Source organism: Pan paniscus, chromosome 2 (assembly GCF_029289425.2).
Source record: "Pan paniscus chromosome 2, NHGRI_mPanPan1-v2.0_pri, whole genome shotgun sequence".
Lineage (NCBI taxonomy): Eukaryota > Metazoa > Chordata > Mammalia > Primates > Hominidae > Pan > Pan paniscus.
Genome location: NC_085926.1, coordinates 131,515,363 through 131,659,541, shown reverse-complemented (window position 1 = coordinate 131,659,541; position 144,179 = coordinate 131,515,363). Strand labels below are relative to the sequence as shown.

The 144,179-nt window shown below is 40.8% G+C and overlaps 2 protein-coding genes and 1 non-coding gene across 10 annotated transcripts; 1 reads left to right on the top strand and 2 right to left on the bottom strand.

Moving 5' to 3' along the window:
• Positions 1-47,995: 47,995 nt before the first annotated feature.
• Positions 47,996-48,097, bottom strand: LOC112439414 (U6 spliceosomal RNA). The gene has a single exon (XR_003027700.1). It is a non-coding gene; the product is annotated as a U6 spliceosomal RNA (small nuclear RNA).
• A 3,032-nt stretch (positions 48,098-51,129) lies between these two features.
• TOPBP1 (DNA topoisomerase II binding protein 1) lies at positions 51,130-113,160 on the top strand. Of its 4 annotated transcripts, none has more exons than XM_055110477.2 (28): positions 51,130-51,268; positions 51,908-51,993; positions 53,879-54,013; positions 55,090-55,233; positions 56,164-56,345; positions 57,535-57,731; positions 60,150-60,329; positions 61,058-61,209; positions 63,724-63,887; positions 64,034-64,284; positions 69,319-69,662; positions 70,308-70,480; positions 73,496-73,707; positions 75,504-75,790; positions 84,944-85,117; positions 85,206-85,315; positions 89,507-89,630; positions 90,227-90,373; positions 90,491-90,593; positions 93,335-93,527; positions 95,244-95,464; positions 96,356-96,522; positions 96,757-96,868; positions 101,159-101,322; positions 102,673-102,810; positions 104,852-104,941; positions 105,117-105,278; positions 112,417-113,160. In XM_055110477.2, exons 2-28 carry the CDS (start codon positions 51,910-51,912, stop codon positions 112,558-112,560), a joined length of 4,554 nt encoding a protein of 1,517 aa, XP_054966452.1. In that variant the 5' UTR covers positions 51,130-51,268; positions 51,908-51,909; the 3' UTR covers positions 112,561-113,160. The 4 variants fall into 4 exon arrangements, with proteins under 4 accessions (XP_054966452.1, XP_034813313.1, XP_034813314.1 ...); XM_034957422.3 differs by having other exon boundaries at positions 61,043-61,209; XM_034957423.3 differs by having other exon boundaries at positions 51,136-51,268; positions 51,903-51,993.
• A 10,345-nt stretch (positions 113,161-123,505) lies between these two features.
• On the bottom strand, positions 123,506-142,422 carry CDV3 (CDV3 homolog). Of its 5 annotated transcripts, none has more exons than XM_055110474.2 (5): positions 139,766-142,422; positions 138,935-139,011; positions 129,625-129,770; positions 127,053-127,212; positions 123,506-126,616 (listed from the first exon to the last, which is right to left on the bottom strand). In XM_055110474.2, exons 1-5 carry the CDS (start codon positions 140,003-140,005, stop codon positions 126,601-126,603), a joined length of 639 nt encoding a protein of 212 aa, XP_054966449.1. In that variant the 5' UTR covers positions 140,006-142,422; the 3' UTR covers positions 123,506-126,600. The 5 variants fall into 5 exon arrangements, with proteins under 5 accessions (XP_054966449.1, XP_034813309.1, XP_034813308.1 ...); XM_034957418.3 differs by having other exon boundaries at positions 123,506-126,613; XM_034957417.3 differs by having other exon boundaries at positions 123,506-125,880.
• Between the last annotated feature and the right edge of the window lie 1,757 nt (positions 142,423-144,179).

The window sequence follows — 144,179 nt, the reverse complement described above, 5'->3', positions numbered from 1 at the left end:
TGAGAGATTTTGTCACCACCAGGCCTGCCCTAAAAGAGTTCCTGAAGGAAGCCCTAAACAAGGAAAGGAACAACCGGTACCAGCCACTGCAAAATCATGCCAAAATGTAAAGACCATCGAGACTAGGAAGAAACTGCATCAACTAACAAGCAAAATAACCAGCAAACATCATAATGACAAATTCACACATAACAATATTAACTTTAAATGTAAATGGACTAAATGCTCCAATTAAAAGACAGACTGGCAAATTGGATAGTCAAGACCCATCAGTGTGCTGTATTCAGGAAACCCATTTCACGTGCAGAGACACACATAGGCTCAAAATAAAAGGATGGAGGAAGATCTACCAAGCAAATGGAAAACAAAAAAAGGCAGGGGTTGCAATCCTAGTCTCTGATAAAACAGACTTTAAACCAACAAAGATCAAAAGAGACCAAGAAGGCCATTACATAATGGTAAAGGGATCAATTCAACAAGAAGAGCTAACTATCCTAAATATATATGCACCCAATACAGGAGGACCCAGATTCATAAAGCAAGTCCTGAGTGACCTACAAAGAAACTTAGACTCCCACACAATAATAATGGGAGACTTTAACACCCCACTATCAATATTAGACAGATCAATGAGACAGAAAGTTAACAAGGATACCCAGGAATTGAACTCAGCTCTACACCAAGCTGATCTAATAGACATCTACAGAACTCTCCACCCCAAATCAACAGAATATACATTTTTTTCATCACCACACCACACCTATTCCAAAATTGACCACATAGTTGCAAGTAAAGTTCTCCTCAGCAAATGTAAAAGAACAGAAATTATAACAAACTGTCTCTCAGACCACAGCGCAATCAAACTAGAACTCAGGATTAAGAAAGTCACTCAAAACCGCTCAACTACATGGAAACTGAACAACCTGCTCCTGAATGACTACTGGGTACATAACAAAATGAAGGCAGAAATAAAGATGTTCTTTGAAACCAACGAGAACAAAGATACAACATACCAGAATCTCTGGGACACATTCAAAGCAGTGTGTAGAGGGAAATTTATAGCACTAAATGCCCACAAGAGAAAGCAGGAAAGATCCAAAATTGACACCCTAACATCACAATTAAAACAACTAGAAACGCAAGAGCAAACACATTCACAAGCTAGCAGAAGGCAAGAAATAACTAAAATCAGAGCAGAACTGAAGGAAATAGAGACACAAAAAACCCTTCAAAAAATTAATGAATCCAGAAGCTGGTTTTTTGAAAGGATCAACAAAATTGATAGAGCACTAGCAAGACTAATAAAGAAAAAAAGAGAGAAGAATCAAATAGATGCAATATAAAATGATAAAGGGGATATCACCACCAATCCCACAGAAATACAAACTACCATCAGACAATACTATAAACACCTCTACGCAAATAAACTAGAAAATCTAGCAGAAATGGATAAATTCCTCGACACATACACTCTCCCAAGACTAAACCAGGAAGAAGTTGAATCTCTGAATAGACCAATAACAGGATCTGAAATTGTGGCAATAATCAATAGCTTACCAACAAAAAAAAGTCCAGGACCAGATGGATTCACAGCCGAATTCTACCAGAGGTACAAGGAGGAACTGGTACCATTCCTTCTGAAACTATTCCAATCAATAGAAAAAGAGGGAATCCTCCCTTACTCATTTTATGAGGCCAGCATCATCCTGATACCAAAGCCAGGCAGAGACACAATCAAAAAAGAGAATTTTAGACCAATATCCTTGATGAACATTGATGCAAAAATCCTCAATAAAATACTGGCAAACCGAATCCAGCAGCACATCAAAAAGCTTATCCACCATGATCAAGTGGGCTTCATCCCTGGGATGCAAGGCTGGTTCAATATACGCAAATCGATAAATGTAATCCAGCATATAAACAGAACCAAAGACAAAAACCACATGATTATCTCAATAGATGTAGAAAAGGCATTTGACAAAATTCAACAACCCTTCATGCTAAAAACTCTCAATAAATTAGGTATTGATGGGATGTATCTCAAAATAATAAGAGCTATCTATGACAAACCCACAGCCAATATCATACTGAATGGGCAAAAACTGGAAGCATTCCTTTTGAAAACTGGCACAAGACAGGGATGCCCTCTCTCACCACTCCTATTCAACATAGTGTTGGAAGTTCTGGCCAGGGCAATTAGGCAGGAGAAGGAAATAAAGGGTATTCAATTAGGAAAAGAGGAAGTCAAATTGTCCCTGTTTGCAGACGACATGATTGTATAGCTAGAAAACCCCATTGTCTCAGCCCAAAATCTCCTTAAGCTGATAAGCAACTTCAGCAAAGTCTCAGGATACAAAATCAATGTACAAAAATCACAAGCATTCTTATACACCAATAACAGACAAACAGAGAGCCAAATCATGAGTGAACTCCCATTCACAATTGCTTCAAAGAGAATAAAATACCTAGGAATCCAACTTACAAGGGATGTGAAGCACCTCTTCAAGGAGAACTACAAACCACTGCTCAAGGAAATAAAAGAGGATACAAACAAATGGAAGAACATTCCTTGCTAATGGGTAGGAAGAATCAATATCGTGAAAATGGCCATACTGCCCAAGGTAATTTACAGATTCAATGCCATCCCCATCAAGCTACCAATGACTTTCTTCACAGAATTGGAAAAAACTACTTTAAAGTTCATATGGAACCAAAAGAGAGCCCGCATCGCCAAGTCAATCCTAAGCCAAAAGAACAAAGCTGGAGGCATCACACTACCTGACTTCAAACTATACTACAAGGCTACAGTAACCAAAACAGCATGGTACTGGTACCAAAACAGAAATATAGATCAATGGAACAGAACAGAGCCCTCAGAAATAACGCCACTTACCTACAACTATCTGATCTTTGACAAACCTGAGAAAAACAAGCAATGGGGAAAGGATTCCCTATTTAATAAATGGTGCTGGGAAAACTGGCTAGCCATATGTAGAAAGCTGAAACTGGATCCCTTCCTTACACCTTATACAAAAATCAATTCAAGATGGATTAAAGATTTAAACGTTAGACCTAAAACCATAAAAACCCTAGAAGAAAACCTAGGCATTACCATTCAGGACATAGGCGTGGGCAAGGACTTCATGTCCAAAACACCAAAAGCAATGGCAACAAAAGCCAAAATTGACAAATGGGATCTAATTAAACTAAAGAGCTTCTGCACAGCAAAAGAAACTACCATCAGAGTGAATAGGCAACCTACAACATGGGAGACAATTTTCGCAACCTACTCATCTGACAAAGGGCTAATATCCAGAATCTACAGTGAACTCAAACAAATTTACAAGAAAAAAACAAACAACCCCATCAAAAAGTGGGCGAAGGACATGAACAGGCACTTCTCAAAAGAAGACATTTATGCAGCCAAAAAACACATGAAAAAATGCTCATCATCACTGGCCATCAGAGAAATGCAAATCAAAACCACTATGAGATATCATCTCACACCAGTTAGAATGGCAATCATTAAAAAGTCAGGAAACAACAGGTGCTGGAGAGGATGTGGAGAAATAGGAACACTTTTACACTGTTGGTGGGACTGTAAACTAGTTCAACCATTGTGGAAGTCAGTGTGGCGATTCCTCAGGGATCTAGAACTAGAAATACCATTTGACCCAGCCATCCCATTACTGGGTATATACCCAAATGACTATAAATCATGCTGCTATAAAGACACATGCACACGTATGTTTATTGCGGCATTATTCACAATAGCAAAGACTTGGAACCAACCCAAATGTCCAACAATGATAGACTGGATTAAGAAAATGTGGCACATATACACCATGGAATACTATGCAGCCATAAAAAATGATGAGTTGATATCCTTTGTAGGGACATGGATGAAATTGGAAACCATCATTCTCAGTAAACTATCACAAGAACAAAAAACCAAACACCGCATATTCTCACTCATAGGTGGGAATTGAACAATGAGATCACATGGACACAGGAAGGGGAATATCATACTCTGGGGACTGTGGTGGGGAGGGGGGAGGGGGGAGGGATAGCATTGGGAGATATACCTAATGCTGGATGACGAGTTGGTGGGTGCAGCGCACCAGCATGGCACATGTATACATATGTAACTAACCTGCACAATGTGCACATGTACCCTAAAACTTAAAGTATAATAAAATAAATAAATAAATAAATAAATAAATATATACACATAGTATTTACTTATATACTATGTATTTATACATATATACATATAAATATACATATTTATAAATACATACATTATAAATTATATATATATATATGTTTGCACACACATATTTACATATATATATTAGTGGAAGGGGTGCCAAGATACTATTATCAGACCTCCAGGGCACTCTGAAAATATATTTTAGAGCTACTGCTGCTAGCCCCTGCCTGTCACTCTCCCTGGGGAGAGGGAATATCTTGAACCCCTCATGTTACTCTAGTAGAGGACCCTCCCAATAGCTACCATTATTAGGAACTGAGCCAAACAAACTAACACTACTGCTCCCTAGCTATGTCTACATACATGCACCCACATATATTTACATACACTGTACTTTTTCAATAGAATCTTGCTATGTATTATTTTCTCTTTTTTTGAGACGGAGTCTTGCTGCATTATTTTCTGTGAGTTGCTTTATTCCCCCTCAATAATATATTGTGGACACTTCTTTGATTCAGTAGTGATAGATATGGCTACATCATTCTTTTATTTGGCTGAATCTAAGTTATATCTTATTATATATGGATGTATCATATCTATACTAGTAGGTATTTTTATTGTGGCCCATTTCCCCCTATTAAAACCCATTTATTTCTATAAATGTTTGTAATTATGAGTATGCACTTAAGTTTTTCTGTTGAATATAAGTTCAAAAGAAAGCTTTAATGAGTTATTTTTTAATGTTAAGTCTCTGATTTTCTGGGTTTACAATAATATTTTCTAATAATGACAATTTAATCTCTTTTCTCTTTCCCAATATTTAAAAACCCAACTCTTTTTCTTATCTTACTGCATTTACTTCCAATATAATGCTGAATGTCTTTGGTGGGAGTGGGCATTCTTGCCTTGCCCCTGATTCTAATGAGAATATCATGAATATTTCATTTATTCCAGTGCCAATACTATATAACTGAATTGTGCTTGTTGAGTAAGGTTGAACTGCAAACTGAAAAGAATAATAAGATTTGAATCATAAATTCTTAGAATTAGAAGATAATGTGGCTCACCACTCCCTGCTTTCCCCACATACACACCTTTTCTCTGTGTTGTAGATCAGGTCTCTACAAATTCAAACTTGGAGAAGTTGGGAGTCAACATGGCAGGTGGAAGGTCTGTCTTGTCCTTCTTAGGTGACCTCAGACACGTCCTTATCATCTAGGAGTCTAAATTTTTCTTCAGTTAAATGGTGGCAGTGGAACCCCTCCTGGAGTGACTGATGGGGATCAGAGGTGCAGATATGAGCATAGGCAAATCAGGAATGGGAAGAGCAGGTTAGGGAGGTGGCTTTCCAGCAGTAGTGCAGAAGCAGGACTGGAGGCCCCTCCCAGTGAAGCAGGTTCTCCTGAGGCCATGGCAAGCCCTTGCCTACCACACTGCGGTCCATGACACCGGTCTGGTAGCCAAATGCTGTCATAGTGCCTTCCTTCAATGCCACTATTTCTGTACCTATGGCATTCATTATTGTCATCCATCTTTCCATGCGTGTGTGTGTGTGTGTGTGTGTGTGTGTGTGTGTGTGTGACTCTGAGGTTAACTCTCCCCCTCTCTACTCAGATGGCACCTTCTCCATCACAGTCAGTCACTCTGCTGGTGACTAAACCATCCTCTAAGCATGCTTGCTGATCTACATTTGTGTATCATTGCAGTTTCTGAATATGTCAACTACTCTTGAAGCAGTTAGGGTTGTTTCTGATTGTAAATGATCAGAATAGAATACATAGCAGATAGAAGATTGTTTGCTGGACTTCAGGATTAGGGAAGAAGACACAATTTAAAGAAGGCTTCTTAGACATGACAGCAGAGAGGGATGAGGTACAGCATATCCCCGGGCTGGGGTCCTGCCACACAGGAAGGGGAGCTGCTGCAGGTGAGCAGGGAAATGATGCCTCAACTTTGCACTCCAGTGGCCTTTGTGAAGGGTGGGCCGTGCAGGGTCCTATGACCCAGTGCTCAGCAGGGGACAGAGACCACAGCTCCTTGTGCTGTGATGCTCCAAATCCCTCAACTTCCCCAGCCCTCCTGCCTCAGAAGAAACTCTAAATCCAAGTATGCACTTGGTTTTCACCTCAGGATTCTCTATCACAGCAGTTTTCAAACCATAATGCGCATTAAATTTGTTAAAACATAGATTGCTAGCCCCAGCCTCAGAGCTTCTGACTCAGATCTAGGATGGAGCCCCAGAATTTTTGTTCCCAACAAACTCCCAGGGGATGCTGAGGCTGCTGGTCCAGAGACCACACCTGAGAACCACTGTTCTATCCATTTTCCAGGAGTAGGTATCAGAGACAGACCCTCTCTGGTTATCTGGAGGCACAAAACAGAGGAACTTGCCCCCTAGTGGTGGTCTTCTTCTCTAAAGACTGATAAACTCCCCTGCCATCAAGCTCCAGCTGGCTAAAAGCTGAAAGGTGGATTTTATTTTCCTCCTTATCTTCATTATCAGCATCTATGAATCTCCTTCTCTCGTGAGGTCTCTACTTAGCCCAGAAATGCCAGGAATGGGCCCCAGTGTGGACCTTCACACAGAGATGGGCAGGCAGCATGTGCTCAGGCGCAGTGTGGTTCCAGGAAGGGCCTGGGGTTTCCAGCCATTCCTCCTCTTCTGAAACCCAGGTGCAGCCGCCTCCTGGCGGTGTGGCCCTGGGCAAGTCACACAGTCCCTGAGTCTCAGACTCCAGCTCCATAACATGAGACAACCATGCCCACATACTCCAGGGTTGCTGAGAAGAGGGAACAGGAATAGTGCAAACAGGAGTCCTTTGCCAACTATAAAGTACCCTGCAAATAGTATTATTACACCCCAGGATAGGTTTGCATCTTAACAATTAACTGTGAACTTTTTTCCACCTCCAGTCATTTTTATTTGTTTTTAAGCTTTCCTCTCCCCAACAATGGGCCTTTACCTTTGAGCCAGTGTTACTGATTCTAACTTACCTTCCATGGGTAAATTCACACACTTAGACCTAAACTGCTCTAAAAAGAAAAAGAAAAACAATCAAGGTACATGACATTAAACCCTCACATTACTCCATCCAAAGTCAGGAGCTTCTCAATCTCAATAGTCAATAATAATATGAGCAAGGTATCATTGGGTATCAGTGGGTTAAGGTTCTGCAAGCCCATTTTACCCTCTTCTGCTCTTTCCTATTTGAAGATAGGTTCCATCCCAAAATCTCCCCAGTACTCTAGCAGATGCAGGCAAAGAAAGTGGAGGTGCTCATTGAAGGGGAAGAGAGGGAGAGGTCATATCCCTTTGCATTAGCTGTGTAATAAGTCATCCTGATATCTTTCTTCCCTTCAGAGTCTTAGATTGTGGTAGGCAATCATTATTTTTGCTATACGGGAGGGAAAGAACCCAGTCCAGGGAGTCAGAAAACTCTGGATTCAGTCTTTATTCTACAATGGAAACATCACTTATCCTTTTTTTTTTGAGATGGAGTTTTGCTGTTGTTGCCCAGGCTGGAGTGCAATGGCACGATCTCAGCTCACTGCAACCTCCGCCTCCCAGGTTCAAGCGATTCTCCTGCCTCAGCCTCCCTGTAGCTGGGATTACAGGCACCTGCTGCCATGCCCCGCTAATTTTTGTATTTTTAGTAGAGACAGGGTTTCGCCATGTTGGCCAGGCTGGTCTCGAACTCCTGACCTCACGTGATCCACCCACCTCAGTGTCCCAAAGTGCTGGGATTACAGGTGTGAGCCACCACACCCGACCCATCACTTATCTTTTCTAAGCCTCAGTTTTTACAGCTATAAAATGGAGATACCACTATTTACCTCACAGAGTCGTTTTGTTTTGAAAGATAATGTAGCAGATGAGGTGTAATCAATGATATTAGGGAAGCCCTCTTTTACACCAGCTTCATTTTTCCATGTGGATGGATCCCCACTAAAGAACATGACCTTGCAGCCCCACCTTCTCAACCAGCCAGTGCATCTGGGTGAAGGATCATGAGCACGTGTGGCTCAGCCCCTCTTTCTTTCTTGAAGACAATGGGGAGAGAGTTGTTTGGGTCTTCTCACCTATGATAAAATGTGTTTCCCTTTGCCCTTAGTCTTGGCATAAGCCATCAGACCCGTTTTCCTGAACTAGTGGGCAACTTTAAGGTAAGGGTGACTTGCAGCCCCGTGCCAGCTCTACATCACACACTCCAGTATCACAATCTCAGAAGTAAAGGTGTTATTTTGATCTCTTTCTGCCTGATTCCTTTGTCTATATCTTAATTGTTTCTGGCTCCAGGAGAGGCAGACTTTTTTTTTTCTACTAGCTCCATACACTCCAACAGTAGTTATTATCTCAACACTAAACTAAGTTATTTCCTCATCTTTCTATGCCCACAGCCCAGGGGAACTGTGGACAGAAAAAATGGAGAAGGATACTCCCCTCCACTTACTGTAGTTCTCTGCCAGGACAGGCACCAGACCACATTTCCCTGCTATGTAGATGAATCCTGCATCCAAGCTCATGGCATCAGCTTCCCCTTTCTGAAGTTAAGAAACAAATCAATAGCACCAATAGCACAATAGCTGTCTCCTGGGCCTCTGACCCTCAGAGGTTCTCATTTCACTGGCTTCATGTAAACATCCTTGTGATTAACCAATTGTGGATCACTCAAAGCTTATGCCATGTAAACACAGGGTTTAGAAAACTGGACATGCTCTTGGCCTGTTGACCTGGGAACAAGTTCCAACCCAGGTCATGCCCCCTGGACATCTCTGTGTCCTCTGATGAGACCCATGCTGCGTCCTGGATATGACCTCACCACCCCTTCTTTGTGGCTGTAGTCACTCAACCCAACGATTAACATGGCCAGACTCAGGAAATGCATTTAACCTGTTTCTATGGGATATGTTTCTTGCAGATAATGGTGTTCAAATCTGTTCCCATAATCCCACTAGCACTGTACTCAGTGCCTGGCACAACAAAGATTTTCAATAAATAATTCATTTCTCTAGATAATACACTAATAATTCACTTATTATTTTAATCAATTAATTTTTCTAATAGAGTAAAAAATGTATACTTATAGATAAGGTCACCAAGATAAAAACATGCACATACATGCTCTTTGTTTTTGACCTTTTCACTACCCTTCTAGAAATCTAAAAACAGTGACTACAGCAGCAAAAACTTACCAAGCCTTATTATGTGCCAGGCTCCTTTCTAAACACTTCACAGTGATTACCTCATATATTCCTCACAAACTTCAATAAGCTAGATACTAGAATTTCCCCTCTTTTATAAATGAAAGCAGAGAGGTTAAATTTGTCCAATCAACAGCCGCTAAGACTTAAACCTAGGCAATTTAATTCCTTGTAACCACTATTCCAGATGGCCTCCAAGATCTGTCTACCCTAAAGCGCGTTTCCCTCAATACTATGCTATTTACATTTTTTCATCCATAAGTTGGGTAAAAATTATACCTCATAGGTTTATCATGAAGACTAAATGAGTAATACAGTTTAAGAGCTCATAAACATGCTTGGCACACAGTAACTCCAGAAAAATTAGTTACCATTAATATTAAAGATATACTCAGAAATACAGGCATTTATAGATACAAAGATTTTTTCAATCCCACATTGTCTATAATAGCAAAGGATTTGGAAATAACTCAAATATAAACACTGAGAAATTGGTTAAATGGAGGCCAACATACTTGGTGGAATATTACATAGCCATTATTTAAATGAGTGTTTCATTATTTAAGAAAATATACCAACTGTCCCTGGGATTTTGAATAATAATAACAGCTAACACTTACTTACTGCTAACTATATGCCAGGCAATGTTATACGTACTGAGATTTACTTAATCCTTACAATTGACACATTTAGGAGACTACATAACCATCAAGATCTTAATCTTAGGAATTGGTGCTAGGAAAGTTTACCAAGATGAGGGTCTTCTCAAGTTAAACAAAACAAAATGAAATGGTTGCATAGCCTTCTAAGTTTGTCAAATTTTCATTCTTTATTTATAAGTTTATTTTTTCCTAATCACAAAAATAGTTCTGCTCATAAAGTTAATAACAACACAATTTCATCGCTCAGAGATCATAATAAATAAAATAAATAAAATCATTCACAACTTCGTCACTCAGAGATCATCATCACATGATCTCTGAGTGATGAAGTTGTGAATGATTTTATTTTTACTTTCTGATTTTTTTAGAGACGGGGTCTTGCTCTGTCACCCAGGCTAGAGTGCAATGGTGTGACCATGGCTCACTGCAGCCATATTTTTATTTATTTATTGTAATATTTTATAACCAGAAAAAATAAACTTACAATTAAAGGATTGAAAAGGTTGATCTGCTTTCACAATTCACAGTAGCCCTGACCATAGCCCGGAATGTCACCCTACTTCCTGGGACTCCTAGGCAAGACACTCCCCTGAGCTAACTGGACTCCAGAGCTGAGCCCCCCAGGAGTCCAGCTCTTGGATTGGCTCTGTGTTTCTGCCCTGCCCAGAGCTGGAGGGGCCTGTGAGGTGGGTGGGAGGCAGCACACAACAGGTGTCCTTATCCTGGAGGCTGAGGAAGAGGCATTTGGGAAGGAGATCTTCAATGCCAGATTTGGCAGAAGAGCTGTGTGTCTGAGTGTCTGAGCCCAGCCTTAAAAGCAGGGCCCTCCAACTGTGATGGCAGTGATGCAGTCCTCTGGGGTCTCCTCCATGGTGCACGCCAAGGCACCACCACTCACAGCACTCCACTCATCACACTTGGCCCTCTCATGGTGGCCCACTGCGCACCACCGCACCCCGGGGAGTCTTCCACATCTAGGCCGGGTGGAGGGATCCAAAGGAAGCCCCAGGTAGGTCTGGGAGCTTAGCGCTGCAGAGTGGCTGTCCAACAAGGCCTTCACTGGCAGCAGCAGAGCTGACATGTCTCATTCCCATGACACTGCTAATTCCTACCTGTCACCCTCCAGGAGAAATGGGGAACTCACTTCTCAGAAAAATCAATCAGTGAAGACAGAGCTTCCCCCTGCTCCTGACCTCAGCTCCTCAGGCATCACCTCCCCAGGGAGGCCTCTCTGAGCACCAGCCCAGCTCAGGGTCTTCTGGGGTTTTCTCTTGCAAGACTGGGCTCCCCATCCAGGAAGCATGCCCCACTTGGCAGTCACGAGTTCTGTTCTGGGTGGGCCTGCTTGCTCTCCCCTCACCCAGTGTCTTTGCTCACCACCATATGCCCACGTCTAACGCAGTGGCTGCCCTTCTGTAGATGCAAATACCTACTGGTTGACTAAATGGAGGGCAAAGCTAGAAGAAGGAAAGAAGGAAGAAATAAACCATAGAGATCCAGTAGATGGCCAGACCAGAAACCTCTGGATGGTGGTAGTGGCCACGTTCCCACTTCAGTTTAAGATGGACTATTTTTATACTCCATGTCGAATAGACTCACCCTGGGTGGGATGACCCCATCTAATAAAAAGGAGCCAGGGCCATCATGACTTCAAGTTTTCTAGAATATGAAGGCCTTTAAAGCCCCTTTCTAATCACAGAAAACCCCCTCATTAACCCAATGCAGTTAGTAGCTCCCTTGGGCTCTGCAGGCCAATAAACTTTGGGTGAAGCTTGCAGGCACCTGGAAAGCCTCCCATGATGGCCCCACCCCACCCTGCTGCCCAAGCTGGCCAGGTCCCTCCCGGGACCTTACATACCTCTTTTTGGATCCTGAGTCGCGGAAAAATACTCATATCCCAGGTACAGCTTGGCATCCATCTTAGGTGGGACCATTAAAAACCCATGGGCAGCATCAGTAAACAGCAGATCTGTCTCATGAGGAGAGCCAAAGAGCTGAAATTCTGGCGACTTGTCTTTTCCAAAATGTTCCTGTTCAAAGGACAAAAGAGATGGTGAAGGAAGGAGGATGGCATAGAGGTAAAGGTAAAACAAACCCCAAAACACACAAGGGAAACAGAAAGCAAGATATGAGTGTCTGAGGGTGAAGATGGTGGCCAAGCTCCCCAGCATCCCTGGCTCATGGTGAGGGAAAGCTCTCCTCAGATCCCAGCTTGTCTGCCTGGTGTGGCCTCAGGGAAACTGCCAGGGGCCACCCCCCAGATCCATCCCTTTCCACTGTGGGCTGAGGCTCTGTGTTCCCATGGGGCAGTTCAGCAAAGGCTGCCTCACCCTCAGGCCATCTGATCACCCTAAGCACCCGTGGCGGTCTCCATCCTGAAGAGGCTGGTGATCCAGCACCATGGGCTGCGATCAGACTTCCTGAGCTCCTCTTCTCCCCACGCCAAGCCTGCCACTGAAGGACCAGCTGTGGGACACCAAACGGTTCCTTCCCCTTTCTGGCCTCCAAAAACCAAAGGGCTCTTTGCCTATGACTCCGGTTGACTGGCCCAAAGCCACTCCTGACATAGCTCACAGCAGCACCTACCGACGTGCTCTTTCAAATGGCTGGCTGGTGTTTGCTTTTGCAGCGACTCTACATGAAATGTCACCTGCTGCCCTCCCTGACAACCCCCACCCCCCACCTCCTTAGGATGCACATAGTTACTCCCCAGGGCCCAGGAACTTTCCCAGATACACCCTGCAAATCAGTCCCTTTGTCCTCCACAAAGGACGCCATCCATGTCCATGAGGTAGTCCAATTCCATCGGGTAAGAATCCATACTCGTGTGCCTCCCACACTTGTGTCTGTGAATGACTCAAGACAAGTCTTTGCCTAGTTCATCTCTGAATCCCCCAGTGCTAAGGAGAGAGCGTTGGCAGAGTTGTCAGGAGGGCAGGATCACATGCCATGGGATGACAGGGGAGGACTTTGTGGAGGAAGAGGGGCATGTGAGCTCATCCTGAGGACCTGTTGAGAACGAAAAATAATTAAATGGGACAAGAAGAACTTCTGCAGAGAGTCTTTAGTCCACCGGGTTCGTGGTTCCAGACGAGGTTTCATTCCTCTGCTGTATATAACACATATAGACTGAGCGGCTTGTCAGTGAAGAGGATCACATGTGGCAATGGCTCCCACTGTACCCTGAACATACCAGGACTTCCATAATGACAAGAAGGCAAGGAAGTTAACCTCCCTCCAAATCCAAGCAGGGAGCACTAAGCCAGAGGGGAAGATGGCAGGTGGGGATACCTGGACCTGGTTGAGAAGCTTCTAGATCAAGTCCTCCTTGCCACCCACACTTCAGGCCATGACAGTATGAGAAAGGACCCAGGCCAAATGGCAGTCCTTGTATCCAACTACCAGCTTCCGGGTGTTGTTCAGGCAAAGCAGCTCATACTGGTCCTTGTCAGCCTTGTTTGCCAGGTTCTCTGGGGAGGGAAAGCCCAGGTGAGCCTAATGCAGGAGAGCCATGAGCCATAGTTAGGATGACCCATGCCCCTCACCGAACCATCAAATATGTGGCCTGAAGAGGACTGAGAGAGAATTTTTTTCCAAAAACATTTTATACAGATAAGGACTAGAGGCCTCAGGAGTGAAACAGCTGGTTCACAATCTCACTGCAGGTAGACACAGGGCTGGGCAGTGTGCCTGGCCCAGGGCCCTCCAACTGCCTGGCTCTGCTAATAGGAATGGTGACAGCAAATGTGTAATGTGCACTCACAGCTCATCAAAGACTTGCTGAAGGCTCTCCTGGCTCTGTTGCATTTAATCCTCACAACAACTTGGAGAGGCCAGTAATATGATTATCTCATTCTAGAGATGAGGAAACTGAGACTCAGAGACTTAAGGTAACTAGTCTGGGGCTGATGCATTACCATGCCAAGATGGCCCAGGTCCCCCACTAAAGGGGCCACATTCCCTTTGATGCAGAGCCTGCTGGGAAAAGGTAAGAGGGTTGAGAGATGGAAGGAGGTCTAGGGGCCCAGTCAGGGTAACCTGCAGGTACAAAGATGAACCAGAAAGACCCTATGAGTAAAACAGCCTCTTTGATTCCATTGTCTAGGTATTGAAAAGTGTTGTGGGTTCAATAAATTCATATATTGAAGTCCTAATCCACATTACCTCAGAATGTGACCTTATTTGGAAATAGGGACCTTGAAAATGTAATTAGTTAAGATGCGGTCACACTGGGATAGGGTGGACCCCTAATCCAAAAAGACTGGTGTCCTCATGAAAAGGGGGAGTTTGGACACAGAAGACATGCACACAGGCCATGTGAACATAAAGGCAGAGATTGGAGTGATGTGTCTGTGAGTCAAGCAACACCAAAGATCAGCAGCAAACCACCAGAAGCGAGGACAGTGGCCTGGAACAGATTCTCCTCACAGCTCTCAGGAGGACCCAACCCTGCCAACATCATGATCTTGGAATTCTAGCCTCCAGAGGTACCAGACAAGATATTTATGTTGCTTAAACCACCCAGTTCATGGTACTTTGCTACAGCAGTCCTAGAAAACGAATACAGATGTGTTACTGGATGGAAAGTCTTGACTGTGAGTTGTCCAGGTTCTTGGCACATTGAACAAAGAATTGAAGAAAATGCACAAACAAAGCAACAACAGAATGAAGCAATGAAAGAAGCAATGAAAGCGCAGATTGATTGAAGTGAAAGTACACTCCACAGAGTGGGAGCAGGCTCCAGCGAGCAGCTCAAGAGCCTTGATCACAGTGTTCTTTAGGGTTTTTATTAAGCAAAAAGAATTTGGTAACACCCCAGGTGCCGTTTAGAGGCCTCCAGCTGGTTATACCCTATGAAGGACTGGCCCATGGCCAATTAGAGGCTGAAGTGGAGACAGTCTTGTTATCACAGGAGTGAGGATGTGGCCTATATGCTGCCTAATCTTGCCTAGAACTAACTGACTACACCTGCTGCCCTATTGCTTATGCCTTAACTCTTGATTACCCTATATCCCTATTCTCCTGCATCAGATGGTCTTTGGGGTTGATAAAATCTCAAACTGAAAGAGAAAGAGTGTTATCAGGGTTGCTGTGAGTGGTTACAATTTTAATTTAGTATTTTCTCTAGAAAATACGTTTTAAATCTTTACATTAAAAGAAAAATTTCAAAATGATTTAGTAATGTTAGAATTAAATTTAGAGAATCAATATGACCTAATGGCCTCAGAAATAAATCACTTTTCCACCTAGGCCACTCAAAGGCCCAGGGGGGCAGCAGCAGCCCAGGGCTCTCCACCCCCACTCATTGTCATAGTCTCATGACATTCTCCTACCAGGCAAGAAGAGATCTTACAAAATAGCACACAAGTGACTTTGGGCAAAGGTAAATCAAGATGGTCTGGGACAATCTGTTGTTTCCATAAAGTGAGGATGTTTTCAAATACTTCAGGGGGAGATAGAAGATGCTGCCACTATCATTAAGTGTGGTAATCTGAGCATCCAAAGGACATAATAATTATTTGAAACAACTTGATGAGACCCATAGATGACCCCACTAATTAAAATTGTGGATAATAAGACATGCATCAATTGCCAAAATGCTAACAAACCAGTGTAATAATGAGTAATAATTGTAGTCAATGTGTAATAATAATAATTTGATGAGACCCATAGATGACCCCACTAATTAAAATTGTGGATAATAAGACATGCATCAATTGCCAAAATGCTAACAAACCAGTGCAATAATGAGTAATAATTATAGTCAATGTGTAATAATGAGGAGACAGTGAATTGTGAATAACTGAACAAGGGAACAAAGGACACTGAAGTCAATTTCATGTTAGGAAAGACATTAAGTTGTAAGGAACTGGGACCCATGTAAAAAGTGACGATCTAAAATTCTCCTCAAGTAGCAGACATTATAAAAATGAGCTTAGCACAGTGAATATATACATGTATTTCAAATGTTTTGAATGTTCTGTATCTGATAGAAATTTAATTTGTTATAAGACCCAGAATCTGGAAACTCAATTAGTCTGAAATATTTTGTTTGTTTGTGGTAAACTGTCCAAAATTCTGAAAAAGTTTGGGTTTTTTTCATAAATGTAAAAAAAAAAAAGAAGAAGAAGTACATTTTTGTCCATGGCAATAATGCTTTTGAAACAGATTTAATTGCAGATGTGCTAATAAGTTCTGAAATATTTACAATAATTTGTATGTTTTGCTTAAGGTGCCTGAAGCAGTTGAGAGACATTTATAATGAAATGTTCAGGAGAATGTTATTAAATTTGAAATTTCAATGACTAAGAGAATTGATTATTACAACTTGTTTTATTAGATGGTAAGTATTGTTTAAATGTTCATAAAATTTGTTTAGTAGATTTATAGATGAATCAAACAGCACTAAAGAAAGAACAAATACAGCAGAGTCCCACCTTATTCAAGGGGGATATGTTCTAAGACCCACAGTGGATGCCGGAAATCACGGATAGTACCAAACCCTAATATAGTATTTTTTTTCTATACATACATACTTATGATAAAGTCTGATTTATAAATTAGGCACAGTAAGAGATTAACAACAATAATTAATAAAAAAAAGAACCATTTTTTTTTTTGAGACAGGGTCTTGCTCTGTCGCCCAGGCTGGAGGGCAGTGGCGTGATCATAGCTCACTGTAGCCTCCAACTCCTGGTTGGAGGCTTAAGCGATTCTCCTGCCTCACCCTCCCAAAGTGCTGAGATTACAGGCATGAGTCACTCTGCCCAGCCAAAATTGAACAATTATAACAATATGCGGTAATAAAAGTTAAGTGAATATGGCCTCTCTCTCTCTCAAAATATCTTCTTATACCATACTCACCCTTCTTGTGAAGGCACTGCTACATAAACGGGAAGTGCCAGGAATAAGCAATTCACAAGTGTTACATTGCCTGCTGTTCTGATAGTGTGATAGAATTTCGCACTGTTCTGCTCTGTCCCTCCCAGGTTGTGAATCCTCCCTTTGTCAATGCTGTATCCACTCTGTCTACGTTACCTGCCTGTTAGTTACTTAGTAGCCTTCTCAGTGATCAGATCCACAGCTGTGGTATCAAAGGGCTTGTGTTCCAGTAACTCTTATTTTACTTAGTAATGGCCCCAAGGTGCAAGAGTAGTGATGTAATATTTTTGCACCTTGGTTGGCCACAAGTCCAACTGTGTTGAAGTGATACTGTGGATAAGGGGGAATTACTGTAAAAGAAATGCTTACATAGAAACTCTCCTGTGGCATTAATGAGCTTCACCCATCTCTAGATATAAGGCAACTTGAGTTTCCAGATTCTGGGTCTTATAACAAATTAAATTTCTATCAGATATAAGGCAACTTATATCTAGAGATGGTGGCTCACGCCTGTAATCCCAGCACTTCGGGAGACAAAAGTGGGTGGATCACGAGGTCAAGAGATCAAGACCATTCTGGGCAACATGGTGAAACCCTCTCTCTGCTAAAAATACAAAAATTAGCTGGGTGTGCTGGCATGTGCCTGTAGTCCCAGCTATTCGGGAGGCTAAGGCAGGAGAATCGCTTGAACCCAGGAGGCGGAGGTTGCCGTAAGCCGAGATCATGCCACTGCACTCCAGCCTGGTGACAGAGGGAGACTCCATCTCAAAAAAAAAAAAAAAAAAAAAAGAACCAGCTCCTCTGGCTAGGGTGGGGTCCACACCATCCTTCAGACACATGACAGGAGAGCCACAGTCAGGCACAGGCCTCACTTCTCCCCCATGCAGCCCCTCTGAGGGTCAGCCCGGACTGCTGGCTAACAGGGCTTTGCCCAGAGTTCCTGAGTATCAGTCTTTCCTCACAGAGGTGACGGCTTTGTCTGAAGGGCCTTTGAACCCCACAGCCAAGCCCAGGCCAAAAGCAGCCAGGAGCCCTGGCAGTCACCAAACCAGACAACTCTGAGGAGGCAGGATGGGAAAGAAGGATCCTCATTTTCCTCTTAGAAAGCAGCCAAAAGCAACAGGTTTAAATGAAAATAATAATAATAATAATTAATAAATAAATAAAACTAAAGGCTTAAAGCCTTTACATGGAGACTAATAACTTTGGATAGCCTTGGAGTAGTAGCTATTTCTCTTATGGAGCATGGAGTGTGCAGAGGTGCCTGCAAAGGGGCTGAGAGGGAGATGGGGCGAGGCACGCACAAGAAGCAGCTCAGCAGAAAGTTGTGAGCTGGGAGGTCCTGGCCTTTGGCCCTGCCAAAAGCCCAGACCTGTGTCTGTAGATCTCAGAGTCCTAGACATGAGTCTGTCTCCCTAGCATTCCCTTGTCTAGGAGGGTAACATGGGCAAACCCCAAGCTCTGGGGAGGCCAGGGCTCCCACACAGAAGAGTGCTCTGTGGATGGTTAGGAGCAAGGCTTGGCCATGGGAGGCACCTGGGACCCCAGATTTCTCACTGATGCTCTAGGTGGCCTGGGGTGGGCCCTGTTCGCTCTCTGTGCCTTTGTCTCCCCAACATCAGGCTGAGGAGGAGGAGCAGTGGGGTCTCACTCACTTAAGGCTCCCGCGTAGCCAAAGTACGATTCTTGGGAGGAGCAGGCACACTTGTCTGTCCCTTTCCCTGCACACAGTTGACACAGGCGAGGGAAATTCTTCATGTCCTCACAGGGGACGCAGCTGCTGGAGAAGAACTTGGCCACTGCTGCTCAACACAGAGACATGGACCCCAGGGCATGAGCTGGCTGGGACCTCCAGGTCGTACATGTGTGCGAGAGAGTGGCCCTCACTGAGAGCCCATGCATCTGCACACACCTCCCAGGACTGGCTGAGGAAGTGGGTGTGCAGGGGCCAGCCAGTGCAGCCTGCTGGAGGTGGCTGGCAATGCCTATGCCGGAGGGAGTGTGTGGCCCAGGGTCCCTGCGGGTTTAGGCATCACACTGATGGGGTGATGGAACCCACAGGAATGTTCCCCAGCTTGTCCGCTGCAGGGTGTGAGAGCCACTGACCTACACTGAACCAAGACTTCAGTCCCAGTGGCACGCAGCTCTGCTAATTCACCCACACGGAGGCTGGAAGGGGCCAGGCTGAACTCTAAACACAGCAGGAACACTTGCACATCAGCCAAACCCAAATAGTCCTTCTTTACCTCAGGAAACGCCTCCCCCTCAACCTCCCCTTGTGTATCCAGAGGCTGTGGTAGCTCATGGGATATGCCTTCTGGAAAAGTTGGGACAGCATGTCGAGGAGGGAGTAGGAGGTGGGCTACCAGCCACTGCACAGCTGCCCAGATGGGTGTCCAGTAGCACCTGACACTGAGGCAAGTGATCACTCCCAGAAAGGGCAAAGCATGGCCAGAGCTGCGATCCAGGCTGTAGCCCTTCTCAGGTCCCTGCAGTCACTTGTCCCTGTCACAGTCAGACATCAACACTGCAGAGGTTGGCCGGACTCAAAAAGATGTACTTTTGCAGAGTTCAAAAAGATCTGGCCATCATTATTCAAGGGCTGAAAAATCACCCTAGCCTTACTGTGCCTCAACATAACTAAACAGGGAGCCTGGAGAACACAAAAAATCCTAGTTCCAGCCCAGTCACCCTTTCCTTGCCCATGTCCCAAGCCCTCACCTAAGGTATGTAGGCCTGGGTGCCAGTAGTGTGTCTAGAATCCCCAGTGAGCCTTTCTGGGAAGCTGGGAGGGAGGTGGCTTTTCTTAGTGGGCCTCACTGATGGCCCTTGTCAAGCCAAGCGACTAGGGATAAGGAGGAAGGTGGGACTGACACCTTTCCTCAGAGAAGACTCAGCTGCCAGCTCCCAGGAGTTGCTGGTGCACACACCCAGCCAGTACATATTTAAAGCAGGTTACCCTCACTCCATCTTGGAGGCCGTGGAAACATACACTTCACAGTGACAGTGTGACTCCAGCACAGCCCATGCGGGTGACCAGTGCAGGAGCCCTGCCTGGGCACACCCAGCCCCAGCTGGCTCATCGGTTTCAAGGGAGCTAGGGGGAAGCAGTGTCCTGATGGGGATGTTCTATCCAGCAGACCAGCCCAGGCCCATGTGGCAGGACTTCTTGCCTTGGAGCTGGCTCAGCTGGAAGTTGGTGCTCTCTTCACCATGGCAATGACATAATGGTGGGTTTGTGGATCTGCAAAGGAGCAGAGAGGAATAAGGGCCAAAGGAAGATGCCATATTGTCACTGATCTTCTGGAGCACATACCATGCAGAACTCTGGGGATGCTAGGACCTCACCACCCCCCTGCAAGTGGGTAGAAAAAGAAAAAAAAAGCCCTTAATTGACAGGAGAGAGAACACCATCCCTTTTCAAGGCAATAAACACTAGTTCTTTTTTCTGCTAGTCCCTCCAAGCCAGTGGAGACAGGATCCTCAAGGGCACCAGCTATTAGGGCCTACTGAGTGGAGCGCACTTAGGGAGCGCTTCAGCACCCAGCCATCGTGATGTCACTGCTCCTTCCTGAGGGCTTTTCTCCTTTTCCCCCTTTTCCCAACAGCAGTTCTCCCTGCAGCTCAAACATGAAGTAAAGGTGTGAGAGGAGTCCCAGGAATATGCCAGGGCCCTGCAAGAGTCAGACTGAGGCCAGCTGTGCTCACACACACTGATGACACGATGACACTAATGGGCAAGTATGGGAAAGAGGCAAAGCCTCATTCTTAGACTCCCCCAAACCTCTCCTCACCATAAACCCAGGCCCGTGTTCTGTTGCCCAGGCAGGGTTAGCACAAGGAAGAAGCAGTCAGGTCCTGTGTGTCTCCAGAGAGGGGCCTCCCATGGGTGAGACCCCACTGGGTGAGCAATGGACTCTGGATAGCACTCCCCTCTCAGGCTGGAGATACCCTACAGCCAGCAGCACCAGCGGAGTTTCTATCAAAATGTGCAAAGTTTGCAGTCGCCCAGGAAGAGCCACTTTCCCAGCCCTCAGGAGTTAGCATCAGAGACAGCCTCCTTCAATCCAAAGAGCTCCAGCAACTTTGTTCCCTACTAAGTGTAATGCTGACAGGGCCCCTGCCACCCACACCCATCATTGCTGCAGTGTCAGACCAGAGACACCAGTCGCCAGGGAGAACACACCATCTTTTGACCCATAGATTTCTACCATGATGGGCTTAAGGCTGTAAGGGGCCAGGACTGCCTCAAACACTAAACCTCCATCAATGGTCACAGCATCTGCTTCATTTGCCTGAAAGAGAAGGGATCAAACCATGCATGATGCCCATCACTTCTGGGAAAGACTCCTCTAACCCTCTGCCAGAGACACTTGCTCAATAGACACTTGCATGACTCAAGCCTCCTTCACCTCCATTACATCACTGCTCAAATGTCGTCTCCTCAGTGAGGCATTCCCTGACCACAGTCTTCAAACTACCATCTCGTGTATGCTGGATGCCACTTTGTTTTCCTTCTGAGCCTTATCAACCATGTGACAAACTCTGTTTATTGTTTGTCCTCCCCTTTGGAATGTAAGCTCCATGAAGGTGGAGGCATGTTTGTCTGTTCTATTCCCTACTCAATCCCAGCACCTAGAGGAGCACCTAGCACAGGTAGGTGTTCAATAAACATTTCTTGGGTACGTGAGTGAATGCATTGTAGAATATTTCCATCCATAAGAAGTCAGGTTTGGCACTCTCAAATGTGGATTCCCTTGGCAGGGATCTGTCAGCCAAAAGTTCCTTCCTTCAAGAAGCAAGCAACTTCACAGCCTCTTCTCCACAATGAGGTTGGATCATTTCCCTACCCATCATGGAAACCATTCTTTTTATTCATTTATTAACTGACATTTAAAGCAACTTGAGTTTTTCTGAATTTACTATTATGTTTCTGTATGCCTCCCTTTTCCTCCATCCCACTTTTTCTTATAAATATTTTACAATATATATTCATATATATGTATGTATATTTGTACCTATGTGTGTGTGTATAAAGTTAGGACTCTAATTAAATGCATGCATCAGAAACTGACATAAATAACCTTAAGAAAAGGAGAGATTTAGTATACAGGTAAAAGGGCAAGAAGGCCGCTGGGCCTTGTGAACACCATCAAGATGAGAAGCAGCGAGAATTGACATGGGTTTCAGTCCGTCCCGTGGGCTCCAGCTCATGATTATGGCCTCCAGGTAGTTCTTGCCTTTTCCCACTTTACGTACAGCTTTCTTTCCTGATTGACTCCTCTGCAAACCCCAATAACAGATGCAAAAAGACAACAGTCTTATAGAGACTGCTTAACTAGCACCCACAACTGTATAAGGTCAAACTCCTCTAACATATCTCTCCCTCTCTCTTCCCATAAACACACACACACATACACACATTACAAAAATAGATGAAAATTTATGCACATCTTTATGACCCTTACTGAATATTTCTAAGTTGGTTTCCAGAAATGATATAGAAATGTATGATTTATAATGCCAATAGCAATGCGTACCAATTTCACTGCAAACCTACCAGTGAGAAGTGTTATCACTTTAGAAATGCCATTACATTACTAAATATAAACTGTTATTTTTAGAATGGTTTTATTTGAATTTCTTTATTAAAAGGGATGAACATTTTTCCTTTATTGTTAATATTCTTAGTTGTAATGTCTTTTCTGCAAATGGCTTGTTTATAGTTTTTTTATTCTTCAGCATTTCTTATAAGTTTAAATGACATCTTTATATAGTTTGTGGTTTTGTTATAGCTGATGTGATTTTTTTTTGGCATGCTTAGGGCTTTTTAAAAACATTTCTTTGTCATGGTTTAAAATTTTTTACATTTCCAAATTTGTCTACTTTTGTAATTTATCTAGTTATGTCTATGTCTTTTAATCAAGTTGAGTCAAGCTGGGAATTTATTTTGGTGAATGGATTAAGAAGCTTACTTGATTATTTTTTCTGAATGGCTACCTAGTTGTCCAACTAAAGACTCCTTTCTCAGCCATTTGTTTGGCTAGTTTGCCTTATTATACTTATCTAAATCTAGTATACATGTATCAAAACACTACATTTACCCCATAAATATGTACAATTATTATTTGTCAAATAAAAATTCAATTTAATTTGATTTAAAGAACAAATCTACTTGTATCTTACCTAAATTTATTAAGCCTAGGACCCTCGTGCCCTAATGTCTATCACAGTTTGCATCTATATCATATCATGTAGATAATTAGGTAGTTGAATGGATATACAGAAAGCTGAGAATGAATCTGAATTTTGTTCTCTTCTGGGTCTTCTATATATGTGCCAGTACCCTGTCCTGTGTATCACTGTTATTTAAATATGGTATAGTTTTAGGTAGGACTCAGCCACTCCCCTGCTACTTTTCTTTTTCATAATACAACTTTAAAATTTCATGCATGTACTTTTTCTCAAGAATTTTATAAATATTTTATTGATTCTTTTAAAAAGGCTGTATTTTGATTAAACTTTTACTAAATTTATGAGTTAACTTTGGGAGGGTATGCAAGTATGTGATATTTAGTCTTTCCATCTGGGAATACAGCATATGTTTTCATTTGTTAATAAATATTATTCACTTGTTACAGACTTTTATATTTTATTTATTTATTTATTATTTTATTTATTTGTTTATTTTGAGACAGAGTCTTGCTCCGTTGCCCAGGCTGGAGTGTAGTGGCACAATCTTGGCTCACTGCAACCTCTGCCTCCTGGGTTCTCCTACCTCAGACTCCCAAGTAGCTGGGACTACAGGTGTGTGCCACCATGCCCGGCTAATTTTTGTATTTTTCTAAATGGCTAGAGATGGGGTGTCACCATGTTGGACAGGCTGGTCTTGAGCGCCTGACCTCAAGTGATCCACCCGTCTTGGCCTCCCAAAGTGCTGGGATTACAGGTGTGAGCCACCACACCCAGCCTATATTATACAGGTAAAAGCCTTGCAGATCTCTCATATAATATTTTTCCAGAAATAATTTTCTTTTTATTATTTTAAATGTAAATGAGATAACAATTTGGGGATTTTTTTCACAATTAACAATTGTTGGTATATGAAAATGACTTTGTGATACATTTATCTTTTGCCAAACTAATGTATTCATTAATAAATAATTATAGCAACATTTCTCTTGATTCTACTGTATTTTCTAGGCATTCCACCATCTGAAAATATTGGTGTTTTTGTTTGTTTCTTCTATCTTATATGCATTTTTTATCTTATTGCACTACCATAACTTCCAAAAACATTTAGTAATAATACTGACACTAGAGCTTCTTGTTTATTTCTGAGTCTTTATAGATTCTCTTTCAATGTAATGCTAGCTTTGCTTGACATAGGTATTTTACTGAGATTGAATCCTTCTCTATTAGTTGTTTAATTATGATCAGGATTATGATTTTTGCTATCAATGAATGTTGAGCAGCTACATTTTTCTCTACCCACAGTCCTTGCATTTTCAGATCTTTGGCTTGTTTCTTTCTCCTCTAAAGCATGGTCTGGTTCCTGTGGGGAGAAAGCAATAAACAACAGCAAGTGCAGAAAAACAAAACGAAAGTATAGGCTTTCTTCCACTGTGTTTTAGGCAGCAGTGACTTAACTGTGATGGCCTTAATGTACTCAAGGGAAGACGCTCTCTCCACGCAGGTGACAAGGGGACCATCTGCTGGAAACACTTTTTTCGTATTGTCTCGGAAACTGGTGCACTTCGTGGCCTCGTGATCTGACATGGCACACCATCTTCCAGTTTTCTCAGGAGCAGCCAGGCACAGCCCTAGGAGAGACAGGCCAGAGGTGTAAGGGACCCACAGCACTCACTCTTCTGTGCAGGCAGAAGAGGTTAAAGACAAGATAAACGGTCAGCTGAGAAGGGTACACACAAATTCCATAGGCTTCCTGGCTCACATGAATTCTCTGGCCCATTTCTTTGATTCTACCCCACCCCTCAGCTAAAAAAGCCAAAAGATTCCACCAAAAGTTAAACATAGAATTAGCATATAGTACAGCAATTTCACTTTTAGGTATATATCCAAAAGAATTGACAACAGGGATTCAAAGAAACACATGCACACGAATGCTCACAGCAGCACTATTCACAATAGCTGAACAGTGGAAACAGCCCAAATGTGCATCAACAGATGAATGCATGAACAAAATGGGGAATAGCCAGATGATGGAATATTATTCCGTCATGAAAAGAATGACGTACTGCTACATGCTGCAGTGTAAATAAACTTCGAAAACTCCAACTTGAGTGAAAGGAGCCAGACACAAAAGGCTACCCATGATATTATTCCATTTATATGAATATTTAGACTAGGTACATCTATAGAGACAGGAAGGAAATTAATTGGTGGTTGCCATGTGGTAGGGGGTGACAAAAATGGGTACTGACTGTTTAATGGGTATGTGGTTTTCTTTTAGGGTGGTGAAAATGTTTTGGAACTAGATAGAGATGGTGGTTGTACAACATTTCCAATGCCCTAAATACCACTGATTTGTACACTTTTGAATGGTTAAATTGTGTTATGTGAATCTCATCTCAAAAACGAAGAAAAAAAGAAAGCTTCCTACCCTCGTAGATAGGGCCTAGTGATTTAGTCAGTATCTTTTTTTTTTTTAATTATACTTTAAGTTCTAGGGTACATGTGCACAACGTGCAGGTTTGTTACATATGTATACATGTGCCATGTTGATGTGCTGCACCCACTAACTCGTCAATTACATTAGGTATATCTCCTAATGCTATCCCTCTCCCCTCCCCCCACTCCAAAACAGGCCTCAATGTGTGATGTTTCCCATCCTGTGTCCAAGTGTTCTCATTGTTCAATTCCCACCTATGAGTGAGAACATACGGTGTTTGGCTTTCTGTCCTTGTGATAGTTTGCTCAGAATGATGGTTTCCAGCTTCAACCATGTCCCTACAAAGGACACGAACTCATCCTTTTTTATGGCTGCATAGTATTCCATGGTGTATATGTGCCACATTTTCTTAATCCAGTCTATTGTTGATGGACATTTGGGTTGGTTCCAAGTCTTTGCTATTGTGAATAGTGCCACAATAAACATACGTGTGCATGTGTCTTTATAGCAGCATGATTTACAGTCCTTTGGGTATATATCCAGTAATGGGATGGTTGGGTCAAATGGTATTTCTAGTTCTAGATCCTTGAGGAATTGCCACACTGTCTTCCACAATGGTTGAACTAACTGACACTCCCACCAACAGTGTAAAAGCATTCCTATTTTTCCACATCCTCTCCAGCACCTGTTGTTTCCTGACTTTTTAATGATCACCATTCTAACTGGTGTGAGATGGTATCTCATTATGGTTTTGATTTGCATTTCTCTGATGGCCATTGATGACAAGCATTTTTTCATGTGTCTGTTGGCTGCATGAATGTCTTCTTTTGAGACGTGTCTGTTCATATCCTCTGCCCACATTTTGATGGGGTTGTTTGATTTTTTTCTTGTAAATTTGTCTAACTTCTTTGAAGAATCTGGATATTAGCCCTTTGTCAGATGGGTAGATTGCAAAAATTTTCTCCCATTCTGTAGGTTGCCTGTTCACTCTCATGGTAGTTTCTTTTGCTGTGCAGAAGTTCTTTAGTTTAATTAGATCCCATTTGTCAATTTTGGCTTTTGTTGCCATTGCTTTTGGTGTTTTAGACATGAAGTCCTTGCCCATGCCTATGTCCTGAATGGTATTGCCTAGGTTTTCTTCTAGGGTTTTTATGGTTTTAGGTCTAACATTTAAGTCTTTAATCCATCTCGAATTAATGTTTTTATAAGGTGTAAGGAAGGGATCCAGTTTCAACTTTCTACATATGGCTACCCAGTTTTCCCAGCACCATTTATTAAACAGGGAATCCTTTCCCCATTTCTTGTTTTTGTCAGGTTTGTCAAAGATCAAATGGTTGTAGATGTGTGGTATTATTTATGAGGACTCTGTTCTGTTCCATTGGTCTATATCTCTCTTTTGGTACCAGTACCATGCTGTTTTGGTTACTGTAGCCATGTAGTATAGTTTGAAGTCAGGTAGCGTGATGCCTCCAGCTTTGTTCTTTTGGCTTAGGATTGTCTTGGCAATACGGGCTTTTTTGGTTCCATATGAACTTTAAAGTAGCTTTTTCCAATTCTGTGAAGCAAGTCATTAGTAGCTTGATGGGGATAGCATTGAATCTATAAATTACCTTGGGCAGTATGGCCATTTTCACGAAATTGATTCTTCCTATCCAAGAGCGTGGAATGTTCTTCCATTTGTTTGTGTCCTCTTTTATTTCATTGAGTAGTGGTTTGTAGTTCTTGAAGAGGTCTTTCACATCCCTTGTAAGTTGGATTCCTAGGTATTTTATTCTCTTTGAAGCAATTGTGAATGGGAGTTCACTCATGATTTGGCTCTCTGTTTGTCTGTTATTGGTGTATAGGAATGCTTATGATTTTTGCACATTGATTTTGTATCCTGAGACTTTGCTGAAGTTGCTTATCAGCTTAAGGAGATTTGGGGCTGAAACAATGGGGTTTTCTAAATATACAATCATGTCATCTGCCAACAGGGAGAATTTGACTTCCTCTTTTCCTAATCGAATACCCTTTATTTCTTTCTCCTGCCTGATTGCCCTGGCCAGAACTTCCAACACTATGTTGAATAGGAGTGGTGAGAGAGCATCCCTGTCTTGTGCCAGTTTTCAAAGGGAATACTTCTAGTTTTTGCCCATTCAGTATGATATTGGCTGTGGGTTTGTCATAAACAGCTCTTATTATTTTGAGATACGTCCCATTAATACCTAATTTATTGACAGTTTTTAGCATGAAGGGCTGTTGAATTTTGTCAAAGGCCTTTTCTGCATCTATTGAGATAATCATGTGGTTTTTGTCTTTGGTTCTGTTTATATGATGGATTAGTTTATTGATTTGCATATATTGAACCAGCCTTGCATCCCAGGGATGAAGCCCACCTGATCCTGGTGGATAAGCTTTTTGATGTGCTGCTGGATTCGGTTTGCCAGTATTTTACTGAGGATTTTTGCATCGATGTTCATCAGGGATATTGGTCTAAAATTCTCTTTTTTTGTTGTGTCTTTTCCAGACTTTGGTATCAGGATGATGCTGGCCTCATAAAATAAGTTACAGAGGACTCCCTGTTTTTCTATTGATTGGAATAGTTACAGAAGGAATGGTACCAGCTCCTCTTCGTACCTCTGGTAGAATTCGGCTGTGAATCCGTCTGGTCCTGGACTTTTTTTGGTTGGTAGGCTATTAATTATTGCCTCAATTTCAGAGCCTGTTATTGGTCTATTCAGGGATTCAACTTCTTCCTGGTTTAGTCTTGGGAGGGGGTATGTGTCCAGGAATTTATCAATTTCTTCTAGATTTTCTAGTTTATTTGTGTAGAGGTGTTTATAGTATTCTCTGATGGTAGTTTGTATTTCTGTGGGATTGGTGGTGATATCCCCTTTATCATTTTTTATTACATCTATTTGATTCTTCTCTCTTTTCTTCTTTATTAGTCTTGCCAGTGGTCTATCAATTTTTTTGAACTTTTCAAAAAACCAGCTCCTGGATTCATTGATTTTTTGAAGGGTTTTTTTGTGTCTCTATCTCCTTCAGTTCTGCTCTGATCTTAGTTATTTCTTGCCTTCTGCTAGCTTTTGAATGTGTTTTCTCTTGCTTCTCTAGTTCTTTTAATTGTGATGTTAGGGTGTCAATTTTAGATCTTTCCTGCTTTCTCTTGTGGGCATTTCGTGCTACAAATTTCCCTCTACGCACTGCTTTAAATGGGTCCCAGAGATTCTGGTATATTGTGTCTTTGTTCTCATTGGTTTCAAAGAACATCTTTATTTCTGCCTTCATTTCATTATGTACCCAGTAGTCAGTCAGGAGCAGGTTGTTCAGTTTCCATGTAGTTGAGCAGTTTTGAGTGAGTTTCTTAATCCTGAGTTCTAGTTTGATTGCACTGTGGTCTGAGAGACAGTTTGTTATAATTTCTGTTCTTTTACATTTGCTGAGGATTGCTTTACTTCCAACTATGTGGTCAGTTTTGGAATAAGAGCGATGTGGTGCTGAGAAGAATGTATATTCTGTTGATTTGGGGTGGAGAGTTCTGTAGATGTCTATTAGGTCTGCTTGGTGCAGACCTGAATTCAAGTCCTGGATATCCTTGTTAACTTTCTGTCTCGTTGATCTGTCTAATGTTGACAGTGGGGTGTTAAAGTTTCCCATTATTATTGTGTGGGAGTCTAAGTCTCTTTGTAGGTCTCTAAGGATTTGCTTTACGAATCTGGGTGCTCTTGTATTGGGGGGTGTGTATATTTAGGATAGTTAGCTCTTCTTGTTAAATTGATCCCTTTACCATTATGTAATGGCCTTCTTTGTCTCTTCTGATCTTTGTTGGTTTAAAGTCTGTTTTATCAGAGACTAGGATTGCAACCACTGCTTTTTTTGTTTGTTTCCCATTTGCTTGGTAGATCTTCCTCCAGCCTTTTATTTTAAGCCTATGTGTGTCTCTGCATGTGAGATGGGTCTTCTGAATACAGCACACTGATGGGTCTTGACTCTTTATCCAATTTGCCAGTCTGTGTCTTTTAATTGGAGCATTTGGCCCATTTACATTTAAGGTTCATATTGTTATGTGTGAATTTGATCCTGTCATTATGATGTTACCTGGTTATTTTGCTCGTTAGTTGATGCAGTTTCTTCCTAGCTTCGATGGTCTTTACAATTTGGCATGTTTTTGCAGTGGCTGGTACCGGTTTTTCCTTTCCATGTTTAGTGCTTCCTTCAGGAGCTCTTATAAGGCAGGCCTGGTGTTGACAAAACCTCTCAGCATTTGCTTGTCTGTAAAGGATTTTATTTCTCCTTCACTTAGGAACCTTAGTTTGGCTGGATATGAAATTCTGGGTTGAAAATTCTTTTCTTTAAAAATGTTGAATATTGGCCCCCACTCTCTTCTGGCTTGTAGAGTTTCTGCCGCGAGATCAGCTGTTAGCCTGATGAGCTTCCCTTTGTGGGTAACCCAACCTTTCTCTCTGGCTGCCCTCAACATTTTTTCCCTCATTTCAACTTGAATCTGACAATTATGTGTCTTGGAGATGCTTTTCTTGAGAAGTATCCTTGTGGAATTCTCTGTATTTCCTGAATTTGAATGTTGGCCTGCCTTGCTAGGTTGGGGAAGTTCTTCTGAATAATATCCTGAAGAGTGTTTTCCAACTTGGTTCCATTCTCCCCGTCACTTTCAGGTACACCAATCAGACGTAGATTTGGTCTTTTCACATAGTCCCATATTTCTTGGAGGATTTGTTCGTTTCTTTTTACTCTTTTTTCTCTAAACTTCTGTTCTCACTTCATTTCATTCATTTGATCTTCAATCACTGATACCCTTTCTTCCACTTGATCGAATTGGCTACTGAAGCTTGTGCATGCGTCACGTAGTTCTCGTGCCATGGTTTTCAGCTCCATCAGGTCATTTAAGGTCTTCTCTATGCTGTTTATTCTAGTTAGCCATTCATCTAACCTTTTTTCAAGGTTTTTAGCTTCTTTGCAATGGGTTTGAACATCCTTCTTTAGCTCGGAGAAGTTTATTATTACCGATTGTCTGAAGCCTTCTTCTCTCAACTCGTCAAAGTCATTCTCTGTCCAGCTTTATTCCGTTGCTGGTGGGGAGCTGCATTCCTTTGGAGGGGAAAGGGTGCTCTGGTTTTTAGAATTTTCAGCTTTTCTGCTCTGGTTTCTCTCCATCTTTGTGGTTTTATCTACCTTTGGTCTTTGATGATGGTGACGTACAGATGGGGTTTTGGTGTTGATGTCTTTTCTGTTTGGTAATTTTCCTTCTAACAGTCAGGACCCTCAGCTGCAGATCCATTGGAGTTTGCTGGAGGTCCACTCCAGACCCTGTTTGCCTGGGTATCACCAATGGAGCCTGCAGAACAGCAAATATTGCAGAACGGCAAATGTTGCTGCCTGATCATTCCTCTGGAAGCTTCATCTCAGATGGGCACCTGGCCATATGAGGTGTCAGTCGGCCCCTACTGGGAGGTGCCTCCCAGTTAGGCTACTCGGGGGTCAGGGACCCACTTGAGGAGGCAGTCTGTCCATTCTCAGATCTCAAACTCCATGCTGGGAGAACCACTACTCTCTTCAAAGCTGTCAGACAGGGATGTTTAAGTCTGCAGAAGTTTCTTTTGTCTTTTGTTCAGCTGTGCCCTGCCCCCAGAGGTGGAGTCTACAGAGACAGGCAGGCCTCCTTGAGCTGCAGTGGGCTCCACCCAGTTCGAGCTTCCGGGCCACTTTGTTTACCTACTCAAGCCTCAGCAATGAGGGGCGCCCCTCCCCCAGCCTCACTTCTGCCTTGCAGTTCGATCTCAGACTGTTGTGCTAGCACTGAGCGAGGCTCCGTGGGTGTAGGACCCTCTGAGCCAGGTGTGGGATATAATCTCCTGGTGTGCTGTTTGCTAAGACCTTTGGAAAAGCTCAGTATTAGGGTGGGAGTGACCCAATTTTCCAGGTGCCATCTGTCACGGCTTCCCTTGGCTAGGAAAAGGAATTCCCCAACCCCTTGCACTTCCCAGGTGAGGTGATGTCTCGCCCTGCTTCGGCTCATGCTCCGTGGGCTGCACCGACTGTCCTGCACCCACTGTCCAACAAGACCCAGTGAGATGAACCTGGTACCTCAGTTGGAAATGCAGAAATCACCTGTCTTCTGTGTAGCTCACACTGGGAGCTGTAGACTGGAGCTGTTCCTATTTGGCCATCTTGGAACCTCAGATCCTAGTCAGTATCCTAACTTCGGCGACTCAAAGCTTACATGGTACTAATTGCGGGGGCATTAAAATCAGTGACTTTAGTTCACTGGCATTGGAAACTGCAATAATTAGTGTAGAGAGCACTAGAAAGGCAAAATGCTGTTTACAAATCTGTAGTAGTTAGGCAGAACGTTATTTAAATGAACTCTAGAAGGTGAAGTTTACAATAATAACAGCTACCATTTTTGGCTGAGCCCCCATATGTCAGGCAGTGTGCCAAGCATGTTTCTTTCCTCTAATTTTCACAGTTATTATCGTACCCTGTTTTAGAGATGAAATTTTTTTTAAAAACTGTCAGGGAATTAAATAACTGGAGTTCAACTTAATATTTGAACCATCTGGGTCTGTTTGACTCCGAAACCTATACTGCCTTTTAACTGTCTATAGGTAGGAAATATTAAAAGAAATAGTACAGAAGATGCCAAATTACCTTACACAGAATCCCATGCCAGTGATGAAAGGGACAAATAGAGCCCTTCAAATTTACTTGAAAACATCTTCAGTAGTAGCAAGACAGGGTAAGAGGCACAACCAAGGGAGTGGAATTATGCAGGCCATGTGCCTTTGTGTGGAATGTCAAGATAAGGCCTTTTTTAGAAGTCAGCATTTTCAGTCACCATTGTAATTATGTCAAAAAAAAAAAAAAGAAAAGAAAAAGAAAAGAAAAGAAATAAAAGGTGGAGAGTAGCTGGATGCCATACTGTGTGCCTACAATCCCAGCTGCTAGGGAGGTTGAGGCTGAAGGATTGTTTGAGCCCAAGGAGTCTGAGACCAGCCTGGGCAACATAGTGAGACTTGTCTCTACAAAAAATACAAAATTAGCTAGGTGTGGTGGCATGTGCCTGTAGTTCCAGCTACTCAGGAGGCTGAGGTGGGAGGATCTCTTGAGCCCAGGAGGTCGAGACTGCAGTGAGCCATGATTGTGCCACTGCTCTCCAGCCTGGGCAACAGAGTGAGAACCTATAACTCCAAAAAAGAAAGAAAAAAAAGAAAAGGAAAAAAAGTGTGAGTAAAAGCCAGGAAGCCTCCCATCATTTAAAAAAAATGGAGAAAATTTTCACATAGAAACATCATAAAAGACTGTATATGGATACAGGAATGGCCAATAAGAACATGAAAGATCCTCACATCATGAGTCCCCAGAGAAATGTAATTAAAATCACATAGAGATTGATTTCACTACATACCTATTAGAATGCATACCTATTAGAATGGCTAACTGTGAAAAGACTGACACCACCAAGCACTGGCAGGCCATGGTGCAGCTGAAATTCTTATATGCTGCTGGTGGGAATGTAAAATGGCACAACTACTCAAAGTCAAGTTGAACACACACTTACCAGTATGACCCAGTAATTCTAGATATTTAACCAAAAGAAATGAAAATACATGTCCTCCCAAAGACTTGTCCACTAATGTTCATGGCAGCTTTATTCATAATAGCCCCAAATGGGAGACAATCTAAACATCCATCAACAAGTGAATGGGTGAATAAGCTGTGGTAAAGCCATTCAATAGAGTACTACCCAATAATAAAAAGCAATGAAGCATGCTACACACAAGAACATGGATGAATCTCAATACAATTATGCTGAGTAAAAAAAAAAAAAGCCAAACAAAGCGCAATATACTGTATGATTCCACTTAGGTGAAATCCTAGAAAAGACGAAACTTATCTATAGTGGCAGAAAGTAGGAATGACTGGGGGCATTTTGCAGGTGATGAAAATGTCATTTATCTTGGTGATAATTACGTGGATAGTTATATTTGCGAAGATTCACTGAACTATATGTATACTTTAACTGAGTGCATGGTATTATACTACAGGTAAATCATACATCAATAAAAATGACTTAAAGGCCAGGTGCAGTGGCTACCACCTATAATCCCAACACTTTGGGAGGCTGAGGAAGAAGAATCACTTGAGCCCAGGAGTTTGAGACTAGCCTGGGCAAGATGGTGAGACTCCATCTCTACAAAAATTTAAAAAATTAAAAGTTAGCTGGGCTGGCCAGGTGTGGTGGCTCATGTCTGTAATCCCAGCACTTTGGGAGGCTGAGGCGAGTGGATCATGAGGTCAGGAGATCGAGACCAGCCTGACCAACATGGTGAAACCCCATCTCTACTAAAAACACAAAAATTAGCCAGGTGTGGTGGTGTCCACCTGTAATCCCAGCTACTCAGGAGGCTGAAGCAGGAGAATCGCTTGAACCCGGGAGGTGGAGGTTGCAGTGAGCCGAGATCATGTCACTGCACTCCAGCCTGGGTAACAGAGTGAGATTCCATCTCAAAACAAAACAAAACAAAACAAAACAAAAAATAGCTGGGCCAAAGGAAACTATCATCAGAGTGAACAGGCAACCTACAGAATAGGAGAAAATTTTTGCAACCTATCCATCTGACAAAGGGCTAATATCCAGAATCTACAAGGAACTTAAACAAATTTACAAGAAAAAGCAAACAACCCCATCAAAAAGTGGGCAAAGGATATGAACAGACACTTCTTAAAAGAAGACATTTATGCGGCCAACAAACTTAAGAAAAAAAGCTCAACATCACTGGTCATTAGAGAAATGCAAATCAAAACCACAATGAGATACCATCTCACGCCAGTTAGAACGGCAATCATTAAAAAGTCAGGAAACAACAGATGCTGGAGAGGATGTGGAAAAATAGGAATGCTTTTACACTGTTGGTGGGAGTGTCAGTTAGTTCAACCATTGTGGAAGACAGTGTGGTGATTCCTCAAGGTTCTAGAACCAGAAATACCATTTGACCCAGCAATCCCATTACTGGGTATATACCCAAAGGAATATAAATCATTCTACTATAAAGACACATGCACACGTATATTTATTGCAGCACTATTCACAAGAGCAAAGACTTGGAACCAACCCAAATGCCCATCAATGATAGACTGGATTAAGAAAATGTGGCACATATATACCATGGAATACTATGCACCCATAAAAAAGGATGAGTTCATGTTCTTTGCAGGGACATGGATGAAGCTGGAAACCATCATTCTCAGCAAAATAACACAGGAACAGAAAACCAAATACCACATGTTCTCACTCATAAATGGGAGTTGAACAATGAGAATGCATGGACACAGGGAGGGGAAGAGCACACACCGGAGCCTGTTGGGAGGTGGGGGACTAGGGGAGGGATAGCATTAGGAGAAAAACCTAATGTAGATGACGGGTTGATGGGTGCAGCAAACCACCATGGCATGTGTATACCTATGTAACAAACCTGCACATTCCGCACTTGTATCCCAGAACTTAAAGTATTATAATAAAAAAAAATTAAAAAAAAATTAGCTGGGCATGGTGATGCACACCTGTAGTCCCAGCTACTGAGGAGGGTGAGATAGGAGGATCGCTTGAGCCTAGGTGTTTGGGGTTGCAGTGAGCTATGATCACACCACTGCACTCCAGCCTGGGTGACAGAGACAGATCCTGTCTCTATAAAAAAGAAAAAAAAAAAGAAATGATTTTTGTTGTTGTTGTGTTTTGTTTGTTTATTGTTTTTTGTTTTTGAGACAGAGTCTTGCTCTGTTGCCCAGGCTGGAGTGCAGTGGCGCGATCTTGACTCACTGAAACCTCCGCCTCCCGGGTTCAAGTGATTCTCCTGCCTCAGCCTCCCGAGTAGCTGGGATTGCAGGTGCCCGCCACCACGTCTGACTAATTTTTGTGTTTTTAGTAGAGACAGGGTTTCACCATCTTGGCCGGGCTGGTCTTGAACTCCTGACCTCGTGATCCACCCACCTCGGCTTCCCAAAGTGCGAGGATTACAGGCATGAACCACCATGCCCGGCCAATAAATGATTTTCAAAAGAAAGAGAAAGTGTGGGCAAGCAAGCTAAGCCAGAGTCAAGTAACCTAGACTAGGTCACTCACTAAAAGCACTGACCATATGACAATTTAAAGCAGAGGTAATCAGAGCCCACTGTGAATATTTCAGACTGATCCTGAAACGGGAAAGCTGCTGATGCTCACCGAATAGAGAAAGTTCTTAAGCAAGGGCAAGAAGCTGAGAAAGGAGGTGGAGGCCAAGGTGGAGGTACAGGCTGTCTGAGCCCTTGGCTCCTGGCTCTTGCAGGGCATACCAATAACTGCCCCTTTCCCTTTGGTCTTTTTTATTCAAGCTACTTTGCATTTTCTGTCATTTGCCACCAGAATAGTTCTTGTTTGACTAGAACACTGAGCTTTGAAGAAAGCATATCCCAGACTCTGGCCTGGTCCAGCAGCCAAGAAGGAGGGAAGGTGAATGAGGAGGCTGAAATGGGCAGCTCTTGTCTCTGGTTTATAAACACAGGGTGAATTGGGAAAATGAACTTTTGGTCAGAGCCTGACATTGCCAGGACAAGAGACAGAGGAAGAACAACAGAAGCCCTATTCAAGAAGAATTTAGGAACGATCCCAGCGGGGCTGCACTCTGGATTTCCTTGTGACTGCAGTTCAACTACTACTGTGCTCTGCCTTCCAGCCTTCCCTAGCCCCAGCAGAGCTCCCTGTGTGGCCCCACGTGGCCGTGCTGAGCCAGGGAGGGGCCACCACAGCATCCCCTTCCCTTCCTGCCTTCCTCTTGCTCTGACCTTCACCCCACACCCCACATAAGATACCCTACTCCAGAAATTATTTACAACAGCCTCAGACGTGACAGAACCAGGGCTGGACAGAACCAACAGTTGCTGAGCCAGGGAGGGCTCTTCACATGGATGAGTTCATTGACTTTGCATCACTCCCTTCCTCAAATCACCCCGCCAAGAGCCCTGGAGGAGCCCACCCTCGCAAAACAGGAAGGGGCCCCTTGCATTTATGTGCAGATTTTTACCGGTGTAACTCACCTGTGCCTAGAGCTCTGCATGCCACTAGACACAGTATCTCATTTTCACAGCAATTGTGTTTGTTGTGAAAACGCAATTATTAGTGAATGAAACCAGCTCAGAGATGTCAAGGGAGAGCTCAGAGTCACACAGCAGTGAGTGACAGGTGGATCTCATTCTATGGTGATAGTTTTTTCCCTATATCTCTCTACCTCTCTGTTGTATGGTAAAAGTACTGGAAGCACTGTCCAGTTTGAGGCGAGAAAAACCCTTCTGGTTAGATGTTAGGCACACCTGACATGTGTCCTGCCTGCTCCTCCCCCTCACTTAATAATAACCCTTAAGCCCCAGGGGGAAAAAATCCCTTCTCTCCTCTAACCCCATTTCTTTCACTGTAAACGAGATCAACAGCCTCTAGTTCAGGGGTCATGAACTTATTCTGTCACGGGCTAAAGAGTAAATACTTTAGTCTCTGTGGCAACTACTCAACTCTGACCTTGAAGCCTGTGAAAGTTGATCATACAGAAGTGGGTTATTTTTGTCATACCCAACTAAAACACAGTGAGAAGTCAGGGGCAAAAAAGCACTCAGGGCACATAGCATTGCTCCACATGTGAGATTCTTCGCAAGCCTGGCTGCTGAAACTGCCTGTTGTAAACTGAGACCAGGTGTAGTTAACAGCTGCTGAAACCTGCTGTGACTCCAAGGCTAATTTTACCTGTTATAGTCCCTCACTAGTCAGGACCTGCCAGTTCCCCAAAATTTTACTTTTGCCAATGAACTTTCTAGAAGAACATTTCTCCTTTTCTATGAAACCTCCAATCTTCTCTTTGTCCTTTGGACGTATAGAAGACCACCCAGTCTGTGTGTATGCTCAGAATTTCAATTCTTGCTTCCCAAATAAAATGTTTTAAACATAGGGATATTTGACTTGGACAAGCCTGAAAGCTGTCATATAGACAATATTTAACCGAATGATCATGATTGCATTCTAATAAAATTTTATTTATGGACACTGAAATTGGAATTTTATATAATTTTCATGTCACATAATATTGCTCTTTTGATTTCCCCTTCAATCTTTTTTTTTTTTTTTTTTTGACAGAGTCTCACTCTGTCGGCCAGGCTGGAATGCAGTGGCGTGATCTCGGCTCACTGCAACCTCCGTCTCCTGGGTTCAAGAGATTCTCATGCCTCAGCCTCCGGAGTAGCTGGGACTACAGTCTCCCACCACCACACCTAGCTAATTTTTGTATTTTTAGTAGAGACGGGGTTTCATCATGTTGGCCAGGCTGGTGTGGAACTCCTGACATCAGGTGATAACACCGCCTCGGCCTCCCAAAGTGTTGGGATTACAGACCTGAGCCACCGCGTCTGGCCTTTCCCTTTCAACCATTTAAAGATGTGAAAAGCATTCTCGGCTCATCTGGGTGTATACAACATCAAGCCGCAGACAGGATTTGGCCAGCTAGTCATAGTCTGTAATCCTCTCCCTAGTCAATGGGGTTTCTGCGAGGACCTAAGTGTCAGGTACGCCGGCGTGGAGAAAGCACTTTCAGGGGTGCATCGCAGCCCCGCAGGCCCGCTGGCTGTCCGGTTGTCGCGCAGGGTCCCGCTGTGACCGACCCGCTGCTTGCACCCAGTGCCTCCCCGAGCACCTTGCAGCGCCGGCCCCCACCTCGACTCCCAGCGCTCACTCACTCAGGGCCCCGGCGCACAGCAGGGCGCAGATAGCGAGCCTCAGTCTCTGTGGCTGGCGCGCGTCACCCACCCCACTCTCGCGCCTCGTCTGGCTTTACCCCGCCGGAGCAAGCAGCGCCTCTTGGGAAAGTTTCGCCCACCAGAGCTGATAGCCCTCGCCACTCCTCGCACTCCTCCCTTGGGGCAGCCAGCGAGCAGCTTGTGCCCTCCGTGGGACCGGAGGGCTGCAAGATGCGAGCCTCTCTCCCGCCCCCTGCCCAGCCCCGGGGTCTGCGAGGCTGCACTTCGGGGAAGGGGGCAGCACCCCGGAGCCTGAGCAGCTTCGGAGCGCACTAGTCTGGCCGCTTTACAACCCAGAGAGAGATCCGCGGGGGGTCCCAGGTGAGTTGCTATACGCAGGTTTCTGACCCCTGGACCCTCATCTAGCCCAGCAGCTCCTAAACGTCTCAAAAACACAAAAGCTTAGGGATTCGGGGGCTGTCCATAGGGTGAAAACTGTGGGCTCTTCCCCTGGAAAGCACGCGCTCTCATATACCCAACGTTTTGAACACAATTCTCAAGGATTCTCAGATTCTTCCTCCCAAATGGGTCTCCATCGAGAGAATGGACCACTCCTGGGTCCTCTCGGAAACTCTACCCAAATGACACTGTCCCCAGCAGCCCTCTGCTCTGGGAGGCCAAGGTCAGGTGAAGCGCTGAACCCAGAGAGGGCGGCGTCTCCTCGCCCGTGCAGCCCGATCCTGCTCAGGTCTGTGACTTCTGCCTGGGGAAAATCTGAATTTAAATACAATTTTAAGAACTTTTAATTAAAGTATAATAAATATGCATAGAACGTCACATGTTCTAAATAAATGTACGGCTTAATTATCAATTATCATCAAATGAACACACCCACATAACCAGCACCCACATCAAGAAACAAAACGTTAACAAAGCTTGCACAACCCCCTCCCACAAAGGTACCCATTATCTTGACTTCTAACACATAGACTAATTCTGCTGATTTTTGAGCTTTATGCAGATGGAATCATACCATACGTACAATTTTGTGTTTGACCTCTTTCACTGGAGATGCTATGTGTGAGATTCACCTACGTTGTGTATAGTTGCCCTTTATTCATTCTCAGCGTTGCACATTCTACACTGTGTATGCAGCACATTTTGTCTTTCCTCTTGATCGTTGCAGTCTTCAGTTGGGCTCTTAAGGATAGTGCTGCTGTGGATATAATTTTAACTTTATTTTCTATCTGTTGCTGGTATCTGAAAAAAACAATTGGTTTTTGTATATTGACCTTGAATCCAGTGATCTTGCTGAGTTGTCTTATTAGTTGGAATTGCTTCCTTCCTATGCACATCCTTATATCTTATATGAATAACGTCAGTTTTGTTTTTTCCTTTCAGATCCTTAGGAATCTCTTTCCTCTTGACTTACTGCACTGGCTAGAACTCACATTACATTCTACTACATGTCTTTTCATGCACTTAGGGATGCATCACTGCAGGGTTTCCCCATACATCATGAAGTAGATGTATGTTCAGCTTTAATAGTTACTGCTGAACTATTAATACAATATTGAGTAGAAGGGTGTTAGGGAAAGTCTTCAATAATTCTCCATTATGCAAAATGTTTGCTGGTGTTTTGTTTTGTTTTAAATATTATTAACCATATTAAGGAACTTTCCTTCCTTCCTGGGTTGCCTAAATTTTTTAAAAATCATGAATGGGTGTTGCATTTTGTCAAGTATTTTTTCTGCACCTAAGATACTCATATGATTCCCTTTTCTTTTATATTAATGTGGTAAACTCCTCTTATTCCTTCTCTTTCTTTCTTTTTTCTTTCTTTCTTTTTCTTTCTCTTTCCCTCTTCTTTCCTTTTTCTGTCCCCCCCTTCCCTCCCCTCCCCTCCCCTTCCTTTCCCTCCCCTCCCCTTCCCTTCCCTTCCCTCTTGCTTGGGTCCTGCCCTATTGCCCAGGCTGCAGTGCAGCTGTGGGATCATAGTTCAGTGAAGGCTCCACCTCCTAGGCTCAAGTGATCCTCCCTCCTCAGCCTCCCAAGTAGCTGGGGCTACAGCAGTGCACCACCACGCTGGACTCCTTTAATTGATTTTTAAATGTTAAACTACTCTTACATTCCTGGAATAAACCCCACTTGGCTATTACGTATAACATTTTTTTACATATTGCCGAACTTGATTACTTTTTTTTTTTTTTAGGATTTTTTGCATTTGTGTTCGTGAGGGCAATCATTCTGCAGTTTTATCTTAATGTCACTAAAAGTTTGGTTTCAAGGTTTTAATTGCTCATAAAATGAATTGGAATATGCTACTTCTTTTCTTATTCTTTGGAAGATACTGTGTAAGAATAGCATTCTTTATTTCTTAAATGTTTGGAAGGCCTCACCAGTGAAGCCACCTGTGTTTAGAGTTTTACTTGTGGAAAAGTTTTTGATAACAGATTGAGTTTCTTAAATAGCTAGAGAAATATCCAGATTTTATGATCCTTCAAGTTTCAATATTGGTAAGTTTTTTGTTAAAGAAATTTGTCCATTTTATCTAATTTTCAAATTTATTGATATAAAATCATTCATGATCTTATCCTTTGACATTTTTAGTACATGGTATTTAGTATTTTCATTGCTGATATTAGTGATTTATGTTTACTACTTTCCTTGATTAGTATTGCCAGGATTTTACCTATTTCATTAATCTTTTCAGAGAATCAACCTTGGCTTTGCTGTTTTTCTCTATGGTACATTCATTTATTGTTTCATTGATTTCTGCTCTGTTGACTTTCTTTGAGTTTTGGTCTTTCTCTAGCTTCTTTATTCTTTCTTTCTTTCTTTCTTCTCCTTCTCCTTTTTCTTCTTCTTCTTTTTTTTTTTTTTTCTTTTGACAGAGTCTCGCTCTATCGCCCAGGCTGGAGTGAAGTGGCACGATTGCGGCTCATTGTAACCTCCGCCTCCTGGGTTCAAGTGATTCTCCTGCCTCAGCCTCCTGAGTAGCTGGGATTACAGGCATTAGACAGAGCACCTGGCTAATTTTTTTATTATTATTATTTTTTAGTGGAGATGGAGTTTCACCATGTTGTTCAGGCCAGTCTCGAACTCCTGGCCTCAAGTGATCTGCCTGCCTTGGCCTCCCAAAGTGCTGAGATTACAGCTGTGAGCCACCATGCCTGGCCTCTCTTGCTTTTTTTTTTTCTTTTAAGGCAGTTAAGGTCACTGATTTTTCAGCCTCTCTTCTCTATTACATGTGATAAAGGCTATAAATTTGCCTATAAGCATTCCTTTTCTTGATATATTATAACTTCATGGTTATTCAGTTCAAAATATATTCTAATTTTATTGTGATTTCTTATTCAACTCACGGTTTATTGAGAAATGTATTGCTTGATTATCCAGGTGGGCCAATATCCTCACAAGGGTTCTTTAAATGTAGAAGCAGAGCCTCCAGAAAGGAACTCAGCCCTGCTGACATCTTGATTTAAGCCCAGTGAGATCCACTTCAGACTTCTGACCTCCAAAACTGTAAGATATTAAGTTTTGTTACAGTAGTAACAGGAACCTCATATACTTGATATATTTATTGGAGCCTTTTCAAGGTGTGGCATTATCTTTTTATCTCCCATTCCATGGAACTTCAAATTGTGCCAAGTATCTTAAGGAGAAAACTGGCCCTTTGTCAAGCTTAGTTCTCCGCTCCTCCCTTCTCAATGGGATCTTGCCTCCACTTCTGTTTTTCCAGCCCTGAGACTGGCATCAGCTCGGCTGGCTTCTCTGTAAGCCAGCAGTGACCCTCTGCTCAGGCAAAGCCAGATTCCCCCTGGCCATGTGCCGAGTGGTTCATCTTTAACTGTCCTGGCTCTCCCTTCACTTACTCATACATTTGAAAGGAAATAGGGTCTATGAGGGCAGAGATCACTTTTTTCTTGTCCAACATTCTAATACAAGGTTGGAAAATAGTGTCTGCTATAGTATTGGGCTCAAAAAATCAAACAGATCAATAAATGCACACAAATGTCTCAAAAGTGGGTTGAGCAATCTCCTATGCAGGCCTATGGACAAAAACCAAATAAAGTCCAGAGGTGATCATTCCTTCTAAGGTTAATTATTCACCTAAAACTAACACAGCCTAAATCCAATAGCAGCCACTGTGCCCCCGACCCTAGATTAGATCAAACTCTGAAAACTTAGTGTGTACGGGGACAAAGTCATATTGCAAAGATAGGACATCCAAAGTGCTAAAGTCATTTCTGTGCTTTGGTACAGGCTCTCATAAATAGCAAAGCAGAAGGTTAGATGCTTGTATGGTGGAAAACAGTTTAAAAACTTCACGGCAAAGATAGTCTTTGGAAAACTTGGGATTTATAGATTTATTAGTGTGTACCAGGCACCGTACTAAGTGCTTCCCAAATGTTAAATGATAGTAACCCCACAAGGCTATTGCCATCCCCTTTTTGTACAGAGAGACAGTGAAGCACAGAGAGGTTAACCAGTGACTTGCCCAAGGTCAGGTAGCTAGTAGGTGTCCAAGCTGGCATTCAAACTAGGCAGCCTGCTTCCATAGTCCATGCTGTTTCTCATGTGGCCTCTGACATTTGTCTCTGGAGCAATTTCACACTTTCCCCTTTCCAAGGCATCTTGAAGTAATAACGGCATGGGGCACCATGTTTGTTTAAACTGTTTCCAAGTTCAGAATTGGTTGGATTGAACTGTCCTGGCTCTCCCTTCACTTATTCATACATTTGAAAGGAAATAGGGTCTATGAGGGCAGAGATCACCTTTTCTTGTCCAACATTCTAACATAAGGTTGGAAAATAGTGTCTCACAAATAGCACTAACTGCTATAATAGCAAAGCTCCAAAATCTTAATGGTTTAACACAATAGGAGTTGACCTCTTAGTAACATAAAGCCCATCTGGCAGCAATCGTGGTGATTTGTTAGGGTGGGAGTGGGGAGTTCACTTTCATAGCTCCATTCAGTCATTCAGAGATCCAGGCTGAGAGAGGTTCTGCCATTTTCAACACATGGCTTCCAAGATTGCTCTGTGTGTTGATATTCAAATGACAGAATAAGGAAGAGCGTGGAAGGTAGTGCAAGAAATTTCCTTGGATTAAGCTCGGATGTGACAAACATCACTTCTATCTATATTCTATTGGCCATAACTCAGTCCCATGACCCCACCAATTGTAAAGAGGATGGGAACCGTAGTCTCTGGCTAGGAAACTACTTCTCAGCAACAGCAAAACACTATGAAAGGGGAGCACATGTCTGGGGTCTTTTGTCTTAGTTTGAGCAGACCCAGAAAACAGACTTTTAGACAAGACTTCTCAGATGTTTTATTTGACAAGTAAAGAAACACAGGCAAGACAGTAGAGATGTGGCTGGGCACGGTGGCTCATGCTTGCAATCCCAGCACTTTGGGAGGCCAAGTGGGTGGATCGCCTGAGGTCAGGAGTTTGAGACCAGCCTGGCCAATATAGTGAAACCCCGTCTCTACTAAAATTATAAAAAATTAGCCAGGTGTGGTCGCAGGCACCTGTAATCCCAGCTACTCGGGAGGTCAAGGCAAGAGAATCGCTTGAACCCAGGAGGCGGAGGTTGCAGTGAACTGAGATCGCGCCATTGCACTCCACCCTGGACAATAGAGCAAAACTCCGTCTCAGAAAAAAAAAAAAAAAGAAAATAGAGATGTGAGACAGGGAGAAAGGCATCCAAAGAATGTGTTAACAAGTCAGTTGCCACTGTGGACACTGGGGCTTAATTCCCCTGAGGAAACTATGAGAGTCAGAGTAGATGTCCCATCCACGGGACATGCAAACAAGGGTTTTTGTGCACCAACTCCTGTCAGCCATCATTTAAGGGTATTTTTTCCCTATAGGTCATAAATCCTCTAGCCCTCTGGCCTACTGTGCAGGTGGCAGAGCAGATTCCTGGTGCCAGAGAATGCCTTCATGCAATGAACACAGATGCTGGCAGCTGGAAGTTTCCTAATGTGCATGAGTGCTAAGGGTGAGGGGGTATGGGTGGGACACTAAGAGTTTCTACATGGTCTCTGCCAGAATCCAGACATGTTTTTTTCCCTCCCTGCCCAAGCACACATCTGCTACACAGTGGGGAATGGGGAGGCACAAACAGAATAACAACAATAAAACTCCCTTTCAGAAAAGGGAGGAGTGGAGACCCATAGCCATCATTGGTCAGTATCAATTTTGAAGTTGGGCAGGCACTAGGAGGCTCTCAATTGGGGGTTCTGATTAGATCAGATTCTGTTCTGTGACAGGAGCTCCTTTGCTCATTGCTCTCCAGGATCCCTGGTACCTCCTTCTGGGAGGATTTTCATTTTCTATTACCCTCTCTATCCATATCTGAATACTGAGGAGTTTGTGCTCCTTGAGGCTGTATGACTTTCCACCTACTTGTGCTGCGAAAATTTGAGGATTAAATCAGAGTCTGAATACTCCAGGTTTCTGGTTGGGTTCAGAAAGCAATTATCTCAAAACGTTCGTAACCTTCAGATCTATTTGGTTCCAGTCAGTTTCACGTGGTAGTTGTCAACCTCACACATACAAAACAAGGTCAAGGGTAAGGCCTGATTCCACCAGTGAACATACTTGAGACATTTTTAGATTTAGATGGTTTATTACTTCCATAGATAGCAACAGAGAAGAATAAGTGAAAGATGTCATCTCCTTGGGTCTGATGATTGCAATGCGAGTTGTAGGATACTCTATTACTAAGGAGTCAAATCTAGATGGCAGCTAGTGCTTTTATATTCTGCAGGCCTATCATGAGGGGAGTGGGGCAGAAAGCCCCATATCTCATCAAAACCTGGGAGGTGATGAGAAACTATGTCATGACAGCCTCTTAGGAGAGATAGAAAGGCGAGTGAGAGATGCCTTTCTAGTAGCTCCTTAGACACCTCCCTTAAGGATGACAAGGTGTTGTGCCAGGGCTCAGATAAGTTGCAATTCAAGCCTTTGCCTCTATTGATATGTGTAAGCTTATCAATAGAGGAAGTCATGGCAGAGCTGTTCTTCTACAGAAGTAGTCCCCTCCCTAGTTCTTTCCTAGACATAATTTTCAAACCTGATTGCTATCTTTGGCCCCATACCTCTCTCTCTCTCTCTCTCAGTTGATGGTGCCTACCTAGCTTGGGTGAGAGGACCATATTCTTTAACTAGATCTTTTCCACATGGTCGGGTTGTAATGGACATTTGTTGCTCAAAACCTTTCTCAGGTTTATCTCTTGTTTTTGGGACACAGATGAAGTCAGCTTTTCCAACCTTGCAAAATCTCACATACTTGGATTTTTTTTTTTTTTTTTTTTTTTTGAGTCAGAGTCTTGCTCTGTCACTCAGGCTAGAGTGCAATAGTGAGATCATAGCTCACTGTAACCTCAAACTCCTGGGCTCAAGCAATCCTCCCACCTCAGCCTCCCAGTACCTAGGACTACAGGTGTGTGTCCTCCACACTCAGTTAATTTAAAAAAAACAACAAAACTTTTTTTTAGAGACAAGATCTGGCTGTGTTGCCCAAGCTGGTCTTGAATTCTTGGCCTCAAGCAATTCTCCTGCCTCAGCCTTCCAAAGTGCTAGGATTACAGGTGTGAGCCACTGCACCCGGCCTGGATTTTTTTTTTTTTTTCTTTTTCTGAGACAGTGTCTCGCTCTGCTGCCCAGGTTGGAGTGCAATGGCACGATCTCAGCTCACTGCAAGCTCCACCTTCCAGTTTCACGCCATTCCCCTGCCTCAGCCTCCCAAGTAGCTGGGACTACAGGCGCCCGCCACCACGCCTGGCTAATTTTTTGTATTTTTAGTAGAGACGAGGTTTCACTGTGTTAGCCAGGATGGTCTCGATCTCCTGACCTCATGATCTACCTGCCTCAGCCTCCCAAAATGCTGGGATTACAGGCATGAGCCACCATGCCCGGCCAGGCCTGAATTTTTAAATTCTCTTTATTTTTGTTGCAAACAGGCCAATTCCCTGAGCTTGTCTTTTGCTTATCTAATTAAATGCAGCCAGTAGCAACCAACATAGAATAGAATGTGCTAATGACATTCTATTTTACCTCCTCTTTGCTAGAGCTCAGCAGACTTAGTAGGCCTATGTTCTATCTTCCAAGTTACTGAAGACAATAGTTTAAACAAATGTTTTGCTAATCAGACTATTTCTGTAGCGATAATATCATTTACTAATTTCACTTCTAAATTGTACATTCAAGGCCGGGTGTGGTGGCTCATACCTGTAATCCCAGCACTTTGGGAGGTCGAGGTGGGTGAATCACAAGATCAGGAGTTCAAGACCAGCCTGGCCAATATGGTGAAACCCCATCTCTACTAAAAATACAAAAATTAGCCAGGCATGGTGGCACATGCCTGTAGTCCCAGCCACTCAAGAGGCTGAGGCAGAAGAATCGCTTGAACCCAGGAGGCGGAGGTTGCAGTGAGCCGAGATCATGCCACTGCACTCCAACCTGGGCGACAGAGCAAGACTCCATCTCAAAACAAAAACCAAAGCAAATTGTACATTCATTTATTTATATGTATTTATTCATTTACAGCATTGGAAACAAACATAAAACTCTATAACTCAAAAAACCTATTTTTAGTTTGGCTTTAATTTTGAGAAATATTATCTATGTAGTAAAATATAATAATAAATATTCATATTCCCACCACCCATATTGTAAAAGTAACTATTTTGTCATATTTGTTTCCTGTGTTTTCTTTCCCATTCTTTTTTTTTTTTTTTTTTTGAGATGGAGTTTCGCTCTTTTTGCCCAGGCTGGAGTGCAATGGTGCAATCTCGGCTCACCACAACCTCCGCCTCCTGGGTTCAAGCAATTCTCCTATCTCATCCTCCCGAGTACAGGCGCCTGCCACCATGCCTGGCTAATTTTTTTTTATTTTTAGTAGAGATGGGTTTCTTCATGTTGGTCAGGCTGGTCTCGAACTCCCGATCTCAGATCATCTGCCCACCTCGGCCTCCCAAAGTGCTGGGATTACAGGCATGAGCCACCACTCCCGGCCTCCTTTTCCATTCTATAAACAGATAAAGTTGCCCATAATGTCACCCCAAGCAGGGTCTGGAGAGACTGGCTCTAGGTGACAGAAGTGCCAGAGAAAGAGGAAACTGACCCTAAATGCCAGGAAAGTGAGGGGAAAGTTAATTCCCAACCCCAAGTACATTTTTTTTTCTTTTTCTTTTTTTTTTTTTGAGATAGGGTCTCACTCTGTTATCCCAGGCTGGAATGCAGTGGCATGATCATGACTCACCACAGCCTTGACCTCCTAGGCTCAGGTGATCCTCCCACCTCAGCCTCCTGAGTAGCTGAGACTACAGATGCCCGCCACCACGTTCAGCTCATTTTTGTATTTTTTGTAGAGATGAGGTTTCACCATGTTGCCCAGGTTGGTCTCAAAGTCCGGGGCTCAAGCAATCTGCCCACCTTGGCCTTCCAAAGTACTAGGATTACAGATGTGAGCCATAGCACTCGGTCCCCAGCTTCTTTTTTAAAAAAGTTTGTAAATATTAGAGATGGGGGGGGGTCTTGCTACGTTGCCTAGGCTGGTCTCGAACTCTCAGCCTCAAGTGATCCTCCAGCCTGGGCCTCCTAAAGTACTAGAATTACAGGCGAGAGTCACCACAACCAGCAAATATGGAATGCTTCACAAATTTGCATGTCATCCTTGCACATGGGCAATGCTTATCTCTGTACCATTCCATTTTTTTTTTCAGTAAACACGCTGCCAAAGCAAGCACCGAAACCTCAGCTTCCGAGGGCATATCATAACCTTTCCCTGTTTTCACCAAAGTCTTCAGGGACCACAAACCCATGTACAGTTAGTTCCTTGTATCTGTGGGTTCCACATCTGAGGAGGTCAACCAACCGGGGATCAAAAATATTCAGAAAAAAATACAATTTTTATGTAAAATTTGCCATAGTAGAAAAAATACAACAATAAAAAACCAAAATTTAAAAATACAGTATAACAACCGTTTACATAGTATTTACATAGCATCAGGTATTATAAGTAACCTAGTGATTATTTAAAGTACATGGGAGTGGCCAGGCGCAGTGACTTCTGCCTGTAATCCCAGCACTTTGGGAGGCTGAGTCAGGTGGATCACGAGGTCAGGAGTTCAAGACCAGCCTGACCAACAAGGTGAAACCCGTCTCCACTAAAAATGCAAAAATTAGCCGGGTGTGATGGCAGACGCCTGTAATCCCAGCTACTTGGGAGGCTGAGGCAGGAGAATCGCTTGAACCCCGGGGGTGGAGGTTGCAGTGAGCAGACATTGTGCCACTGCACTCCAACCTGGACAACAGTGAGACTCCGTCTCAAAAAAAAGAAAAAAAAAGTACATGGGAGTATGTGCACAGGTTATATATAAGGTACTTGAGCATCTTCAGATTTTGTTATCTGTAGGGGGCCTTGGAATCAATCCTCAGTGGATACTAACCATTTCACCCTTTCCTGAAGGACTGCTGTTCAAGCAAACTTTAATGTGTATCAAAATCACCTGAAGGGCACAGATTGCTAGCCCTACCCCAAGTGCTCCTGACTTATTAAGTCTGAAGTTGAGCCCAGGAATTTTCATTCCCCCAAAATTCCCAGGAGATGCCGATGCTGCTGGTCCAGACACTACACATCAGAACCACTGCTTTATCCATTTTCCAGGAGTAGGTACTAGAGACAGACCCTCTCTGCTTATCTGGAGACACAAAATGGGAGAACTTGCCCCCTAGTGGTGAACTCTTACTCTAAAGACAGGTCACTCCTCTGGTATCAAGTTCCGGCTGGGTAAAAGCTAAAGGGTGCATTTTCTTCATCTTCATTAGCAGCATCTATGAATCTCCTTCTCTTGTGAGGTCTCTACTTGGCCCAGAAATGCCAGGAATGGGCTCCCTCCCCGGTGTGGAACTTCACACGGAGATGGGCAGACAGCACGTGCCCAGGAGCAGTGTGGTGTGTCAGGAAAGGCACGGGCAAGTGACACAGTCCCTGAACTTCACCTTCCCCATCTCCATAACATGAGACAATGATACCCATCTATTATAGGGTTGCTGAAAAGAGTAAACGGGAATAGTGTGAGCAGGAGTCCCATGTTAACTGTAAAGTGCCCTAGAAATATTAATTGTTATTACAGATTCAGGTCAGATTTGCACCTTAACAATTAACTGTGGTTTCTTTTTTTTTTTTTCCCACCTCTAGTGATTTTTGTTTTTTTGTTTTTAAGGCTGTCTTCACCCTTCCCCCAGCAATAGGCCTTTACCTTTGAGCCCCAGTGTTAATTGATTCTGACTCATTTCGGGTAAAAAAAAAAAAAAAAAAAAAAAATTAATGATATTTATTAAAGCACAGTAAGACAGATTTTATTCAGGACCATCAGGATAGGTATAGCAACCATGGCAATGGGATTCTGAATTAGGAGAGAGAGAGTGGGCTCAACTCTAAATACAGCATGGGCAAGTGGGAATTTATAGCCAAGGAACAAAAGCTTGGGGTCACTGGATAAAAAATTACTAAGAAGGAACTTCAGGAGTAAAGGGGTTTCTTGCTGAAAATAGGTCAAGGTGATCAGACATCACCTTGAATGGTAGAGGATGAGGAACCTGATCAGATATTGAGGGTAGAGGGTTCTAACTGGATTTTCCAAGGAAATGCACAGATAAACCTACAAGAAGGTTGAGGAGTCTGACTAAAGTTTGGCCAAGCAAAGAATCTTTGTCACCTTCCATCGGTGTATTCAAAAACTTAAGACTCAAGCTGCTCATTACTATCTTTAGGCTCTAAAAAGAAAAGAAAAACAAAAACAATCAAGGGACATGGTATTATACTTTTACATTAGTAAATCCAAAGTCATTTTCTCAATCTCAGCAGTGAAGAATAAAATGATCCTCATTAGTATAGTGGCTAGATTTTATAAAATAAGAAAAAAATTTTTAAAAAAAGAATAAAATGAAAAGAAGCAACAACGAATCAGTTTTCCGCTGGTTATCACTAAGGTTTTGCAGGCCCATCTTATCCCCTCTCCCTTTGCTCTCTGCCATCTGAACCTTAGGTTCAGTCCCAGAATCTCCCCAGTACTGAGGCAGATGCAGAGAAAGAGAACGGCGATGTCCACTGAAGGGGAGGAGGAGGGGAGACCATTGAAGATCTTGACAAAGATCCCTTTGCATTAGCTGTGTAATAAGTCATCCTTTCTTCCCTTGCCATCTTGTGGCTGTGTTAGGCGGTGATTCTATTCCTGCTGTGTTGGAGGGAAACCACCCAGTCCGTAGTCAGAAGACCTGGATGCAGTATTAATTCTACTACCTACTAGCCGTGTGCCCTTGAACCCATCATTTAACTTCCTCCGTTTTTACATCTACAAAATGGAACTACCACTATTTGCCTCACGGAATTGTTTTGGATAATACCTTTTCCCGTGCATGCCTGGTATAAGACAGGTGTAAAATAAATATCTATTGAGGAAATCCTTTCTTTCCCTGGCTTTTTTAACAGTAAAGGAGAATTCCTGGCCTGTGGTCCTACCTCTTGAACCGACGGCGCTGGGCCTACTCGCAGCGGAGACTAGGCCCTACCAGCAAAGCCCTAAACCCAAAGGGTCCGGCCCAAGCTTTCCCTGAAGCCCCACCGCCCCCAGACTGCTCACCTCCAATTTTGACATTTCCGCTCTTCTGCTGCAGCTGCCGATGGCGTCACTTCCACCGGAAAAGGCAAGCGCGGCCGCGCGGTTGGCGCGAAAGTCGGTTCCCGTTCTGGGCAATTTCCGGGTTCTCCAGCGTTTGCTTTGGGGTAGGGGCGGCGCCGAGTCGGGGGAGGGGGCTGTGCGCCGGGCTGGCGCCCGACCCCAGCCACCGCCCTGCGGCCAGCGCGTCCCCCGACTCGCCGCCCGGAGACCCCGAGGCTCCAACGAGGTAAGTGAGGCGCGGAGTGGGGACACAGCTCCTCCCCAGCCCCAACTGGGGTTCGCGATGCCTTCTGTGGCCTTCAGGACCCTCTTTTCCTGTCCTGGTAACTGGCCCTGGAGCCGGCGGGTGGGCCTTTGACGCCGAGAGGACGTGGCTTCCGTGATCCCAGAGCCAGGCCTTTTCCTGGAGATGGGAACCGGAGCATCTAGCCTTATGCAGGGCCAAGACCATGCTAACTGGCTTCCATGTTTATATTTAAAATCTGTTTACTGAGGGATGAACGTACCTCGCAGGCCGTGGGTATCCGCAGGGACAGATACACTCTGTGTATCCTTAAAACAAGTGCAATTGAATGTCCATTGGCCTAAAGGGCTTAGAGCCTTCATAGCAGGGCCTTCCTCAGTGTATTCAATTCGGGTTAATTTTGCTGTCTGATTTGCAAGGATTGGTGTTGTCATCTTTTACCTTGGCTTTGTCCAAGTTCCAGGGTTTCTTACAAATGCCGTTGACGAATTCACGGGCAGAGCCAGAATGTCTGTCTTTAGGCATTCTTGTCTGCACAGAAAAATAGGTGGGTTAAACATGCAACTTTATATCTAATGTGGTTTTGTTCTTGTTAATGGTTCCTTTATTTTGACAGTTCAGAAATGTCCAGAAATGACAAAGAACCGTTTTTTGTGAAGTTTTTAAAGTCTTCAGACAATTCCAAATGTTTTTTTAAAGCTCTCGAGGTAAGAGTTGAAAACATCTTAAAACCGTGAATTCATTTTCTTGCTTTTAAGTGTTTTTGATTTGTTGGGCTTTATGTCTTAGAAGTAGATATTTCACTTTCATAATAATTTTCTAGTCTACATTAATACAGATATATCATTATCACATATTTTTGAATTGATCTAAGTACATCATTATGTATTTCGGGGGGCTGGAAGTCTATTATCACATTGCTGTTTAATGTGGCTGACCTACAGTTCTTGGAAATTAAGTTGCTTTCATTTGTCTCCTAGCCAGAGTGGTCCTTTGCGTGCTGTAGAAATTTGAGTCAGTTGTGTACTGGTCATACTTGAAAATTTTTTGGTTAATTGTTAAAAATTATGTTTTATTATGTACAGTATAATAATTGGATGATAGTAGGGGTGATGTAGATCCTTGCTTCTCACAGAACCCAGCAGTATCAGCATGGCCTGGAAGTTTCTTCAAAATGCAGAATCTTGGCCTCCAACCCAGACTTAGAATCTGCATTTCTAACAAGATCTTCAGTGTGCATTAAAGTTTGAGAAGCATTTGTAGCAGATTTTTTTAAACTTCATTCATTCAGCAAGTATTTATTGAAGTGTTCATGATTTGATAGGCACTTCTCTAGTACTTGGGATGTATCAGTGATGAGAACAGGCAAAGATTTCTGTTCTTTCAGAGCTTACATTCTAGCAGGAAGACATAGACACTAATCAGACATGATAAATTAGGAAGAGAAAAAAGCAAAACACGTTAAGGGGTTCCAGAGGATGTTTCTTGGGGTGGGAAGAGAAGGGGGTTATAATCTTAAATAGGGTGTGATCAGGGTAGGCTTTATGAAGAAAAAGATATTGAGTAAACGTGAAGGAGGTGAGATAGCCTTGCAGATATCTGGAGAAGAATGTTGCAGGCAGAGAGAGCAACCTTATACAGTCCCTGGGAAAGTGCCTGTAGTCTCTATCCAAGTTTAGTGTACTGTTGTGTAGTGAGTGAGGGATGGGGGAAGAGTACTAAGGAATGCGTAGAGAATAATGGTAAAGAGGTCATGTAGGGCCTTGTGGGCCATTTTTCTCTCAGTGGAGAGCCATTGGAGGGTTGATAATCAGAAGAGTAAACATGATCTGACTTACAGTTTTAAAGGGATTACTGTATTTAACATAAGGACCTCAAAATTGGTTCAGAACATTTCTGAGTGCTTACTGGGTGTCAGGATATAGTAGCAAACAAGATACATAGAAACTTCCAGGAGAGAGAGACAAAAACTATATATATATATAAAAATATGTATTTTTAAATAGAATAGACTAGAAGGGTAGAGGAAGGGTATTTGAGAAAGCCTGATTAGGATGGGCATCTCTGGGGAGGTGACATTTAAGCAGACCTGATTGAAGTGGGGGATTAAGTCAGGTGAAAACCTGGAAAAAAAGTATTCTGTGCTGCAAGATCAAGAGCAGAGCCTCTAAATGAGGTTATGGTTGGCTTGTTCCAGGGTTGGCAAGAAAGCGGGAGTGGCTGGAATAGAATAAGCAAGGGAGATGAGAAGTAAAGGTGGAAAGATAGGCAGGAAACCAGACTGTGTTGTCTTGAAGGCTGTAGTAAGAAATGTGGATTTTATTCTGGGTGTGGTGTGAAGACATTAGGTTTTGAGCAGATAGTGACATGATCTGACTTGTGTTTTTGAAAAGATTATTAGCTGCTGTGTAGAGAACAGATTTAGGGCAAGGAAGGGAAAAAGAGACCACTTGGGAGCCTTCTGCAGAGGTCTAAGTGAGATGTGATGGTGGCTTTCAATAGGGAAAAGGCTGGATTTGAGATGGAATTTGAATAGGACCTAAATACAGGAGAGTAATTTCAGGTACATTCTTATTTTATTTTTTCTTTCAGTCCATAAAAGAATTCCAATCAGAAGAATATCTTCAGATTATTACAGAAGAAGAGGCATTGAAGATAAAGGAGAATGATAGATCACTTTATATCTGTGACCCTTTTAGTGGCGTTGTCTTTGATCACCTCAAAAAGGTTTGCTGACTTCTAGTGTGTACCTTTGGTAGTCTATTTTTTGGTTTATCTTTGCTTTAGTGGACATACATTCTTTGCGGATTATGAAGTACTATGCAACTTATGAGTACATTGGAATTCTTTTGGTTTGGCAAGACCAGGATTGAAAGGCTAATTATGTTACAGTAGGCTTTTTTTGTTTGTTTGTTTGTTTTTGTTTTTGTTTTTTGGAGACAGAGTCTTGTTCTGTTGCCCAGGCTTTAGTGCAGTGGCACAATCTCAGCCCACTGCAACTTCTGCTTCCTTGGTTCAAGTGATTCTTGTGCCTTAGCCTCCTGAGTAGCTGGGTTTACAGATGTATATACACACCCGGCTGATTTTTTTATTTTTAGTAGAGAAAGGGTTTCTCGATGTTGGCCAGGCTGGGCTGGTCTTGAACTCCTGCACTCAAGTGATCCTCCCACCTCAGCCTCCCAAAATATTGGGCTTATAGGTGTAAGCAGTAAGGCAGTTTTCAGTGAAAGGGGCTTTTGAAGTTTATTTCTTTTCTTTTCTTTTTTTTTTTTTCTTTTGTTATAGGGTCTCACTCTGTCGCCCAGGCTGGAGTGCAGTGACGTGATCTCAGCTCACTGCAACCTCCGCCTCCTGGGTTCAAGCAATTCTCTTGCCTCAGCCTCCCTAGAGACTGGGACTGCAGGTGCCCGCCACTGCACCCGACTAATTTTTGTATTTTTAGTAGAGACGGGGTTTCACCATGTTGGCCAGGCTGGTCTCGAACTCCTGACCTCAGGTGATCCACCCCCGCTCGGCCTCCTCTGAAGTGCTGGCATTACAGGCGTGAGCCACTGTGCCTGGCCTGAAGTTTATTTCTTTTGATAGCTTGCATTGTTTGATTTGCTTTTGTGTGTGAGTGTTTAATGTATAGTATCTCTGAGAAATTATATAGTCGTCTTTATTTTTTTCTTGTAATGATTTGCTGATTTCTCTACAGTGGTCATCAACTTCGGTAAAGAATTGGTGAATGTTACAAAATGTAATTTTGTAAGACTGGTGGTCTTTTCCTTCTTAACTCATTTAAACTTTTCTCTTTTTTGTAGCTTGGCTGCAGAATTGTTGGTCCTCAAGTAGTCATATTTTGTATGCACCACCAGCGATGTGTCCCAAGAGCCGAACATCCAGTTTATAATATGGTTATGTCTGATGTAACCATATCTTGTACAAGTCTGGAAAAAGAAAAAAGGGTAGATATTGATCTCATGATGATTGATCAATTTATATATCTATCTCTTATTCTTAATTTTTCACTGCATAGAAGATAGCTTAAAAGACTTTCCGCTTATTGTTCGTGACTTTTAACAAAGTTCAGTATACAACCACAGTGTGTATATATGTATACATGTACATTTTTTAAGTAAATTGAATATAGTAGAATTTGTTTTGTTGAAAACTGGCTAATTGAAATTTTTTGTTTTAATTTAAAAGGACACTCATTTTTTAATCACTTACATTTTTCCACTATAGGTGGACAGTCTTTAAAAAAAAGGATTCTAAATCGTTTGAATCGGGGAGGTGGAGGTTGCAGTGAGCCAACATCACGCCACTGCACTCCAGCCTGGGTGACAGAGCAAGATTTCGTTTTGGAAAAAAAAAAAGCATTCTAAGAGAGAGCTATAGAAATACATATATATATTTGGGACAGGGTCTTACTGTCACCCATGCTGGAGTGCAGTGGCACAATCACAACTCACTGCAACCTTGATTTCCTGGGCTCAAGTAATCTTCATGCCTCAGCCTCCCGAGTAGCTGGAATTACAGGCATGCACCACCAAGCCTGGCTAAAAATAAATATTTATATATTATATAGATATAATTTATGTTAAAAATACACATGTATATTAAAATATATAGAAGCAAAGATTTATACATCCTTTGTATAATAGTTTAATACATTCATGGAGTTGAAAGGGATAAATATAGGAAAATAATATTTTAAAAATATAATTCATACTTATCTCCCAAAAAATAATTTGGTTAATTATTTAACTTTATAATGTTATGTAACACTTATGTATTCAAACTGTCAACAGCAAAATGTATTTATGAGATAGTGTATAAAAGTGGAAGCAATATTGTTTGCTTCAGCATTAATGTGTCCTCTTTTGGGGCTGCAGGAAGAAGTTCATAAATATGTACAAATGATGGGCGGACGAGTATACAGAGACCTTAATGTATCAGTAACTCACCTTATTGCAGGAGAAGTTGGTAGCAAAAAATATTTAGTTGCTGCAAACCTGAAGAAACCTATTTTGCTTCCCTCTTGGATAAAAACACTTTGGGAGAAGTCACAAGAGAAGTAAGAAAGACATTTTTATATTTTCTAGATTTGAAAAAATGATGCATTCAATCATTTTTGGCATGTGATATACTCTTTGGACTTACTATTCAGGGAAAAAAATAGTGTCATTACTCTTTTCTCCAGCGAAAACGGAAGAGCAGAATCTACAAGCTCCTATTACCAAGATATAAGTTGACAGGCATAGAATGGGCCAAGGGTTTAGCATTAGCTACAGAGTAAGAAATGCTTTGGTGATAAAGTTCTCAGCTGTAAATATTTCTGAAATAATTGAGAAAACGAGTTTGGCAATTCTGTAGCTTTTATGTTGCATTATCCTTCAACACCATTCCCATATGTTAAGATAGATAATAAATTAGTCATTTTGGCAGTTGCATTCCTTCCAAAAGATGGCATATGTAAGGTTGAATATAAACATATGCAAGTCATCAGCTGAGATGTGATCATTTAATAAATGCTAATTGAGCCCATTTTACGTATCTGACCTGAGCTAGGCATTAGGTATATGTAGTAAGCAAAACAAGATAGTCACTTCCCTCATGGAGCTTAGAGCCTATTTCAAGGGGCACACTTCAGTTTCCCCTGCAACTAGATAAACAACCACAAGACCACACACCACAGAATTGTATTGGCATACGAATTATATTGGCATTTTTCTGGGCTTGTTTTCAACACCATCCAGCATATCCCAAATATGTCTCCATGTCAGCAACTCTCATTCCCAATGTGATTACTTCATCAGCACACCTCCCTAGCACGGCAACAGAATAATGATATTTTTGTTGGTATTTTGCCAAAAATCATTGCTTTTATTTGTATAGAATAATGGAAAGATTAAAAAGTTCATTTATCTAATAGGCAACCAAATTACCTTTGGGTTTTTAAGTAGAGATTCAGACTTATCATTTCGGAAAATATACTATGACCAGCAAGGGCTAGAGTTAAGGAAATATATATTTTTCCCTTAAAATGGTTTTGAGAGACTGTATCTGAAACAATTACTTTGTATTAGAGACATGTTATTGAACTAGGTGAGCAATTAGTGTAATTCTGTTTTGGTGGTTCTCCTTTGTAAAAAAAAGATTATAAATCCTAAAAAATGAGAGAAGCAATAGTGATATTTGTGTTGTTTTTCATTATTCTTCTGGTAAATTTAATATGTTCTTTTTTAACCATTTGATTCCCACAGAAAAATAACTAGATATACTGATATAAACATGGAAGATTTCAAGTGTCCTATTTTTCTTGGTTGCATAATCTGTGTGACTGGCTTATGTGGCTTAGACAGGAAAGAAGTTCAGCAACTCACAGTTAAGCATGGAGGTCAATACATGGGACAGTTGAAAATGAATGAATGTACACACCTCATTGTGCAAGAACCAAAAGGTAAAACTGTGTTTCACAAAGGGACAAATGAAACATTTTCTCTAGTATTTAATATTTTATTTTTATTTATTTATTTATTTATTTATTTTGAGACAGAGTCTTGCTCTGTTGCCCAGGCTGGAGGGCAGTGGCACAATCTCAGCTCACTGCAACCTCTGCCTCCCTTGATCAAGTGATTCTCCCAACTCAGCTTTCCGAATAGCGGGATTACAGGCACCTGCCACCACGCCTGAATAACTTTTTATTTTTAGTAGAGACGGGCTTTCACCATGTTGGCCAGACTGGTCTCTAACTGACCTCAATTGATCTGCCCACCTCGACCTCCCAAAGTCCTGGGATTACAGGCATGAGCCACCGTGCCCAGCCACTAGTATTTAATATTTTAAAATCTTTACAGAACAGCTTTTACTTCTGACATGTCATTAATATAGTTTGATACTGTTTTCTCTAACATCTTGCAAAGATGTTTTCTCTAACATCTTGCAAAGATGTTTTCTCTAACATCTTGCAAAGATGTTTTCTCTAACATCTTGCAAAGATGTTTTCTCTAACATCTTGCAAAGATGTTTTCTCTAACATCTTGCAAAGATGTTTTCTCTAACATCTTGCAAAGATGTTTTCTCTAACATCTTGCAAAGATGTTTTCTCTAACATCTTGCAAAGATGTTTTCTCTAACATCTTGCAAAGATGTTTTCTCTAACATCTTGCAAAGATGTTTTCTCTAACATCTTGCAAAGATGTTTTCTCTAACATCTTGCAAAGATGTTTTCTCTAACATCTTGCAAAGATGTTTTCTCTAACATCTTGCAAAGATGTTTTCTCTAACATCTTGCAAAGATGTTTTCTCTAACATCTTGCAAAGATGTTTTCTCTAACATCTTGCAAAGATGTTTTCTCTAACATCTTGCAAAGATGTTTTCTCTAACATCTTGCAAAGATGTTTTCTCTAACATCTTGCAAAGATGTTTTCTCTAACATCTTGCAAAGATGTTTTCTCTAACATCTTGCAAAGATGTTTTCTCTAACATCTTGCAAAGATGTTTTCTCTAACATCTTGCAAAGATGTTTTCTCTAACATCTTGCAAAGATGTTTTCTCTAACATCTTGCAAAGATGTTTTCTCTAACATCTTGCAAAGTTTTAACTGGAAGACACACCTTGCGGCACATGAGGCAGTGAAAAATGAAAAAGACATTACGAACAAGAAAAATTCTTTAAAATTGCTATTAAGTTTGGTGTTACATAACATTATTCTGGATAATTTTTTATCAGCACTCTTAAGATATACACAAATTGATAAAAGATGAGTTTTGTTAATGTTTTTATTATTGCCCTTTATATGTATACTGTGTTTTACTAAGCTACCTAGATTGAGAAGAAATTACGATTAAATGGTAATTGTCCTTAAGTCAGAACTTTGAGTATGGCTGATTGTGATAGGATCACTGTGAGTAGAGTTGATACTGCTGTTCTTTTTCTGAATCTGAAGACAGTTCATTGTTGATTCTCTCAAGAATGCCAAAAAACCTTTCATGTGACATATTGACCTCAATTCCTCTGTGATACTGCTTCAAAATACATTGTGTTGAAGATTTTTAAGGTAATAAAAGATACATATTTTCAATATAATTTATCTTTTGGCTTATCTATCCTGGACTTTAAGTAGAAGCCTGTTGACATTGGAATAGTCTGTTCAAAGTTGGGATTTATTATATAGCACAAATTTACAATTTTCACATTGTACAAGCTGGTTTAAAGAAATTAAGTGATGGAGCCTATATGCAAACCCAAGTCCAATATTAATTAAGTTACCCCACAGTTGCTCCTATCTTCCTGCAGTTTGTATAAAAGATAAAACCTCTCACATGGCATATGTATTTATACAACACATAGAAAATATAATTAGGCAATAAGCTAAAATACTACTTTGTAATAAACTATGTAGCATACTGTTTAAGAGTAAGTACTGGTAACTTTAATTTTGTTGATAGGTTTTTGAAATAACCTGTTATAGCCGGGCGCGGTTGCTCACGCCTGTAATCCCAGCATTTTGGGAGGCCAAGGCAGGCGAATCACCTGAGGTCAGGAGTTTGAGACCAGCCTAGCCAACATGGTGAAACCCCGTGTCTACTAAAAATACAAAAAAATTAGCCAGACATGGTGGCACGTGTCTGTAATCCTAGCTATTCAGGAGGCTGAGGCAGGAGAATCGCTTGAACAGGAGGGAGGTGGAGGTTGCAGTGAGCCAAGATCTCACCACTGTACTCCAGCCTGGGCAACAGAGTGAGACTCCATCTCAAAAAAAAAAAAAAATATTAACCTGTTATAATTTGAATATTTCTGCAAAGATAGATTGTAATGGTTTTCATTTCTTGGTTTCTCCTATTTTCTCTATTTCTTTCTTAATGAACGCCACAGGTCAGAAGTATGAGTGTGCCAAGAGATGGAATGTACACTGTGTGACCACACAGTGGTTTTTTGACAGTATTGAGAAAGGTTTTTGTCAGGATGAATCCATATACAAGACAGAACCTAGACCAGAAGCAAAGACTATGCCCAATTCTTCAACTCCTACCAGCCAGATCAACACAATTGATAGTGAGTCTCATTGAGATTAAAATAATTATTCTGAAGATAGTCATATTTCTATGTAATAATCAGTATGTTAATAGGATCACTGAGATAGGGAATTTCTTTTTCTTGTTTGCTGTGCTTCTAGGCATAATTGTATAATAGTCAAATTGTATAAAAAGTTAGCACTGAACTGTTCGTAATTTTCTTTTAGAATGAATGAATGCTGTCTTTTATGATGTAATGCAAAAGATGATCAAAGAAATTAAGAACAATGGTAGCTGGAGGCTTAAGATAAAAGTATTAATCTTTTAAACATTACATGCATATATTAATCTTTCCTTAATTTACAGTTTTGCTGCAGTTGTTATAGATCATCTGTATTTGTATAAAAATTAAAACCATTTCTATTTTGTATGTGTCGTGTTGGCAAAATGTTTAAAATATTTTTTCAAATGTAAGCTTCTTGGACCTTAAAGTCAGCAACTTCAGATTTTTATGGGAAACAAGACACTATTAAGAAAATGTGTTAAATCTATTTTCATTTAAATAAGATAGGAGGCTTAATTAATTTCATTTTCCCTTTTTATACTTTGCCACTAAGATTTCAGTAAACACCCCTGAATCTTACTTTGGAAGTTGTTTATTGCCCTATATTTGTAAGAAAAGTTAATCCATAGACAATATGTAATCATGATTATTTTATCTCCCATAAATTTATACGTTTTCAAAATATGTAGGTCGTACTCTTTCAGATGTCAGCAATATTTCCAACATAAATGCAAGTTGCATAAGTGAATCAATATGTAATTCACTTAACAGCAAACTGGAGCCTACACTTGAAAATCTAGAAAATCTGGATGTCAGTGCATTTCAAGCACCTGAAGATTTATTAGATGGTTGTCGGGTACGTCTTTATTATATAATACATGCAGTAGATGATATACATTAGCATTTCCTAGCCTGACTTTGAAGACCCTTCAGAGTTGGGCTTGCTCCTTACTATCTATGTAAACCCTCCACTCTAGCTAAGTAGATGCACTTACTAGACCATGTCCATCCTTTGGCTGCGAGAGTCCCTCTGCCTGCAAGGTATCTTCCTCTGTTATCTTTTAAAAGTTCATTTCAGGTTTTAACTCTTCTCTGAACCCTCCTAACTACATTAATCTTTTCATCTGCTATATTTCGAGAGCGCTTAGTTTCTGAACAACTTACTGGATTTTTTTTTTTTTTAATTTTTTTGAGATAGGGTCTCACTCTGTTGCCCAGGCTGGGATGCAGTGGCACAATCATAACTTCCTGTAACCTCGAACTCCTGGGCATCAGCCACCCCTCAGTCTCCCGAGCAGTTAGAACTACAGGCATGTGCCATTACACCTGGCTAATTTTTAAAATTTTTTTGTAGAGACAAGGTCTCACTATGTTGCCCAGGTTTGGACTTTAAACTATCATCTAAGTGTTTACAGTGTATTAGACACTGTGCTAATCATTTTATGTGTGTTAATATATATATATAATCGCATTTAAGTCCCACAAATAACTCTAAAATGGATATTATCTTGAGGGTAAGACTTAGAGAATTAAAATTCTTGTTCAGAGTCACACAGAGAGACATTAAGTGGCCAGTTATCTACTCCAAAGTCTGTATTCCTCACCATTAGAGCCACTGCTTTGTTTGGTGTTTCTTGGGTTATTTAATTTTTTAGTATATGAATAACTGTCTTATAAGTTTGTTGATGGAAACAGCATATGCTATACTTTTTCCGCTGTCTTAGATTGGAATACTTAATGTATTCCTATTTGTAGAATGACTTGGCTGTGCACTAATTTTCACAGAGTAGCAAAAATTTAACCCTACCTTATTGTTAAGAAGGGAAATTGGAGCTGGGCTTGGTGGCTCATGCCTGTAATCCCAGCACTTTTGGGAGGCCAAGGTGGGCAGATACCTGAGGTCAGGAGTTGGAGACCAGCCTGGCCAACATGGTGAAACCCTGTCTCTACTAAAAATACAAAAAAAATTAGCTGGGCATTGTGGCAGGCACCTGTAATCCCAGCTGCTTGGGAGGCTGAGGGAGGAGAATCACTTGAACCCAGGAGGCGGAGGTTACAGTGAGCCGAGATTGCGCCATTGCACTCCAGCCTGGTCAACAAGAGTGAAACTCCATCTCAAAATTAAAAAAAAAAAAAAGGGAAATTCGGCAAATTACCTTTTTTTTTTTTTAAACTTGCCAACTTACAAAAGGTGGGTTTTTTGTTTTTGTTTTGAGACAGAGACTTGCTCTGTCGCCCAGGCTGGAGTGCAGTGGCGTGATCTCAGCTCACTGCAACATCTTCCTCTTAGGTTCAAGCGATTCTCCTGCCTCAGCCTCCTAAGTAGCTGGGATTACAGGTGCATGCTAATTTTTCTATTTTTAGTAGAGGTGAGGGTTTCACCATATTGGCCAGGCTGGTCTTGAACTTCTGACCTCAAGCAGTCTGCCCACCTTGGCCTCCCAGAGTGTTGGGATTACAGGCATGAGCCACCACACCTGGCCCAGAGGTGTTTTGTATGATGTTTTATCCTAGACTACTAATTCTAGATATAGCTTTTAATTATTTCTTACATATAGAAAGTATATGATTCCAAATATTTGTTAAAATATATTCTAGTAATGGGGGTGATTTAATTTGGGGTATAAATGCAGTTTGGAGTAGATTTGTCATACTTAAATTTTTTTAAGGGCACCTTATGTAAAATAGAGGTAAAATGATTTTATATTGATTAAATTGGTTTAAATATATATATACTGATAGCTAAAAATAAATTACTGCATACATGTTATCCTCAAAGCATTGTGTTCAGTTCTTTGACTTATATATATTTTTTGTTCAGTCAACTCTGTGAGTAAGGTAACATCAATTTATAGGTAAGAAAATTGATTTAAAGAGCGTAAGCAACTTGCCTATTTTCGTTAATCATAGGCAGCTGTAAAAAACAACCCCCTCCCCCCACCCCCGCCCACACACACACAATTTAAGCCCAGGTGTTCAGAATTCAGACAGTTAACTACAGTTTACTTTTATAATTACTTTAAAATTTACAAGTAAGCTTCACAGTTAAAGAAGTTACCTGCATTTTAGAAATTGGTATGCACTAATATTTAGAAGATGTTGGACTCTGGCTTCTATTTTATTTATAGCCACAAAATACTTATCAAGTATCTACTGTGAAAGATAATGCTGTATGAGATTGTAAAGAGTGATTAAAAACTCAAAGTTGCAGAACTGTTAAAAAATCAAAAGTTTCAGAATGTATTTATTCATATATCTTAAATGTACACAAGTTGTCTTATTTATACACAGTGGATTTAGATATATATTTTTAGTTTTTTTCTATTGAGAGAAAGCATGTTATGTATATTAAATATTTTCTTTCTTGCAGATATATCTTTGCGGTTTTAGTGGCAGAAAGCTAGATAAACTGAGAAGACTTATTAACAGTGGAGGTGGAGTTCGTTTTAACCAGCTAAATGAAGATGTAACTCATGTTATTGTGGGAGATTATGATGATGAATTGAAGCAGTTTTGGAATAAATCAGCCCACAGGTTTTTTTCGTTTTTAATTCAAAGCAATTTCTACTACATAATTTTTCTTAAAATTGCATACCCACGCAGTTCTGGAAACTGCATGACAAGTGGGATGATGGTCTTTATAGCTTGCACTAATACATAACTATGTGCTATTTTTGTAGGCCTCATGTAGTGGGAGCAAAGTGGTTGCTAGAGTGTTTCAGTAAAGGTTATATGCTTTCTGAAGAACCATATATCCATGCTAATTACCAGCAAGTGGAAATTCCAGTTTCACATCAGCCTGAAAGTAAAGCAGCTCTTTTAAAAAAGAAGAACAGCAGCTTCTCTAAGAAAGACTTTGCTCCTAGTGAAAAGCATGAGCAAGCTGATGAAGATCTGCTCTCTCAATATGAAAATGATAGCTCCACAGTAGGTAAGAAATGCTTGATTAGTATTTGTAGTTAGTAAGAAATATTTTAGTAGCCTAATACGTACATATGTGTTCTCTGCCAAGTTTTCTAGATTTTAAGTTAAATTAACCTTTTTCTTTCCTTAAAATTTTCCTTATAACTTTTTTTCTGAGCAGGCAAGACAAGAGGGTCCTGAACCCTTTAACCGTCTCTCCTGTCTCCAGCTAACTAGCTCTATTTTGATTTGTTATATATACAGGCATTGCTTGGTTTGTGTGTGAGTTTGTAATATCATGAGCCTTTTATTAAAACCTTGTAACAAATACCTCTTACTGGATTATTGTGGTCTTTAATGCATGAAACTGTACTGTGGACTACCGCCTCAGTATGTACTCTTATCATGTAGTAAGGTAAATTGCCAGTGAAGCATTATAAACATCATTACTTCTTTTTTATTAAAAAAAAAGCCTTTATAAAATACCTAATATAGCCAAAAATATATACATTTAAGTAAATTTAATGTGTATCATAACTTAAAATCTGAAGTTAATCAGAATTTTAATCTACCTCGAATAAAACAAGAACCTTAGAAAACTTTTTTTTTTTTTTTGAAGCAGGATTTCGCTCTTGTTGCGCAGGCTGGAGTGTAGTGGCATGATCTCAGCTCACTGCAACCTCTGCCTCCCAGGTTCAAGTGATTCTTTCTGCCTCAGCCTCCCAAGTAGCTGGGATTACAGGCATGCGCCACCACCCCTGGCTAATTTTGTATTTTTAGTAGAGATGGGGTTTCTCAGTGTTGGCCAGGCTGGTCTTGAACTCCCGACCTCAGGTGATCCACCCGCCTTGGCCTCCCAAAGTGCTGGGATTACGGGCGTGAGCCACTGAGCCCAGCCTAAAATACTTTAATGATCACAACTAGCCCTGCTCCCTCTCTCCACTCATCAACATACTCAGCTTATGTGATTTTGTCTAGTATTTTCATTATCTTTTAACATCTTACAATTAGGCATTATTATGCTTTTATATGGTCAGTATTTGTTTCATTTACTAACACGTTTAACTGTTTCTTTGCTCTCCCCAGTTCTTTTTACATCTGAGACCTCTCTTTTGGAATCATTTTCTTTCTTCCTAAAACAATATCCTTTAGAAACTCCTTTAGTTTCTCTAAGACTCTTCGGCTGGGTATACAGTTCTAGACAGTTTCTTTAAGCACAGAGATATTGTTTCATTGTCATCTATTTCCCTGACTGCTGGATAGGAGGTCAGATATCAGTCTGTCATTCCTTTACAGGTAATCTGTCTTTATCCTCTGGCTGTTTTTAAGATAGTCTTCCTTTTGGTTTTTGTGTCCTAGAGCTTTACCGTTTATTTGTCCTGCTTGAGATTCACTGTGCCTTCTGAATCTGAGAATTAGTAGATTTTTTGCTTTTTGTTAGGTCAAGAAATGTTTATTATCTCTTTGAATATTGCCTCTCCCCCATTCTCTATATTCTCTTAACTCCCATTTGCTTTGCATGTAGGTCACTTAACCTGTCCTTATCTTCCATCTTTTTGTCTTTCTGTGATTTATTATGTGTAATTCCTTCAGATTTTTTTCCAGATCACGAATCATCTCTTCCGCTATTGCCTAATCTGTTTTACCCATCCATTAAATTTTGTTTTAATAATTAATTTTTCAATTCCTAGAAGTTTTAGCTTTTTAAATAGTCATTTATTTTTTTACTTTTAAAAATAGAGATAGGGTGCTACTATGTTACCCAGGCTGGTCTTGAACTCCTGGGCTCAAGCAGTCCTCCCACCTCAGCCTCCCAAAGTGCTGGGATTGCAGGTGTGAGCCACCACACCCAGCCAAGTCTGTCATTTTGTATTTGTATTTTTTGTTCTTTATTTCTTAAAACACATTAAACCTATCAAAACATCTGTGAATTGTTCTGTTGGCTGTTGTTTATGGTGCCTGGTTTTCTTGTGTTTTGTGATTTTTATTGTGAACTTGTACTTACTAGGACTCTAGGAATTCTAAGAAACTTGGGGTAGGGGTTTGTTACCCCAGAAAATGTTCATGTTTGGGTCTGCTAGGTGCCTAGGAGTTTACAGACTCAATACGCCTTTAAGTTGGTGTATTGGCTGGAGGTTTCTTAGACCTCCAGCTATATGAATTTATACCCAAACCTACTTTGAGGACCAGCCTCTGATGAACAGATTCTTAGGAGAGATGTTTTTTCCCCTTGACACAAAGCCAGTGTTCTTGACCTCTTCCTTTACAGGGCAGATTTGTTGTTGGTTGGTTGGTTAGTTTTGGTCTATTTACTAAAGATATGTCTCTTCATGGGTTCTGGGCTTGTTCTCTCAGGGTATACTCTCCTTCACCTCTAAGTTTTATGAAACCAAAGGATTGGCTCCTATCTCTTGTGTGATACCTTTACATTCCAAGGGTCTGGGTTACTGCACAGATATTTAATAGATTTTAACTAACCATTAGCTTTAGTAACTACTTAACGTTCTGGATTTAGTAACCACTTTAGTGGTCTGGATTTTAATATTTTATCCTGTATTTTGAAGTGTTTTTAGTGAGAGTGTTTCAAAGATCCTAGCCCACCATATTTCTAGAGAGGGAATTCCTAGCATTCCTTTTTTATTTACACTATTTCCGTACTGCAAAATTGACTTTTCTCAAACCATTTACTTATGCTTTAGTATTGTATCACATCAGGAAATCATCTTAATTTTCCAGGATGCTGTGGTGTAACTGAAAGTGATTTTTTTTTTTTTTTTTTTTTTTTGGAGACAGGGTCTCACTCGATATATCACTGAGGATGGAGTGTAGTGTCACAAGCTTGGATCACTGCAACCTCCTCCTCCCGAGTTCACGCAATTCTCTTCCCTCAGCCTCCTTAGTAGTTGGGAGTACAGGTGTGCACCACCACGCCCAGCCAATTTTTGTATTTTTAGTAGAGATGGGGTTTCACCATGTTGGCCAGGTTGGTCTCAAACTCCTGGCCTCATGTGATCCTCCTGTCTTAGCCTCCCAGAATGCTGGGATTACAGGCTTGAGCCACTGCACCCAGCCAGCAATTTTATATACTATCCTTCAGCCAAGGGTACTTGGTGTAGGGCAGGTGATTAGTTTCTTAAACCTTCCTAAGACAGCTAGTGGTTTACTGACTTTATAAGGATTAAGTGATGGTAAATCTCAGTGGATCACCAAGCATCTTAGAAAGTCTATAATAAAGTATTTTATAATTCTTAAAATGGCTTTTGATTTAAGGGAGTTTTTTTTTTTTTTTTTTTGAGATGGAGTCTCGCTCTGTCACCAGGCTGGAGTGCAGTGGCGTGGTCTTGGCTCACTGCAACCTCTGCCTTCTGGGTTCAAGTGATTCTCCTGCCTCAGCCTCCCAAGTAGCTGGGATTACAGGCACGCGCCACCATGCCCAGCTAATTTTTCTATTTTTAGTAGAGATGGGGTTTCACCATGTTGGCCAGGCTGGTCTTGAACTCCTGACCTTGTGATCCACCCACCTCGGCCTCCCAAAGTGCCGGGATTACAGGCGTGAGCCACCGCGCCCGGCCCTAGGGGAGCTTTTTGAATGATAGGTTTATTATGTAGTATCTCTTAGGCTTTTGGGTGCGGTCTGTTTGAAAAGAGATCCTACTGCTAAAATAAATGGAAAGAACTGCTGTAGAACATGTTAGTTTATTGTGAGTCTCTTAATAACTTCAAAGTTTTACTGATGGTTTATAAGAACTTAGTATTTCTACTTTGTTTTTATAGTAGTAGTCTAAAATTCTACTGGATTTCTTCCTCTTTCCCATCTTACCAACAACATATAGACATCAAAAAAAGTTATTTTTTTCTCCTAGATGTGACTGCAAAATAATTGTACTTGCAAAAAATAAAAAGGTTTTTACTTATAAAACAAACCGTTTACATTTTAACAAAACTGTTTAAAAAACTTTCCGGAATGTTTTATAGTATTGCCTCACCTTTAATTCCATCTAAGCATATTCATTCTCATGAGTATATCTGTAAATTGTAAGTATACTATTACCCTTTGTTCCTTATATTATGAAACCAAGGGTCAAAGAGACTATAAAACTAGAACCCAGCTCTCCTGACTTACTGACCAGTAAACTCCCTAGACAAAACTATGCTTCCTTAGTGCAAATAAGTACAATTTTAATACTTATGTTTAGTAGGAGTCATAAGTTCCTAATATATATTGCAGTGTACTTAATTTACAAGTTCCTAATGTATATTACAATTTACTTAAAAATGAAAATGCTAGTGTCTGTTGGAGATAAGGATAGAAGTACGAAGATGGCATTATAACATGGTGGTGTGAACTCTGGAGTTAGACAGACTTTGGTTTGTATCTCATTTCTGCCACTTAACTGTGTGACCTTAGGCAAGTTACATAACCTCTTCAAGCCTGAGACTCCTTTTGTACAAAAGGGATGTACTGATAGTATCAGCCTCACAGTTAGCATTATGTGAGCATTACATGCATTTGTAAAGCACTTAGTCACAGTGCTTATATAAATGAAAGAGTGATTCTTGAATAGCTTCCAGCCTTGTTGGAATCACATAGCAGGGCAAACGTTTTCTCTAAAGGAGTAGACAATAAATATTTTAGGATTTGCCAGCCACTTCCTTATAGTTATTTCCATGTTAAGGGCTTGACAGTTATACCATTTAGACTTGTTAATTTTTTTCTTAATGATAGTTTCTTAATTTTATGGTGAATCATCTAAACCAGTTTTGGAACTAAGTCCTGTTGGAGCTATATAATTTTAAACTAATTCAAGTTTCCATTATACTAGGAATACCTAGAACTAACATGATTGCTCTTGTCCTTCCTAATGGATGATGGTAATACTGATAAGGACTCTTGGTAACCCCGAAGACGGGGTGAATCCATATCCCTTTATTATACACGTAAGCTTTAGTTTTGTAAGTATGGTCAAAATTATCAGATTCCATGTTACATTAATATCCTTGCTAGGAAGTAAACTGTATAAGGTAAATTGTTGGTTAGAAAACATTTACTTTTCTCTTTCAGTTGAGGCTAAGACGTCTGAAGCCAGGCCCTTTAATGATTCTACTCATGCTGAGCCCTTGAATGATTCTACTCACATTTCTTTGCAAGAAGAAAACCAATCTTCTGTCAGTCATTGTGTCCCTGATGTTTCTACAATTACTGAAGAAGGCTTATTTAGCCAAAAGAGTTTCCTTGTTTTGGGTTTTAGTAATGAAAATGAATCTAACATCGCAAACATCATAAAAGAAAATGCTGGGAAAATCATGTCCCTTCTGAGCAGAACTGTTGTGGATTATGCTGTGGTTCCTCTGCTGGGGTGTGAAGTGGAAGCCACTGTGGGAGAAGTTGTTACAAATACATGGCTGGTAAGACAACACTAGTGGTTGAAATAAAGTATCGAAGGATATCTGAATGCCAAGAAGGTTAATGTTTATTTCTTAGACAGTTCAGTTACAGTAAATCAATGTTTGGACTTGAACACTCTTGATTTTGCTTTTAGCAAGGGAAATTCAAAATTAAATGTGCAAGCTTCTTGGCCTAATCCCGATACAGTAGAGATTACTGTTTCCCAGGGCCACAGCAGCAACATTCCTTCTTAGGAGGTCACTCTAGGGTCATCTCATACTATTTGTCTTGTTTTCTCATAACCAAAGCATCACTGGTAATTTCACTGTTGATTTTTTTTTTTAACATTCCAAGAATTATGAGAAAAATAGTATAAACTAATACATTAGAAGGAATGAAATTTAAAGCAACATTCAGTAACTCTAATAATAGATCTTACCAATTTTAATAGCCTAATATAATTAGTCGATGTATGTATATGTGTGTATGTATATATATACTCTAACATTATGATATGAAATGTATTGAGAATGAGCATACACAAGTTTGTATTAAAGTAAAATTTCTTCTTATCAAAACTAAATTATTGCTTCTGTACCTGAACCAATGTTAACCACTGGTTGCTTATTTCAGGTTGGCTTTACTATTTCTTTTGTTTTTAAAAGGTTACTTGCATAGACTATCAGACTTTGTTTGATCCAAAGTCGAATCCTCTCTTCACACCAGTCCCAGTAATGACAGGAATGACTCCTTTAGAGGATTGTGTTATTTCATTTAGCCAGTGTGCTGGAGCAGAAAAAGAGTCTTTAACATTCCTAGCAAACCTCCTTGGAGCAAGGTATGTAATATTTTTAATGCACCTGTTGTATTGGTGTATCTTTTTATTTATTTTGACTTCTTGGAGAGCATTCAAATTAGAATTTGGTTGGGTGTCTTTATTATATTTATGAGTGTTAGTGGTTCCTTCTCCACTCCCACTGCTTCACTTGACTAGCCTTAAAAAAAAAAGTGCCTCTGTTGTCCAAAGATGAAAACTTAGGTATCATTAGAGGTAATAACTGCAGTGGGTCCAAACACATGAAATAGTGTTTAAGTTGTGACTTCATAATGACACCAAATAAAGTAAGGTAATTGGTCATCTTTGAAAGATGCTAGAGAACCAGTCCATTACTTTGAAAGCTGACAAAAGGAAAGGATCAAGGAATTACCTTGCATTTCCTGTGCAGTTTGCATCAGGGTAACATGATAGTGGATACGGCAAAGTTTCCCTTTATAAAGATGTTTCAACAAACAAACAAATAAATAAGGAATGATAAGATTGTAACCCCTAATGAATGAAAGAATCTAGGCATTGAACATCAATAGTCGATCACACAATAAAGGGACAAGACATGATGTGCCTTCTTACAAAGAATACACCACCACTTTGAAGTAGTCTTGCCAAAATAATCAAACCTCAATCTGATGATGCTTCTAGATCCAATTCCCAATTTATAGGAAATGCAAACAGCAGAATAACACGTTAAACTATACCACAGTGATATAATCAGCAAGACCCAGACTTTAGTACAACTCTGGCATAAATGATCCAGTGTCTTCAACGAATATATATTAAGGGCATGGAAAAGAAGGTGGGAACCTATAAGCTAAAAGACTTGAAAAAGCAAAAGCCTAAATGTAGTCTTTAAAGTTGCCGTTATTTGATTATAGAAAAGTAAAGAAGTGTTTACTATAAGTGTCCAAATAGGCTAAGCACAGTGGCTCACACCTGTAATCCCAGCACTCGGGAGGCTAAAAGATTGCTTGAGCTCAGGAGTTCAAAACCAGCCTGTACAACATAGTGAGACCTTGTCTCTATTTAAAAAATAATTTAAAAAAATGAGCCAGGCATGGTGGCATGTGCCTATGGTCCCAGCTACTCGGGAGGCTAAGGCAGGAGGATTACTTGAGCCCAGGAGACCAGGGCTGCAGTGAGCTATGATCACACAACTATACTCCAGCCAGGGCAACAAAGTGAGATCCTGTCTCCAAAAAAAAAGCCCAAATAGTGGCTACTATTAAGAAGGGAGGGAAGGGGGGTTATATGGCATGTTGGAGAGGTTCTGGGGTAGTTAGCAAGATTCTGTCTTCTGACCTGGGTGGTGGACTTAAGGGTTTCACCTTATAATAATTCGTATAGCTGTATATTTCTTTTTTTGCTGTTTTCTGTTTGAATTATATGAAATAATAAAATTCTTTTAAAACTGAAATTGTGGAAGATAATAACATACATGATGACAGACTCCACTGGATACAGCTAAAGCTGTACTCAGCAGGAAAGTCATGCAAATTCTGAAATAGAATAATTGGGACTAGCCCTAACAGTTATTAAAATATATTTTGTGGCCAGGTCTGGTGGTTCATGCCTGTAATCCTAGCACTTTGAGAGGCCGTGGCAGGAGGCCAAGTTCAACACCAGCCTGGACAATATACTGAGACCCTGTCTTTACAAAAAATTTTAAAAATGAGCCAGGCAATGTAGCATAAATCTGTAGTCTCAGTTATTTGGGAGGCTGAGGTGGGAGGATTGTTTGAGCCTGGGAGGTCAAGGCTGCAGTGAGTCACAGTGGCGCCACTGTACTCTATCCTGGAGGACAGAGCAAGACCCTGTCTCAGAAAACAAACAAACAAATACATATTTTGTGAAACTTCACTAAATAACAGTGTGGTTACGTGTAGCAGAAAGTTTAATTAATGGACAGCAAATGTAGCAGGAGACCCAAATGTAAAAAGGAATTTACGATACAAGTGACATTTCAAATATATATAAAGAAGACGTGGCTTATTCAATAAATAGGATTCACTAAAGTTGGAGCAGTATCTCATATCTAAATAAGTACTGAATGGATTGGTGGGTTAAATGTAAAAAATGAAATTATAAAAGTACTAAGATAAACACAAAACATAGAAAAAAAAGTGCTAGGAAACATGGGAAATTTAAAAATGTGAAAAGTTGGGAACTAGAACGTAAAACCCAGAAGTCATAAAAGAAATCACGGAATTCTGTTCAATCTCAAGTCGTAGACTTCTTTTTCTGCCCCGTATTCTCTGTGTTTAATATCCTATGATCTTGAGGCACTTAATTTCTCTGTATTTTTTCCCATGTCTATACTTAAATATTGAGAGGATCAAATGAGATAATATGTAGAAATGCTTTGGAAAGTTGTAGTAAGTTAAAAAATAATAATAATGTTATTTATACACTTTGCTCCTGTGCCTTCTTTTGGGAGGAAAGGACAAGGTGTGGGGGCGATAACTAATTAAGGAGGTAATTTTGGCTGTGTGAGGTGGTTCACGCCTGTAATCCCAACTTTAGGAGGCTGAGGCAGGAGGATCACTTGAGCTCAGGAGTTCGAGACCAGGCTAGGCAACATTGTGAAACCCCATCTCTACAAAAAATACAAAAATTAGCCAGGTGTGGTGGTGTACACCTGTAGTCCTAGGTACTGGGGAGGCTGAGGTGGGAGGATGGCTTGAGCCTGGGAGGCGGAGGTTGCAGTGAACTGTGATTGTGCCACTGCACTCCAGTCTGGACAACATAGCAAGACCCTGTCTCAAAAGGATTTTTGCTGTCTGTTCTTTGCATGTCTAATTATGTTTTTATAAAAAGTTTGTTACAGCAATACATTTTTACCCTAGAGTAAGCATTTGTAAGGGGATTAGCTTAATTTCAGATAGAGTAAACCAACTTTTAATCAGTATTTTTTTTTATACTTACATGATCTCTAACCACACTGTTGTGTTGGAAATTTTGTTAGTTTTGCGGGTTAATTGTATATGTGACCATTTCCACTTCTTTAAACATAAATTTCAGTGTTCAAGAATACTTTGTTCGCAAATCCAATGCAAAGAAAGGCATGTTTGCCAGTACTCATCTTATACTGAAAGAACGTGGTGGCTCTAAATATGAAGCTGCAAAGAAGTGGAATTTACCTGCAGTTACTATAGCTTGGCTGTTGGAGACTGCTAGAACGGGAAAGAGAGCAGACGAAAGCCATTTTCTGATTGAAAATTCATCTAAAGAAGGTTAATACTTTTATTCTGTTCTTTTATATATATTTACAACTAGATGGTTTCTGGGATATAAATGTGCCAATGCTTGTGTTTAGGAAAGGTCATTGATTTTTGCTTTTCACATTGGGTGCAGTGAGGGTCTCAGTGTTTGAAGTCTGCAGATGTAAGCTTGGCTCCTATTTACTGTTGATTCTTTCTATGGCTCATAGTAACACACTATGTAATTAACATGCTATCTCTCCTCTTATCTTTGGGCTTCTGCATGTTTCCTGTAGACCACCTCACAGTTGCCTGCTCTTCCTGCTTATCTTTCAGTTCTCAGCTAAGATACCACTTTCCCTGGGAAGCCTTTCATTTTTTCTTTTTAATTATTATTACACTTTAAGTTCTGGGGTACATGTGCACAATATGCGGGTTTGTTACATATGTATTACATGTGTCATGTTGGTTTGCTGCACCCATTAATTCGTCATTTACATTAGGTATTTCTCCTAATGCTATCCCTCCCCCATCCCCCCATCCTACGACAGGCCCCGGTGTGTGATGTTCCCTGCCCTGTGTCTGTTCAATTCCCATCTATGAGTGAGAACATGCGGTGTTTGGTTTTCTGTCCTTGTGATAGTTTCCTCAGAATGATGGTTTCCAGCTTCATCCATGTCCCGACAAAGGACATGAATTCATCCTTTTTTCTGGCTGCGTAGTATTCCATGGTGTATATGTGCCACATTTTCTTAATCCAGTCTATCATTGATAGACATTTGGGTTGGTTCCAAGTCTTTGCTATTGTGAATAGTGCTGCAATAAACATATGTGTACATGTGTCTTTATAGTAGCATGATTTGTAATCCTTTGGGTATATACCCAGTAATGGGATGGCTGGGTCAAATGGTATTTCTAGTTCTAGATCTTTGAGGAATCGCCACACTGTCTTGGGAAGCATTCTTGACTCACCAAGTATGGCCTTTGTCTTGGTATAATGTTTTTTGTTTCACCATGACACTCTGTATCATCCCTTTTATCTCTTACCTCAGTGTTATAATGGTTGTTTATTTTGTGTCTTCCTGCTAAATTTAAAGTTCCAGAAAGGCAGTGAACATGCATGTCTTGTGAATTCTGTATTTCCCATGTCTAACACTAGGCCTGGCATGGAGTAGCTATCTAATAAGGTTTTTTGTTAAATGTTGAAAAAAGGTGGAAGGCAGAGGTGGAAGAATACAGTACCCTCTCTTGTAAGATAATAGCATCCATGGGCAAACTTCAGGGACATATCAGCAGCTTGGGAATACCTCTCAGAGTCATTACTTATTTTGCCAGACAGACTGGTAATTTTATGACTGAGGCTAAGTGATGTTCATGTCATATTAAAATTTGATTAAGGACTTTCCAAAACTAGACTGTAGTTAACTCTGAGTACCTGTAATTGAGATTTTCTTTTTACTCTGTCATTGACTAGAAAGACATTCACTGATAACAATTTTTGGCAAATAGGCTTATTGAGACATAGCAAGATGAAACAGGAAATCTATTTTTATTTTTTCAGTTAATGTGCTTGTCTAACTCAACATATATTTAATGCATAATCTGGTTTGTTTCTTGGAAAGTAGGTATATAATTTTGTGATTTAAAGTGTACCTGAGAATTGACATGAAAACTAACAGATTAGGATGCCAAGGTAGATGGATCTCTTGAGCCCAGGAGTTATGCAAGAAAGAAAGGAAAGAAAACAGTATAAAATATTACTTCTTGTGTACCGGGAAAAAGTGGGCATTAGTGGCTCATATTTGTTTCTTTTCATTTTAAATCTCTAGAACGAAGTTTGGAAACAGAAATAACAAATGGAATCAATCTAAATTCAGATACTGCAGAGCATCCTGGCACACGCCTGCAAACTCACAGAAAAACCGTCGTTACACCTTTAGATATGAACCGCTTTCAGAGTAAAGCTTTCCGTGCTGTGGTCTCACAACATGCCAGACAGGTCGCAGCCTCCCCAGCAGTAGGACAACCACTTCAGAAGGAGCCCTCGTTACACCTGGATACACCATCAAAATTTCTGTCCAAGGACAAACTCTTCAAGCCTTCCTTTGATGTGAAGGTAAGGTTTATAGGCAGTGGTCCCAGAGTTAACAGTTTTACCATTTATAAAGTTAAAGCACCAAATTTGGTATCACCTCTGAAGTGTAGTAATAAATTTTCCAGAGACATTGGCAAGTAGATTTATGTTACTGAGTTTGAACGTTTTGAGTCCTAGTATACATTTAGGGTTAAGATAACAGCTATAGATAAATATGGTGTGAAATTAGGACATCTGGGTTCAAGTACTGGATCGATCTTGAACTGTATGACTAGGCCAATCATTTAACATATCTGAGCTTCAGTTTTTTCATACAAAGAAGATAATATTTGCTCTGAAAATTCATAGATTATAAAGATAAAATGATGAAATCACTTTATAAACTATAACATGTAAACACACTGCTACTTTATATATTGGTTCTCAGAGTACACCCAGGATTTGCCTTCTGAAAATGTGTGTATATCACCTTACTTGAATTGTTTCCTGTAAAGACATGAGTTAAGTCTGTGTTTTAGTTTGATCTCGTGAGCATTGTAGTATGGCTCCCTTTCTGAAAAATGCATTTGTAAATCAGGGGCTAATGTAATCTTCCAAATAATTTTCTTTGATTTTTCCAAAACTGATTTTCATCATTATTTCTTTAGTAGCTTTTGACCTCTTAAGTGGCTGTTCAAACCCACTGTCTATGATTTCTTTATCCACGAACTTTTGAAGAATTATTTTACTCATTCACGTGTTGATATTTTTGCTTGTAGGGTATTTAGAAGCGATATTTTTGCTTGTAGGGTATTTAGAAGCAATATTTTAATAATTTTTATTGTGTTTTGGAGCAGACTTACTAAAAAGTTTATAGATTATTCATATTCAGAAAATAAATATTAATTGATATCCAGGACAGTTTTCCCCAGGCTAATTTATGCCTTTATTTTTGGTCAGAATTCCAGTGACGCACATGAAAAAAAATGTGTCTTTACTATTAAACTCAAAATTCTAAGTTTTCACATGAAATCTCTTCTGAGGTAACATTTTGTACTGTGATTAATACTCAGGTCCATATCCCTTAAGACATAGAGGAAAATCAGTCTTGGGAACTGTGAGGTGTAGGATCAAGCCTCTTCTTTGCCTCCTACTGCCTTTTAAAAGCAAGTCAACCTCTTTCGGCTTCATTATTCTCATCTATAAAATCCAGATGATCTCTAAAGTGTCATAGCTCACAGACTCTCTGAAGAGCAAATGTAATAATATTGGTGGGCAAGAAAATAGTAGAGATATTTTCAGTCATTGAGACCATTCTTATATAGATACTTTGCAATAAAAGTTTTGCAGTGGAAAGCTGATAGTTCTGAATAGCCTCAGTACAAAAAACACATTTAAAGATTTTATTGTTTAGAGTCATAGTTTATTGAGCAGTGTTTTTCCTCTTTTTTCTTTCTTTTTTGATGGCACATAAATAATGCTTCATCTTATAATCTTATAAGCATTATCATGCTTCATCTATAATCTTATAATCAGATGATAATCTTATTATCATCTTCAAACTGATATAATATGGTATGTTGAATTCTTTACTTAAAACAAGAAAGGGCCCATGGAATAATCACAAAATTGACCATCTATTAGGCCTCACCCTTGCCCCCCCCAAAAAAACTCACCACTTATTTAAACTTAATTTTTAATTAATATATATCAGAGCAGTACAATAAATATACTGCTAATGAACTATCAGGGTTAATCATTGGGAAGCCACTATACACGTTCAGATAGAGACCATGGTCAGTACTGTAAACCCTTCCTTGTGGCTCCATCGCTGCTTCCTCCCTAAAGTATACTCCTGACTTCTAATACTATAGTTTTGTTATGCTTGTTTTTGACTTTTAAATATGTGGAATCATAGTATGTATTCTTTTGAGTCTGTTTTTTTTTTATTGTTCTTTAACCCTTATTTAGATTTGTCTGTTTTGCTGCATGCAAATATAGTTCATTTATTTATTCCTTTGTATGGATATACAGAATTTACATTTCCAGTGTGCTGTTGATGGGCATTTAGTTGGTTACTAGTTTTTTGCCCTTACAAAATAATTTTACTGTGAACATTCTTGTGTGTGTCTCTTGGAGTCTATGTGTGTGTGTTACTATGTGGTATATACCTGGAAGTGAAATTGTTGGGTTATATTTCAGCTTCAGTAGAGAATGACAAATTTTTTGCCAAAGTGATTATACCAGTTTATGCTTCCACCAGTAGTGTGTTGAGTGTACCCAGTGTTCCTCATCTTTGCTGATACTTGCTATTATAAGTTGTTTTATTTCACTTTTTACTTCAAAATAATTTCTAACTTACAAAAAGTTGCAAAATAAAAGTGGTACAAGGGGCTGGGCGTGGTGGCTCACACCTGTAATCCCAGCACTTTGGGAGGCTGAGGTGGGAGCCTCACTTGAGACCAGGAGGTCTGGACCAGTCTAGGCAATTATAGCGAGACCGCCATCTCTAACAAATTTTTTTTTTAATTAGCTGGGCTTGGTGGAGTGCACCTATAGTCCTAGAACTCAGGAGGGTGAGGCAGCAAGATGGCTTGAGCCCAGGAGTTTGAGGCTGCAGTGAGCTATCATCCTACCACTGCACTCCAGCCTGAGTGACAGAGCAAGACCCTGTCTCAAAAAGAAATAAGTACAAGGATGACTGGACATAGTGGCTCATGCCTGTTATCCCAGCACATTGAGGCTGAGGTGGATCACTTGAGGCAAGGAGTTGGACACCAGCCTGGGCAACATGGTGAGACCTCACATCTACAAAAAGTTGGAAAAATTAGCTGGGCATGATGATGCATACCTCTTCTTACTTAAATAGTATTCTTTATTATTTGTCAGTTTTAAATTATATTTTTGACTCCCACTAATTGCCTATATAGAAGATCTTATTCTCTTTCCCCCTTTTCTCTCTTCTATTTTTCATTGCATATTTTTTTACTTTGTCAGGAGGGAAAATATATTTTTTCAACCCACAGACCCCACCCTTGTTTTGGTCTTAACTCTACAATCGAATATATGAAATGTGTACTCTTCTTTTTGAAGCTTACCTGTCACTTTTGGTAGGATGAAGTTCATTTTCTAGTAGGTTCCTCAGGAATCTGTGTGTACACACGTGTACAGTGTTCCTTGAGTTCTGCATGTTCATAACTTTTACTGTGGCCTTGCTTCTTCTACAAATTGTTTGGATGTACTATTCTTAGCTTGCAGTTTTTTTTCTTGAGTTTCCTGAAAATGCTCTTCCACTACTGCCTTGCTTTGTATGTGTTGTTTTTGAAAAAAATCTGATGCCAATCTAATTAAATTACTTGTCTTTGGAAGTTATTTCATCTTTTTGCCTGGAGGTCATGTGGATTTTTCTTTTATCTTTTTTTTTTTTTTTTTTTTAAGACAGAGTCTCGCTCTGTCACCCAGGACCCAGGCTAGAGTGCAGTGGCACAATCTCAGCTCACTGCAACCTCTGCCTCCTAGGTTCAAGCGATTCTCCTGCCTCAGCCTCCCGAGTAGCTGGGATTACAGGCATGCGCCACCATGCCCGGCTAATTTTTGTATTTTTAGTAGAGATGGGGTTTTGCCATGTTGGCCAGGCTGACCTTGAACTCCTGATATCAAGTGATCTGCCTGCCTTGGCCTCTGAAAGTGCTGGGATTACAGGCATGAGCCACAACACCTGGCCTTTTCTTTTATCTTTGAACTCAAATAGTTTTACGAGGATGTCTAGATGTTAAGAATTCTCAATCATTTGAAATCAGTTTTCCACAATACATGGTAGGTTTTAAAATTTGATTCTTTTCAAATTTTTGGTCTGAGAGATGAGAAGAATGGAGTTGCCAGTCCAAACTGAGTTGAACAGAACAGGTTGGGATTGGAGCCTAAAGATCAAGAGTTCACATGTTAGACACATTAAGTTTGAGATGCCTATTAGATATCCAAGTAGTTGTTAAATAGGCAGTTGCAAATAACGCTGGAAGTTTGAGGAATGGTTTGGGCTGGAGATAAAAATTTGGGGTTCTGAGTTTGTAGGTAATGTGTAAAGCCATGTGAGAATAGATGCCAAGAGAGTAGGAGAAGGCAAAGAAAGGAAAAAGGTTTTGTTTTGTTTTGTTGTGTTTAAGACAAGGTCTCTCTGTGTCGTCCAGGCTGGAGTGTAGTGGCATGATCACAGCCCATTATAGCCTTGACCTCTGGACTGAAGCAATACTTCCACCTCTGCCTTCAAAGCAACTAGGACTTCAGGTGCATATCACCACACCTGGCTAATTTTTAATTTTTTTGTAGATACGGGGATCTTACCACATTGCTCAGACTGGCCTTAAATTCGTGGACTTGAGCAATCCTCCTGCCTTGGCCTCCCAAAGTGTTGGGGTTACAGGTGTGAGCCACCACGTCCAGCCAAAGAAAAGAGTTCTAAGCAACACCTTGAGGTGCTCACCTTTAGAGGAGGAACCAGCAAAGGAGACTGAGAAGGAGCTATAAGAGAAGAGGAAAGCCTAGAGCTTATTTCAAAGAGCCAAGTATTTCAAAGAGGGAGGAGGGGTTAACTATGTCCAGGACTGCTCTAAGATAAAGAAAGGTGAGAATAGAAAATTGGCCAGTGGATTGAGCATTATGAAGGTCAATGGCGTCATCATAACAATAAGGGTTTTGGTGGCATGATGGAGGTGGAAGCTGGTGTGGGTTCATAAAGAAATGAGAGGAATCGGAGACATTGAGTGTAAACAACGATTTTTGAAGGAATCTTGCCATAAAGGGGAGACAAGAAATGGAGTTGTAGTTATGGGGCAAAGTAGGGTCAAAAGAAGGTTTTCTTTTTAAGGTGGAAGAAATAGCCAGGCTCAGTAGTGCATGCCCATAATCCCAGCACTTTGGGAGCCCAAGACGGGAGGATCACTTGAGTCCAGGATTTCAAGACAAATCTGGGCAACATGGCAAGACCCTGTCTCTACAAAATACACAAAAATTAGCTGGGTGTGGTGGTGCACGTCTGTAGCCCCAGCTAGTTGGGAGGCGGAGGCAGGAGGATTGCTTGAGTCCAGGAGATAGAGGACGCAGTGGGCAGTGATCATGCCGCTGTACTCCAGCCTGGGTGACAAACTGAGACCCTGTCTCAAAAAAAGAAGAAGAAGAAATAACTATATGCCAGTGTAACTGCCATTAGGGAGCCAATTGATGATGCAGATGAGAGAAGGAAGACTTGCAGGAGGCTTGAGTCTGAGAGGCATTGGGATCTACTTCTTAAGTAGAGGAAGGTACTAGTGGCACGTGTGCTGAAGGCAGATAGATGTGGTATGGGAGCTTCTGATTTTTATATAAGGAATCCTCTAAAATGCTTTGAGGAAATTTTAAAAAGTTTAGCATATAGAAAGACTTACCATGTTCTTGCAAAATAGATTTAAACATTGTCAAGATCTATAAAGGTATATTAATCTGTTTGTACATTGCTATAAAGAACTACCCCAGACCGAGTAATTTATTCTTATTTTTATTTTTTTATTTTGAGATGGAGTCTTGCTCTTGTCACCCAGGCTGAAGTGCGGTGGCATGATCTCGGCTCACTGCAACCTCCGCCTACTGGGTTCAAGCAATCCTGCTGCCTCAGCTTCCCGAGTAACTGGGATTACAGGCGCCTACCACCACACCCGGCTAATTTTTGTATTTTTAGTAGAGACGGGGTTTCACTGTGTTGGGCAGGCTGGTCTCAAACTCCTGACCTCAAGTGATCCACCCACCTCAGCCTCCCAAAATGCTGGGATTACAGGCGCGAGCCACCACGTCCAACTTTATAAAGAAAAGAGGTTTAATTGACTCAGTTCCACAGGCTGTACAGGAAGCACCACTGGGGAGGCCTCAGGAAAATTACAATCACGGTCGAAAGTGAAGGGGAAGTGAGCACGTCTTTCATGGCTGGAGAAGGAGGAAAAGATAGCGGAGGGAGATGCCACACACTTTTAAACAACTGGATATCAGCCAGGCGCAGTGGCTCACGCCTGTAATCCCAGCACTTTGGGAGGCCAAGGTGGGTGGATCACCTGAGGTCAGGAGTTCAAGACCAGCCTGGCCAATATGGCGAAACCCCATCTCTACTAAAAATATAAGAATGAGCCGGGTGTGATGGCACATGCCTGTTATCCCAGCTACTTGAGAGACTGAGGCAAGAGAATCACTTGAACCAGGAAGCAGAGATTGCATTGCACCAAGATCGCGCCACGGCCCGGGCAACAGAGTGAGACTCCATCTCAAACCAGATATCATGAGCACTCACTCATTATCACAAGAACAGCAAGGGGGAAATCCGCCCCCATAATCCAGTCACCTGCCACCAGGCTCCTCCTCCATCATTGGGGATTACAGTTCAACATGAGATTTGAGTGGGGACACAAATCCAAACCATATCAAAAGGTAATGTAGGTCCTAGAAAAAAATGCAAGCAGAAACAATATTTTAAAAAATCTGAAAAGTATAATTGCAGGTAGGCAGTAGCCTTACCGTTTATTAAAACCTCCTATAAAGTTGCAGTAATTAAAGCAGTGTGGTGTCACGTGAATAATCAAGTTAGTGTATAAGATTATACTCCACAAATAGGGGAATTTATTATGTAATAAAGGTGGCATTCAAATTGGACAATTAGGTAGCCATCTGAAAATACATTTGTAATTAAAGCTCACACTTTACATCAGAATACTTTTTAGATGATCAACTTTTGGGGTTTTTCTTGAAATAGGATCTCACTTTATCACTTAGGCTGGAGTTCAGTGGCATCATCGTGGCTCACTGCAGCTTTGACCTCCTGGGCTCAAGCAGTCCTCCCACCTCAGCCTCTGGAGTAACTCAGACTACAGGTACATGACACTGTGCCCAGCTAATTGTGTTTTTTGGAGAGGTAGAGTCTCACCATGTTGCTCAGGCTGGTCTAGAACTCCTGGGCTCAGGCAGTTCTGCCTTGGCCTCCCAAAGTGTTGGAATTACAAGTGTGAACAACCACACCCAGCCTAGATGATCAGATTTAAACATAAGAAATGAAGCCATAAAAATTCCCAAACATGTCATGAGTTTCTTTTTAAAATAATCCTAGTGTGGGGAAGGCCTAACTATAACATACACTCCAAAAGAAATAGAAGATTCGTATGAATTTGACAGCATTAAAAATTCTCTAACTGGGTGTGATGGCACACGCCTATAGTCCCAGCTGACAAGGGAGGATTGCTTGAGCCCTGGAGGCAGAGGTTGCAGTGAACTAAGATTGAGCCACTGCAGTCCGTTCTGGGCAAGAGAGCAAGACCCTGTCTCAAAAAACAAAAAAATTACAGTGAGGCACGGTGACTCACACCTGTAATCCCAGCACTTTGGGAGGCCAAGGCGAGAGGATTGCTTGAGCCTAGGAGTTTGAGACCAGCCTGGGAAAGACGGCAAGACCCTGTCGCTATGAAAAATTTTAAAATTAGCTGAGCACAGGGTTGTGCATCTGGAGTCCCAGCTACCTGGGAGGCTGAGGTGAGAGGATCCTTGAACCCAGGAGTTAGAAGTTATAGTGACCTATAATCATGCCACTGTACTCCAGCTTGGGTGACAAAGCAGGACTCCATCTCTGAAAAAAAAAAGCTCCATGGCAAAAATTTGACAAATGATAAATTGAAAATAAATACGTGGGTATTATATCACAGTTGATACATGCACATATAAATTCATACAAATTAATATAAAAGTATATTCATACAAGCGAATATATTAAAAAAAGACTAACAACCCAGTAGAAAAATGGGCAAAGGATAGGAGCAGATAGTTATCACAAAAAATTAGATATAAATATACATATAGCCAGGCGCGGTGGCTCACGCCTGTTATCCCAGCACTTTGGGAGTCAAAGGCAGGTGGATGATGAGGTCAGGAGTTCGAGATCAGCTTGAGCAACATGGTGAAACCCTGTCTCTACTAAAAATACGAAAAATTAGCCAGGCATGGTGGTGCATGCCTGTAGTCCCAGCTACTCGAGAGGCTGAGGCAGGAGAATCGCTTGAACCCAGGAGGCAGAGGTTGCAGTGAGCCGAGATCGCGCCATTATACTCCAGCCTGGGTGACAGAGCAAGACTCCGTCTCAAAAATATATATATATACACACACACACACACACACATAAAGATATTTAACCTCATTCAGTATAAAAGAGTAGAAAATTAAAGCATAGTCTTATCAGATTGTCAAAAAAGAAAAATCTGATTACTGTGATATCAAGCACGTTTGGAAAACACACACACTCATACTTTGCTCATGAAAATGTCAACATTGGTAGATACATGTTGGTCTTGTTTTTTTAGTTTTTTTTAAAAGAAATCGGGTCTAACTGTGTTTCCCAGACTCGTCTCAAAACTCCTGGCCTTGAGCTGTCTTCCTGCTTCAACTTCTCTGGAGTAGCTGAGATTACTGACAGGAGCCACTGCACTGGGCTGGTAGATACATTTTGCTTAAAAGGTTTCCTTTACTCTTGTGTGTGCAAAATGGTTTGTGTACAAGGTTATTCATTGCATCATTATACTTGCAAAAGACTGTTAACCGAAAGCTTATCAGTTGTACACAGGTTAAATACATTCTGATACATACATGGAATACTATACACATGCAAAAGAGAATGAGCAAGCCATTTGGACAACAGTAGCTTCCTTTCAGGAGGGAACTGTTGGTGGCTTTAGAACAGGAATATATTTTGAACTTTTGAAGATTTTTTTTTTTAAATTCTCAGCTCATTTTGACTTTCTAACCTTCCTTATAATCCATTTCTTGATTATATCTGTCGTTGCTTATTTGTTTCCTTCTGGGTTTTTTTGTTTTGTTTTGTTTTCAAATTCAACTCTAAGATTCAGGTAAGAGACAAGCACTGCTGAAAATATAAGCTTGTTAGTCTCTTTGAACCAATTTGCTGGACAGTATGGAATTTTTTTTCACAGTATATGGATTTGATTATATTCTTTTTCTTGTTATTTGGAGGAAAACTAGAGGAAGTTAAACTGTAATCCATTAATTTTGAGGATTCTTCCCCTTCTCTCTCTTTACCCCTCTCTCCTCCTCTTTCTTTTTCCTGTCCTATTAACCCATCTTGCTTCTCTCTCTCTCTCTCTTCTTTTCTCCGTCTCTCTCTCTCCTTCATATGTATAGGATGCACTTGCAGCCTTGGAAACTCCAGGACGTCCCAGCCAACAGAAAAGGAAACTGAGTACGCCACTCTCAGAAGTTATTGTCAAAAACTTGCAACTTGCTTTGGCAAATAGCTCTCGAAATGCTGTCGCTCTTTCTGCCAGCCCTCAGCTGAAAGAGGCCCAGTCAGAGAAGGTAGGATTAGTTCTCTTATTAAAAGGAAGTTTTAGATAACATTTCAAACAATAATGACTGATCTGTTTCTTTTATTTTCCGTGGACAGGAAGAAGCCCCAAAGCCACTTCACAAAGTAGTGGTATGTGTTAGTAAAAAACTCGGTAAAAAGCAGAGTGAACTAAATGGGATCGCAGCCTCTCTAGGAGCAGATTACAGGTAGTTGGCACATCTTTCTGTTTCATGGTGATATGACTGAAATTTCTAAGGAAACCTAAAGCTATTGTGAGCATCTACAAGAATACATTTATTTTGTTTCATGCGTCTTTATCTACAAAATCTCTCCAGTTGATTTTTAATTTACCACATCTGTTGAAAATAGCCTCTCACGTATCAATTCACTCTTATATGTATATAATGTATATTTTTTAGGGTATGCACAACAAATATTGGAGAGCCTATTTTATGCCAGTAACTATTCTAGAAACCTGGGATCCATGAATGATCAGTATAGTCTAAAAGAATCCCTGTGTTCAAGGAGTTAAGAGTCTATTAATAGTAATACATCTGGATCTGAGATTAAGTTTATTTTTACTAGTGATTTTTCAGATTAGAGCCCTCTGGGAGTAGTACTAAGTACTTTGGCAGCCTCCTTTATTAAGATAGTCTTTTTTGAGCATGTTTTCATTATCTTTTTTTTTTTTTAAACTTTGGAGACTTAGATTATCAGATTTTTCTTCAGTCAACCTGACAGCCTAAGCTGAAAACAGATCTCTAGCACAAATGGCATCAGTATCCAGAATTGAGAATCTCTTACCTATTTCAGCCAGTCCTGAGTTGACTGTACTCCTCCACTAGCTGTAATGCTTGCTTTGTTGATAACTTGTGTTCAGCCATTCACAGATATCATAAGAATTTGTTTAACAAATGATGAACCATTGCAGGAATATGATTAGTTTCATCTTCCCCTTTGGTAACTCTTATTTCAGTTTGTTTTCTATTTGATAAAGAAATTAGGACAGGAAAATATAGAAGTAAAATTGATCTGTAATACATATAAGCATCTTAGTGTTTGGTACATCCATTTGAAATAGTGAAGCTCTTCTACGGTATATTTGTATTACCTATTATAAATTGTTATGTAATCTTATCTGTTATTATCTAATTACCTATTATGTTACCTATTGCCAGTTGCTGAGCATTATCTCGTTTCATTCTCATAGTAGCCCTACAAGGGGTGTGTGTATATTTTTTTTTCCTCAAAATTGAATGTTTCCTTGTTTATTCTGTTTTGATGTAGACATGATATAAGACTTTCAAGGGAACATATAGGATGTATGTTTTTATACAATTTTAAATGCCATTCCTCTCAGTATAAAAAATAGAATTTATTACTGAAATTCCTAAACAGAATTTAACCATTGCATTGCATTAAAGTTTATATTAAATCTTTTCCTGAAATGGATTGGTAATTGATAAAGGGAAGAGCCTTATAATATGCAGAGGTTAGATATTTATATATGCATAGAGTAAAGCAGTTCTCAAGTGAAGTTGTTCCAAATGTTCCCTTCCATGATCTAGGACCAGACTGTCCCAAAGAGATCATCGGATACTGTCTTCTGCCTTCAGACAGTTAAACATGTAGGCCCGATCTTTGCAACAAATCAGATGCAGCATCTTCATTTTATTACAAATATTTGTGTAACATTCCCTCTATTAAAATGAATATAAATATAACCTACCTACTTTTATAATTTAGAAAAGTAGCAGACAGTACAGCACTCTGTGATGCATAGGAGAAATAGAAGGTGCATAATATAGAAAAGATATATGTTCAGTTATGTATAATGCCTAAGGCTGACTACACTAGAAAACAATGGAGTATTAATACGTTTGTATACCTATGTAAAGGCACCACAAATCCAACAGTCCCAAGGCTGAGACCGATCTGGGGACTCAGATACCATAAGTAGCAGTGGTCTTCCATCAATTTATACAGTAGTCACATTTTTGTAATATTAGTGTATATTAAAACTGCAAAAAAATAACTTGTTTATATGTCGAACAGGTTCTAGACTCAACTAATTATAAACAACTTTTTTTTACATACGTGAATTTGTCGGGACATTAGAATATCATGCAAGATATGACATAATTATATGTATGACTGTTCCCCAGAATTTCCAGCATCCTGTACCTTACCCACTGCATGCTAGTAGCACCCTCCAACATACAAACACACATTGTAACAACCAAAATCACCCTCACAAATGTCCAAAATAACCCCTGAAGTAACACTTTTGCTGAAACCGCTGATCTAGACCAAGGGTGTATGGGCTGGTTCATCTGTTTTTGTAAGTAAAGTTTTATTGGAATACAGCAATGCCTTTTCACTTACAAATTGACTATGGCTGCTTTCACATACAAGACAAAAGTTGAGCAGTTGCAAAAGAGATTGTTTGGCCTGCAAAGTCTAAAATATTTACTATCTGGCCTTTTAAGAAAAAATTTGCCAAACCCTGATGTAAACCATCTACAGCCACTGACAGTCTGTTCTTGAATGGCCTCTGAAGACTGAAACTCATGGTTTCCATATTGTCATAGTGGAGTTGACTGGTAAACCAAATTGATTCAGGCAAAAATACTCCTCTGTTTTTCTGAATTATCTTGATAATATACCACTACAGCAGAAAGGGAGACAGTTATTCTGAGAACTAACAAATTAGGCAAGGTGTATTTTTATTGTTATGTTTTAGGATACATGGTCAGTAGGAAATAGAGATTTTTATAATATAACTTAGGAGGCAATAGTACTTCTTACTTCTTTTTCTTAATTCTTTTTTTTTTTTTTTGAGAGGGAGTTTTGCTCTTGTTGCCCAGGCTGGAGTGCAGTGACATAATCTCGACTCACCACAACCTCCACCTCCTGGGTTTAAGCGATTCTCCTGCCTCAGCCTCCTGAGTAGCTGGTATTACAGGCGTGCGCCACCACACCCGGCTAATTTTGTATTTTTAGAAGAGATGTGGTTTCTCCATGTTGGTCGACTGGTCTCAAACTCCCGACCTCAGGTGATCCACCTGCCTTGGCCTCCCAAAGTACTGGAATTACAGGCATGAGCCACTGCCACTGCACCCAGCTTCTTAATTCATTTGTCTATTTAAAAAGTTCAGAGATATTCCTTACTTAGAAAATGGAAAATATTAAGTGTCCCTAAGGATAAAATTCTGTTTATTTTGGTGATTGTATTTAGAAATATAATTTTTACCTACCCTTTGGTTTTTACTTGATGTTTCCCAGGTCAAGAGAATATTGAATAGCGGCCGGGCACGGTGGCTCATGCGTGTAATCCCAGCACTTTGGGAGGGCAAGGCGGGTGGATCACTTGAAGTCAGGAGTTCGAGACCAGCCTGCCCAATATGGTGAAAACCCGTCTCTACTAGAAATACAAAAATTAGCTGGGCGTGGTGGCGTACGCCTATAATCCCAGCTGCTCAGGAGGCTGAGATAGGAGAATTGCTTGAACCCGGGAGGTGGAGATTGCAGTGAGCCAAGATCGTGCCACTGCATTCCAGGCTGGGTGACAGAGTGAGACGCTGTCTCAAAAAAAGAGAGAATATTGAATAGGAAGAATTGGGAGATCATAGCATAATATAATAGTTAAGAGCATGGCTTTTGAAGTCAAAGTTATCTCTATCATTTACTCATTGAGTATCCTTGAACAGGGTACTGAACCATGTCCCTTAGTTCTTTTATCTTTAAGATTAATGTAATAATACCAGTGTTAGGATTGTTGTGAGGAATGGATGAGATAATGATGTGTAAAATATATATAGTCTTTTTTGGGGCATACAATGAATAGTGACTGCCAGCAACTGGAGGGCAAGTTGGATGCTTTGCAATTTATTAATTTGAAATACCTTTATGGTTACTGTAAAAGTGATATTCTTTATCAAAGAAAATTGAAACAATTCAGAAAAGCATAAAGAAGAAAGTAATATTTTAAAGAATATTCTTCTAAACCTCTCTCTGTATTTATATACCTACAGATATATGCATAAAATTTGTCCAAAAAGATAGAGCCTATCATCATTTTTTTAACTTTTTTTTTCTTGAGGCGGGGTCTTGCTGTGTTGCCTGGGCTGAAGTGCAGTGTCTGTTCACAGGGGTGATCATAGCACACTACAGCCTCAAACTCCTGGCCTCAAGTGTCCTCCTGCCTCAGCCTCCTGGGTAGCTGGGACTATAGGCATGTATCACTTGGCTTGAGCCTGTCATTTTAATGGTCTTGTTTACTCTAGTCCGAAAGTTTTGGGAAGGTCAGAATATTCTGTTCACAGTAAATAAGAATCATCTTAAACTAATGAGGATGTTTCTCTTGGTTATTTGTTTTTTTGTATTGGTTATTTCAGGTGGAGTTTTGATGAAACAGTGACTCATTTCATCTATCAAGGGCGGCCAAATGACACTAATCGGGAGTATAAATCTGTAAAAGAAAGAGGAGTACACATTGTTTCCGAGCACTGGCTTTTAGATGTAAGCAGTGCTTTTTTCCCCCCCCCGTCTCTGTTAATTGAAAATGTATACAAACATTATTTCAGAGCACTAACTCAAGAGTTTTCACTCTCAATGGAACTAGAAGCCAGTTTAATAGTCTTGGTTAACTGTACACATTTCAGATCTTTGGCATCAAAAACTTAAGATCTTTAGTCCTTAAATACTTAACAAATCTTTAATGGATACTCTTTCTAATTCTCCATTTCCTTGTACTAATTAAAAATGTGATATGAATGGAAAGTTTATAATTATTTGGGGAAAATTTAACATATCAATAGAGTTTAGATCTGTGTTTCTTTTTTTTCCTGGGTATTCTCTGGAGGGTAATTGATACCTTTGCAAAAGCACAGGAATGGTTTCAGATTTTATACTTCAGTGGATATGACATTTAAAACATGAGGACAATCTGTCATTTGTATGATGCAAATTTTTCAGTGTAAACTACTTTTCAAACCAGTTTTGTGAACTTTTTGCCATATTACAGTATAATGTATTGCTTGTCCTTATCCTACTTAACATCATCTATTCATTAAGATTTTGTCAGTCCTGTCTTAAAGCACACCATTGTATTGCAGTGTGCCCAAGAGTGTAAACATCTTCCTGAATCTCTTTATCCGCATACTTATAATCCCAAAATGAGCTTGGATATCAGTGCAGTGCAAGATGGCCGACTCTGTAATAGTCGACTACTCTCAGCTGTGTCTGCAACAAAGGATGATGAGGTAGGAGATATGGATGATACATTTACCTCCTCTTAAGCTAAAGGTATAATCATATATTGCTATGAAACCTTATACAGTGGCTTGGTTTGAGAATTTATAATTTTTCTTTTTCAATAGCCAGATCCTTTGATTTTAGAAGAAAATGATGTAGACAATATGGCCACCAATAATAAAGAGTCAGCACCATCAAATGGAAGTGGAAAGAATGACTCTAAAGGAGGTAAAATATTTTATTTTTTAATTAAAAAAATTTTTTTTGAGACAAGGTCTCAATTTTTTGTGGAGATGGGGTCTTGTCATCTTGCCCACACTGGTCTGAAACTCCTGGGCTGAAAGGATCCTCCTGTCTTGTGAGCCACTGCACCCAGCTGTAAAATATGTTTAAATTACTAAATACAAGCAAAGCATATATTAGAGGATTGATTTGCGGTCCCATGCTGATCATTAAGTGATAATTTGCAAAGTTTTATGTAGTTTAAGTGTAAAGCTTATGAAATTTATGAAACTAGGTTTTTATGGAGTTAGTGTGATACAGCCCTATTCCATTAAAGGTAGGTGAAGTTGGTGATTTTTTAAAAATCTAGTCTTTGGTCCAGTTCTTTTGAGTGATTTTCAAAAAGTTTTCTTATGTGTACAATATATTTTAACATATCCACATGGTTTTAAAGATACAAAAAGACATATGAAGAGTTTCTTCCACCCTTATTCTCCAGCCCCCCAGTGTTATTAGTTCCTTATGTATCCTTCTAGAGCTGCTTTATGCATATATAGCCGTAAATATGTTTTTCCCCCATTAAAAAAAAAACAAACAAACACATAGGCTGGGCATGGTGGCTCGCGTCTGTAATCCCAGCACTTTGGGAGGCTGAGGCAGGCAGATCACCCAAGGTCGGGAGTTCGAGATCAGCCTGGCCAACATAGAGAAACCCCTTCTCTACTAAAAATACAAAAAATTAGCCGGGCATGGTGGTTGCATGCCTGTAATTCCAGCTACTCGGGAGGCTGAGGCAGGAGAATCGCTTGAACTCGGGAGGCGGAGGTTGCGGCGAGCCGAGATCATGCCATTGCACTCCAGCCTGGGCAACAAGAGCAAAACTCTTGTCTCAAAAAAAAAAAAAAAAACATAAATGGTGGACTACTATACATGCTATTTCATATGCTGATCTTTTTGTTACCTTGGGGAGTGTTTTATATCAGTAGATAACTAGGAGCTTCTTTAGTCTTTTTCTTTCTTGCTTTTCTTCCTTCCTTCCCTCCCTTTCCTTCCTGTCCCCCTTCCTCTCCTTTCCCTCTTCCCTTCCTTTCCCTTTCCTTCTTTCTTCCCTTTTCTTTCTTTTTGGGCCACTGTATTGTATTCATTATGAATGGTCCCACTTTGTTTAGGCATCCATTCTTAATAGGCATTTAAGTTATTTCTACTTTCTTGCTTTTATAAATAGTACTGCAGTGAATAACCTTATACATGGATGTCTTTTAATAGAATTAATATGTTCTGTTTTCCTTACTCATTCTAACCTACCAAAGCTTTCCCTATGACTTACCTATTTGGTTAGTCTCACTCTGTTCATTCCAAATGCATTTATTTAATACTTACTCCAGAGTTTAGGCTTTAAAGAAAACCAAAGGTAAATACAGTTGTCTTGTCCCTTGGTATCCATGTGGCAGTGGTTCCGAGGACTTACCTCAGGTACCAAAATCCACAGATGCTTAAGTTCCTTATGTATAAAATGACATAGGATTTGAATTTAACCAATGCACATCCTCCTGTATACTTTAAATCATCTCTAGATTACTTATAATACCTAATGCACTGTAAATGTTTTGTAAATAGTTACATTTTATTTTTTTTACTGGTACTTTTAATTGTGATATTTTTCATTTTTATGTCTTTAAAATATTTCTGATCCATACTTGGTTGAATCCATGCATGCAGAACCGGCGGATGTGGAGGGCTGGATGTATGTTGTGGTCTGTGTTTTCAAGAGCCTTTGGGGAGTCTGGGCACGGTGGCTCACACCTGTAATCTCAGAGCTTTGGGAGACAAAGGCAAGAGGATTGCTTGATGCTAGGGGTTCCAGACCAGCCTGGGCAACATAGTGAGACCTTGTCTCTACAAAAAATTTAAAAAATTAGCCGGGCGTGGTAGTGTACACCTGTAGTGCCAGCTACTCAGGTTGCTGAGGCTGGAGGATCACTTGAGCCCAGGAGTTAGAGGTTATAATCAGCTATGACCATACCACTGCAGTCCAGCCTGGGCCACAGAGCAAGACTCTGTCTCTAAAAAATTAAAAGAATCTTTGGAAAAAATCAGACACATACACAAATGACTATAAGACATCTCAGAGTGTAGTACATACCATGAGAGTCAGAAGCAGGCAGGGAGCTTTACAGAGGGATAATCACTACAGGTCTTGATGAAATGTCTTTGAAGGGGGCCGGGCACGGTGGCTCATGCCTGTAATCCTAGCACTTTGGGAGGCTGAGGTGGGCAGATCACCTGAGGTCAGGAGTTCAAGACCAGCCTAGCCAACGTGGCGAAACCGCGTCTCTACTAAAAAATACAAAAATTAGCCCGGCATGGTGATGGGCACCTGTAATCCCAGCTACTTGAGAGGCTGAGGCAGGGAGAATTGCTTGAACCTGGGAGGTGGAGGTTGCAGTGAGCCGAGGTCGCACCACTGTCCAGCCTGGGCGACAGTGCTAGACTATCACCAAAAAAAAAAAAAAAAAAAGTATTTGAAGGGCTTCCTAGTTATTTCATATACAGTGCTTGTGGTAAGGGCTGCTTTTTATGTTCTGCAGTATTCATAGTCTTAGTACATTACTATAGCCTGTAGTTAATATTCAGTAAATGTCAAGTCAATAAGTTTGTGTTCAACCAGGTCTAAACAAAATAGTTAATGTAAGATATGGTAAAAAAGAGGAACTTACCTTGAATGGTGTATTTGTGTTTGTTTCAAGTTCTGACACAGACCTTAGAGATGAGAGAGAACTTTCAGAAGCAGTTACAGGAGATAATGTCTGCAACATCAATAGTGAAACCCCAAGGGCAGAGGACTTCCCTTTCAAGAAGTGGTTGTAACAGCGCATCTTCAACCCCTGACAGCACTCGCTCTGCTCGCAGTGGACGAAGTAGAGTCCTAGAGGCACTGAGGTGTGTACCTGTCACTGATGGCAGAAAGACTAGATGACTTGAGAGAAAGGATTTACGTACCTGCTGCCGACTCAATTCCATGAGCTTGGCCTAATTTAGCTTTTTTTTCTTTTTTTCCCCAATATGCAGTAAAAGCGGAAATTTAAATATCAAGACTAGTGAAGGGGTTATATGCCTAGGCCTTATTTAGCCCAAACAATAAATATTATATTCCAGTATTATCTATTGCTTTTGGCTCTCTGCTGACTAGATTTTTCGTTCTAGCTTGTCCTTCCATCTCTTGCTCCCAGCAGTTCTAGATTTCTTACTCGGAGGTGGAGCAGACATGGAGATTTGTCTTACAGCAGCACCTGCTTCACAGTGAGGCATGATTGATACTTTTTATTACCTCCGTTGAGAAATGATTTTAAGATCTAATTTGCCTCATTTGAAATGGATTCAGTAGGCAGTTCTCTCTGCTCTTTAGTATTAGTATTCAATAGTATTTGTATTAAACAATAAGTACATATATATTTTTTCAGAGTCTTTTTCTAATGCAATATGTAAAATTTTAAAGTTATTTTTGTTGGGATTTTGCATGCATTTTGTATCCTCCTTGTAAAATTTATCTTCTAGAAAAGGTGATTACAGTTTCTAGTGTGATGTGACTTAAGCTCAGTTGCATAACTTCATCTTTTTCGTGATAGAAGAAAAAAATCTATAATTGTGTGATAAGAATTATGGGACTTGTATTTTCAGTTGACTAATTGAATTAAGTATAAGATAAACTAGCATTTATCTTATGCTAACTGTATTACATGAGGCAGTTCATTATCTCAGTACTGAGTAAAGTAGCTTTTTAATATGCTTCAGATCATGTTTTATCATTATAGAGAACCTACATCCTGTACCAAATCAGAGTAAATAAATATAGTGTGAGAATAAAAGGCTATATTCTTTATTTTTGAAGCAAAGGAACTATTTGGGGGTTCCTTTGGTAAATTGTTTTATGGGTTTTGGTGTTTTGTTTTGTTTTTTGTTTTTTGTTTTTTTTTTTTTTGCTTCTCCACAGTGTAAGTTTTATGGTAAATTATTTTTACTAAGAATGAATGAATGAGTGAATATAAAGAAAATTATAGGACTTCTATTTACTGTCACGTGGAATCATTACAATCGCACCATAAAATGCACTTCCCTGTAATTCAGCATATTGCTGTTCCACCATAGACTCTGGAAAGTGGTTACCAATAGCCAAAAGGCCCTTCTGATAAGGCAGCCTTTACAGCAAGCCTCCCATGTAATCATAGTGCTTATAATTTCAAGTAATTAAAAAATATAACTACTGTTAAGTAAAGTAACCATAGTGTTTGAAACATTACCCTGTTTCCCTAACCTGTATAATTAAGGAAAATCACATTTTTAAATGTACCAATTACTTTAGTATTTTTAAAAAATTTCTTGACACTGTTGAATTTCTCCTTTGAAGTTTTAGTTCCGTAGACATGTAGTCAAAATATGTGTTCCTAGCTAAAACAGATAACTTTTCTGGAAGAAACCTTAAACCTTTAAAAAAAAAAAAATGTCCCTAGGTTCATTTATTTAATATTTTTAATGCATACTGTGTGCTAGATGGTGGGCATATAAAGGTGAGCCACAACTTTTATGGTCTAACTTATGGATTTAATGAGTTTGGATTTGTTATTGCTGTTTATTTAAACTGTCACTTTTATTCCTTAGGCAGTCTCGTCAAACAGTACCTGATGTCAACACAGAGCCTTCCCAAAATGAACAGATTATTTGGGATGATCCTACAGCAAGGGAGGAGAGAGCAAGGCTTGCCAGCAATTTGCAGTGGCCTAGTTGTCCCACACAATACTCTGAGCTTCAGGTTGACATTCAAAACTTGGAGGATTCTCCTTTTCAAAAGCCTTTACATGATTCAGAAATTGCTAAACAGGGTAACAAGAAAGAAATCTTTGCATTTGTTTGTATTGTACATGTTGACCTCTTGAAAATAAACAGATGAGCATGTTGTAGTTCTCTGATCTGAATGTGCAAACAAAAAAAACTTAGTAGATATTTCTGGTTTTGGTTTAAACTTGAGCCAGAAAAATAATTTGTAAATTGAGGTACTTTATCAGTAAATTGAAAAACATTTTCATAAATTTGGAAATTTAGAATTGGGCGTTTTTTTTCTAGACATGGTGTCTACCATTGTTCTTTTATTCTAGCTAACCCTTTTTGTGTTTGTGGAGTTAATGCTTGGTTTTTCTTCCTATCATCTTATTTTCATTTAAGTCTTTTGAATTCTGCCTAGCACATACCTACATTTGTTCTTTGGATTGTATGAGTTTCTTTCTGAATTCTCCTATTTTTTTTCTTCCTTGAGCTTTACCTTGAAAACAAAATTTTCCTATCTCTCATCTTTTTTCTTCCTTTTCTTCTTTTTCACATTGCATGATGACCTCCCTACATTAGATATATAGATTTATCTCTGCTTCTGCTTTTCTCCAAGTGTAGAATTGCTCTCATGTTACAAATTTGGGTTACACTTAACAATGAAAACTTGGTATTTAAAGAAAATGTTGGGAGAAGCCCACAGATAACACACTTGCTGTGTTTAATGCTAATAAATTGCATTTTTTCTTTATTATTATTATTATTGTCACATGCAGATGGGATGCATTTATTTATAAGTTCTAGGGATAGGATACTTTTTTGCCTGTACTTTTTACATTCCAGAGTTTGTGCTTGACTTCATCTTGACTAAGACAGATGAGAATATTTCCTAGAATTTGTTTTTAGTCTTATTTGGATCCTGTCACACTGCAGCATTTTATTGTCCTCAGCTGTCTGTGATCCTGGAAACATACGTGTGACTGAAGCTCCCAAACACCCAATCTCTGAAGAACTGGAAACTCCCATAAAAGATAGCCACCTGATCCCTACGCCTCAAGCCCCCAGTATTGCCTTTCCACTCGCCAACCCCCCTGTGGCTCCGCACCCTAGAGAAAAGGTTTGTTGATCCTTGATATGGTGATACAGCTTTTGCATACTGCTGTTAGGCTGTATTAGAAATTTGTTGATGTCAATATCAAGGCTTCATCAAATGTTGAAAACTATTTTTTGCATTGTATTATTATTTGTATATTTCATAACTTAGAAGACTGAGTAAAATATCGCTGTAAAAGAACTGTGTATCTGATCATTTTTAATGTTAATTTTTTCTAAAATAAAACTTTCATTCCAGATTATAATGATAGAGGAGACTCATGAAGAATTAAAAAAACAGTACATATTTCAGTTATCATCTCTGAATCCTCAAGAACGTATTGACTATTGTCATCTGATTGAGAAACTAGGTACCAGTATTTTACTTAAATCAAAAATGTCCCATATAATAACCATATTTGGAAGTCAAATGTAGTCAATATTAATATCATTTGTAAAGTCTAGAAGTAGAGGAAAAGAACATGGGTAACTTGTCTAAGGCTATACATTGAGTCAGCATTGGAACTTTGATTTTAAAAAGCTCTAAAGTCAGTAGGTCATGGGATTTAAAATTCAAATGGAATCTAGCAGTTGAGGTTTAAGAATCTTCTGTGCTATTTGACTATTCATTCACTAATGAAGCTTTAAAGACTTACTATATAAATAAAACCACATTTTAATGAACTTGAAAGGTTAATAATATCTAGAGAGGAGCTCCCTCTTGTTTTTTTGTTTGTTTGTTTGTTTCCAGTTAGAAACAGTGTGGAGGCCGGGCACGGTGGCTCGTGCCTGTAATCTCAGCACTTTGGGAGGCTGAGGTGGGCGGATCACCTGGGGTCAGGAGTTTAAGACTAGGCTGGCCAACATGGTGAAACCCTGTCTCTACTAAAAATACAAAAAATTTGCCAGACATAGTGGCACATGCCTGTGATCCTAGTTACTCAGGAGGCTGAGGCAAGAGAATCGCTTGAACCTGGGAGGCGGAGGTTGCAATGAGCCAAGATAGCGCCACTGTACTCCAGGCTGGGTGACAAAGCAAGACTCTGTCTCAAAACAAAAAAGAAAAGGGGAAAGAAAGAATTCAGTGTGGAAGAGAGCTCCTTCTTATGTAACATTATTCTTATTCCACTTGTTGTCAGGCTCTCCACCTGACATCATTCTAGAAGTAGCATAGTAAAAGAGCAATCTGGTATGCTAGAGCAGCACTGTCCAATAGAAACAGAATGTGAACCACATAGGTCATTTTAAATTCTCTAGTAGCTGCATTTTAAAAACTAAAAAGAGGCTGGGTGCATTGGCTCACACCTGTAATCCCAGACTTTGGGGGACTGAGGTAGGAGGATTGCTTGAGCCTAGGAATTCAAGACCAGCCTGGGCAACATAGTGAGACCCCATCTCAAAAATAAAAAGTAAAATGAAACAAGTGAAATGAACTTTAAACATATATTTATCATTCAATATGTGATCAGATAAAATATCAGTGAGTTTTTTTTATATAAAGTAAAAATCTAGTGTGTATTTTACTTACAGCACATCTCAGTTTGGACTAACTTCAGGTGTTTGATAAGCACACTTCAGGTGTTTGATAGCCACAGATTACTAGTGGTACTCTGTTGAACAAAGCAGCTCTATAGAGTTAGGAAAAGTATAGTAAGAGAAGTTAATCTGGCAGCTCAGCATGGAAAGAGAAAACATTAAGAAATATTGGTGAGTTTTTTTTTGTTTTTGTTTTGAGACAGAGTCTTGCTCTGTCTCCCAGGCTTGAGTGCCATGGCACAATCTCAGCTCACTGCAACCTCTGCCTCCTGGGCTCAAGCAATTCTCCTGCGGCAGCTTCCCAAGTAACTGGGATTACAGGTGTGCGCCACCATGTGTGGCTAATTTTGTATTTTTAGTAAAGACAGGGTTTCACCATGTTGGCCAGGCTGGTCTTGAACTGCTGACCTCAGGTGATCCACCTACCTTGGCCTCCCAAAGTGCTGGGATTACAGGCATGAGCCACCGCGCCTGGCCAAAATAATGGTCCTTAATAGTGGCCCTGAAGTATCAGGAAAAGATTAAATGTTATTTAATGCTGTCTTTTTAAGAATGTGGAGAACTGTGATATGCTTTTTTTAAAAAAAAAAAAAAAAAGATTTATGTCAAATACAGTTGTATACTTGGAAAAACTTTCTCTTTTTTTTTTTGCAGGTGAAGCTCACAGCTTTATTTTTTTTATTTTATTATTATTATTATTATTATTATACTCTAAGTTCTAGGGTACATGTGTACAATCTGCAGGTTTGTTACATTTGTATCCATGTGCCATGTTGGTATGCTGCACCCATTAACTTGTCATTTACATTAGGTATATCTCCTAATGCTATCCCTCCCCCCTTTCTCCACCCCAGGACAGGCCCCGGTGTGGAAAAACTGTTTCTTCTTAGAAACTTTACTCATACAAAACACTTTGTTTCCCAGTTCCCTGATAACTTAGGTGAGGTTATAAGTCAGAATTGCTAAGCTTTACCCAGAACTCATGAAAAAGAAAGGCTTCAAGTGTCAGTCTCCTATAGATTTTTCCATCTCTGCAAACTTTGGGGAAGAGTGACAGCAATTAGCAGAGAATTGATCTAGAAGAGGGCAGGAAGCAGAGGCAGATGAGTACAGATTATGTTGGAATTCAGAGTCTTGTAACTCTAGAGGTTTTCCAATATTAGAATGCAAAGAGACATTATAGTAGATATTATGCCCAATCCTTCATTTTATAAATGAAGCAACTGTGGCCAACTGATATATATGTATATAAATCAGTCTATTATGTTGTCTGGGTCACAGAATAAGTTTGTTATGTAGAATTGGAAATTGATGTTTATATATTAATATGGAATTTTACCTTCTTGTCTTTTTGTCACTCTGTGATCCTGGGCAAGGTGCTCTACCAGTTTTCATGTGCATAAATGCAGATAATAATAGTAACCTTCCTTCATATGGTTGTGAGAATTAAATGAGTTAGTAATCTGGAGCACTTTAAGTAGTTCCTGGCATAAAGTAAATGCTCAGAAGGTGTTGCTGCTATTATTATTAGAGTCATCTTAAATCATGAGTTTGAATGTTTTGTTAAAATCTTAGAAAGTCCTTGATATGGCCAGGTGTGGTGGCTCACACCTGTAATCCCAGAACTTTGGGAGGCTGAGGTGGGCAGATCATGAGGTCAGGAGTTCAAGACCAGCCTGGCAAACATGGTGAAACCCCGTCTCTACTAAAAATAGAAAAATTAGCCAGGTGTGGTGGCGGGCACCTGTAATCCCAGCTACTCAGAAGGCTGAGGCAGAGAATTGCTTGAACCCGGGAAGCAGAGGTTGCAGTGAGTCGAGATCGCGCCACTACACTCCTGCACTCCAGCCTGGGTGACAGAGTGAGACTCCGTCTCAAAAAAAAAAAAAAAAAAAGTCCTTGATATAACTAACTCTGCCCAACCAGTGGTCAAGTTAACCTCTAAGCTATAAATCAACAGCCATGCTTTACATAAGCTTATGTTTACTTATGCCTTCTTCTTTCCTCAAAGTCAGGCTTCATGCATTTATATCTGAGAAGAGGTTCGATTATTGCTTTTTCCCACCTGCTGCTTCATCTCTTATTTATCTGTGTGTGTTTTCTTCCCAAGCTTCTCTGTTGGTCTGCCGACCTTATTTCCACTCACAAAAAATTTCCTCCTGTTTTAAAGTCTGCAGATGCCCCTATCTTACTTCCATCTCCCTGGTTACCCATATTCGGTGCTTGAAAACTGCTTTGGTAATTGAGACTTAAGAGTCATAACCAACTACAGCGTGTGGCTCATGTTTATGTTCTATTTCTTTTTGTATCCTAATTATAACAATCCAAGTGAAGACAAACAGGAAAAATTGAACAAGGATTTAGTACTGAGACAGCAAAGAATCTTTGTTAATACTATTAGATCTGATAATGGCATTATGGCTGTTTAAGAAAATTTCCATATATTCTAGAGATGCATACTGAAATACTTAGGGGTCAGTAACATGGTATCTAGAATTTGCTTTAAAATAGTTAAGCAGGGCCAGGCATGGTGGCTCACGCCTGTAATCCCAGCACTTCGGGAGGCTGAGGCAGGTGGATCATTAGAGGTCAGGAGTTCAAGACCAGCCTGGCCAACATGGTGAAACCCTGTGTTTACTAAAAATACAAAAATTAGCCAGGCCATAGTGGTGTGTGCCTGTAATCCCAGCTACTCGCAAGGCTGAGGGAGGAGAATCGCTTGAGCTGGAGGTTGTGGTGAGCCAAGATCATGCCACTGCACTCCAGTCTGGGTGACAGAGTGAGAACCTGTCTCAAAAAAATTAAAATTAAAACAGAATAAAATTAAGTAGTTAAGCAAAAAAAGGTGGCAGAATTTGGATAATTTTAGAATATAGGTAGCTAGTATATGTGTGGGGGTTCATTTTACTATTTTATTTACTTTTGTATTTAAAATGTTCATAATAAACATTTTAATACATATATATGTATATAAAGTAAAATAATTCTAAGTAAGTCAAGTTTTTTTGGTTTAAATGGTTTGGGGCATTTTATTTATAAATAATTTCTATGCATAGTTGAGATTACATTTTTCCTAGAAAGAAGTTGGGAATCAATAAAGTACAATCCATTTTTCTCTGCTTAAGGTGGATTGGTGATAGAAAAGCAGTGCTTTGATCCCACCTGTACACACATTGTTGTGGGACATCCACTTCGAAACGAGAAGTATTTAGCCTCAGTGGCAGCTGGGAAGTGGGTGCTTCATCGCTCCTACCTTGAAGCCTGCAGGACTGCTGGACACTTCGTGCAGGTGTGTGTTCAGATTTGTGGAAGTTTATTTTTCTTTAAAAGCAAGTGTCCACCGGGTGCAGTGGCTCACGCCTGTTATCCTAGCACTTTGGGAGGCCGAGGTGGGTGGATCACCTGAGATCAGGAGTTCGAGACGTGCCTGGCCAACATGGTGAAACCCTCTCTACTAAAACTACAAAGATTAGCCAGGCATGGTGGTGAGTGCCTGTAATCCCAGTTACTCAGGAGGCTGAGGCAGGAGAATCACTTGAACCCAGAAGGCAGAGGTTGCAGTGAGCCGAGATCATGCCATTGTACTCCAGCCTGGGCCACAAGAGTGAGACCCTATCTAAAAAAAAAAAAAAAGTAAGTGTTGGCTGGCAGTGGCTGGCTCATGCCACTTTCAGCACTTTGGGAGGATGGCTTGAACCTAGGAGTTCAAGACCAGCCTGGACAACATAGCAAGACTCCATCTCTAGAAAAAATAAAAACAGTTAGCTGGGCATGGTGGTTCCCATCTGTAGTCCCAGCTACCTAGGAGGCTGAAGTGGGAGGATTGCTTGAGCCCAGGAGGTCAAATCAAGACCCTGTCTCTAAAGAAAGAAACAGACAAATTTATTTATTTACTTAAAAAAGTAAATCTCAGATTTCATCACATTTGCTGACTGCTCGTAAAATTGAAATAACCAAATATGGCCAGTTAGAGTATACCAACTTTTTCAATAACAAAGCCAAACAACAAAACTTCGCAGAGCCAGGTTCACCTTTAATCACTTTTTAAATGATTTAATTTGAATGTTAGTGTTGTTTTTAATTGAAATAACATTTTCTTAGAAAGATTCAAGATTATCCCATTGTAAGCTTTCATCTTTACTACTAGCCTATTAAACAAATTACTTGAAGTATTTTGGTTCCTAATTTGTCATCACATGTAGGTTCAAAAACCATGTAGTTTTTGAAGCTTCCTATCAGGGTCCCTTAGGGATTTCTTCTATAGACAGATAATCAAGTTATCAGTACATACCTCCTCTGAGACTGTGCCCTTTTATGAAGTTAGTCTTACAGCAGGTGAAATTTGTCCATCTGAATATTACCAGTTGCCAAGATATAGCTATCATTTTGTTTCTTAAAAATGTATGTGGTATTTTTCTGATTTCTAATTAAAAGCCAAATATACTTGACTCTTATATGAAACTAATCTACATTTCCTCCATGCTCATAAAACAATATTTACTTAGTACTGTCTGTATTTTTAACAATTAAATGTATAGCTTTAACAGTTATTAGACTTTGGGCTCCTTGAGGAGCCCTGTATGTTGCACAGTGGCTCCCCAGACTGTAACAACTCAGGTTTGTTGGACAAATTCTCTAGGAAGAAGACTATGAATGGGGAAGTAGTTCCATACTTGATGTTTTGACTGGAATCAATGTACAGCAACGAAGACTAGCACTTGCAGCAATGAGATGGAGAAAAAAAATCCAGCAAAGACAAGAATCTGGCATTGTTGAGGTATTAAAACATAATTATATAGGTAATACAAATAGCATTCAATATTGTGACTCTTTCACATTTTTTTTAAAAGAGAATGTGCTTGAGGAAATAATGATTCTACTTGTCTTTTTTCCCCAAATTTTTGATGGCTCTTTTAAAAATAATTTATATGTAAAATGTGGCCCATATTGCATTTCTTCCAAAGAATCTTTTCAGCATCTAATGGCAGGGGTTCTTGACCTGAGTCCACAGACCTTCTCAAAGGAATTTGTAGATCAAATCTGGGAAGGCCATGTACTTTGCATGGGGAGAAAAATACATCCTTATTTTTACTAACCTCTAATTGAAAATTAGCACTTCCGGTCTTTTTTTTTTTTTTTTTTTTTAATTTTAATCAGCCTACATCATGCTTTGAGAAAACTAGCACTTCCTTTAATGAAAGGTCTAGGCAACAAATCACAACACTAGCAACTGTACCCGTAATTTTGCACTAACAGAAATCACGTTTCTGTTTTGCATTGTAATTGCAAGCATCTTGAAATACTGTTTGTGTTCATCAGTACTTTAGTTATTTATATTATTTGTTAACTGTTGATTTATCAAGAGAAACTATTAGGCCACATGTTCATGTTTCATAGTTCAGGAACACAAGTCAAAGACAAACTTCTGTGTATTAATGATTCAGTCCAAAGAAATTCTTTATATTCCAAAATCACTTTGCACTCTGAAACATAATAGCACTCTTCATCTCAGAATCTTTCATGGAATCATAACTTCTGTAGAAATCAGCATGTCCTTTCTGTTTTGGTTCAGCCACAGCAAACAGAGAGCTGCAACCCCAGGGATATAACGAATGCTCCCACAATATGAAATCACAGACACTTGGCCAGAAGACCACATATCTGAGGTTTTGTCAAAGCACTGGAAGCCATATTAGTTATTGTCTGCTACTTTAATATAAAGCACATCTATAATTACACAACAAATTTGTTTTTAATATTTTGATAACTTTCAATAAAATGGCTTCCTTTTGTAATCCTTTATATTTTAATTTTAACATTTTCTAAAAATCACCCATAAGGTTTGGGAATTATATCTCAATACAGCTATTATTTAGAGTAGTCTAATGACCAGACTGCCAAAGGGATCCATGGCTTACAAAAAGGTTAATTGTATTAGTTCGTTCTCATGCTGCTATGAAGAAACACCTGAGACTGGGTCATTTATAAAGGAAAGAGGTTTAATTGACTCACAGTTCCACATGGCTACAGAGGCCTCAGGAAGCTTACAGTCATGTAAGAAGCAAACACGTCCTTCTTCACATGGTGGCAGGAGAGAGAAGTGCAGAGCAAAGTGGGGAAAAACCCCTTATAAAACCATCAGATCTCCTGAGAACTCACTATCAGGAGAACAGCATGAGGGAACCGCCCCCACCATCTGATCACCTCCCACGAGGTCCCTCCCCCAACACTTGGAGACTATCATTCGGATTACAATTCAAGATGAGATTTTGGGTGGGGACACAGCCAAACCATTATCAGAACCCCTGAGTTAAATAGTCTTTCATGTTGTATTCTAAGTTCTCTGATATCTCCAAATCCTTATTAGCCATGATACCCTCTCTTTTAGAGTAATTCCACTGGCTTTTGTTAGTTGTTATTCCCTTCCTAAATATTTTATGTTTCCAGTTTGTAAACATTTTTAAGAGAAGTGAAACGCAGGCTTCATCTAACCTAAGGAGCTCTGCTTGAAGCTCTTCCCTTGATTAATCAAAAGAAAAAAATACTAGAAAAGACTAAACATCAATCACACTGCTTTGTTTTAATGTTACCTAATCATTAATGGTTTTTCATTCCTCACGTATTTCTTGATGGCCTACTATGTGCCAGATACCATGGATTCACGTTTCAGTGTTCTGACCAGAGATAATTATACTGTGGCAAAAGTAAAGTTTATAAGATTTATTGACAAAACTAAGTCTACAGATAAAATCATGCATTATCTGTATTATTTTGTTATTTTCCGAATGATTTCACCACTGATTATTTTTTATTTGTAGGGAGCATTTAGTGGGTGGAAGGTTATTTTACATGTGGATCAGTCTCGAGAAGCAGGCTTCAAACGCCTTCTTCAGTCAGGAGGAGCAAAGGTTTGTATCAAATTAATTTACTGACCTTTTTACATGAATAATCATCTAACCAAGATTGCTATGATGAGTTCTTCATTTTCTCTACTTTTTGAAATGGTAATCCTTAAGTACACATTATACAGCTGAACTACTTTGGAATACTGGTAGATTGTGATACTACTTGTTTTTTCATTAGGTGCTACCTGGTCATTCTGTACCTTTATTTAAAGAGGCCACACATCTTTTTTCTGACTTGAATAAACTGAAACCAGATGACTCAGGAGTTAATATAGCAGAAGCTGCTGCCCAGAACGTGTACTGCTTGAGAACAGAATACATTGCTGATTATCTCATGCAGGTTTGTGAGATTCTATCCTTGACCTCCTCATTACCAGAGATACGTTTATATGCATAGATAAGTAACTGCACAACAAAACCTTCAGCTCATGATTAGTAGAAGATTAGTCTACTGTTATTCTCCTCTATTCCAGCCCTTTCAGTTTTATTCTATTTGTGTTTTTTATTATAATGAACATATTATGTAAACATTTAGCTTGGAAGTTAAATATGAGAAGAGTATAAAAATCTAGGTACCTCTAAAGGCTTTAAAAATACCCTTTAAAATGTTGGAATATAAAGCAGAAATCGATTCCAGGAGTCCAAGGAGAAACATTTATCCAAAGGTCCTTTAGTTTTCTTGACTGTTTGCTTTCATGTACATTAAATACCTATGTTAGACACTGTGGTAAATTTAAGCATTTGCTATATGGTGGGCTTAATACTCTCATATTCAGAATTGGCCTGTGTTGTGTAATTTGAATGGGGTAAGAAAAATCTTCTGACCCCAGAGTGCCCAAAAGGCCATCAGGAGTCAGCAGGCATGACACATAATCATAAGGATTAGATTTCATAATCATAATCTATGAAGGATTTCAACTGGGATGATACAGAAATAAGGGGAGGCCAACACTCAAAGTCAGCTTTGTGATTTTGCTGCTGTGCTTGGAGATTGCTCAGGATTTAATAGAATGCCTAAAACACAAATGTGAAGCCGTTATAGAGCAGAGGGCATACTGATTAGTATCCACGATTTTATCTAAGGTTTTCACTCAACGTGATGTTTTTGACATTCATTCAAGTTGTAGTGTATACCAGTAGTTCATTCCTTTTTATTGCTGAGTAGTATTTCTTTGTCTGAATATACCATAGTTTATTCATTTTCCTATTGATGGACCCTTGGACTCCTGGAATCAGAAATGTTCCAATAAGCACTTCCCTTGAGCATCACATCAGTGCTCAAAAGTTTAGGATTTTGTACCATTTCTAACTTTTGGATTTGAGATGCTCAATCTGTACATTATTGGTGGGAAGTGTAAAATGGTAAAAATCCCTTTGGCAAAAGGCCTGGCAGCTTCTTAAAAAACGAAATATTTACTTATTCTGTTACACAGCAATTCTGTCCTATTTACCCAGGAAAAATGAAAAAATATGTCCATAAAAAAGCCTGTATATTTTTAGTAGCTGTTTGTCATCTTGGTTATCATTAGTAAAGCTACTAAAAATATACAGGGATTTTTACCATTTTACACTTTCCACCAATAATATACAGATTGAGCATCCCAAATCCAAAAGTTAGAAATGGTACAAAATCCTAAACATTTCTGATTTCTGGGTTTCGGTTGCTCAACCAGTAAATATAAATATTCCAAAATCTGAAATACTTCTGATTCTAAGCACTTCAGATAAGGGATACTCAATCTGTGTAAGCCTTCTGGTTATTCCATATTTTGCCAACATTTAGTGTTGACAGTCATTTGATTTTTAGCCATGTGGTAGGTTTATAGTGGGAGCACATTGTAATTTGTACAGAGTGTTTGTAATTTGTATTTCCCTGATGACTAATGACATCGAGCACTTTTTCTTTCATGGTCTCTTTGTTTGTTTGTTTGTTGGTGTGTGTGTGTGTATTTAATATTTTTTCTAAAAAGTTATTGTTTTAGCTTTTATGTTTAGCTCTATGACCTATTACAAATTAATTTTTCTTAATGCTATGAGGTATGGACTAGGGCTGGTTTTTTTCCATATAGATATCTAGGTGTTCTAGCACCATTTGTTGAACAGATTTTCCTTTCCCACAAAAGCTTTGGCATGTTGATAAAAAATCAAATGATCGTATTTTTGTGAGTCTCTATTCTGTTTCATTATCTACTTGTTGATACCTTTCCTACTGTGTCTTGATTACTGTAGCTGTACAGCAACTTTTGAAGCTAGTATTAAGACTACAATTTTAGTTGTCTTTTTCAAGGTTATTTAGCTATTCCATGTCCTTTGCATTTCCATATGGACTTTAGACTCAGCTTGTTAGTTTCTACAAAAAAAAAAAAAAAAAAAAAAAGGCCTAGAGTGGTTAAGATTAGGATTGCACTGACTCTATAGACCAACTTGAGGACAGTAAACATCTTTACAGTGTTGAGCATTCTATTCCATAAACCTAGAATGTCTCTATTTAGGTCTTCTTTAATTTCTCTCAGCAACATTTTGTGGTTTTTCAGTAAGGGAACTTGCCTATCTTTTGTTAAATGTATTCCTATTTTGTGATGCTATTGTAAATAAAAATTTCTAGATTTACATTTAGATTTTTTTCTACAATTTGCTGCCAATCCAAAAGAATATAAATTTTGTTTATTATTATTTATTTATTTTGAGGCAAGGTCTCACTCTGTTGCCCAGGCTGGAGTGCAGTGGCGTGATCTTGGCTTACTGCAACCTCTGCCTCCCAGGCCCAAGAGATCCACCTCAGCCTCCCAAGTAGCTAGGACTACAGCCATGTGCCACCATGCCCAGCTAATGTTTTTTTTGGCAGGGGGAAGGGGTAGAGATAGGGTTTCGCCAGGTTGCCCAGGCTGGTCTCAAGCAATCCACCTGCCTTGGCCTCCCAAAGTACTGGGATTACAGGTGTGAGCCACTGTGCCTTGCCTGTCAGTCTTTTATACCCTATGATCTTAATAAAATTCACTTAGTACAATTAGTACCTTAGGCTTTCCTACATAAGCAATCATTTTATCTACAAAGAGATTTGTAGATTTTCCCTTCTTTATGCCTTTTATTTCTTGTTGTCTTATGTGGCTAGGACCTCAAGTATGCTGCTGAATAGAAGTGGTGAGATTGGGCCTCCTTGTCTTTATTCCCTAGCCTAGGTGGAAAGTGTTCAATATTTCACCAGCTATAGGGTCTTCATAGATTTTTTTTCCAGATTGAGGAAGAGTCCTTTTATTCCTAGTTTACTAAGATTTCTTTTTCATCATTAATTGGGGTTAACTTTTATAAAATGTCTTTTTCTACTTCTGTTGGAGTTGTTATAAGGTTTTTCTCTTTCCTTCTATTACTATGGGGAATTGCATACATTTTCAAATGTTAAGTTTCATGTATCAGTCCCACTTGATCACGCCATATTAATCTTTGTATATATTGCTAGATTTAGTTGAGTAAAAATTTTTAAAATTATTTTCAGGGTGGGATATTGGTATGTAATTCTCATTGTTTCGTAATGTTTTTGTCATCTTTTGGTATTAGCGTTCTGCTGGCATCACAAACAAGTTGGGAAGTTTTCCCTTGATTTTCTCGAAGAGTTTGTGTAAGATGCCTCTTTCTTCCTTGAATGTTTGAAGGTCTGGAGTTTTCTTTTTTTTTTTTTTGAGACATGGTCTGGCTCTCTTGCCCACACTGGAGTGCAATGGCATGATCTCAGCTCACTGCAATCTCCACTTCCTGTGCTCAAATGATCCTTCCACCTCAGCCTCCCGGGTAGCTGGGACTACAAGCGCACGCCACCAGTCTTAGCTAATTTTTGTATTTTTGGTAGAGACGGGGTTTCACCATGCTGGGCTCAAGTGATCCCCTCGGCTTCCCAAAGTCCTAGGATTATAGGCATGAGCCACCTGGACTGGAGTTTTCTTTTTTTGTTTGTTTATTTTTTAGATGGAGTCTTGCTCTGTCGCCCAGCCTGGAGTGCAGTGGGGCAATATCAGCTCACTGCAACCTCCACCTCCTAGGTTCAAGTGATTCTCCTGCCTCAGTCTCCCAAGTAGTTGGGATTACAGGCATGAGCCAACACACCTGGCTAATTTTTGTATTTTTAGTAGAAACGGGGTTTTAACCATGTTGTCCAGGCTGACCTCAGGCTGACCTCAGGTGATCTGCCCACCTTGGCCTCCCAAAGTGCTGAGATTACAGGCGTGAGCCACTGCACCCGGCCTGGAGTTTTCTTTATATGTGGTTTTTTGTAACGAATTTTCTTTACTAGATAACAGCGCTTTTCCTATTTTCTGTTTCATTTTATGTCAGTTTTTAATAACTGGTGTTTTTCAAATAATATATCCATTTCATCTTATCAAATTTGTTGGCATAAAGTTCTTCATAATATTCTTATTATCCTTTTAGTGTAATAAGTTACACTAAAACTGGGCACGGTAGCACACGCCTGTAATCTCAACCGTTTAGGAGGCTGAGGTGGGCAGATCACTTGAGGTCAGGGGTTCGAGACCAGCCTGGCCAACATAGCGAAACCCTGTCTCTACTAAAAATACAAAAAAATTAGCGGGGTATGGTGGCGTGTGCCTGTAGTCCCAGCCACTCGGGAGGCTGAGGCAGGAGAATCTCTTGAACCTGGGAGGCAGAGGTTGCAGTGAGACGAGATCACGCCACTGCACTCCAGCCTGGGCAACAGAGCAAGACTCTGTTTCAAAATAAATAAATAAATAAATAAGTTTATTCCTGATATTGTCAACTTGTGTTCATTTATAACTGGCTTATTTAGGAGTCTGTTGTTTAGTTCCTAAATATAAGAGGATTTTTTTTTTCTATCTTTTTAATTTGTGATTGCCCATTGAATTCCATTGTAATCACAGAACATACTCTATAATTTTAATTCTTTTAAAGTTATTGAGACTTGTTTTATCGCCCAGCTTCATCTATCTTAATGAACATATCATATATGTGAAAGATTTTATATTCTGCAGCTGTTGGGTGTTGTGTTCTGAAAATATCAAATAGGTTAATATGGTTGATAATGTTGATCAGATTTTCTGTGTGTGTGGGTTTTTTTGTTTGTTTAGTTATATCAATTACTGATACTAAAATCTCCAGCTGTTTGTGGAATTGTCTGTTTTTTCTCTTTAATTTTGTCAGCTTTTACCCCATTTATTTCAAACTTTGTTGCTAGTTGTTTACTCATATATAATTTCTGTGATTTTCACATATTGATCCTTTGTTATAACACATATCTCTGGGCTTACTCCGCCTTGAATGTACATTATCTGAGGTTAATATAGCCTTTTCCTGTTTATTCTGTGTCATGATATCTCTTTGCACGGTTTTTAATTTTAAACTTGTCTGTGTCATATATTTAAAATGGCTTTCTTGTAGACAGGATATAGTTGGGCCTTGCTTTTTTATTCTTTGGAGTGTTTAGTCCATCATGTAATTATTGATATGATTGGATTTAGGGATGGGGTTTTTTGCTGTTTGTTTTCTATTTGTTCTTTGTCCTTGTTCTTCTTTGTCTTTCTTGGCTTTTTTTGTATTAGTTTAATATTTTTAGAATTTTATTTTATCCGTTGGCCTTCTAAAGCAAAAATATATTTACCTTTTGGAGGGAGAAGTGTTTATATGTAGATTACAAATTACTTCCTGAGGCCGGGCATGGTGGCTCACGCCTGTAATCCCAGCACTTTGGGAGGCCAAGGTGGGCAGATCACCTGAGGTCAGGAGTTCGAGACCAGCCTGGCCAATATGGTGAAACCGTGTCTCTACTAAAAATACAAAAATTAGCTGGGTGTCGTGGCGCACACTTGTAATCCCAGCTGCTTGGGAGGCTGAGGCAGGAGAATCACTTGAACCTGGGAGGCGGAGGCTGCAGTGAGCCAAGATCGTGCCTCTGCACTCCAGCCTAGGTGACAAGAGCGAAACTCTGTCTCAAAAAAAAAAAAAAAAAAAAATGAATAAAGGTAGATCTCTTGCATCCAAGTTGGTTCATTTGCTTCCCCTGTCCTTTATACCAGGGGTCAGTAAACTATAGCCACCTGGCCAAACCTGGCCCACTGCCTATTTTATAAATAAAGGTTTGTTGGAAAACAGCCATACTCATTCATTTATGTATTTTCTATGGCTGCTTTTGCACTATAATGGCAGAGTTAAGTAGTTTCAGCACAAATCATCTATCCCACAAAATCTAAAATGTTTCTGTCTGAGCCTTTACAGAAAGTGTGCTGACCTCTGCTTTATGCAGTAGTTGTCATATATTTTACATCTACATATTATAGCCCCAAATAAGATTTTACTTTAAATAGGTTTTGCTTTTAACAATTCTGTGCATTTTGAGGAAACTAAAATAAAAAATAGTATTTTATAATTACCCTCATGTATACCAGTTTGAGTGTCAGTTTTCCCTGAAGATCTGAGTTTCCATCTGATAACATTTTCCTTCAGCCTGAAGAACTAACTTTAGTTTGGAGTGCAGGTCGATTGGGGATCAATTCTAGCTTTCTGTTGTATGAAATGTCTATTCTACCTTCATTGTTGAAGGACAGTTTTGCAGGATACAGAATTACAGATTGACAGGTTTTTTTCTTCTATTAAAGACTTCACTGTCTGCTGGCCTCCATTGTTTCTGTTGAGAAATCAGTGATGGTCATTTGAATTGTTCCCTTGTATTCAATGTGTCATTTTTGAGACCAGCCACCAGCCTGGGCAACACAGCAAGACCCTTATCTCCCCCTAAAAAAGAAACTCTAGGTTCTGTTGTTCCTTTGCTCCTCCAAAGAGTACTGTGTTGTTTAACAGGCAGTTTACTTCATACACTGTGTTTGCGTCCCCAGCCCCCCATTTGCTTGGTTCGTTTATTCTCCAGGCTCTATGGTTGCTTTTAATATATTTTGGTCAGAATTTGTAGTTGTTATCCATGGAAGAATTGAATCAAAAGGCACTTACCTGGTATTTTGTGGTGATTCATTTTCAGGTTGCCCAGTCTGCCATATTGCTAGAAAATTAAGTTTTATTACACTTATAATAAGGAGGAAAAGATCCATTTCTATGTTGGGAAATGGTTGTGGGGGGAAAATGCAAGGGTTTTGGAGTCAGATCGGTTATGAAATTTGGCTTTGCTACCTGCTAGTTATGTGACATTGGTTGTTTTCATTTAACCTTTTTTATTTTATCTCGAAAATGGGGATTAAAAACACCGATATGAAATGTTTGTAAGATCTGAGCTAGTCCCACTCTACCTGAACCATACACGTATTTCTTTGATAAAAGGTGAGACTTTGTCCCACAGGGTCCATTTTGTTTAATTTGCTGGAACCTAGGAATGAATATGCGTTTTCCTTTAAGTTTGTCAGATTCATCCCTGAGAGGTCTGAGATTTAAAGAAAAAAATCTATTACCAGATCACGTAAATGTTTGAAATCATTTTAAAAAATCACTTATTTTTCCTTTTATAGGAATCACCTCCTCATGTAGAAAATTACTGTCTACCAGAAGCTATTTCATTTATTCAGAATAATAAGGAACTTGGGACTGGATTATCACAAAAGAGGAAAGCTCCTGCAGAAAAAAATAAAATCAAACGACCTAGAGTACACTAATCGCATCTACCCTTTAGTTACCAAACATTAAATGTTTTTAAAAATTGAAAGCCTGAATGTGACTGTGATAGATTTGGGTAGTAATTTAAAGATGAGTACCTGAAGAATTCTGCTTCAGAGTATAATGATGACCCTTCTTGAGTTTTGAACACCTGAAATTGTAATCACTGAAATATTAACTGTTTCTTAATAAAAAGTTACCTGAAATAACAACAAAATACAACTCCTCAGCTAGCTTGCTGTTAAACCACATTGAAGTCTGTTAAAAGATATTTATTTTTCTTGTAAATATCTGAAGCTGTAGCTTAGTGGAAATTTTAGCAAGGTAATGGATTTTGCTTTAAAATGTCTGCCTTACAAATTCATAACAACAAGATTTGTCAATCAGCATTTATTCATGTTTTCCCTGATTTTTATCTTCTCACCATTTTACCTCTTTTAACAGGAGCCTGAGCACAAGGTTTAATGAGGAAGCTGGGGCTATAAATATGTGTGTATATATGTATATGTATGTTTGTACAAATCTCCATGATGTTTGCCAAGTTTGAGTGCGCAAAACTTGGAAAATGTGACAATAAAGAATAAAAGTAGTAACTCAAATTGGTATTAAGATGTGTTTACATAGATAAATTTTTTAAAAGAGCACCCTGGCATCTGTTCTTCTGTTGAAGCAACAAAACATTTATGTAACGTAAAAAATGAATTGCAGGGGCCTGGGTGCGGTGGCTCGTGCCTGTAATCCCAGCACTTTGGGAGGCTGAGGCAGGCGGATCGTCTGAGGTCGGGAGTTTGAGACCAGCCTGACCAACATGGAGAAACCCCATCTGTACTAAAAATACAAAAAATTAGCCGAGTGTGGTGGCACATGCCTGTAATCCCAGCTACTCAGGAGGCTGAGGCAGGAGAATCGCTTGAACCCGGGAGGCGGAGGTTGCGGTGAGCTGAGATCGTGCCATTGCGCTCCAGCCTGGGCAACAAGAGCGAAACTCCATCTCAAAAAAAAAAAAAGAATTGCAGGCCAGGCACGGTGGCTCATGCTTGTAATCCCACCACTTTGGGAGGCCAAGGTGGGTGGACTGCTTGAACCCAGGAGTTCAAGACCAGCCTGGACAACATGGCGAAACCCCATCTCTGCAAAAAATAGCAAAAAATTAGCCAGGCATGCTGTTTGATGCCTGTAGTCCCAGCTACTTGGGAGGCTGAGGCACGAGAATTACTTGAACTCAGGAGGCAGAGGTTGCAGTGAGCTGAAATCATGCCACTGCAACTCCAGCCTGGGTGACAGAATGAGACCCTGTCTCAAAAAAAATAAATGAATTGCTTAACATTTCTGATGTTTGTTATTTAGAATATTGCCCTATTAGATTAAAACATACTGTTATTGGAGCTCTGTATTGCATTAGCCTTTATTATGCTAAACCTAAACACCTAATACTACATGCGTTACCAGAATTCTCTATAAATACACCTAATTTCATTGTAAGGACAAACTAGAATCCGTTAGGAATGTAATTTTGATGTAAACCGTTCAATTCCAAATGACTTTTTGAAAGGCAGATTCAAACAGTGAAGGAGAGAGTGCTCAACTTGGACACAAAATCCCTTAAATTTTCATCAGATTTTCTTCAAAATGGAGTTGAGGGTATCCCTGCTGCTAGAGGATTGGTCCTTCAGAGTTTTCAGCTTTGAGCTAGTTCACAGCTTAGGACAATACAAATTCTACACAGAGAAATAGGTAGCATTATGATGTAAACTGTCCCCCTCCCACCAAACAAAAACCACATGGGCCTGTCTTTATCAGAGCTATTTTATTTTAGCTGAATCATTTTGTAGATTGTAGTACGTTTCCCTGAATTTTATTACTCAGAATCCTTTGAAATAGGCCAGGCACAGTGGCTCACGCTTGTAATCCCAGCACTTTGGGAGGCCAAGGTGGACAGATCACTTGAGGTCAGGAGTTCGAGACCAGCCTGGCCAACATGACGAAACTCCATCTCTACTAAAAATACAAAAATTAGCCAGGCGTGCCAGCACGTGCCTGTAATCCCAGCTACACGGGAGGCTGAGGCAGGAGAATCACTTGAACCAGGAGGTGGAGGTTGCAGTGAGCCGAGATCGCACCACTGCACTCTAGCCTGGGTGACAGAGTGAGACTCCATCTCAAAAAAAAAAAAAAAAAAATTCTTTGAAATAGTTACTTTTTAAATTACCTAATATACCACTTTCTTTTCTGCCAAAATTATGAATGGTTTTCCAGTTCAAACTTAGACACACAGTTTACCATTTAAGGCTCCAGGTCTCAGTTTCTCCTAACTTTCCAGCATCTGCCCATACTCTGTATAAGCCACTTGAACTCTGGCTTTGGCTGTTAATCTGTAAATGTCCTAATGCCAGCAACAATATCCTCTTATATACAAATAATTCCAAGCATAGGTAGTCTTCTTGTTTAAAAAGGGGAGGGGGCAGAACTTGCCTTGATTAGATTAGTTTGAGTTTCTTTTCTGAATGGCTACAATATTTTAATCTGTGATATTTAAATTATCACCTTATATCCCTCCACGAATTTCCTTGTGCATTAGTCTGATCTCACCAACATTCGTTAATTCAACAGGTAGGAATCCTCAACCTGTGCCTAGGATTCAGCAACAAACCACCTGGAACACATGGTCTCTTAGCACTTGAAGAGGTAGGAATCTACTGTAAATACAGTACTCAATTATACTCAGATTTAGTATTTACACTGTTAAGGACTGAGCTTGTCCCCCTGAAATTCACAGGTTAAAGCCTAACCTGCTATGTGACTGTAGACAGAGCCTTTATAAGGGGATTAAATGAGGTCATAAGAATGAGTCCCTAACCCAACAGGACTAGTGTCCTGGTAAGAAGAGGGAGGCACACCAGGAGTTTGCCGGCACGGAGGAAAAGCCCTGTGAGGACACGGGGAGGGCAGCTATCTGTTTACACACCAGGAAGAAATGTCTCACCAGATACCAACCCTGGCCGTCTCCTTGATTTTGGATTTCCAATCTCCAGAACTGTGAGAAAATAAATTTCTGTTTAAGCCACTCAGCTTGTGATGTTCCTTTGTGGCAGCCTGAGCAGACCAGTAACAATATTAACAGTAATAAGGTTCTTACTTTGGGGCCTGAGATGCCTGGGAATGGAACAGGCTGTTTTGTATATGAGCATTTTTAGGGTAGAGTTCATAATTCTAGAGTTTGGATCTGTGACTTTCCACCCAAAAGTCACAAACCACTGCTCTAATGCAAACCTATTATTTCACATTTACACCTCTCACCTAGAAGTGCTTTAATACAGGCTGCTTTGTATCAGGGCTTGGTTTCCTTCTGACCTTTCAAGACATAAAAATCATTATTAGCTTGAGGCCATGCAAAAGTAAGCAGTGGGCCATAGTTGACTGTTCCTTATTTTCTATCCCTAAAAAGATTTTAAAATCTAGATCTGTCAACAAGCAAGGCACCGAGCTCAATTTTTTTTTTTTCTTTTGAGACGGAGCCTCGCTCTTGTTGCCCAGGCTGGAGTACAGTGGCATGATCTCAGCTCACTGCAACCTCTGCCTCCTGGGTTCAAGCCATGCTCCTGCCTCAGCCTCCTGAGTAGCTGGGATTACAGACGTGTGCCACCACGCCCAGCTAACTTTTCTATTTTTGTAGAGATGGGGTTTCGCCATGTTGGCCAGGCTGGTCTCAAACTTCTGACCTCAAGTGATCTGCCCGCCTCAGCCTCTCAAAGTGCTGGGATTACAGGTGTGAGCCACCGTGCCCTGCCACTCAGCTCCTTTTCTACCATCCTGAGTAGCAGTCTATGGCAGACATACTTGACAACTCAGGCATACCCTGGGAAATGACCCTGTGGTCTAAGAAGAATGTATGTTTGGAGTTCCAAGTTAAGGAATCCAGGAGTGGCCAGTCCAGAGACTGACTCCTTATCAATGACGGATGTCCATACCCCTGCCCCATTCCTTGGAATGCAGGCTGTATAGGGGATGGTGGCCCTTTGTATTGGGTTAAGTGGAAGTTGCTAGGTAGAGGTTGCTATGTGAAAATGACATGTTAAACTGCATGCTTTCAAAAAACAGTAGCAATTTTTGGCCAGGTGCGGTGGCTCATGCCTGTAATCCCAGCACTTTGGGAGGCCGAGGCGGGCGGATCACGAGGTCAGGAGATCGAGACCATCCTGGCTAACACGGTGAAACCCCATCTCTACTAAGAATACACACACACAAAAAGTAGCCGGGTGTGGCGGCGTGCACCTGTAGTCCCAGCTGCTGGGGAGGCTGACGCAGGAGAATGGTGTGAACCTGGGAGGCAGAGCTTGCATTGAGCCGAGATCGCGCCACTGCACTCCAGCCTGGGTGACAGAGCAAGACTCTGTCTCAAAAAAAAAAAAAAAAAAGCAATTTTCCTGTCCAGCCGACTGCTCCTGGACTGTTGTGTAATGTAAGTCCACAATAAACCCTATGTCTCATTCACTGGCTCCACATCTCTTCTTCAGCCTCCCTCACGTGGTACCATCCCCACTAGAGTCAATAGCAGTCTGGCATGACAAGTAGTAGCATTAAGCAGAGCCATCTCATGCTTGTTTAACATTTGGAAATCTGCAATGAAAATTATCAAGTTTTGGCTGGGCATGGTGGCTCACACCTGTAATCCTAGCACTTTGGGAGGCCGAGGCTGAGGTCAGGAGTTCGAGACCAGCCTGGCCAACGTGGTGAACTCTCATCTCTGGGAGAAAAATACAAAAATTAGCTGGGAGTGGTGGTGGGCGTCTGTAGTCCCAGCTACTCAGGAGGCTGAGACAGGAGAATCGCTTGAACCTGGGAGGTGGAGGTTGCAGTGAGCCGAGATTGTGCCACTGCACTCCAGCCCGGGCGACAGAGGGAGACTCCGTCTCAGAAAAAAAAAAAAAAAGAACTTTCTGCTGCTTTGAGGGGAGACTGAAGAAGTCAGGCTCTAATGCATCCCTGCTGACCTTGGGATGGGAACAGGGCAAACAGCATTTTCAAGTCATTTCGAAGGAGCATTTGGTTATCATGTTCCTTCTCTACCCTTACTTAAATCTAAGGAGAAGAGTGGAAGCAAAGCCTCATGGTTAAAAACATGCTGGAGCCAAAACACCTGGGTTGGAATCCTGGCTCTTTCATTACTAGCTATGACTCCAGCAAGCTATTTAACCTTTCAGAACCTATTTTCCCCTCTTTAAGGGGCTTTCAGGGTTAAACGAGTCAACATTTGTTACCTGTTGCCTGGCTCAAGGTTAAAAACTATACAATTTTTTAAAATTCCAGTAAGTGATTTAACACTTTTGCCAGCTGGAGCTAAGGTTTTAAAAAAAGAAGAGGATGTCAGGACAGAACAAAAGAATATAATGGGAGCTTGCAACCTCCTCTTCACCCCCATTACCATGGTGCCACTGAGGTTGGGAGTCCCTGACTTCCCTGTTTAATTCAGGTTCTAATTAAAGACATACATTTGAACTGTAAAATCAGAGAAATCCAATAAGGAAGCCATAGTAGTCCCAGCAATTTATAATAAAACCAAAGACAAACCTAAGAGATTCCAGTCTGTGCCCACACCTCATTATGAAAAGATGCTTAAGTATAAACCACATGATCTTTAAAAGGCAGGAACTGGTGAGTAAGGTGAGTCACAGACCCAGAGTGTGTAGGTGGTACAAGCTACACTTGGCCTGAGGTTCTGATTCCTAAATAGATGAGCTATATGATTCTGCGGCTGCCAAAGCTTATCTCTGGTAAGGTTAATTATGGTTGAATTCATAGTCACCAGGAAGAACAGCAGAATTCTAAAGAAACTCTTAAAACCCAGAGGTGCTATAACTGAGCAACATAATGAAAGGGCAAATTTAAAGTGGCCAGGGGTAGTGTAAGGCAGATTAACATTTACAGTGAGTAAACTCAGGAATGGTCAGATCTGCTGTCAAAAGACAAGTCAAACATCATGGAAGTATTGTTGGAGAAGGATAACGAGTAGCTACAGAAGTTACATTGATGATGAGGCAGTTATCTAAGAAATGACAGATATTAAAAATGGTCTTTATATACTGATAACTACTGAACTACAAAAATGTGTAGTTTTGTAAAAAATCAAAAAAATTTACTATTTCAGTTGACAAGTCTTTCCCTCCAACTTCAGTATCCACTTTCCCTCATTTAACAGTATCCAAAAATGCATTTAGGAATATGATAATCATTTCCGGTCTAAGAATGCAATTTAAGGGATTTCCTGCTTGAGCTAGCCCTATGGTTGTCTTCCAACTGCCTACTAGGGAAATAATTTATCATTTTTTGACATAACCCAGTGGTTCCCAGATTTTGCTGCACATTAGAACTATGGGACTTGAAAAAACATTCCTCTGCTCGGGTCACACTCCATACTAATTAATTCAGAATGTCTGGATGTGGGAGTCGGGCATCACTTTTTTTTTTTTTTTTTCGAGACGGAGTCTTGATCTGTAGCCCAGGCTGGAGTGCAATGGTGCCATCTCGGCTCACTGCAAGCTCCGCCTCCCGGGTTCGAGTGATTCTCCTGCCTCAGCCTCCTGAGTAGCTGGGACTACAGGCGTCCACCACCGTGCCCGGCTAATTTTTGTATTTTTAGTAGAGATGGGGTTTCACTGTGTTGGCCAGGCTGGTCTTGAACTCCTGACCTCAGGTGATCCGCCCACCTCGGCCTCCTAAAGTGCAGGGATCACAGGCGTGAGCCACCGCACCCAGCGAGTTTTTTTTTTTTTTTTTTTAATGATTCCCAGGTTATTCCAAAATGCAGCAGTTTGAGAACCATGGACATAATCTTACAGAGTTTCTCCACTTCTTATGATTAAAATTGCGAAGGCTGGGTGCTACTCTCCATCATATTTGGAGATGAACCATTTTACAGAGGTTTCTTGGGGCATGCGTTGACTGGATCCCTGAACAGTTAGGTTGAGGGATTAAAAAGACTTTTAAAGTGGATGACTTAAATCCTACCCATCGTCTGTATTACTATATCCAATTATTTAGAATTCTAGTTCCCACTTGGGCTGCAAATTCAAAAGAATTGAACTGCCTTAATGATTACTTTTATGTATATCCTAAATTCCTGATGTGAACATAATTCCTATTTTAGATAATACAAATAAGATTATTTAAAGCAATTATTTCTAAGGCCAGGTGTGATGGCTCACACCTGTAATCCCAGCAATTTGGGAGGCCGAGGTGGGCAGATTACTTGAGGTCAGAAGTTCAAGACCAGCCTGGACAACATGGGGAAACCCTGTCTCCACTAATACAAAAAAAAAAAATTAGCCGGGCGTGGTGGCATGCGCCTGTAATCCCAGCTACTGGGGAGCCTGAGGCATAAGAATTGTTTGAACCTGGGAGGCAGAGGTTGTGGTGAGCTGAGATCGTGTCACTGCACTCCAGCCTGGGTGACAGAGTGAAACTGTGTCAAAAAGATAAAATAAGCAATTATTTCTTACTCAATATATCACTCATAATATTCATTATCTTTATTTCAAGCCCAGGAGAAGCAATTCATAACTTGCCTGCATTCTGCAGGCCCCATTAGTACCTAGTTGTAGTAACTGGTGAATTAAAACCATTACAAACCTGCAGTTTCAGGATGCTAGTTATTAGAACACCTGTCCATATGATTTTCTAACTTCTTGGCTCTCCTTCTGATCTGACTACCTCCATTAATTTGTTTGCACTCCCTAACTTGAAATCGTGACCTAATTTGTTCCTTTGTCAGTCTAGACACCCATAGCATGACCTGTCCTAAATTCCTACCCCACACTCTTAACCTCCTGACATCTCCACCTACGTGTACCTACCCCAGACCAATTTCACATTCTAACAGAGGGAGATAAACAACCGAAATGTTTAGTGTGCTAAATAAAGAGTAAGAACTACAAGCCAGGCATGGTAGTTCACACCTGTAATCCCAGCACTTAGCGAGGCTGAGGTAGGAGGATCACCTGAGCTCAGGAGTTTTGAGATTAGCTTGGGCAACATAGCAAGACCTCATCTCTACTAAAAATAAAAAAAGTTAGCTGGGTGTGGTGGCACGCATTTTAGTCCCAGCTACTTGAGAGGCGGAGGCGGGGAGGATCATTTGAGCCCAGGCCAAGGCTGCGGTGAACTATGATCACACTACTGCACTCCAGCCTGGGTGATGCTGTCTCAAAAACCACCACCAAAAAATCCCCCAAAAACTATGAGTCTTGGTGCTGAGCAACTGGATAGTCACATGCAGAAGAATGAAGCTGGAGCCCTAAGTCACAATAAAAAAAATTAAAATAGACCAAAGACCTAAATGAAAGAGCTAAAAACTCTTAGAAGAAAACAGGCATAAATCTTTATGACTTGGGTTAGGCAATGTTTTCTTAGATATAACACCCAAGCACAAGCAACTAAAGAATAGAAAAGGTGGACTTCATCAAAATTGAAAATTTTGTACTCCAAAAGACACTTCTAAGAAAGGGAAAAATGGTAGGAGAAAATGTTTACAATTCATGTATCTGACAAAGAAGTAGCACCTGAAATTTAAAACACTTGCAACTCAACAATAAAATTATAAGTAAACCAATTTAGAAATTGGCAGAGGATTTGAATACACATTTTTCCAAAGACATACAGATGGCCAGTAAGCACATTTAAAGATGCTCAACATCACTAGTCATTATAGGAATGCAAAATAAAACCATAATGAGATACTTCACACCCACTCGGAAGACTAGAACCAATCTGAAACAAGTGATCACAAGGATATTGGAGAAACTGGAATCCTCTGACACTGCTGGTGGGAATAGTAATACATAATATGGTGAGGCTACTTTAGAAGAGTCTGGCAGTTCCTCAAAGTGATACAGCCTTTCATCTCTAAGCATATACCCAAGAGAATTGGAAATGTTGATACAAAAACTTGTACATGAAAGTTCATAGCAACATCATTCATAATAATGAAACAACCCAAATGTCCAACAGATGAATGTACAATTTAAACGTGGTATACCCATACAATTACCTATATTGTTTAGAAATAAAAACGAAGCACTGATACATGCTAAGCCTCAAAAACATGCTCAAAAACAAGTGTAGAAGCCAGTCGCTGAAAAACAAATTGTATAACCCTGTTTATATGAAATGACCAGAATGAGAAAATCTAGGCCGGGCACGGTGGCTTATGCAGCTGTAATCCCAGCACTTTGGGAGGCCAAAGCAGGTGGATCACCTGAGGTCTGGAGTTTGAGACTAGCCTGGCCAATATGGTGAAACCCCATCTCTATTAAAAATTCAAAAATTAGCCAGTCATGGTGGTGGGTGCCTGTAATCCCAGCTACTCAGGGAGGCTGAGGCAGGAGAATCACTTGAATCCGGGAGGCGGAGGGTGCATTGAGCTGAGAATGCGCCACTGCACTCCAGCCTGGGTGACAGCAAGACTGTCTCAAAAAAAAAAACAGAACAAAACAAAAACAAAAACAAAAAAACAGAAAAAAGAAACTAGAGACAATACAATAGTGGCTGCCTAGGACTGAGGAATTTGGGAGGAAAGAAGAAAATGATGACTAATAACAATAGAATTTCTTTTTGGGGTGATGAAAATGTTCAAGAATTTTAAGAGTGGTGATGGTTGCATAACTTTGAGAATGTAAGAAATTCTTAAATTGTACACTTCAAAAGGTGACTTTTGGCCAGGTATAGTGGCTCCCAAAGTGGCTGTAAAACATTCCAGCACTTTGGGACGCAGAGGAGGACTGCTTGAGACCAGGAAGCTTGAGAACAGCCTGGGCAACATAGCAAGACCCCATCTCTTAAAAAACAAAATAGTGCTTGGTAGCACACACATTAATCCCAGCTACTCAGCAGGCTGAAGCAGGAGGATTCCTTGATCCCAGGAGTTAAAGGCTGCAGGGGACTATGATTGCACCACTGCACTCCAGCACAAGACCCTGTCTCTTTTTTTCTTTTTGAAAAGAGTGACTTTTATCTAAAAAGTTAAAACTATAGAAGAAATTAAAGCAGGGAAGACTGATAGAGTGTGAGTTTGTGTGTGTGTTCTATCTTAAATAGGGTTGTCAAAAAAAAAAAGATCTCAATCAAGCACAAAGAATAATCAAATAGTAAATTGTTAACATTACATATTTAAACTCCACTACCAAAATGACTGAAATATACTTTTGCTAATTTAGAAATCTAGGGACTATAATCCAAACTAAATCCTGAAATTTAAAATTACGGTTTTTGAGAATTGTAAGATTCATCGAACAAAGCCTTAAATCCTTAGTCTATATAAAGATTTTAGATTCCTCTGCCATAGTTTAAGGTAACAAAATTTAATACAGCAACAAGGACAAATGTGTATTTCAAGTTTTCCAAAAATATTTGTCACAGCTTTGCAGCCACTTTCATGCGTGTTGTAAATTTTCCATTTCTTTTTTTACTGTCTTCGGTTTGCCTAAATCCTCATCGGTCTTTTTTATGCTTGAGTACTCTGTAAACACTTCTGAAACAGAAAGTACACTCCTGGCCAGGCCCGGTGGCTCACGCCTGTAATCCCAGCACTTTGGGAGGCCGAGGCAGGTGCAACACGAGGTCAGGAGTTCAAGACCAGCCTGGCCAACATGGTGAAACCCCGTCTCTACTAAAAATACAAAAGTTAGCTGGGTGTGGTGGTGCACGCCTGTAATCCCAGCTATTCAGGAGGCTGAGGCAGGAGAATCGCTTGAACCAGGGAGGCGGAGGTTGCAGTGAGCCAAGATCACATCACTGCACTCCAGCCTGGGCGACAAAGCAACTGTCTCAAAAAAAAAAAGTACACCCCTGAGTTTAGAGCATCTTCACCTTCCCACAGCAAGAGAGGTGTGACCTCAACTCACCATTTTCAAAGACAGAATAAGGCTTTAAAATAACCATTACAGTCCAAAATCCATATATTTACTTTTTATTGAATTTGTTAATGTTACAGAATTCTTGCACTGCCAAACCATGCCTGAGAATTCAAACAAATGGTACAATGGACAGCCTCATCCACCCATCATACAGTATATTAAAACTTGATTCATTTGTATTTTGATATTTTCACAATCTTTTAAAAAGTTATAACAAGAGTTGTAATTTAAATGTGCTGCAGGTCTTCAGATTTCGAGTACAATATGCCTTTACATAACACCTCCACTTACTCATCTGTTCATTCTTCAGTAACATAACCCCCAACAAAATTTTGTTGGGAAAAAATGCAGGGAAAATGCACAGTTCAACGATGAAGAGATTTTTTTAAGGTTTTTCGTTCCCAAATAAAAGTCTTCAGTTTACCAAGAATCCCATTTCTGATTTAATCATTCAACCTTCCCTTGGCTGGCTCAGCTACTCACCCAAATATATTAGAAGGCAGGCATCCTGCCTGCCACCTCAAATGTCAACATTATTGCCCAGATGCGAGTGGCAGGTCCCGTCAGGAGATACTGTAACCCTCCTCAGAGTCCAATTCCTGCACGGACACTTTCGTCAAGACTAAACTCCTATCTGAAAACGCTCCCACGTCAAAATAGTTTTACTCACCCACTTGCTTCACTCTTGCCAGTAGCAAGTCTGCAACTCATGCATTTGGCAAAGGGATTTATTATAGAGAAACCCGGACTCTGCATCAAGTGGTGACATTACCACTTACACATATTTCTATTGAACCAGATACAAAACTAGGAAACTGCCAGACCATCTTGTTAGGTGGACACTCTTCTGTAATCCTGGGTAGCTTCCTCAAGTCCCTTTAAATGACCCAAAACTATTAATAGGTATTTTAAGCAATAATTATTAAAAACAGAAGTGCTACATCACCTGTCTTTCGCCCTGACTCTCCAAATGAACATAAAGACACACCAAAAGGCTGGTAACAGAGCTAGCTGGGACAATCACTGCATCTATAGAACAGCCAATACCTTGAAAAACTGGGCACAAGTACATGAGGAATTCTTATCAAAGATCATGCACAATCCATGCCACTTAAGTGGGTTTTAGCTGAGGTTTTGCTCACGTTGCTCTGAATTTGTAAGGACAGATCAGTGACCCTCTTAGCCTGAGCAGAAAGCATATTCTTCCCACTGCAGTTTCCTACACAATTTAGACCTGATTAGATGAGGCATTATAGCAGCACCTGAAGTAGAGCCTCCAGAATCCACTGCCCTTTTCATCAAAGGCTATTTGGTTCCACCCTCAGGATTGGCATACTCACGAGACATTTCACAATCCTAATGCATACTTTAGGTTACTTAATTAACCAAGCAATATGCTCTGTCAAAGAACTTATTTCAAGTCAAAGCAAAAAAGGCCTTAATGCAGAACAAAAACAAAACAAAAAAGCACTATCCAAATAAAAAAATTACCAAAAAAAAAAAAAAACCCCCAAGATTATTCTCTCCCTTCCCCTTCCCCCACTTGGTGGACCCCAGTTTGGTTGAATTTATTTTGTGGTTACCTCAGAATACAATTAAAAGTTTAAATTACAAATCACAGCCCTACACAGATGATCTGAACACATCAGTTCTTTTCAGCGGTGTGTTCCAGGAAGTCTAATATAACAACAGCCTACTACAGAGAGTATTCCTTAAGGGTAGGGCACAGGACAGGTTAATTAAGGTCACTTAAATCTTCATCTTTTACAGCAGATCAGAACCCAGATGGCTGACTTTTTATGCAGGATTTCTGATAAGAATCCAGTAGAGCTGGTTGCAAGGTTCACATCGACACTTAATAGTTGTAATCTTCTTATCCAGAAGTTGTGATCCACATGAAGTCCACAATGAGTGCAGCAAATCTGAGGTAGTCAACCCTTATGAAGGCTCAGTATCTGAACATAAAAAGATTTTGAAATGACCACTGGCTGCAGGTTTTGGTTTTTTGTATTTGCAGAGTAAATATGAAAGAACACTGTTGAAACTAGTTCACACATTTATATAACGATGAAAATTCCCCTAAATCCAATATGCATAGAGCAGTCGTGACACTTTAACTTCCATAGTGCAATAGGGCCAGTCATGAAATCGAGTGGTCTGCATCGGTGTCTGTAGATCCAGCAGAGATCAGATGATGAATGGCTGTTGGTGGTGGTTAGCTGCAGTCTAGTTACCTCAGAAGGGTTAGCAAAGCCCATTCCTTAATTGTATTGTGAGTGGCTGCTTTTCTGATTTTCAAGCACAGCATATTGGTTGTCTAGCTGAAGTTTAAGGGCCTGGTTTTTTGAAACCTCATCCCTACCTCTATTTTTGTGTCTTACTACTTCAAAGCTCTTCTCCATTTCTTTATCCCTAAGGGAAAAGAAATGTAATCAGTAAATATTTCTTCTTCACTAGGGTTTTTGAAAATATTCGTCCTTGAATTTAAAAAAAAGCCACCCCTTAGAAGAATCCTGGGGAGGGGTAGGAGTGGAGGCATATATAAAATCCTTATCAAACCATTTTAAGGCTTCAATTCAAGCAGAAAACACAGAACGCTGTACTGAAGCTCTAGGGTCCTATCTTCTACTGAATAGTATTAACTGTGACCCTATTTCAGGACAAACTTGAAGAAAACTGTTAAAAGCTGTGTAATGACATTCCTCCTAAGACTCTTACTTTTAGCAAGTAATAGATAATACATCTCTCTCTTTATGCACAAGGGTAACAATTTTCTCATTCAAGTAAATTCTACTCATTAGTCAATGATTTCTCCTCACATCGATTTTGTGGGAGTGGATCTGATTAGATCAGGTAAAGAAACTCGAGTGTGGTGAATCACTGCCCTCCCAAGGTCCCTTATACATTTTTTAAGACAGAGCAGAGGAGCAAGTCCACGTGGAGGTTTAAATTCAAGCCAGCTGTGCTCTCAAAGTGGTGAAAAGGCTGGGATTTATTCTAAAAGCCACCCCAAAAAACACATTTCCATCTGATGTCATTTACATTTCTTCCCATTTTATTTATTTTAAAAAATTCATGTCCCTAAGTAAGATGTAGATGTGCCATATGTAGTCATTTAATTCCAGGTAGCATTCATTTTAAGTACCTGCTGAAATAAGATTATTTTAATATTAGATTTATAAATACCAACATCTTCTGTCTATAGTCACATTAACTGGGAATACAATTAAACAGCGCTTTTATATTTCTAGTTTCCATATTATAAGGAGCAAAAGCCACTTAATTATAAAAGAATTTTAACTACATTAAAACTTGTCATTGCTATAAAACAACATAAACCAGGGCTAAGAGAAACTTTTGCAGACAGAAGACAAAGTGTCTCCAATGCTCTTTGCCCTCCCCCTTTCCTCCCTTCCGGACATATGAAGTCCCACCCTGATTCTCACCTGCCTGTCAGCTGAAGCTCAGGCTTTATTAGTTAAGGAGTAGTCTCTCCCTTGGGTGGGTATGCACATCCCCTACATCCCACTCCCTGGCCTAGGAACAGAAGTCCCAAACAAAATGCAATTAATTATAGTACTTACTTCCGGCTTTCTACATGCTTGGCAGTTGACTGCAGGGATGGGAACTGTGTATCACTGTAGATTTCTGGTGGTCCTTGTGGTGTTTTCCTTGTTGTGGTTAACCTGGCCCCAGGAGGCCTATACACACCACTAGTCATCGCTGGTTCTGGGGTTTCTGTAACTAATATTTTATAACAATTTTTAGATAAACTATTTAAATGCTCAGCATTTTAATAAGCTATTCTTGCATTCCCAATCATTTAACAATTACAGAAAAAACAATACCAGGGTCTCTGGGTCAGACCACAGAAGGGAATTCATTTCAGAAAATGTCTGAAAGTGAAAACAGGCTGGGCGTGGTGGCTCACGCCTGTAATCCCAGCACTTTGGGAGGCCGAGGTGGGTGGATCACCTGGGGTCAGGAGTTCAAGACCAGCTGGGCCAACATGGTGAAACCCTGTCTCTACTAAAAATACAAAACTTAGCTGGGCATGATGGCAGGCACCTGTAATCCCAGCTACTCAGGGGGCTGAGGCAGGAGAATGGCTTGAACCTAGGAGGCAGAGGTTGCAGTGAGCCGATATTGAGCCACTGCACTCCAGCCTGGGCAACAGAAGGAGACTCCGGCTCTCAAAAAAGAAAAAAGAAAAGTGAAAACATTGTATTTTTCTAGGGTAGTATTCTAACTCCTCCTCCACGTACAACTTTAGTAATCTACGTAAATGATGAGTTCCACAAGCCAAATTACTGGAAGTAGAAAAGGAATCTGCTGGGCTTGGATGACTGGTCTCATCAGGGACTGCCTCTCAGAATAGGACTTTAGTCCTGTTTCCCTACCAGTAAATATGAATTACTTCTTTACCTGATTGGTGGACTGATTAAGATGCCATATGTAAAGAATTTATTTAATGAAATGCCAGTGTGGTTATTTTTTAAGATTCTAGCCAGGGCTGGGTGCGGTGGCTCAAGCCTGTAATCCTAGCACTTTGGGAGGCCCGAGGCAGGCAGATCACCTGAGGTCAGCAGTTCAAAACCAGCCTGGCCAAAACGGTGAAACCCCGTCTCTACTAAAAATACAAAGATGTAGCGGGGCATGGTGGTGCACGCCTGTAATCCCAGCTACTCGGGAGGCTGAGGCAGGAGAATAGCTTGAACCCGGGAGGCGGAGGTTGCAGTGACCCAAGATTGTGCCACTGCACTCCAGCCTGGGCAAGAGAGTGAGACTTTGTCTAAAAAAAAAAAGAAAAAGAAAAAAAGATTCTAGCCAGGCACAATGGCTCACGCCTGTAATCCCAGCACTTTGGGAGGCCGAGGCGGGCAGATCACTTGAAGTCAGGAGCCAGACTCTGTCTCAAACAAAACAAACAAAACAAAAAGATTCTAAAGATGATTTAAAAACATAAGACCAGGTGTAGTGACTCACACCTGCAATCCCAGCACTTTGGGAAGCTAAGGTGGGAGGATTGCTTGAACCCAGGAGTTGAAGACTAGCCTGGGCAACATAGTTAAGATCTCATCTCTACAATAAAATAAACAGGTGGCGTGCCCCGGTAGTCTACTTGGAAGGCTGGGGTGGGAGGATCACTTGAGCCCAAGCAGTTGAGGGGCTGCAATGAGCCATGATTGCATGACTGCTCTCCAGCCTGGGCCAGAGTGAAACCCTGTCTCTAAAAAATATAAAAATAAAAATTTAACATAGAGTAGTTACCTGTGATTTCTGCATAGCAAGATTTGGAGTGATATGTTATTCTTTATAACATTCTAAAGAAAATAATGAGTATACACTCCTTTAAAGTAGTGCTCTTAAACTTTCATTATTGCCCTAAGGAGACCTTTCAGACATCTGTTTCCTAACTGCCGCCCACTCCATGAAATTTTAATACTGCAGATATACTATACATCTGTTTATGCATTCTAGTCTTTTCGTGGGCCACAAATGACTGTTAAGGTATAAGATTCCTTCATTCCATAAGAAGCAACTTTTACCCCCTTGAGAATGATAAAATTGGCCCTGCTGAGAATTCATGCTTCAAAGAACAGGAAAGTTAAATAGGGAATGAAAAAGACAAAGCACAAGTGAAAGACAAGGGCCCCTTGTCTTTCTGTCGTTACTCAGCTGTCAAAAATATTTTAAATGATAAAAGCTTTAGGAATTTTCTCTCTCATGAAAACTTTTGGAGTTAAACCCAACCCTAGGGTAGTTACCACTAAAAATCCTAAATGAAGCTTACCTTGGATTCCAGTAAATTAAAGTCTTTTCCTTACCTTTTCCTCCATTAGCAAGTAGTTAATATTTAAAGAGAATATTAGAAGAAATGCTCAATTCCAATAAATGAAACTGGAATCGACTAGTCTATATCTATATAAATTTTACAGCAACATACAGGACAAAAGCATGTCTTTTAACTTCCAGATTCCTTTTATTTAGGATTTTAAAGTCTTTAACAAGATATATACACATCCCACTCTACCAGGAATGGAAAGGAGCCTCTCCTCCTCACCCCACCACAATCATGAACTTAGTTGAAAGTGGACCATATATAAAATCATATATAAATTAGACATCTTTCTGAAACTGAAATAGTAAAATTACCAATTACTGGAGCAGGAGGTGCTTGTACTGGAGCTGTTTTATTCCAGGGACCTGAAGATTTTTCCATACCTCCACCACCACCTCCACCTTCTTCCCAGTTATCACCTGGATCTTGTCTCTTTTCATTATCGTCTTCTTCCTTTTCACTGTTGGAAAAGCAAAGATGTAAATTCATTAAGGAATCACCAAGAAAATTTTCAGTCCAAATCGTTAGTTTTATCCATGATTATCTGTACGACCCTGAAGAAGTCAATCTCTTTCGAGACTGAACGTCTTATTTAAAAAGTGAGGCCAGGTACAGTGGCTCACACCTGTAATCCCAGGACTTTGGGAGGCCAAGATGGGTGGACCACCTGAGGTCAGGTGTTCAAGACCAGGCTGGGCAACATGGCGAAACCCATCTGTACTAAAAATACAAAAATGAGCCAGGCATGGGGGCACACACCTACAATGCCAGCTACTGGGGAAGCTGAGGCAGGAGAATCCCTTGAACCCGGAAGGCGGAGGCTGCAGTGAGCTGAGATCGTGCCACTGTACTCCCTCCTGGGCGACAGAGCATGACTGTCTCAAAAAAAATAAAAATAAAAAAAAAACTGATGTGCCTCTGTGACAATATGCCTGATCATTTATAGCGGCCCCACATAAGAGCAGGACCCCAGTTACCACCTCAAGCGACTAAGGGAGGGAAGAGAGGATGATACAACCTGAAATGCAGAGAAGAAGGTGAGCTGAAGGATTAAGAGCACAATTACAAAATTTTCCTTGCACCAAAGTGTACAAACAGGCATTTAAGGTAAGCATATTTTTAGTGAGCAAATGAAGTTTTGAAAGTTGTATAATTTTATTTGCCAATCCTTTCGCACATAAAATACTCTCAGAATTAGAATTCACATTCCAGCAGATGAAAACAAGTCTGTGTCCAGTGTTTACAGAGGATAGAATTAGCCCAACACCAGACGTGTATTTATCACCTGTTTAAAAAAATATATCAGATCTCAGTCTTTGGCTTTCCAGATGTTATAAATGGAAAAGATACCCTCAGTGGTAACATACCATCTTAAGACTGCCTGCAGTATTTTCTCAATGCTAATTAATTTATTCTTGAATTGACTTGAGTCATAATCTATTTCTCCAAGGCATCTTTGATTATTTCTCTTTTTGCTGGATTACTTTTTATTATTTTGCGTAACTTTACATGTCCTAAATTACCAAGTGTATTTATCTTTTGTCTCTTGACAAAAGGGATACTGACAACAGGGATATTAAAGCACAATAATGGCTAAATCGAACGTCCTTTTTGCAACTCTTCACCTCGAAGATACACCTGGCAGAAACTACCAACGTTTTCATAAAATTATTTTTCATGACAATGGTGGCTTTTCCTAGGTCTTCAAGCTTCTCAACTCCTTCACCATTCTACCTTTTCCCCACCTTCCTATTTAAAAAAGGCTGGTTCCCAAAACTCTGTCCCTTGCCTTCTACTTATCACCCTGACTCTCTTAACTGTATAACCTTAGGAACATCACAGCCTCTCTTGGCTTCTGCAAAAGGATATCTAAGTATGCTTTCCTTCCATTTCTATTAAAACAAGACACATGCTGGCTATAAGACAAAGTTCTTGACTAGCTTGACAGTCTCCTTTAAAGATACTTAGGAAAAAAGTAAGTGGCAAAATGCCATTCAAAAATAATGGCACTGGCCAGGCGCAGTGGCTCACGACTGTAATCCCAGCACTTTGGGAGCTGAGGCAGGCTGATGACCTGAGGTCAGGAGTTGGAGACCAGCCTGGCCAACATGGCAAAACCCCATCTCTACTAAAAACACAAAAATTAGCCAGGTGTGGTGACACATGCCGGTTAGCTACTTGGGAGGCTGAGGCAGGAGAATCAGGTGAACCTGGAAGGCAGAGGTTGTAGTGGGCCAAGACTGTGCCACTGCACTCCAGCCTGGGTGACAGAGCGAGACTCCATGTCAAAAATAAAAAATAATGGCAGCATTGTATGAATTACCTACCAACCAGAAGTGACTGCAGAATTTGGAGGCTAGAGTAACAATGAGGAAGAGTGGAAAGAAGAACAGATTTATCTCGTCTACATTTACAGCAAGATTTTACTTACAACTTTATCTGAGAGGAAAAAGGATACAGAATATGGCAATTCATCCCTAAGAGGTCTGAGAAAGAAAAAAATGCAATTTAAAATAAAAATATAGCCAAGCCATCTCTCAGTTTTCCTTTTCGTTAACATGTAAGAGAATTCTATGCAGCCATTTAAAATGTAAACCCTATGCTGACATGGAGGTAGTATTCATGTCATATAAACCAAAATTCACTAAAACAACATCTATATACCTAATATAAATACAAAAACATCTACAACAATTTTAAAAAGTTTTATAGAGGCCGGGCGCGGTGGCTCACGCCTGTAATCCCAGCACTTTGGGAGGCCGAGGCGGGCGGATCACGAGGTCAGGAGATCGAGACCATCCTGGCTAACACGGTGAAACCCCATCTCTACTAAAAATACAAAAAATTAGCCGGGCGCGGTAGCGGGCGCCTGTAGTCCCAGCTACTCGGGAGGCTGAGGCAGGAGAATGGCGTGAACCCGGGAGGCGGAGCTTGCAGTGAGCCGAGATCGCGCCACTGCACTCCAGCCTGGGCGACAGAGCGAGACTCAAAAAAAAAAAAAAAAAAGTTTTATAGAGTAGCTCTGGGTGCTAGAATGTATGACTTTATCTTCTTCATGCAGCAAGCAATTAGGAGCAGATTCTAAAGTCAGGCTTCCCGGTTCAAATCCAGGCTCTGCCACTTACCAGCCAAGAAACTTTGAACATGGCACTTCATTTCTTTATACCTCAATTTCCTCTTATGTAAAATGGAGGTGACAACCCCATAATAATCAGGACTATTTACTGATTATCCCTAAATAGAAGAGACTACAGATAATTCTTACATATTTCTTTATGCTTCTACATTTTTCTCAAAAAATTTCTAAAAACAAGCATATTATTTTTATAACCTACATAAAAAATCATTTTTTATTTTTAAAAATTAATTTTTAGAGACAGGGTCTTGCTCTGTCACCCAGGCTGGAGTACAGAGGCCCAATCTTAGCTCACTGCAATCTTCAACTCCAGGGCTCAAGAGATACTCCCACCTCAGCCTCCCAAGTAAGCTAGAACTAAAGGTGCAGACCACCACAATTGGCTAATTTTACTTTTTTACATTTTTTTGTAGAGACAGGGTCTGGCCCAGGCTGGTCTTGAACTCCTGGCCTCAAGTGATCCTCCTACCTCTGCCTCCCAAAGTGCTGGGATTACAGGAGTGAGCCACCACGCCCAGCCTCACAGAAAGCTTTTAAATAAAAACTCCTATTTGGTCTGATGGAATAGTGACAGTATCTCAACTGGAAGTTTTTTTTTACTGTCTAGTGTCTAACATCTCCTTGCCCTTAGGAAAAAAATTAAAAAATAAAATAATCACAAATTTAAAATACACCTAGTTTACAAACTATTACCAAAAAATAAGCATAATCTGTTTAATTAGAGGGACTGTACATCAATAATAAAAGGCACAAGGAGACAATTTAGTATTTTGGATTCTTGGCCAGCTGCAGTGGCTCATGCCCTAATCCCAGCACTTTGGAAGGCCAAGGTGGGAGGATCACTTGAGGCCAGGAGTTCAAAACCAGCTTGAGCAATATAGCAACACAGTGAGACTCTGTCTCTATTTTTTTTTTGAGATGGAGTTTCACTCCTGTTGCCCAGACTGGAGTGCAATGGCCTGATCTTGGCTCACTGCAACCTCTGCCTCCCGGGTTCAAGCAATTCTTCTATCTCAGCCTACCAAGTAACTGGGATTACAGGCATGCGCCATCATGCCCAGCTAATTTTTTGTATTTAGTAGAGACGGGGTTTCACCATGTTGGCCAGGCTGGTCTCAAACTCCTGACCTCAAGTAATCCACCTGCCTCAGCCTCCCAGAGTACTGAGATTACAGGCGTGAGCCACTGTGCCCGGCCAAAAGAAATTTTTTTAAATAAATATTTTGGGTTTTTCCAATTGTACATTAATAATAGACTGGATAAAGAAAATGTTGCACATATACACCAAGGAATACTATGCAGCCATAAAAACGGATGAGCTCATGTCCTTTGCAGGGACATGGATAAAGCTGGAAACCATCATTCTCAGCAAAATATCACAAGGACAGAAAACCAAACACTGCATGTTCTCACTCACAAGTGGGAGTTGAACAATGAGAACAAATGGACACAGGGAGGGGAACATCACACACCAGGGCCTGTTGGGGGGTGGGGGACTGGGGGAGGGATAGCGTTAGGAGAAATACCTAATGTAAATGACGAGTTGATAGGTGCAGCAAACCACCATGGCACATATATACCTATGTAACAAACCTGCACGTTGTGTACATGTACCCTAGAACTTAAAGTATAATAATAATAAAAATAAATAAGTATTTTGGGTTAAGATTCTGAAATACTAGCTAAACTAAACATGTGGAAATTGTCTAGTCAAGACTCTTTATCAGCCGGGCGCAGTGGCTCATGCCTGTAATCCCAGCATCTTGGGAGGCAGAGGCGGGCAGATCACTGGAGGTCAGGAGTTCGAGACCACCCTGACCAACATGGTCAAACACTGTCTCTACTAAAAATACAAAAATTAGCTAGGCGTGGTGGCACATGCCTGTAATCCCAGCTACTTGGGAGGCTGAGGCAGGAGAATCGCTTGAACTTGGGAGGTGGAGGTTGCAGTGAGCGGAGATCGCGCCATTGCACCCCAGCCTGGGTAACAAAAGCAAAAACTCTATCAAAAAAAAAAAAAGAACGAAGAAACCAAAAACACTCTTCATCCAACAATTGAAGGAATTGAAGCCCAGAGATGCTTAGAGGCTTGCCTAAACGCCAGTCAGCAGGGTAGAAATGATTTACATATTTTATTACTTTTTCATATTTACATATTTCAGAAAGTATCAACTCTCCAAATGTCACAGCAGAACAAGAAACATGTTCCAAACGGTTATTTCCATGGGAGACAGGCTGAAATTCAGTGTTTGACCCAAATATAATATATAGCTTCCCATCAGCTAAATTTTATAAATAAACACTACAATACTGCTGTAAATTCATCACAATTCCACATATACGGTCTTAAATATGTGTAAGTCTGTAAGGCACTACTGGTAAGGTGAGGAGAATAATGACGCTACAAAAGGGAGATTTATTGAATATCTACTACAGCAGGCAGCATTCCACCCCACTGTACAAAGTTAAACCTCACAGTAACACTAAGGCAGCCAAGAGACCCACTGTATGTATGTATGAGGAAACATAAGTACCTTCCCCAGGGCTACAAAGTAGCAGAGCCAAAATAGTGTGGGATTCTAGAGGCTCTATTATTTCACATTACCTTTTAATTCATTTTATCCCCTTTATAGCTCTAAGGTATGATGCAAAAATATTCTCTAAGATTTGAGAAATGCATTTTCTTTAGTAAGGTTGATAGGATCACACATCCTGCAGCAGTATATTTATAAAGAATAGAACAGCCTTATCTCTTTACCTCAAGAGACATGAGAATTTATACATCCTAACTCCCCTTCCCCAACACTAGGGGGAAGCAGCTAAAACAAAAATCAGACTGGATTGAGCTGCTGGAATACCGGGCATCTCCACAGGTTTGTCCCTATTATACCTAGCATTGCTGCAACAGTAAAATGGGGAGATACACATGGCCTGATCACCTATGCCTGGCCTGGAGGCTTAAAATGGCACTGCACCTCATCCAAAGAATCTTTCCTGACCCCTTCATGGATGATGAAATGTCTCTCCTCTGCCCCAGAGCACCTTGCACATCTCTTTGAAATTATCTACTGTTGTCTATTACAGCATGACTTATTTCTACAACCAGAGAACCTCAGTGTCTAGCAGAGTAGTCACATAAGTATTTGCTAGAATAAATCCACCTTGGATAATGTAACCAGCTCTACCTAAAAGGTTTAAGTCTAGATTTCTCACCAAAGTTTCTAGAAAACCACTGGGCTCCAAGAACTCAATTATTTACTGAAACGTGACAAATGCTCAACAGTGTATACCTTCAAGAATTAAATCTTTCTAACATTCTCCCAAAAATCCACTTTAAAGATGGAAGTGGCTGGGCCTAGCAGCTCATGCGTGTGATTCCTTTGCTTTGATATCACTTGCGGCCAGGAGTTTTGAGACCAGCCTAGGTAAAATAGACCTCATCTACAGAAAAAAAAAGTAAGATTAGTCAGGGGTGGCAACTCACACCTGTAGTCCCAGCTACTCGGGAGGCTGAGGTGGGAGGATCACTTGAGCCCAGGAGTTCAAGACTACAGTGAGCTATGATCATGCCACTGCATTCCAACCTGGGTAACAAAGTGAGACTGTCTCAAAAAAATGAAAAAATAGAGATGAAAGAGGCCTACAGGGCCTACAAACAACCAAGGATCTAACTCAAATGACAGCCTCCTTTATAACCACCTCAATGGCTTCCCTCTCAAGAATTTGTCTGTAACAGCATGACCTTGAATAAGATCTGTTAATTCAGACACAAAACTGGGCACATTAAGTACCTTGGTACTTAAATCTTGAGCTGGTTGGTAAATGTGAAATAGGATCTTAATATATAATACGTTTGCTGCTAATGAAAAATTTCCCCTTTCAAATGCACAGGTAAAGAACTAATATGCTAACTACTATAAGGACCAGGGTCAAGAACTTTAAGATTGTATGTGACATCTGGCTGGGCTCAGAGGCTCATGCCTGTGATCCCAGCACTCTGGAAGGCCGAGGTGGGTGGATCACCCGAGGTCGGGAGTTCGAGACCAGCCTGAACAACATGGAGAAACCCCGTCTCTACTAAAAACACAAAATTAGCCAAGCGTGGTGACACATGCCTGTAATCCCAGCTACTCGGGAGGCTGAGGCAGGAGAATCGCTTGAACCCGGGAGGCTGAGGTTGCGGTGAGCTGAGATCGCGCCATTGCACTCCAGCCTGTGCAACAAGAGCGAAACTCTGTCTCAAAAGAAAAAAAGACTGAATGTGACATCTGCAGCTCTCAGTATACCAAGAAATAGAAAAAGATAAAGCACATGTAGCAGAGACTGGTGGATCTGAGTGAAGAGCATATGGGAAGGAGTGTTTCTCAGTGTTGCAGGTTAGTGGAATACCTCTACTAGGATGGCCACTTAGGGCCAATGACTAGATGCTAAGAAAACAAAAAAAAACAATATAAAAGCTAGTCTAGGCCAGGCGCCGTGGCTCACGCCCGTAATCCCAGCACTTTGGGAGGCTGAGGCGGGCGGATCACGAGGTCAGGAGTTCAAAACCAGCCTGACCAACATGATGAAACTCCGTCTCTACTAAAAATCCAAGAATTAGCCAGGTGTGGTGGCGGGCGCCTGTAATCCCAGCTACTCGGGAGGCTGAGGCAGAAGAATCGCTTGAAACCAGAAGGCAGAGGTTGCAGTGAGCCGAGATTTCGCCACTGCACTCCAGCCTGGGCAACAAGAGGGAAACTTCGTCTCCAAAAAAAAAAAAAAAAAAAAAAGCTAGTCTACTTCAGGTTGAACAGAACTTAAATGCTTGTACTAGCTGATACTTACTTATATCCCTGGCAAGGGTGAAGTATGTAAGTTATTTAAGACACTTTTCACTATCTCAAAAGTAACCAAAATAGATCAAGACCAAAATAACCCTGAAGATGAACATGTAATTTATAGTCAGTAACAGAAAAACACAGGTTCTGTTTAAATAATCTCCATAGTTTAACAAAATTTCTAATCCTCAGTGAACCTGAAACCAAAATTTTATCTTCAGAAAAGTGCTACTTTTGCCAAGTTCAACATGGCCAAACACTATTCTTCCAGTCACTCACGTTTTCAAGAACCTGCAGTCACTTAGGAAAGAAAAGACTTAAGAAGAGCCAAACTTTACAACAGAACCGGAGCCACACACACAGGCAGTTCCACAACACCAAATGGTAAGAACCTCACATTCCCTCCTCCCCATTATTTCCAGGTCAAGCCCCAGGAGACAGAAAAGAGGAAGACACATTAAGGAAGCCAACAAGTGGTTGGGAATCAAACTCAAGTCTAATCACTTCTACTCAACACCACTACAAAGAAATCTCAAGAGTGGAGAAGCCATCGTTCCTGAAAGTTTCCCAGTATCAATCTGGGGGTTTCACTTTGGTTAAGCTCACAAAATGATGTTTTCACAGTAGGACATTAATGCCTAGCTGTGGTAGGTGTTCAACAAATGTCAATAATATTAACCCTGCTTTTTGAGTAAGTTATCTAAAGCTATAGATACTAACATCCAGAGAAGTCAAAAGACAGTTTTCAGTTAAGGAAAGTATTTCCTCCACTGTGCCTCGCACTCACTGGCATTGCCTATAAAATGCAACCTTCAAACTGGAGACAATTTATCAAGATCCTTTATTTCTTTAAACCGGGAGCAAAGGATTTTTTCATCTTACAGCAGAACCATATCTTCACTTGTTTTTTCCTACTTTATGAACTCTCCAAAATATAGCACTTACTTAACATCAACCTTAAAGTTGACTGCCATAGACTGGACTTGACAAAATGTTAATTTCAAATCTTCTAAACTACCCAATTTTTAAAAATTACTATTTTTTTTGAACTTTAAAAAATAACATGTTTACACATATAATTCCATTCCTATGAAGTTTTAGAAAAAATTATGGTGTCAGAATAGTGGTTATGTTGAAGGTGAATACAGTGAGTACGTGTTAGGAGGGGAACCTTGTTCTGTATCAGTAATACTCAGTTTCTTGACCTGGTGCTTATTGCACAGGTTGGTTGCACTGTGTGAACACATAAAACCTCTATCTCTCTGTAAGTATGACATACTTCAATTACAAAAACATATTCACTTGCTTATTGGAGAGGATGTGAAAAACATCCACATTACTTTTGAAACCAAAACTAAGTACAATCACCGATGTTAAAAGTAAAAATTTTGAAGCGACAAAATCCACTTTAGCTGTCTCAAATGAAAAGGCCTAACCAGAACTGGAAGTAGGCAAGCTCTCACAGGATTTTAGAGTCAGCAGCTAATTTCATAAGCACACGGAAGGGCTGCCTCCATGGAGTGAGAAAGAGTAGACAACCCATTTGAGCCCTAATAAGCATATCTAGAGCACAAGGCTACTATGATGCTGCTTTGGGGCCAAAGGAAAACCTAACTTGTATCCAATATCTATCCCAAAGGTTATCTAAACACATTTGTAACCAGACTATACCTTATTTGCATTGCCTGAACCCTGAGGCCGCTGTAATCAACCTCTTTTTGCTCCAATTCTTTCCATTCATCTTCGTCCTGTAAAACAAACACCATTTGATCAATTAAAGCTATTTGTAGACATATAACTAAGCAAACAACACACTACGAAAAGTGGATCAAGTGGCTGGAACCTAAACTAAGTATGTACTTGTCTTCTGGTCAAAGCCCTTGCTTCGTTCTGGGGCAAACTAGGCTAAATGGAGGACAAACATGCTTGTAGGCTAACACTATACTTCCGCTGGGTTCCTGCATGGGAGCTGTTACTTTAAGCAACTAAGAAAAGCCGAAGGAAGAAGTCAATAGGAATTTCACAACTACATTTCTACTTCAACCTTGCCACGGAGAGTTTTCTTTTTCTTTCACGGGCTTAGAGACTAAGTCATCACAAAAGAGCTGCTACAAATGCGGCTGCTGAAAGCGAAAATTCAGCTCAAACTACTGGGCTGAGGTCAGCACACGGAATTACTCAGCCTAGACGTCACCCGATAAACGCTGCTCTGTGCTGGGCACTGCGGCCCCAGACCTAGTGCCCCCGGAGGGTGGCGCCGCCCGGGCCTTGGCTAACGCCGAGCGACGCGGGGTGGGAAGGGCGGCTCCACCGCGGGTATCGGAAGGGGTCCCGGCCCTGGCGAGCCCAGCCCGAGGTGGAGAGCCTGCGTCACGTGGCGGCCCGCGCCCGTCCGCCCGGCCTCCGCGGCCCCTCCCGGACGCTTCCCCGGCAGGCGGGGGCGGGCACATGGGGCGCCGGCGCGCGGCCCGGGCCCCGAGTGCCGGCCTCCCGGCCCCTCACCTTCGTCACAGCCTTGGTGGCGGCCCCTGGGCCCGCAGCCCCCGCGCTGGCGGTCCCGCCGTCACCCGGCCGGGTCCCCGCGCCGGCCCCGCCGCCCGCCGCACCCGCGGCTCCACTGCTTCCGCCGGCGCTGCCCGCTGCGCCCGCGGCACTCGCCGCCCGGTTGCTCCGCTCCTTCTTCTTCTTCTTGTCCCTCTTGGCAAAGAAGTTGTCCAGGCTCCGCTCCTCCGTCTCAGCCATGGCCTCGGCCTCCTCGACCCGGATGGGTGGGGCCGGCGGCGGGCGCGGCCCGCGGGGCTCCGAGCTCGGGGTCGAGGCCGGCTCTGCGCTCACGCTGCCGGGCGCGGCGACGCCTCAGCCCCGCGGGGTCGCCGAGGCGTGCGCGGCGAGACGGGCGGCTCCCCCTGCGTGCTGGCGAGCGGTGGTACGGTCCGCCCGGGGGCTCGCGCGCCGCCGCTGTCGCCCGAGGCTGCCGGGGCTGCCGCTGCTGCTGCGACGGCGGAGCAGGATCCCGCTCTCCCCACAACCTGAGGGGAAAATGCACGCGCGAGCCAGAGGTTCTGGCGAGAGTGCTCGGCTAGCAGCGGCGCGTGCCGGAGGAAGAGGCGCGCGCGCAGGCCTGGAGAGGAGGGGAAGGGGGTGGGGAGGGGAGGGAGAGGGAGGAGGGAGGGCGGGCCGCTAGAAAAGAGAGGAAGCGCCTGCGCCTGCGTACTTTGCTCTGCCTGCCGCTGTGGGTCGCCAAGGGGCGGGCGGCGGGAGGAGATGGAGGCGGAGCTGGAAAGAGAGCCAATCAGGTGCCAGGACGAAGCTCTTAGGTGACAATCCCTGACCCAGACGGGGCGGAGTCCAAGCATGGGGGCGGGGAGAGGAGGGCATATGCAAAATAAGTGACGTGCCGGGCGACTCCGGTTTCCCGATTGGCCGAGGGTTTAGTCTTGAGGGCGGGCATGTTGAGGGCTGGTTGATGACTTGGCTAAAGAGGTCCTGCAGGAGGGGCAGTGGGTTCCTTTTGGGCGCATGCGCAGGATGCACGTTTGTTTCCTGGCCCAGAACAAACCGTGGCCCCATAGTAGTCGTTTGAACTGTCGCGAAACGGACAGGCACTGCGTTAAGCCAACTGTGTTAAAGATTGTTCCTCTCCTCTGATCGCTTCTGTACTTCCACCCTCTCTGGTGTGGCAACCATTACTTTTCTTCTTTACCGGTTGGTTGTGAAAATGAGAGGAGCAGTGAGCCTGAAGTTTAGGTCCCATTTACTAAAAGATCTTTCATAGGCTGGTTGGTAGGTAAAAAGGGATTTTGTCTGAACTCCACCCTCTGGATTATGTTTACCAAGGTCAAGTTCAATAAATCCTATCGTCAAGTCCCTAATCTGTAAAGTGGGTATACTATTTCTTACAAGATAGGGGGATGGAGGGAAGAGAGTCAACATTATTAGCTGCCCAGCACATTGCTTAACGCCCTGACTTGAGTCTAGATGATGATACAGTTTATCCTTAGCTTCTATCCCTGATAAAAGGAGGGGACTGTCTTATCATAGGGGTGGAGACCAAAATGCCCAGGCGAAAGCCAGGTTTAAATGGGTTTAAAGCCCATTTAAATACCCTTGGGGCCTTGAAAATGAAATGAATTCTATATGCAAAAGGTGGTCTAAAGTAAGCTCTTAAACTTTCTACTTCCTCCTTCTAAAAGCAGAAGAGGGAGCTGTCACAACCATTGAGGAAATGACTCAGACAAATGTTGGTAGCCATATGGGGTAGATAGAATCCAGCCAGTAAATGGAGTGACTTCTTCGTCTTTTCCTTTACAGTTACCCCATTAAAGTTTCTCTTTTCCTACCCCCTACTTACACTGCTATTAAATAATTAACTTCTGGCTGGGCGCGGTGGCTCACGCCTGTAATCCCAGCACTTCAGGAGGCCGAGGCAGGCGGATCACCTGAGGTCAGGAGTTCGAGACCAGCCTGACCAAAATAATGAAACCCCGTCTCTACTAAAAACACGAAAATTAGCCGGGCGTAGTGGCTAACGCCTGTAATCCCAGCTACAGGCTGAGGCTGGAGAATTGCTTGAACCCGGGGGTGCGAAGGTTGCGGTAAGCCGAGATCGCGCCATTGCAATCCAGCCTGGGCAACAACAGTGAAACTCCGTCTCAAAAAAAAAAAAAAAAAAAAAAAAAAAAAAAATCTAACTTCTGAATGTCAAATAAATCGAGGACCTAGCCTTGGCCAGCAAGTAGCTTGAGCTTATACATATACTATTCCCCAAACATGAACAGCTCCCAAGGTGACTTCCTTCTATGACAACATATATCTTCCTGTGATGCAGGCCAGGTTCAGTACTGCCCATCACCATCACCCTCCCTTACCATCGCTAATCAAATTTATTTTCTTTCTTTTTTTTCTTTCCTTCTTTTTTTCTCCCTTCCTCTTTTCTTTCCTTCTTTTCTTCCTCCCCCCTCTTTCTTCCTTCCTCCCTCCCTCTCTTTCATTTATTTATTTATTTACTTACTTACTTATTTTTTGAGGCAAAGTCTTGCTCTTGTCACCAGGCTGGAGTGCAATGGCATGTCAGCTCGCTGCAACCTCTGCCTCCCAGGATCAAGCGATTCTCCTGCCTTAGCCTCCCGAGTAGCTGGGATTACAGGCACCCACCACCACACCCAGCTAATTTTTGTATTTTTAGTAGAGACAGGGTTTCACCATGTTGGCCAGGCTGGTCTCAAACTCCTGACCCTCGTGATCCACCTGCCTCGGCCTCCCAAAGTGCTGAAATTACAGGTGTGAGGCACCATGCCCGGCCCCCTCCCTCTCTTTCCTCATCTATGAAGCACTTATTTTGCTATATTTCGGGCAAAGTGCTTTATTCAAAAGTGAGTAATTTGTGATTCCTGCATTCAATTCCCTTATAATCTAGAAGAGAAGATCTAGATATAAATGAGTTTCAGTTATTTATATCTTTCTTAAGTCCTTATCAATTCATCATTGTCTTGAAAGAATTAATGACTTGAGAAAATACACAGAAGGAAAAGTAGTTGAGGGCTGACACTGCAGAATTTCCCACTACATTTTTCAGTGTGATTGATGACATGATCCCAGAACTTGATCATGTGTAAGAAATTCAGGTCAGGCCAGTAGAGAGACCAGTGTCTTTGTGGTTGTGTCATTGTTTATAGTAATTCTCTCCTCTGTGAAGCTGGTCCCTTCCTCTTTGAATCACCTGCCCTAAAATTGACAGCATCTGTTCCTATCAGTTGCTCCTTTTAAACCTCCCCTACCACCCTTCTCCAGATTGGTTGCACAGTGCCCTGAATCGTGCTATCATTATCATCGTTACCAGACACCCCCTCATCTTTGAAGCATCCTTCTGCCCTCTCTCTCTTTTTTTCTTTTTAAGAGGCGGGGCTCAAGCAATCCTCTGGCTTCAGCCTCCAGAGTAGCTGGGACTACAGGCAGGTGCCATCATGTACAGCTGAATTTTTTTTTTTTTTTTACATTTTTAGAGAAAGGGATCTTGCTATGTTGCCCAGGCTGGTCTGGAACTCCTGAGCTCAATTGATCCTGCTGCCTTGGCCTCCTGAGTAGCTGGGATCACAAGTAGGAGCCGCTGTGCCCGGCTCCTCCAGCTCTCTCTTGACAGAGGTGTCTTCCCCTCTGCCGTCCAATGTGTTTGGACCGTCTGCATACTTAAAGCAAACAGACTTTCACTTGTACTTGCCAGATGGAAAACTTGAATAGTAATGCAGACTATTCCCAGGTATTTCTGCACATCTTCCAAGGTTCCTAATGCTGTCTGAACATGGCAGTTTCCCTCTGGGTCCTCTGAAGTGGTGCAATCCGAAGGACATCATATATCTCCCTCAACAAGGCCCGCTGAGTTCCAATATTCCATGAGCTCAAGAGCTGGCAAAGGGCAGTTGAGCCCAGCCCCATTGTTTCTGGGTTCTTTTCTGCTGAGCTATTTGTTCCAAGTTCCATTCTGCTACCTAGGCTGGAAATTCCACTCATGCTCAGCTCAAAGGAATGCAGCTCATGCTGGCCAAAGTGCTCACCAGGAAATGGTTGGCTAGAATTCTTCTTTTCATTTCTGGCTTCCTCTCTAACATCTGTAAGGCCAACTATGCCACTGCCTGAACTGTCCCCTTTTCAACTGGGGAGCAACTACTTACAGGTCATCTCTTCTGGGAGTCTCTTCTTATTCTCTACAGGCAGCTTGATTTCCTAAACTTCAGAGGCCCAGAGTCTTTTCATTTGGTATGATTGTTGATGCCTTCCTGGTATTCGCATGATTGGTTTGTTATTTAACCACTCTCATTCATTCACTCAAGTATATAAAACATGTATTTAATGAGCACCTACTATATGCTGGGCCCTATGTTAGGAGTTAAATGAGAGATAAGCCCTGCCTTCACAGAGC

What these genes read in the sequence shown, in the direction of transcription:
- TOPBP1 (XM_034957422.3), top strand. Translation starts at nt 51,910, where the DNA reads ATGTCCAGAAATGACAAAGAACCGTTTTTTGTGAAGTTTTTAAAGTCT. An exon ending in TCTCTAGGAGCAGATTACAG is followed by an intron (nt 85,316 to 89,506) that starts GTAGTTGGCACA and finishes TGGTTATTTCAG; the next exon opens with GTGGAGTTTTGATGAAACAG. An exon ending in TTGCTGATTATCTCATGCAG is followed by an intron (nt 105,279 to 112,416) that starts GTTTGTGAGATT and finishes TTCCTTTTATAG; the next exon opens with GAATCACCTCCTCATGTAGA.
- CDV3 (XM_034957417.3), bottom strand. Translation starts at nt 140,005, where the DNA reads ATGGCTGAGACGGAGGAGCGGAGCCTGGACAACTTCTTTGCCAAGAGG. An exon ending in CCACCAAGGCTGTGACGAAG is followed by an intron (nt 139,012 to 139,765) that starts GTGAGGGGCCGG and finishes TTTGTTTTACAG; the next exon opens with GACGAAGATGAATGGAAAGA. An exon ending in GTTCAGGCAATGCAAATAAG is followed by an intron (nt 129,771 to 138,934) that starts GTATAGTCTGGT and finishes CTTTTCCAACAG; the next exon opens with TGAAAAGGAAGAAGACGATA.